Below are 115,485 nucleotides of genomic sequence, written 5' to 3'. Positions count from 1 at the left end.
AAGGACCGAGCAACCTCCACTTTAAATATACCTAATGACTTGGCCTCCATGTAAATTAACAAATAGACACAAGTTGTCAGGTTTCTACCTGATAGGATTTTCTTCTCTTCCTGAGTGAGAATCCCTGAGTATTTTTTTTACAGGAGGAGGAGGAGATTACTTGGCATGCAGGAGAAGCCACAGATCAAGGTTACGAGTTTCCCAGCCAATCAAACTCTACAGCCAAGCCCGCTACATAAATATCACTGTACTGGCTAATAATTAATTGCTAAATGACAGAGGTTTACACTGTTCAAATTCAATTCCATGGGTTAATCATAACTGAAAATTGATAAGTATATTCTCTTCCTGACTGGTTGCTCCCCATCAGACCAGATTAACGATAACAAAATGCCCATAAACCTGATATAGGACCTCACTGTTGAGTGAGCTACCATTTGGGATTAACTCTCTGTTTAGGATTACCTGAGATTTATTTAACAGAAGCATAACTGTAAAGCAGAAGAGGGAGAAATCCAGAATGTTCACAAAGCTGCCAGCTGTTGTATTACTGCTGCTTGGTCACTCGTTCACGGTGAGTTTCTATCAGATTTCGTGAGTAAAATGTATTTTAATTGCCGCACGACTTTTGTTACAGTTCTACACTGGTATTTCCCGCTTTCTAGAGTAAGGGTCAGTTGCTATATAAATGTACCCAAGTGATACTTTGTTGGCACTTGATACCAAAGTGGATCTGTCTGCAGAGGGACTAGTGGGTACTCCAAGGACAGGAAATTGGGTCACTGTCAGGTGAGGGAAGGGGAAAGGGCAGGCAGAGCAGGGTTCCCCTGTGGCCATTCCCCTCAACAACAAGTATACCACATTGGATACTGTTGGGAGGGATGACTTACCTGGGACTAGCTGCAGTAGCCGGATCTCTGGCACTGAGTCTGGCTCTGTAGTGCAGAAGGGAGGGTGGAAAAAGGGGAGAGCGGTAGTGATAGGGGACTCGATAGTTAGAGTTGGAGATAGGAGGTTCTGTGGTCGTGACAGAGAATCCAGGATGGTTTGTTGCCTCCCGGGTGCCAGGGTCAAGGATGTCTCTGATCAATTGCATGACATTCTGAAGTGGGAGGGTGACCAGCCAGATGTCGTGGTGCACATCGGTACCAATGACATAGCAAGGAAGAGTGAGGAGGTCCTGGACAGTGAGTATAGAGAGCTTGGCAGGAAGTTGAAAAGCAGGACCTCGAGGGTGGTAATCTCAGGATTGCTACCTATGCTAGGTGCCAGTGAGGGTAGGAATAGGATGCTCTGGAGGAGGAACAAGTGGCTGAGGAACTGGTGTAGGGGCAGGGATTCAGATTTCAGGATCATTGGGACCTCTTCTGGGGCAGGTAGGAACTGTACAAGAGAGACGGGTTACACTTGAACTACAGGGGGACCAATATCCTTTCAGGGAGGTTTGTTAATGCTATTGAGGAGGCTTTAAACTAGATTTGCAGAGGGATGGGAACCAGAGTGCCGGAGCTGACAGTGTGGCTGGGGTGAAAATAAATGATATTGAAAGTTTAAGCAAATCCGCTGACAGAAAGGTTGTGGGTGGTGGTAAAAATCTTCTGAGGTGTATATATTTCAATGCTAGGAGTATTGCGGGGAAGGCAGATGAGTTAAGGGCGTGGATTGACACATGGAATTATGATGTTGTAGCAATTAGTGAAACTTGGCTACAGGAGGGGCAGGACTGGCAGCTTAATATTCCAGGGTTCCGATGTTTCAGATGTGATCGAGGCAGAGGAATGAAAGGTGGGGGAGTAGCAGTGCTTGTTATGGAAAATATTACAGCAGTGCTCAGGCAGGACAGATTAGAGGGCTTGTCTACTGAGTCCTTATGGGTGGAGCTGAGAAACAGGAAAGGTATGGCCACATTAGTGGGATTGTATTACAGACCACCCAATAGTCAACGAGACTTGGAAGAGCAAATCTGCAGAGAGATAGCAGGCAACTGCAGGAAACATAAAGTTGTGGTGGTAGGGGATTTTAATTTTCCATGCATTGATTGGGACTCCCATACTGTTAGGGGTCTAGATGGTTTAGAGTTTGTAAAATGTGTTCAGGAAAGTTTCCTAAATCAATACATAGAGGGACCAACTAGAGGGGATGCAATATTGGATCTCCTGTTAGGAAACAAGTTAGGACAAGTGACAGAAGTCTGTGTAGGGGAGCACTTTGGTTCCAGTGATCATAACACCATTAGTTTCGATTTGATCATGGACAAGGATAGATCTGGCCCTAGGGTTGAGGTTCTGAACTGGAAGAAGGCCAAATTTGAAGAAATGAGAAAGGATCTAAAAAGCGTGGATTGGGACAGGTTGTTCTCTGGCAAAGATGTGATTGGTAGGTGGGAAGCCTTCAAAGGGGAAATTTTGAGAGCGCAGAGTTTGTATGTTCCTGTCAGGATTAAAGGCAAATTGAATAGGAATAAGGAACCTTGGTTCTCAAGGGATATTGCAACTCTGATAAAGAAGAAGAGGGAGTTGTATGAAATGTCTAGGAAACAGGGAGTAAATCAGGTGCTTGAGGAGTATAAGAAGTGCACAAAAATACTTAAGAAATGAGAAATGAAATACTTAAGACATGAGGTTGCCTTGGCAGTCAAAGTGAAGGATAATCCAAAGGGCTTTTACAGGTATATTAAGAGCAAAAGGATTGTAAGGGATAAAATTGGTCCTCTTGAAGATCAGAGTGGTCGGCTATGTGCGGAACCAAAGGAAATGGGGGAGATCTTAAATAGGTTTTTTGCGTCTGTATTTACTAAGGAAACTGGCATGAAGTCTATGGAATTGAGGGAATCAAGTAGTGAGATCATGGAAACTGTACAGATTGAAAAGGAGGAGGTGCTTGCTGTCTTGAGGAAAATTAAAGTGGATAAATCCCCGGGACCTGACAGAGTGTTCCCTTGGACCTTGAAGGAGACTAGTTTTGAAATTGCGGGGGCCCTGGCAGAAATATTTAAAATGTCGCTGTCTACCGGTGAGGTGCCGGAGGATTGGAAAGTGGCTCATGTTGTTCCGTTGTTTAAAAAAGGATCGAAAAGTAATCCGGGAAATTATAGGCCGGTGAGTTTAACGTCGGTAGTAAGTAAGTTATTGGAGGGAGTACTAAGAGACAGAATCTACAAGCATTTGGATAGACAGGGACTTATTAGGGAGAGTCAACATGGCTTTGTGCGTGGTAGGTCATATTTGACCAATCTGTTGGAGTTTTTCGAGGAGGTTACCAGGAAAGTGGATGAAGGGAAGGCAGTTGATATTGTCTACATGGATTTCAGTAAGGCCCTTGACAAGGTCCCGCATGGGAGGTTTGTTAGGAAAATTCAGTCGCTAGGTATACATGGAGAGGTGGTAAATTGGATTAGGCATTGGCTCAATGGAAGAAGCCAAAGAGTGGTGGTAGAGAATTGCTTCCCTGAGTGGAGGCCTGTGACTAGTGGTGTGCCACAGGGATCAGTTCTGGGTCCATTGTTATTTGTCATCTATATCAATGATCTGGATGATAATGTGGTAAATTGGATCAGCAAATTTGCTGATGATACAAAGATTGGAGGTGTAGTAGACACTGAGGAAGGTTTTCAGAGCCTGCAGAGGGACTTGGACCAGCTGGAAAAATGGGCTGAAAAATAGCAGATGGAATTTAATGCAGACAAGTGTGAGGTATTACACGTTGGAAGGACAAACCAAGGTAGAACATACAGGGTTAATGGTAAGGCACTGAGGAGTGCAGTAGAACAGAGGGATCTGGGAATACAGATACAAAATTCCCTAAAAGTGGTGTCACAAGTAGATAGGGTCGTAAAGAGAGCTTTTGGTACATTGGCCTTTATTAATCAAAGTATTGAGTATAAGAGCTGGAATGTTATGATGAGGTTGTATAAGGCATTGGTGAGGCCGAATCTGGAGTATTGTGTTCAGTTTTGGTCACCAAATTACAGGAAGGATATAAATAAGGTTGAAAGAGTGCAGAGAAGGTTTACAAGGATGTTGCCAGGACTTGAGAAACTCAGTTACAGAGAAAGGTTGAATAGGTTAGGACTTTATTCCCTGGAGCGTAGAAGAATGAGGGGAGATTTGATGGAGGTATATAAAATTATGATGGGTATAGATAGAGTGAATGCAAGCAGGCTTTTTCCACTGAGGCAAGGGGAGAAAAAAACCAGAGGACATGGGTTAAGGGTGAGGGGGGAAAAGTTTAAAGGGAACATTAGTGGGGGCTTCTTCACACAGAGAGTGGTGGGAGTATGGAATGAGCTGCCAGACGAAGTGATAAATGCGAGTTCTTTTTTAACATTTAAGAATAAATTGGACAGATACATGGATGGAGGTATATGGAGGGATATGGTCCGTGTGCAGGTCAGTGGGACTAGGCAGAAAATGGTTCGGCACAGCCAAGAAGGGCCAAAAGGCCTGTTTCTGTGCTGTAGTTTCTATGGTTTCTATGGATGGGGAAGGTGTTGCCTTAATTTAATAATCTTATTAAAGTTATAAGTACGGAAAATGTTACAAAAGTTATACATATGCGAAGGTTGAGCGAGCTGGTGCTTTTCACTTTGGAGTGACGGAGGATGAGCGGAGACTTCATTCAGGTGTACAGGATGATAAGAGGCATAGATTGAGTGGACTGCCAGAGACCTTTTCCTAGGGCGACTTGAGCAGTGTATAAGAGTATAAGGTCCCACAACACCAGGTTCAGGAACAGTTATTACCCTCAGCAATCAGGTCCCACACCACCAGGCTCAGGAACAGTTATTACCCCTCAACCATCAGGTCCCACACCACCAGGTTCAGGAACAGTTATTACCCCTCAACCATCAGGTCCCACACCACCAGGTTCAGGAACAGTTATTACCCCTCAACCATCAGGTCCTACACCACCAGGTTCAGGAACGGTTATTACCCTCAACCATCAGGTCCCACATCACCAGGTTCAGGAACGGTTATTACCCCACAACTATCAGGTCCCACACCACCAGGTTCAGGAACGGTTATTACCCCTCAACCATCAGGTCCCACACCAACAGGTTCAGTAACGGTTATTACCCCTCAACCATCAGGTCCCACACCTCCAGGTTCAGGAACGGTTATTATCCCACAACCATCAGGGCCCACACCACCAGGTTCAGGAACAGTTATTACCCCTCAACCATCAGGTCCCACACCTCCAGGTTCAGGAACAGTTATTACCCCTCAACCATCAGGTCCCACACCACCAGGTTCAGGAACAGTTATTACCCCACAACCATCAGGTTCCACACCACCAGGTTCAGGAACAGTTATTACCCCTCAACCATCAGGTCCCACACCACCAGGTTCAGGAACAGTTATTACCCCTCAACCATCAGACCCCACACCACCAGGTTCAGGAACAGTTATTACCCCTCAACCATCAGGTTCCACACCACCAGGTTCAGGAACAGTTATTACCCCTCAACCATCAGGTCCCACACCACCAGGTTCAGGAACAGTTATTACCCCTCAACCATCAGGTTCCACACCACCAGGTTCAGGAACAGTTATTACCCCTCAACCGTCAGGTCCCACACCACCAGGTTCTGGAACAGTTATTACCCCTCAACCATCAGGTCCCACACCACCAGGATCAGGAACAGTTATTACCCCTCAACCATCAGGTCCCACACCACCAGGTTCAGGAACAGTTATTACCCCTCAACCATCAGATCCCACACCACCAGGTTCAGGAACAGTTATTACCCTACAACCATCAGGTCCCACACCACCAGGTTCAGGAACAGTTATTACCCCTCAACCATCAGGTCCCACACCACCAGGTTCAGGAACAGTTATTACCCCACAACCATCAGGTTCCACACCACCAGGTTCAGGAACAGTTATTACCCCTCAACCATCAGGTCCCACACCACCAGGTTCAGGAACAGTTATTACCCCTCAACCATCAGACCCCACACCACCAGGTTCAGGAACAGTTATTACCCCTCAACCATCAGGTTCCACACCACCAGGTTCAGGAACAGTTATTACCCCTCAACCATCAGGTCCCACACCACCAGGTTCAGGAACAGTTATTACCCCTCAACCATCAGATCCCACACCACCAGGTTCAGGAACAGTTATTACCCTACAACCATCAGGTCCCACACCACCAGGTTCAGGAACAGTTATTACCCCTCAACCATCAGGTCCCACACCACCAGGTTCAGGAACAGTTATTACCCTACAACCATCAGGCTCTTGAACCAAAGGGGATAACTTCACTTGCCCCATCATTGAAATGTTCCCACAACCTATGGACTCATTTTAAAAGATTTTTCATCTCATGTTCTCAATATTTATTGCAATTTTATTTATTATTTTTGTTTCTTCTTTTTGTATTAGCACAGCTTGTTGTCTTTTTCACCCTGGTTGAAGACCCAGTTTGTGTGGTTTTTCATTGATTCTATTGTGGACTTAATAAGTATACCCGCAAAAAAATGAATGTCAGGGTTGTACATGGTGACACATATGTACTTAAGTATATTTACTTTGAACTTTGTCTTTTGCACATTGCTCATTTGTTAGTCTTCACTCATATATAGTTTTTCACAAATTTTATTGTATTTATTTTCCTGTAAATGCCTGTAAAATGATAAATCTCAAGGTAGTGTATGGTGACGTAGACGTACACGTACTTTGATATTAAATTTACTTTGATTTTCACAAGTGATAGGTAGAGAACCTTCTACCCAGGATGGCAAGGTTTAAAAGTGGAGGACATCATTTTAAACTGAATGGTGGATAATTTAGGGGAGATGTCAGAGGTAGTTTTTTTTAACACAGAGAGCGGTGAGCGCCTCGAATAAACTGCCGGGTTGGTGGTAAAGGTTGATGCAATCGGGACATGTGAGAAACTCTTAGGCAAATGAACGAAAGAAAAAGATTGTGTTACGGGTTATATGTGAGGGAAGAGTTAGATTGATTGTGAAGTAGGTTAAAATGTTGGCACAAAGTCATGGGCCAAAGGGCCTGTACTGTGCTGTGATGTTCTGTGTAAATACTATGTTTTTGTTCAATTAAAAAAAGAAGCCCAAAACATATCCATGACAAGGAAATGAGGGGGGTGGGGGGACCCGGGAGATGTATCAGAGGCACAGGTAGAGTTACAGTCCGGGGTAGGAATATACTAGAGGGCATAGCTTTAGGGTGAGAATGGGAAGCTGCTGTCTGCAAGGAGTTTGTACGTTCTCCCAGTGACCATAGAACCATAGAACACTACAGCACAGAAATCAGGCCATTCAGCCCTTCTAGTCTGTGCTGAAACTTTATTCCTCTAGTCCCATTGTCCTGCACCCAGTCTATCACCCTCCAGGCCTCTCCCATCCATGTATCTGTCCAATTTATTCTTAAAATTTAAGAGTGAGCCCGCATTTACCACGTCAGATGGCAGCTTGTTCCACACTCCCACCACTCTCTGAGTGAAGAAGTTCCCCCTAAACCTTTCCCCTTTCACCCTAAAGCCATGTCCTCTCGTATTTATCTCTCCTAATCTAAGTGGAAAGAGCCTATTCATATTTACTCTGTCTACACCCCTCACAAACCACATGGGTTTCCTCCCGGTGCTCTGGTTTCCTCCAAAGATGTATAAGCTGGAGGGTTAAGTGGTCATTTTAAATGCTCCTATGCTCCAGGGAATGAAGTCCTAACCTAATCAAACTTTCCCTGTAACTCGGGTTAACTGGTCATAGAAAATTGTCCCGTAATTAGGCTAGGATTACCCCAGGGGATTGCTGGGTGGCGTGGCTCAAAGGACCAGAAGGGCCAGAAGGCTGCTTCTCAATAAATAAATAAATAGTTTTTGTATTTTTTGCACCAATCTCTAGAGACTGTTGTGCAGGAAAACCCCACGAGATCAGCAGTTTCTGAGGTACTCAAACCACCCCATCTGACACCAACAATCAAAGTCACTTACTGTAAATCACCTTTCTTATCCATTCTGATGTTTGGTCTGAACAACAACTGAACCTCTTGACCATGTCTGCATGCTGGGATGGCAGGTCTTTCATATGAAGAAAGACTGGATGAACTGGGCTTGTACTCGTTGGAATTTAGAAGATTGAGGGGGGATCTGATTGAAACGTATAAGATCCTAAAGGGATTGGACAGGCTAGATGCGGGAAGATTGTTCCCGATGTTGGGGAGGTCCAGAACGAGGGGTCACAGTTTGAGGATAGAGGGGAAGCCTTTTAGGACCGAGATTAGGAAAAACTTCTTCACACAGAGAGTGGTGAATCTGTGGAATTCTCTGCCACAGCAAACTGTTGAGGCCAGTTCATTGGCTATGTTTAAGAGGGAGTTAGATATGGCCCTTGTGGCTACAGGGGTCAGTGGGTATGGAGGGAAGGCTGGGTTCTGAGTTGGATGATCAGCCATGATCATAATAAATGGCGGTGCAGGCTCGAAGGGCCGAATGGCCTACTCCTGCACCTATTTTCTATGTTTCTATGTTTCTATGCTTTTATGGATCGAGTTGCTGCCACACGACTGGCTGATTAGATATTTGCATTAATGAGCAGGTGTACCTAATAAAGTGGCCTCTGAATGCATGTTTACAAGTATTAGGAATTTACTGTAGTGTGTTGGTCAGGACAACAAAATACAACAACGTTCAACAATCATGAAGAATTACAGAAAGAATAAAGCTTGAGGATGAAGTACAGATGCAGGATAAAAATGCATACATACCAACCTATATTTACAATGTAAACAGCATTATAAAAAGTGGTTTAAAGATTTTATAGTGCAGCGCAGTAACAGGGTTAGTAGATGGAGGGGGGCTAACTAGAATGATTGATCAGATTAACTTCCCAGGGGATGAAACGTAAATTGCCCGTCCGTAGTTGCCCTTGGGAAGGTGTTGATGATCTGAGCTACCGCAGTCTTTGAGGTGTGAGTTGCCCCTCAATGTTGTTAGGTCGACACCTCCAGGTGTTTGACCCAGCGATGGTCAGAGAACAATGGCACATCTCCAAGTCAGGATGGTGTGTGGGGCTTGGAGGGCAACTTCCAGGTGGTGATCTCCTTGTCCCTCGAGCTGGTAGAGGTTGTTGGTTTGAAAGGTGCTGTTTAAAGAGTCTTGATGAGTCGGTGCAGTTTCCTCAGGGCTTGGTAAATTATCATCTCTCCGTCCAACTTCCTACTGAGAACCCTCATTAATTCTACGCAGATCCCTAGGGAGGGGAAATGTCTTCCCTTGGAGTGGGTGAATATTTGGAATTCTTTCCCTCAGGGATTCAGTCTCTGTTGCCTATTCAATTGGGTTGTTCATTCCATGATAATATTGGACAGTACATTCAAAGTGGTCGAAGGATACGTCTGGATGGTCTCATCAGATTTTATTTATTTTAGAGATACAGAACAGGCCCTTCTGGTCCACTGAAGAGTATTGTCCAGCAACCCACCGATTAAACTCTAGTCTAATCACAGGACGGTTAACCTACTAACCAGTTCGGACGTCAGAGGAAACCAGAACACCCGGAGGAAACCCACGCACACATGGGAAGAATGTACAAACTCCTTACAGAGGATGTCAGAATTGAACTTTGAACTCTGACGCCCCAGGCGGTAACGGCATCAGGCAAACCGCCACACTACCGTGGTGCCCTTCATGGAAACTGGCATTCACTGGAAGCGCCGTCACAGGCAATGAAATCCAGTAGCCAACGCGGTAGTGTAGTTGTTAGTGTAACGCCATTACAGAGCCAGCTGTAAGATCGGGCTTCACTTCCAATCACTGTCTGTAAGGAGTTTGTACGTTCTCCCCGTGACCACAGGGTTTCCTCCGGGTGCTCCGGTTTCCTCCCACACTCCAAAGACATAAGAGTTAGTGAGCTGTTGGTGCGCTATGTTGCTGCTGGAAGTGTGGTGACGCTTCCCTTAAGCACCAGCCTTGCACGTTTGATTTGGTGTTTACTTATTTATTGTTTTACTCGTTGAGATACGGTGCAGAGGATGCCCTTTCGCCCTTCAAGCTGTGCCGCTCCTGCACCTCCTGAATGAACCCGAGCCTAATCACAGGACAATGTACAATGACCCATTAACCTGCTAACCGGTACACCTTTGGAGGAAACCAGAGAAAACCCACCCATTCCACAGGGAAAACCTCAGAACTGAATTGATGCTCCGAGCCGTACTGGCGTTGCGCTAACTGCTACAGTACGATGGCGCCCAACAATATGTTAAACATAGAACATAGAATAGTACAGCACATTACAGGCCCTTTGGCCCACAATGTTGTACCAACCCTCAAACCCTGCCTCCCATATAAACCCCCACCTTAAATTCCTCCATATACCTGTCTAGTAATCTCTTAAACTTCACTAGTGTATCTGCCTCCACCACTGACTCAGGCAGTCCATTCCACGCACCAACCACTCTCTGAGTAAAAAACCTTCCTCTAATATCCCCCTTGAACTTCCCACCCCTTACCTTAAAACCATGTCCTCTTGTATTGAGCAGTGGTGCCCTGAGGAAGAGGCGCTGGCTATCCACTCTATCTATTCCTCTTATTATCTTGTACACCTCTATCAAGTTTCCTCTCATCCTCCTTCTCTCCAAAGAGTAAAGCCCTAGCTCCCTTAATCTCTGATCATAATGCATACTCTCTAAACCAGGGAGCATCCTGTTAAGTCTCCTCTGTACCCTTTCCAATGCTTCCACATCCTTCCTATAGTGAGGCGACCAGAACTGGACATGGTACTCCAAGTGTGGCCTAACCAGAGTTTTATAGAGCTGCATCATTACATCGCGACTCTTAAACTCTATCCCTCGACTTATGAAACTAACACCCCATAAGCTTTCTTAACTACCCTATCCACCTGTGAGGCAACTTTCAGGGATCTGTGGACATGTACCCCCAGATCCCTCTGCTCCTCCACACTACCAAGTATCCTGCCATTTACTTTGTACTCTGCCTTGGAGTTTGTCCTTCCAAAGTGTACCACCTCACACTTCTCCGGGTTGAACTCCATCTGCCACTTCTCAGCCCACTTCTGCATCCTGTCAATGTCTCTCTGCAATCTTCGACAATCCTCTACACTATCTACAACACCACCAACCTTTGTGTCATCTGCAAACTTGCCAACCCACCCCTCTACCCCCACATCCATGTCTTTAATAAAAATCACGAAAAGTAGAGGTCCCAGAACAGATCCTTGTGGGACACCACTAGTCACAATCCTCCAATCTGAATGTACTCCCTCCACCACGACCCTCTGCCTTCTGCAGGCAAGCCAATTCTGAATCCACCTGACCAAACTTCCCTGGATCCCATGCCTTCTGACTTTCTGAATAAGCCTACCGTGTGGAACCTTGTCAAATGCCTTACTAAAATCCATGTAGATCACATCCACTGCACTACCCTCATCTATATGCCTGGTCACCTCCTCAAAGAACTCTATCAGGCTTGTTAGACACGATCTGCCCTTCACAAAGCCATGCTGACTGTCCCTGATCAGACCATGATTCTCTAAATGCCTATAGATCCTGTCTCTGAGAATCTTTTCCAACAACTTTCCCACCACAGACGTAAGGCTCACTGGTCTATAGTTACCCAGACTATCCCTACTACCTTTTTTGAACAAGGGGACCACATTTGCCTCCCTCTAATCCGCCCGTACCATTCCCGTGGACAATGAGGACATAAAGATCCTAGCCAGAGGCTCAGCAATCTCTTCCCTCGCCTCGTGGAGCAGCCTGGGGAATATTCCGTCAGGCCCTGGGGACTTATCCGTCCTAATGTATTTTAACTTATTTCCAGGCATAATTTTACATATTACTATTTAACTATTTATGATTTTATTACTATTTATTATTTACAGTGCAACCGTAACAAAAACCAATTTCCCCCGGGATCAATAAAGTATGACTATGACTAACAACTCCAACCCTCCTCTCCCTTGATATCAACATGCTCCAGAACATCAACCTCACTCATATTGTCCTCACCATCATCAAGTTCCCTCTCATTGGTGAATACCGAAGAGAAGTATTCATTGAGGACCTCGCTCACTTCCACAGCCTCCAGGCACATCTTCCCATCTTTATCTCTAATCGGTCCTACCTTCACTCCTGTCATCCTTTTTTTCTTCACATAATAGAAGAATGCCTTGGGGTTTTCCTTTACTCTACTCGCCAAGGCCTTCTCATGCTGTGTTTGCTCTTCTCAGCCCCTTCTTAAGCTCCTTTCTTGCTTCCCTATATTCCTCAATAGACCCACTTGATCCGTGCTTCCTAAATCTCATGTATGCTGCCTTCTTCCATCTGACTAGGTTTTCCACCTCACTTGTCACCCATGTACCATTTCCTGTGCTGTACCCTTGTCACACAAAACTCCGAATGTCCACTCCATCTATACCTCTCATAATTCTATAAACTTCTGTCAATTTTCCCTTTGGCCTCTGATAGAATAGGGAAAGCAACTCAAGTTTGTCCTAACTCTTCTTGCAATCTAGGCAGCATCTTGATGAAACCCTTAGGAAACAGAAGACGTGATGGTGACTACAAACGCAATGGAACAGGGCAGTGAGCAAGATCACAACCGCCTCAGGCCAATCAGTTGAGGAACTGCTGTCCCACCAGCAACAGAAGAAGACATTCCCTGTATCAGAAACAGAACCTACTATCATGGAAGCTGCTTATTGAGCTCTCCCCGCCCCCCACCAACATTCCCAAAGCTCCTTTATCTAGCAATCTACATGCCCCAACCTCCCTTCTCTAAGATGCATCTCATAAGAAAGTCTTTGCTGTTCCATCCAGCCGAGGGTCTGGCAGCAAACCCCTGGCTTTACTCCAGCTCCATTGAAATGCTGTGGTGCTCCCATCACCTGCATCTCCTCCAAAGCCTCCACACCCTGTCTGGAGCAGTGCAGCCAATCCTCAGAATCAGAATCAGCTTTATCATCGCTGATGTATGTCATGAAATTAGTTTGTTTGGCAGCAGCAGTACAGAGCGATACACAAAAATATTACTAGAAAGTTACAAGAAATATAATGAATAAATTGTGTAAAATGAGAGCAAAATAGAGTTTCATGGACTGTTCAGAAATCTGACAGCACTAACCAAAGTTTTACATACAGTAGCAGAAACCTGACTTCTTGACCTTTGAACCCAATGTCCTGATCAAGGATGGCGAGATGGCCACATGTCCAGAGCCCTCATTTAGAATCTCTTCAATGTTGTGAGAGTTTGTGCCTCCACCACCTCCTCAGGCAGTGCAGACATGACTCCAACCTTACCCAAACGGAAGAGTTCTTCCTCAAACTCTTCCCTCTAAAACTCTTCTTTCTGGCCCCAAGCTCTAGACTCCTCAGCCACGAGAAAAGGCTCCCTGCATCTACACCATCTATGACTCCCTTAAGTTGTAAACCTGTGTCAGGTCTCCCACCCCATGCCTCCTCCATTCCTGGAAAAATGCCCAGTGTATCCCATCTCTCCTCAAAGTCAAAGTCAAAGTAAATTTATTACCGAACTACATATATGTCGCCATCCTCTACCTTGAGACTTATTTTCTTGCAGGCATTCACAGGAAAATGAAATACAATAGAGTTAAGAACAACTATAAACAACAAAGACTGACAAACAACTCATGTGCGAAAGAAGACATTTGTGCAAATAATAAAGAAGTAAATAAATAATACTGAGAATATGGGTTATAGAGCCCCCTGAAAGTGAGTGTATAGCAGAGGTTTTTAACCTGGAGTCCACGAACCCCTCGGGAGTCCGTGGACAGTTTCCAAGGGGTCTGTGAACTTGGAATGCAGTTTTATTTTCACTAACCTCCAACTCAAATTTAGCGATTCCTTCACATGAATGTAGGCAACAAACCACAGTAGTATTAGCAGTTCCGGTGATTTTGTCACCTGTAGAAATCACAGATCATTTCGTATCACACTACAGTTGTTACAGATATCTCAAGATATCGTGTACAGCACACTCACCACTACTTGTTATTTAATACTTTGGTAAAGGAGCACATACAATGTCACAATTTTTAAAAAAATATTTTGTTAACTGTATTTCAATATAATTGGTTTCTTTAGTAACCCTATGTCCTTTATTTTATATATTTAAACATATGATTCTGAGAAGGGTCTTGGGCTTCACCAATCTTCAAAAGGTCCATGGCACAAAAAAGTTTAAGAACCCATGGTCTGCAGGTTGTGGAGTCAGTCCAGCATTGAGGTCAGTGAAGTTATCCACACTGGTTCATGAACCTGAAGGTTAAAAGGTAATAATTGTTCCTAAACCTGGTGGTGTGGGACCTGATGGTTGTAAGGTAATAACTGTTCCTGAACCTGGTGGTGTGGGACCTGATGGTTGTAGGGTAATAACTGTTCCTGAACCTGGTGGTGTGGGACCTGATGGTTGAGGGTAATAACTGTTCCTGAACCTGGTGTTGTGGGACCTGATGGTTGAGGGGTAATAACTGTTCCTGAACCTGGTGGTGTGGGACCTGATGGCTGAGGGATAATAACTGTTCCTAAACCTGGTGGTGTGGGACCTGATGGTTGTAACGTAATAACTGTTCCTGAACCTGGTGGTGTGGGACCTGATGGTTGTAGAGTAATAACTGTTCCTGAACCTGGTGGTGTGGGACCTGATGGTTGTAGGATAATAACTGTTCCTGAACCTGGTGGTGTGGGACCTGATGGTTGAGGGGTAATAACTGTTCCTGAGCCTGGTGGTGTGGGACCTGATGGTTGAGGGGTAATAATTGTTCCTGAACCTGGTGGTGTGGGACCTGATGGTTGTAGAGTAATAACTGTTCCTGAACCTGGTGGTGTGGGACCTGATGGTTGAGGGGTAATAACTGTTCCTCAACCTGGTAGTGTGGGACCTGATGGTTGAGGGGTAATAACTGTTCCTGAACCTGGTGGTGTGGGACCTGATGGTTGAGGGGTAATAACTGTTCCTGAACCTGGTGGTGTGGGACCTGATGGTTGTAACATAATAACTGTTCCTGAACCTGGTGGTGTGGGACCTGATGGTTGAGGGGTAATAACTGCTCCTGAACCTGGTGGTGTGGGACCTGATGGTTGAGGGGTAATAACTGCTCCTGAACCTGGTGGTGTGGGACCTGATGGTTGTAGGGTAATAGCTTCCTAAACCTGGTAGTGTGGGACCTAAGGCTCCTGTACCTCTTTCCTACTGGCAGCGGTGAGAAAAGGGCATGGCTGTATATGGTAGGAGGTCTTGGTAGAGACATGAACTTGGCAGGGTTGGCCAGTATTTAATTGCCCAATGATGGTGGTCTGCAGACTGGCCAAGGGCCAACTGAATCTCACTTTTGTTTCTTATGCTGGCAAGGGGCAGGTTCCTGGATTCAGATGGTGGTCACCTCGTGGTGAATGGGATAATGTCTCTGGTCAGTGGAGAACCTGTTGTCTAAGGGTCTCGGCAGGCCAGGCAACGTCTATGAAGGGAAGTATTTCCCCCCATAGATGCTGCCTGACCTGCTGAGTTCCTCCAGCATTATGTGTGCTTTGCTGAAGATGTCTGGAATCTCACTTTGTTCCTACCCAGCAGGCGAACTGCACGGCCATCCACCAGGCCGGGTACTGCTCCTTCAGCGAGGACTGCGGCAAGAACCCGGATGTGAGCAACAACCTACTCCCGGCCAGGGTGCCCTGTGTGTATAATGGGCCGGCCCTCAACTTGACTGGGAGTCACCTGTCCCTGCTGAGGAAGGTGTGCCCCATGCTCTACACCGGAAGCTCCAGCACACGGGCATGTTGTGCCACCAAGCAGCTGAAGATGCTGGAGCAGAGTCTGTCCCTCTCCAAGGCGCTGCTGGCCCGCTGCCCCTCCTGCGTGCAGAACTTCATCAACCTCCACTGCCAGAACACGTGCAGCCCCAACCAAAGCCTCCACATCGAGGTCAGCAGGACCTTCATGTCCAACGTGTCGGGGTTGCTGCGCCTGGCGGTGCTCGAGTACCGGTGTTACTACCAGCGTCAGTTTGCCGACGGGGCCTTCGACTCCTGCAAGAACGTGCGGATCCCAGCCACTGGCGGCTACGCCATCTCGCCCATGTGCGGCAAGTACGGCGCGGCGCTGTGTACCACCCAGCGCTGGCTCAACTTCCAGGGGGACTCCAGCAACGGCCTGGCCCCCCTCGACATCGACTTCGTGCTGCTGGCCGCCAACGCGACGAGGCCCGCCGGCGGCTTCGTGCCCTACGGCGGCCACTCCTGGAGGTGCAACGAGTCCACGTCCAGCCACGGCCAGGCTTGTTCCTGCCAGGACTGCACGGCCTCCTGCCCACCCATCCCGGGCCCGCCGCCGCCCCCGGCCCCCTGGAAGATCGGAGGCCTCCCCGGCTCCTTGGTGGTTTGCATCGCCATCTTCTGCTTGCTGACCGCCCTCTTCGCCCTCTACCTGACTCTCCGCTGGGCACTGAGGAGCCGGCTGGCGGGCAAGGCTTCCCCGGCGGCCCCGGCAGAAGGGGACTGTGCCTACAGGGTAAGCCAGGTCACCCAAGGGTGGGTGGCCGACGCCTTCAGGTGCTGGGGGACAGCGGTGGCGCGACACCCGCTGCTGGTCATCGGCACCTCGGTGGTCGCAGTGGCGGTGCTCTCGGCCGGCCTGACCTACATCACGCTGACCACCGATCCGGTGCAGCTGTGGTCGGCGCCCAACAGCCGCGCCCGGCGGGAGAAAGACTTCCACGACGCCAACTTCGGCCCCTTCTTCCGCACCGATCAGATTATTATCACCGTGAGCAACCGGTTGGACTACACCTACGAGTCGGTGCTGTTCGGCAAAAACAAGTTCTCGGGCATCTTCGACAAGGGCATCCTCTTGGAACTGCTGGACTTCCAGACCAGGCTGCAGAACATCGAGGTGTGGTCCGAAAAGGCCCAGAGGAACGTCAGCCTCAAGGACTTCTGCTACGCACCGCTCAACCCTTACGATCCGCGTTCCAACGACTGCGCCGTGAACAGCCTCCTCCAGTACTTCCAGAACAACAGGAGCAGGATCAACGCCGTGGCCCAGCAGATCGTAGCCGGCAGGAAAGGCACCGTGGACTGGCGGGACCATTTCCTCTACTGTGTTAAGTAGGTACCTGGGTCACAGCTTGGGTTCGGGTCACAGGTGGGGAGAGGGTCATGGCTGGAAGGGGTTAAAGCTGGAGGGTGGGTCACAACTGGAGTAGGGCACAGCTGGAGAATGAAACACATCTGGATTGGCGGGCAGCTGGAGCGCAGGGCACAGCAGGGGAAGGGTATTGCAGTGGATGGGATGCCCAGAAAGTGAGAACGGGACACAATTGGCTTGAGGCTGGGGAACATCTGGAGAGCGACATACATCAAAGTTGCTGGTGAACGCAGCGGGCCAGGCAGCATCTCTAGGAAGAGGTACAGTCGACGTTTCAGGCCGAGACCCTTCGTCAGGACTGACTGAAGGCAGAGCTAGTAAGATCTGGAGTAACATCTGGAGAGTCGGCTTTCTGCCCTTACCTTGGTCCCGTCAAATCAGCTGATGAAAGTGCAAAGGTCAGGCACTTTTCCTGTTCCTTCAAGTCTGGCTCTTGGCAGGAGCTATCCAGTAGCCCCCTTCTGTCGACTCGGTATTTACCTGATTCCTGTTTGGACATCCCTACTATCACTCACCCTCAGAGGCTGCAACCTGGACATCATTCCCCCTTCTTCCGGCCAGTAACTGTGAATCTGTTCCCATCAACTGCAGACTCATCTGCTGCACTGCTTTTATTTAGCGGGCCAAGCCCCAGTGCTCTGTTGAAACTTCCCCAGGCCGTTTCTGTTCCAAACACAACCACCCATTCCAGCAGGGACACAGCCTTTCATTGCCTGTCCTGTTCACCGCCCGGACGCGGTACCAGTGCCTGAACTGGTGCTGTGGTAATTGGATTTCTATTCTCACATTTACCAAGGTACAGTGGAGCAACTTTGTTTGTATGTTATCTATAGGCCGACCTTAAACCGTAGGTATGTTGAGGTGCTACAAAGGGGAAAGCCAGAATAAAATGCAGAACATTGTGGAAATACAAGAGATTCTGTAGATGCTGGAAATCTTGATCAACACAGCCAGTGCCCCTAAGACTTCTGCACAGTACCAGAGTAATTTTATGTCTTGCACTGTACTGCTGCAAACAAAAAAACTAATCTCATGACATATGTGAGTGATGATAAACCTGATTCTGATGTGGGTCTCTGTTGTGGACTGAGAGTGGGAAGGGGGCAGGGAGAGGGGAATCATGGTTGGGAAAAGGGGAAGGGAGAGGGGAGGGGGTGGGAAGCACCAGAGAGACATTCTGTAACGATCAATAAACCAATAGTTTGGAACCAAATGACCTTGCCTGGTGACTCACAGCTGGGTGTGTCTGCACCCACGCTAATCCCCACCTCTGGCACTCCTCTGCCACCTGTCCCCCACCCCTCCACCCTTGGTTTCCCCAATATTCTTTGCTCCTGTCAGACTTACAAACCCACTCTCTGCCCCACATTGACAAATACAGTACTGTGTAAAGTCTCAGGCACCCTCCCTATATATACTGTATGTGCCTAAGACTTTTGCACAGAAATGTATTAAATGCTGGAGGAACTCAGCAGGTCAGGCAGCATCCATGGAGAGGAGTAAACAGTCGCATTTTGCGCCAAGACATCCTGTTGAAGGGTCTTGGCCCTGTTCATTTCCCTCCTTAGATGCTGCCTGACCTGCTGAGATCCTCCAGCATGTTGTAGTTGGTCCAGAATATAGTGTTAGATTTGCAGTTCACATCTTGCTCTGCCTTTGATAATAACTTTACTCACCTCAACCCTGAACTGATTCCACAAATTATGGACTCACATTCAGATCAAGTTCTCAATATTATTTATTCATTCATCTATTCAGTCATTATTTATCTATTTTGTATTTGCATATTTGTCTTATTTTGCACTTTGGCTCTCTGTCAGTCATGGATTCTGTTGTATTTCTTTGTTCTACTGTGAATGCCTGCAATAGAATGCATCTCAGGGTAGTATGTGGTGACATATACACAGTATTTTGGTAATAATTTTACTTTGAGCTTTGAAATCTCGGCTTCTTTCTTCACTTCCTATCCCCACCCACCCATAGATGGACTTCCATTCCCCTCCATAGATGCTGCCTGACCTGCTGGGTTCCTTCAGCATTGTGTGTGTGTGTGTTGCTAAAGATTTCCGGCATCTGGACAATCTTTTGTGTCTCTGCAGTCTGTATTCCTTTTTAACTACTTTGACCTGCTTGCATGTGGAGTGATCTGTCAGGGTGGCATGCGAACGAGCTTTTGACTGTACCTCAGTACATGTGACCGCACTAAGAGGTAGCGATTCTGTTGGCTGCAGTGGCTCCCTGCGAGTGAGAATGTCTTTCTTTCTGCAGCTCTCCTCTGTCATTCAAGGACAATACAGAGATGGGGTTGAGCTGCATGGCCGATTACGGTGCGCCCGTCTTTCCATTCTTGGCAGTTGGTGGATACTCAGGTAAGATTTTCAGTGGCCTGTTTTGCCTTGGGCTCAGTCAGCATGAAAAGCAGGCCCTCTGGCCCCTCAAATCCGTGCTGACCATTAAACACCAGTTTCATGGGACGATAAGGCAGGTTACGGGGAGAAGTCAGGAGAATGGGGGAGGAGGGGAGTAATAAATAAACCATGATGGAATGACGGAACAGACTCGATGGGCCAAATGGCCTAATTCTGCTTCTGCTGTCTTACGGCCTTACCATCTAATCTGTCCCTCAGTCTCTGTGCTTCAATTTGTTGATACTTTGCTAAGGGAAATGTCTCAGCCCCACATTACTTTATTCACCCCAGTTAAGACCCCACTAAACTTCCTCCATTCCAAAACTGACATCAAGCCTTCTTTGGAGGTTCTGTGTAAACCTGTGAGCTCTACACGGGGCCGCAGGTATATGGGACCTACCGGCCCTTTGCAGGTCCCGACTGCAGGTAGCCCACAATTCCCACTTGGAAATATACCCCAGTTACTTCAGCCCCGCAGGGTCTGCCCGAGCAGCAGTGTTTCAGCATTTTCATTACAGCGGCTGAACGCGGCCTTCGCAAGAACAGCCCACGCAAGCCTCAGCATGTCGCATTAATGAATTACAAAAAATGATCAGTATGTTCAGGAAACTTGTAGTTCTGTGGGGAAAAAATAGCTGAGGAATGTGGAGAGGAGAGTGGAATAGTTGGAAATGAGAAATGGATGCCCGGGTCTGATGAAACCACAACACGTAGGAGCAGAATTAGGCAATTTGGCGCACTGAGTCGGTCTGTTACGGCTGATTTATTGTTCCCTCAGTCCCATCCTCCTGCCTCCTCTCCATACAGCGCCACGGTGACGTAGCGTAGCAGTTGGCGCGATGCTATTGGGAGCGTGGAGTGTCGGAGTTCAGAGGTCAATGCCTGCGCCGTCCCCTGTGACCGCGTGGGTTTCCTCCGAGCGTTCCGGTTTCCTCCCACAGTCCAAAGACCGGTTAGTGGGTTAATCGGCCATTGTAAATTTCGCTGTGATTAGGCTAGTGGGTTGCTAGGCGTGGCTCGTTGGGCCAGAGGGCCGATTTGGTGCTGTGTCTCTAAATATATGAATAAACAACCTTTGTCACCCTGACTAATCAAGAACCTATCACCCTCTGCTTTAAATATACCCAATGAGCTGGCCATCCCTGTCTGTGAGTAAATTCCACAGATTCACCACCCTCTGGCAAAAGAAATTCCTCCTCAATCTTATTGAAGCTGCTCCCCAGAATAATTGGTTTAATTCCTGGGATCATTCCCACTCAGAAAACCGCCTTTCTGCTGATTTAACAAAGCCTGGAAAATCCCAGGGGATTTTGCTGAGCCTACCTGGCATGTAACTTCCCCTTCAGTTTATCCCCTGGAAATGTTGAGCGTCTGGGATTTGGGACAGCGTTAAGGTCACTCCAGCATTCTACTTTAACCCCTGCTTTGTCGTCTAACAGGTGAAGATTTCTCCCAAGCCCAAGCACTCATCATGACATTCTCTCTAAACAGCTACAGTCGCGACGATCCCAAATTCGAATTTACGTTGCTCTGGGAGAAAGAATACTTAAAAATTCTACAACAGTACAAGCAGAACAAATCCATCAGTTTCAACTTTGTCTACATGTCAGAGGTATGGTATCTCCAAAGTCTCAACCCTGTCAAATTCTTTTAAGTTCAAGTTCAAATTTATTGTCATTTAACCCTACACATGTATACAGCTGAACGAACTAAGTTCCTCAGGACCCAAGGTGTGAAACACTATACGAGCACAACAACTTTACTGTCAACACGGACGAGACTAAAGAGATGATTGTGGACTTTAGGAAAGTACAGGCTGACCACTCCCCTCTGCATATCACCGGCTTCTCCTTAGAAAGAGTCAGGAGCACCACGTTTCTTGGACTGTACATCATAAATGATCTCACCTGGTCCCTCAACACCTCCTCTGTAGTCAGGAGGTACAACATACAGCACATAAAATAGTATTAACACAATACATTAACAGATAAAAAAGTATTCTGCAGATGTTTTCTCTGTAGGACCGGAGACTGAGGGGAGATTTGATAGAGGTTTATAAGATTGTGAGATGAGTGGATAGAGTGGGCAGAGAGTATCTGTTTCCCAGGGTTGAAGTATCTAAAACCTGAGCTTTGAAGGAGAGAGAGAGTAGGTTCAAGGGGGATGTGAGGGGTAAGTTTTTTACTCAGAGAGTGGTGGACGCCTGGAATGTGCTGTCTGGTGTGGTGGTAGAGGCAAATACCTACATTAGAGGCTTTTAAGAGACGTTTGGATAGGCACATGGGTGTGAGGAAGATGGAGGATATGGACATGGTGTAGGTGGGAGGGATTAGTGTTTGGGTGTTTTTGAATTGCTTTTTAGCCAGTCCAGCACAACACTGTGGGCCAAATGTCCTGTTCCTGTGCTGTACTCTTGTATGTTCTCTGTACAATTTGACACAAAGCGTATATACGACATGTAGTTAAACTGAACTGTGGTAGTCAAATCCAGATAAAGTCACTCACAGACCGTATAAGTACAAACTCTTTATTTAAAACACCCGGGGCTTACTCAGATAGTCGCTCAAAACAGGAACAGTCTGTCTGTGACTATTCCTGCCTCATCCACCAACTAACTCACAATTCCCCTTACAGAAGAGATATAGTGTTCAGATACCCGCACACATACCAAGCTGCAGTCAGACCTATCTATTGCTTGACAGTACCGAGAGACAAATTACAGACTAGGTATAATGGACAGAACATACACAGAACAGGCTGGTCTTATCACTGCACATTACTGAACGAAGAAGCAAAGACCTTGAAACACTGTCTAACTCCGAGAAGAAATGTGGCTCAGCATGGCTTAGCACATCTGTTGATCATCAGCAATTTCTTTCAGAAATAACAGGCTGCTATTCTTTAACTAATGTGTTAAGCCTTTTACACGCTTTATCAGAACCTCTTGACCATGTCCCCATGCTTTTATGCATTGAGTTGCTGGCACATGATTGGCTGATTAGATATTTGCATTAACGAGCAGGTGTACAGGTGTACCAGATAATGTGGCCAGTATAATACTCTCTTCACTCAGTCTGCGGACACATTGACCATCCTGAGACGACGCTCCTCTGTGAGACCTGAATAGAAGTGTAGTTTGGCCATTGTGTAGTTTAAGGGCTTGTTTGCTTTAATCCTACAAAAAGTAGTGGATATGGCCCAGTCCATCACGGGTGAAGCCTTCCCACCACTGAGCACATCTGCATGAAATGTTGTTGCAGGAAAGCAGCAACAATCATCAGGGACCCCCACCGCCCAGGACTCAGGGACGGTTATTATCTCTCAGCCATCAGGCCCTTAAACCAAAGGAGATAACTTCACTTGCCCCATCTTTGAAATGTTCCCATAACCTATGGACTCACTTTCAAGGACGCTTCATCTCATGTTCTTGATATTTATTGCTTATTTATTTATTATTATTAATTATTTCTTTTTGTATTTGCACAGTTTGTCTCTAGTACATAGGTTGAACCCCCAGACTTCCACTCATTTCTGTTATGGTTATGATTCTATAGATTCATTGAGTATGCCCACAAGAAACTGAATCTCAGGGTTGTATATGGTGACATATATGTACTTTGATAATAATTTTGAACTTTGAACTTTGTTTCCTCTTGTGTTGTAGCGCTCCCTGGAAGATGAGATCAACAGAACCACGGCACAAGATATTCCAATTTTTGCCATCAGTTACTTGGTTATATTTATTTACATTGCCTTGGCCCTTGGGGAGTATTCCAGCTGGAAGACTATTATGGTATGTAACTTGCTCCTACACATGTTCGATCACATTTTTCACGGAACCTTTTCTGAAAGTTTAGTTTAAGTGGGTGGCTGGGTGGAGATACGTCTCTACCAAAGGGGGTGTAAGGTGCTCCTTCCCTCCACTAGCCTGCAGGTCACCCTCGGGCAAGGTGTAGCACCTGCTTAGCCCCCGATCAGGGTTACATGAACCCATGGGAGCAGGTGGTGGATGGTTGTATGAGCAGCTGGTGTAGATCACAAGTCCTGGTTACGTGACCACTGACGCCAGGCAGACAATCTCTGAAGAGTATTGATAATGGCTGGGGTTACCCGTCTTGTAAAGACACTGACCAGAAGGCGGCAATGGCAAATCACTTCTGTGGAAAAATTGACCAAGACCACAATGGCTCACGTCATACAATATGGCACATGACAAACGGACATCTAGAACATTACATCACCGTACCGGCCCTCGGCCCATGATGTTATGCCAATCTGTAAACCTACTGTAAGCTAAAATCAATCTAGCCCTTCCCTCCTACATAGTCCCCATGTGCCTATCATCCATGTGCTTATCTAAGAGATACGTAAATGCCCGATTATACCTACCTTTACCACCCTCCATTTTTAAGAACATAGAACATAGAATAGTACAGCACCAGAACAGCTAAAAAGCAAATCAGAAGCACCCAAACACTAATCCCTCTTACTTACACAATGTCCATAACCCTCCATCTTCCTCACATCCATGTAGCTATCTAAGACTTTCTTAAATCCCCTATTATAACTACCTCTACCACGCACCCACTACTCTCTGTGCAAAAAACTTATCCTTGACACCCCCCCTTATTGATTGGATCCTGAGTGGTTTTGAGAGGGTGGATGAGGGGTGAATGTTATGAGAGAATCGGGGACTAAAGGCTACTGATTGAAAAGAGATGGCGGACTATTTAACACAAAGAAGGCAGGGAAACATCCATCATCGAGGAACCCCTCCACCCAGATCATGCTCTCTTCTTGCTAGTTCTAGTCCCACCTACCGGTGGAAGCAACTGCGCTCGTTATATCCTCAAAGAACTCCAGTAAATATACCCAGTGATTTGGTCGCCACAGCTGCCTGTGGCAATGAATTTCACAGATTCACCATCCTCTGGCTAAAGAAATCTTTGTTCTAAATGGACATCCCTCTGTTCTGAAGCTGTGCCCTCTGGTCCTAGACTCACCCACTATAGGAAGCATCATCTCCACTCTGTCCAGGCCTTTCAATATTCGATAGGATTCAATGAAATCCCCCTTATTTTTCTAAATGTCGGTGAGTACAGGCCCAGAGCTCCTCCTACATTAACTCTTTCATTCCTGGGATAATTTTCATGAAACTCCTCTGGAACCTCGTTAATGCCAACACATTCTTTCTCAGATAAGGGGCCCAGAACAGCTCAGAACACTCCAAGCGCGCTCTGACCGGTGCCTCAGAAAGCCTCAGCATCACATCCTCGTTTTTATATTCTCGTCCTGCTCCCGGTCAAGACCACAGCAGCTGACTGGAGTTGAGGGGCAGCATCTCTAAAATTGCACCACCCAGTACTCGGAATATATTTACCCATTTTAAAGGCAGACGTGTCTTAATAATCAAAAGGGTGAGAGGTAACCAGGGCTGGAGAGAATGAGATTATTAAAATTAGCTATGGCCTCATTGAAGTTGCCTATAGCCCACTCTACACCTAATTCATATGTTTATATCTTTCTATCTCTTTTTGCACGACATCGTCGTCACTGAGGCCTGACATGGTCGTTCTGTCAGAAACCATGCAGCAGGTGGTCACGGTAGAACTGACAGTGCCTTGGGAATTCCACATTGAAGAGGCGTTTGACTGTAAGAAAGCCAGATAGCAGGAGTTGGTAGAGCCGTGCCAGGGACAGTGGTGGAGGGCACGATGCGAGCCTATAGAGGTGGGGTGTAGAGGCTTTGCTGGCTGCTTGCTCTGCAGAACCTACTCTCTCCTCGGCAATATGGGGGCTGCAAAGAAAAGAGTGTCACAGAGGCTCCAAATGATCAAGAGGTGTGACCCGTGGAGGAGTGGTGCTGGGACACAAGCCAGGGCCTGATCAACCCTGGCTGGGTCACCTTGGCAAGGGTGTCTGATGTTGAAAGAGCAGTAACACTTGACCCCAGATTATATCACTGATGATGTGTCCCAGCGCAGCCTCAGGTGTGTCTCAACATTGTTAATTGTCGAGGCTCAGTGGCTGCTTCATTAGGGGACCTCCTGTACATAATAAAGTGGTTTCTGAGTGTGTTTGTGGTCTTCTGCCACTGTAGCCCATCCACCTCAAGGTGCAACATGTTCTGCGTTCAGATATGCTCTTCTGCACACCACTGTTGTAACATGTGGTTATCTGAGTTACTATCGCCTTCCTGTCAGCTTGAACCTGTCTGGCCATTCTCCTCTGACCCCTCTCATTAACAAGGCATTTTCACCCACAGAGCTGCCACTCACTGGATGTTTTTTGCTTTTCACACAATTTTCCGTAAATTCTAGGAACTGTTGTGCATGAAAATCCCAGGAGATCAGCAGTTTCTGAGATACTCAAACCACCCTGTCTGGCACCAACAAGCATCCCATGGTCAAAGTCACTTAGATCACATTTCTTCCCCATTCTGATGTTTGGTCTGAACAACAACTGAACCTCTTGACCATGTCTGCATGCTTTTATGCATCGAGTTGCTGCAACACAATTGGCTGATTGGATATTTGCATTAAAGAGCAGGTGTACCTAATAAAGTGGCCACGGAGTGTACATTTTTCAGTATCATGTATAGTGATCGTTTTTGTATTGTTCTGTACTGCTGCTACAAAACAACAGATTTCACAACGTGTCAGTGCTAATAAACAATATTCTGATTCTGATTCTGAGTTCTAACACTGGCTTACCACTAAATTACTGACGGCCCAGATTTGGTATGATGTCCAAATACTAGAGAATGTTTAATTTTACTTATTTAAATTTAATGTTTCTACTTATTTAATTCCACTTCCCATTCCCATTCTAACATGTACATCCATGGCCTCCTCTACTGATGTGCTGAGGCCACACTCAGGTTGGAGGAGCAACAGCTTATATTCTGCCTGGGTAGCCTCCAACTTGAACATCGATTTCTTGAACTTCCGGTAATCCCCCCACCCCCCCTTCACTGCTCCCCATCCCCTTTCCCTCTCTCACCTCATCTCCTTACCAGCCCATCACCTCCCTCAGGTGCTCCTCCCCCTTCCCTTTCTTCCACGGTCTTTTGTCCTCTCCTATCAGATTCCCCTTCTCCAACCCTGTATCTCTTTACCAATCAACTTCCCAGTTCTTTACTGCACCCCTCCTGGTTTCACCGATCACCCTGTGTTCCTTCACCCCTCTCCCCACCTTCTAACTCTTGACTCCTTATCTGTTTTTCTCCAGTCCTGATGAAGGGTCTCGGCCCGAAATGTTGACTGTTTACTCTTTTCCATGGATGCTGCCTGGCCTGCTGAGTTCCCCTACCATTTTGTGTGTGCCTCTTGGATTTCCAGCGACTGTAGATTTCTTTCTTGTTAAACTACATGTTGTGTTGGATCAGGCTGTAGAATTGTTTATTTCCTGGTGGTTGCTTGTTAGTATTTTTATATAATCACCTATAGACTGCTTGTTCAGTGAGTTGTCTGGTTATAGTCATAGTCATACTTTATTGATCCCGGAGGAAATTGGTTTTTGTTACAGTTGCACCATAAATAATTAAATAGTAATAAAACCATAAATAGTTAAATAGTAATATGTAAATTATGCCAGGAAATAAGTCCAGGGCTCAGGGTGTCTGACCCTCCAAGGGAGGAGTTGTAAAGTTTGATGGCCACAGGCAGGAATGACTTCCTATGATGCTCTGTGTTGCATCTCGGTGGAATGAGTCTCTGGCTGAATGTACTCCTGTGCCCACCCAGTACATTATATAGTGGATGGGAGACATTGACCAAGATGGCATGCAACTTGGACAGCATCCTCTTTTCAGACACCACCGTGAGAGAGTCCAGTTCCATCCCCACAACATCACTGGCCTTACGAATGAGTTTGCTGATTCTGTTGGTGTCTGCTACCCTCAGTCTGCTGCCCCAGCACACAACAGCAAACATGATAGCACCGGCCACCACAGACTCGTAGAACATCCTCAGCATCGTCCGGCAGATGTTAAAGGACCTCAGTCTCCTCAGGAAATAGAGACGGCTCTGACCCTTCTTGTAGACAGCCTCAGTGTTCTTTGACCAGTCCAGTTTATTGTCAATTCGTATCCCCAGGTATTTGTAATCCTCCACCATGTCCACACTGACCCCCGGATGGAAACAGGGGCCGCCATTGTTACTGTAACTGCTTGGTTTCAGTGGCAGGTATCACAATACTTGAATCTGGCTATCTCATTGGTTAACTGTTATCAATGAAATGTTCTGTTCTCAGTCGTCCGGTTTGGGAAAACCACACCACACTTTAGTCTGATGCTTTTCTCTTTGTTTCTCACCATGTTCTTCTTCTTCTTCGTCTTCTTCTTCTTCTTCTCCCTTGTAGCACTTAATAAAAGAAACAGAAGTAACAGGTTTTGTGCCTTGTCCCTGATCTCTAGAATCAGAGTCAGGTTTAACACTGACATACGTTGTGAATTTTGTTATTTTGCAGTAGCCGTACATTGCAGTAAAAAAATAATATATTGCAATAAGAAATATATATCTAAGAATTAAATTAAATTAATAGTGAAAAAAGAGAACAAAAATTAGTGAGGTAGTGTTCATGGGTTCATTGTCCATTCAGAAATCTGATGGCTGTTGGGAAGAAGCTGTTCCTGAAACGTTGATTGTGTGTCTTCAGGCTTCTGAACCTCCTCCCTGGTGGTAGCAATGAGAACAAGGCATGATCTGGGTGATGGGGGTCCTTAATGATGGACGTCACGTTTTTAAGGCATCGCTCTTTGAAGACGTCCTGGATACTGGGAAGGCTCGTGCCCCTGATGGAGATGACTAAGTCTACAACTTTCTGCAGCTTTTTCCAGTCCTGTGCAACAGCGCCCCAACCCCGTACCAGACGGTGATGCAACCAGTTAGAATAGTCATAGTCATACTTTATTGACTATGCTCTCCACGGTACATCTGTAGGAATTTGTGAGGATCTTTGGTAGCATACCAAATCTCCGCAAACTCCTAATGAAATATAACCACTGTTGTGCCTTCTTTGTAGCTGCATCGAATAGTTGTGCCCAGGTTAGATCCTCAGAGATATAGACACCCAGGAACTTGAAATTGCTCACTCTTTCCACTTCTGATCCCTCGATGAGGACTGGTGTGTTTTGTGAACAGATGTGACAATGTAGTAAGAGAAAGAACAATGGAAGATATGAAAAAGTATTGACTTGATTTTTTTTCCGGACTCTCTTCATCCACAGATTGACTCAAAGATTACGCTTGGGTTAGGCGGGATTCTTGTGGTGCTGGGAGCTGTCTTATCGTCCATGGGCTTTTACGCTTATATTGGAGTTCCTTCCTCCCTCATCGTCCTGGAGGTGGTTCCCTTTCTAGTGCTTGCTGTGGGTGCAGACAATATATTCATCCTCGTTCTCCAGTATCAGGTCAGCCACAGTTTCAGATTCAGATTCGCATGTACAGTGAAATGTGTTAACAACCAGCACGGGTAAGGGTGTGCTGTGGGGCAGCCCGCGAGTGTCGCCACACATTGCATTGGCAGCATAGTGTGCCCACCTTGTTCAGGGGCAATCAGGTTGATTGTTACTGTCCTACACAATGTGAACTTTATTGTCTTGCCGTGGCGGAACAGTGCAAAGACATCAAATCATAATCACGAGAGAAGCTGCAGATGCACACAAAATGCAACGCACACAAAATGCTGGAGGGACTCAGCAGGTCAGGCAGCATCTATGGAGGGGAATAAACTGGCGATGTTTTGGGCTGAGCCCCTTCATCAAGACAGGAAAGGGTATAATGCCAGAATAAAAAGGTGCGGAGAGGGGATGGAGGCTAGCTAGAAGGTAAAGGACTGGGGAGGAAGGAATCTGATAGGAGAGGAGAATGGACCATAGGAGAAAGGAGGGAGGAAGGGACCCAGATAGGCAGGTGAGAAGAGGTAAGGGGAATAGAAGAGGAGGAGAGAAAATGGTTTTACTGGAGGGAGCAATCGATGTTCATAACTTCAGATTGGAGGCGACCCAGACAGTTAGATGTTGCTCCTCCCCCCAGAGGGTGTCCTCATCTTCACACAAGAGGAGGCCACGGACCAACATGTTGGAATGGGAATGGGAATAGGGATTTAAATGTTTGGCCACCGGGAAGTTCTGCTTTTGGCAGATGGAGCGGAGGTGCTCGAGGAAGTCGTCAGGTTGCTGTAAGTGAGGAGAATAAGCAGTGTAAATGGCCGGTGGTGCTCATGGGTTCGTGGGCCTTTGAGAAATCTGATGGGGAAGAAGCTCTTCCTGAATTGTTGAGGGGGGAGCTTCCTGCGTGGGGCCCCTGAACAGTTCAACGAAGACCGACTCGGGCGTCTTGCCGCTGACAGGGTGACCTTCCCTTCACAGAGGGACGAGAGGAAAGCGGGAGAACCTCGGGAGGAACAGATCGGCCGTGTGCTGGGCGAGGTGGCTCCCAGCATGCTTCTCTGCAGCTTCTCCGAGTCCATCTGCTTCTTCCTTGGTAAGAGTTACATTTCGTTTTACTTCTTTGCCGAGCAATGCTCAGACGTGGGGGGATTAGAACTTCCCCCGGGAGATCCTCCCACAGCAATAAAGGCCCCAGCACAGACCAGTGCAAGTTAAAGATTCAAGGTCGTTTATTACCACGTGTGTAACGGACAACAAAATAATTGTACTCTGGATCCCAGTCAGCATCAAGAAACACAAGAAGCATGTGAGGGCCTCCATCAGTCAGGACTGACCATGGATAATGCATCCTAGCTGTCATATACACAAGCCTGGCCAGGCAGTACGATATAGACAGCAAGCTGGTTGCCTATGTCGCAAGCTCTCCCTCTTGACACATCTGATGAACCCAAAGGTACAGCAGAGACTGATACAGTTTGGTACCAGTGGTGTCACGGGAGCTGTCAGGCAACGTTGAACTCAATGTAGGACTGCCTTAGGGATTCCAGCTCCAGATTTTTCCCTCAGGGTTAACTCCCGAAGCCTTCCCCATGAGTGGGTAGAGCCGCAAGGCAGCGGAGGTTTGAGATCAGAGTTTTCCTTCTCCTAGATGAGCTGCCAACCACGGCTGACGAGCTCAATCTGCCCAAAGCGACTGATTTTAAGGCGCCCCTTTGCCCTTTCCCCTGTCAGTAGAAAAAGTTCTGTCGGGCTTAGTAGCTAAGCCATACACAAAGGCCAGGAGCTGGACTTGATTGTCAGAGGCTATTTGACATGTTCGCCATTGGGAGCATTGAATAGGTAGTGGGAGCTTGTCCCCATTACCGCCCCCAGCTGTAACAATATTAAGGAACCATAATAAGCATAAAGAACACAATAAATAACAATCTAAATGCAATCCTATAAACGTAATGAGTGTGGTGATATAAACGTAAGGTTAGCTTATATACATATGTATGTTGTGTGGCCTGGTGAGAATGAAGGGCTTAATATATGAGGAGACTTCATTGTCTCTGGCCTGTACACAATGGAGTTTAGAAGGATGAGGGGAGGATGATATTGAACCCTACCGAATATTGAAAGATCAGGGGTGCCCAACCTTTTTTATACCATGATCTCCTACCATTAACCAAAGGGTCCACGGACCCCAGGGGAACCCTGGCCTAGACCGAGTGGACATGGAGAGGAGGTAATGATATTGGTTTATTATTGTCACGTGTACTGAGATAGATAGTCTTGCGTACTGTTCCTACAGATCAGAACGTTGCATTGAGGTAGAACAATAACAATGCAGAAAACCTCCATAAGCCACCAAAAGAGTGCAGCACAGGTAAACGTTAAAGTGGAAGACCATAACAAGGTAGATTGTGAGGCCAAGAATCCATCTTAACACACAAGAAGTCTGGTGAACAGCAGGGTAGAAGCTCTCCTTCAACCTGGTGGTAACGTGCTTTCAGAATTTTGGATCTGCTGCCTGACGGGAAAGGGTGGAAGAGAAGACGTCCGGGGTAGTTGGGATCTTTGATTCTGCTGGCTGATTTGGGGGCAGCAGCAAGAAGTGTGGAGAGAGTCCATGGAGGGGAGGCTGGTTTCTGCAATGTGATGAGCTGCATCCACAGCTCTCTGCAGTTTCTTACGGTCACGGGCAGAGCCAGGTGCCGTTCCGAGCCCAGATAAGATGCCTGAGGAGTGGGATCTGGAAGGGAACCACAGTAACGGGGAGAACGTGAATACTCCGCACAGAAAGCACCAGAGGTCAGGATCGAACCTTTGCCATCTACATAATATGACTTGACTTGACCCCCCGCCGAAGCCCTCACCCACCGCTGTAATACCGCCTCGTTTGGTGATACCAGCAACTCTTTTGGTTGACCCCATTCATTTCATATCGGAAAATCTTCTGTCCGTGTGTTCAAAGTTCAAAGTAAGGAGTGTGTTGTGTCTTACTCAGCCACCACCACCACAGCATCCTGCTTAAGTGAAGCCCGAAGTTTCAGATTATTCTCCAGCTTTTTAAATCCCTCAGCGGTTTTGCCCCTCCCTGTCTCTGTAACCTCCTCCTGCTCCATTGCCTCCAAAATACCGAAACTTCCAATTCTGGTCAGCTGACCCCCTCCACCCCACCCAAGTTTAAATGTTCTACTCAAATGTTAGCTTTCCAAGAGCTCTAATCTTTCGAAATCCATCCCTAAACATCTCTGCCTCTACATCTCTGTCACTTAAAGTGTTCCTTAAAGCTTTCGAGTCAGGCTTTGCATCAGACCCAATTCCTCTTCTCTAACGCGAAACCTCCTTCAGTTTGATTCTGATCGGAGCCAGGTTTGTTAGCACCGAGATACGTTGTGAAATTTGACATTTTGTGGCAGCAGTACACTGCAATACATTTTTAAAAAATGACCACAATATACAACAAGGAATATAAAAAAAATAAAAGTAGTGCAAGAAAGAGCAAATAGTGAAGTAGTGTTCACGGGCTCAGAAATCTGGCGGCAGAGCAGGAGAAGCTGTTCCCGAATCACTGAGTGCGTGTATCGAGCCCCTTCCACACTTCACACATCAGAATCAGGTTTACTGTCACCGGCGTACGCCGTGAAGTTTGTTGTTAACTTTGCCGCAGCAGTACAATGCAATACATGATAAAAGAGAGAAAAAATGCGAATTATAGTTAGTGTGCATATATAAAACAGTTAAGTAATAGTGCAAAAAATAAGAAATGAAGAATAGTAGTGGGGTAGGGTTCATGGGTTCAATGCCCATTCTGAAATCGGACAGCAGAGGGGAAGAAGCTGTTCCTGAACCACTGAGTGTGTTTTTTTCAGGCTCCTGTACCTCCTTCCTGATGGTAGCAATGAGAAGAGGGCATGTCCTGGGTGGTGGGGGTCCTTAATGATGGACACCACCTTTTCTGAGGGTGTCATGGATACTACGGAGGCTAGTGCCCATGATGGAGCTGATGAAGTTTACAACTCTTTGCGGCTTACTTCGATACTGTGCAGTAGCCTCCCCCCGCCCCCAATACCAGACGTTGGTGCAGCCAGTTAGAATAGTTTCCACAGCACATCTGTAGAAATTTGCAAGAGTTTTTGGTAAAATGGAAGAGTTCTGTGAGTGGTAATCTTGAACACCGGGTTAGCTCGAAGGACAGAATGTGGTAGGTAGCAATGACACTGTCCGACCGCTCCTGTGACCCCTGTCAATCCTGAGCCTACATTTACGCACACTTTCCTTGTGACTCTGTGTGTTCCCCCCGGCGCTCCTCATTGCAAAGGGTTGTGAGGCTCCTGGCACCTGTACGTTGCCCCCAGTGTGGGTGCAAGTTAGAATATGGCAGTTACAGCCAGAGACTCATTCCACCGAGATGCAGCACAGAGCATCATAGGAAGTCATTCCTGCCTGTGGCCACCAAACTTTACAACTCCTCCCTTGGAGGGTCAGACACCCTGAGCAAATAGGCTGGTCCTGGACTTATTTCCTGGCATAATTTTCATATTACTATTTAATTATCTATGGTTTTATCACTATTTAATTATTTATGGTGCAACTGTAACGAAAACCAATTTCCCCCGGGATCAATAAAGTATGATTATAACTATGACTATGAGTACAGGAAGAGCGTATAAACTTAATGTCAGTGGCGGGAATCAAACCCAGATCACTGACACTGCAATAGTGTTAAAATAACCACTACACTACCATGCTGTTGCATACAAACGTGGAGCTGGGTGGTTTAACCTTGACATCTCAGAGCAGCTAGCTGGAGGATTTAAACCGATTACCCGTTATTGTTGGTGGGGATGGTAATGGCTGTTTCACTGGTTTGAGCAACTGCCTGGCTTAAAAGGAGAAATGTCGCTGCAGGTGCCCTCACCAAGATGCCAGCGGTGCGCACGTTCGCGCTGTACGCGGCACTGGCTGTACTCCTCGACTTCCTGCTCCAGATGTCGGCCTTCGTAGCCCTGTTGTCCCTGGACGCTCGGAGAGAGGAGGTACTGTGAACTCGCCCTGGCTTGATTCTGCCTCTCGATCGAAGCATTTACACAGTCAGATAGCATAGATCACTGGTGCGATCACTCATGGGGAGATCGATTACAAACATTTCCAACCCACATCTACAACCCTCCATCAAATAACCTCACAACAGATAATATGTAGCACTTTAATACACAAATAATATGGCCACAAAGAACTTGCCACTTCGATTGATCCATTTCTGTGATTAATAAACACAAGAGGTTCTGCAGATGCTGGAAATCCAGAGCAACACACACACAAAACGCTGGAGGAGCTCAGCAGGTCGGGCAGCATCTATGGAAGGGAATGAACAGTCAACGTTTCGGGCCGATGCCCTGCATCAGGACTGGAAAGCAAGGGGGAAAACACAAGATTCTGCAGATGCTGCAAATCCCGAGGAACACAAAATACTAGAGGAAGTCAGCGAGTGAGGCAACATCTGTCAAGGGGAATAAATCTTTGATGAAGGATCTCAGCCTTCATTGATCAAGATTTCCAGCAGCTCTTGTGTCTCTTAATACAAAGCAAGATACGTTCCTCTCCTAAATGTCAGCTAGCAGTCACCTCCAAGCAGAGAGTGTCTAACAAACATTTGAAACAAACATTTTTCAGTACAAATAAGGCAACATATCAAATCTACAGTCCTCAACATGAGATTCTGCAGATGCTGGAAATCCAAAGCAGCAGACACAATGTTGGAGGAACTGAGCAGGTCAGGCAGCATCTGTAGAGGGGAATAAACAGCTGATGTTTCAGGCCGAGACCCTTTCTCAGGACTACTCAGAGTCCTTCAGGTCAAGACCCTTCAAGTTCCTGATGAGGGGTCTCAGTCTGAAACATCGACTGTTCCTTCCTCTGTTGCTGCCTGACCTGCTGAGTTCCTCTAGTACTTTGTGTGCGTTACCTACAATCCTTGATCAAATAATCTGAGGCAGACGTAAAGAACACACAAATAATATGGCCACAAAGAATTTGCCTCTTTGATTAATCCAATTCTGTGATTAGCGCATGTAAAACACATTGCTTTACATCAAATCTGAAGCATGCCACAATTCTTGCACTCTCTCCTGTAGGCAGCCAGGTTTGACATATGTTGCTGCGTACAGTCAAAACATAGGAAGAAGAAGAAGAAGAGAGACGGTGTCTTGCTGACCTTAATGAGAGAGTATTATGCCCCTTTCCTACTGCACTCTGTTACAAGGATTATTGTGGTAAGAGAATTGAAATTGGTTTATTATTGTCACAGGTACTTTCTCCCATCAGGCAGGAAGCTCCGAAGCATAAAGACAAGAACGGTCAGGATGGGAAACAATTTCTTCCCCCCAGGCCATTAGGCTTCTGAACTCCCTGCCACGTTGCATTTGACGAGCCACTGGATCATTTGTACTGCACCCGACAATATTTAATTTGTGTACTTTACTTTGTTTATCTATGCCTAATTAATTTGTAGATTTAATTCTTACTTTCCTAAATTACTGTGTGTTATATGTACTACTGTGTTGGCGCGTGGCCAAGTGGTTAAGGCGTTCGTCTAGTGATCTGAAGGTCGCTAGTTCGAGCCTTGGCTGAGGCAGTGTGTGTGTGTCCTTGAGCAAGGCACTTAACCACACATTGCTCTGCGACGACACCGGTGCCAAGCTGTATGGGTTCTAATGCCCTTCCCTTAGACAACATCGGTGGCGTGGAGAGGGGAGACTTGCAGCGTGGGCAGCTGCCGGTCTTCCATACAACCTTGCCCAGGCCTGCGCCCTGGAAACCTTCCAAGGTGCAATTCCATGGTCTCATGAGACTAACAGATGCCTATTAGATTATTAGATATGTACTACTGTGCTTTACACCCTGATCCAGAGAAACGTTGTCTTTGTTTGACAATATACATGTATATAGTTAGATAACAATAGCTTGACTTGACTTGATATACTGATCATGTACTGATGTACCAATGCTTAGGGAGAGTTAGCACCTCTGGTGAAGGGGCTTGTCGAGTCCATTCTGGGGCAGCTCGCTCACCTTTGGTCCCCACCAGACACTCAGCTCTCACCTGTGGCTCCAAGTAGCTGTTTGCATGCTTTGACATCCGGATTAAACCAGGTGAGGGTAGCTGTCGCCCTCACAGCCCAGTGCGATAGGGACATGCCTGTCCTAGCCTGCAAAGTCAGCTCCTGCAGACTGGGCGGATGAGATCTACAGGGAGATCTGACGGCCAGGAAGACGGTACTGCAGCGCTCCGTGGAGACCAAAGGGCTTGACCAGGCACAGGAGGAGTCAGAGTGGAGGAACAGAGGGATCTTGGGGTCCTTGTACATAGATACCTCCAAGTTGTAGTGCAAGTTGATAGGGAGGTTAGAAAGCATAGAGTGTGTTGCCCTTCATTAGCCTGGGCATTGAGTTCAAGAGCCATGAGGTAATGTTGTGGCTCTATAAAACACTGGTTAGACCACACTTGGTGTATTGTGTTCAGTTCCGGTCACCTCCTAACAGGAAGGATGTGGTGGATGTGTGAACGTTGGGGGCATTTAAGGGACTCTTAGATAGGCACATGGATAGTAGAAAAATGAAGGGCTACGTGGGAGGGAAGGGTTAGATTGATCACAGATGAGGTAGGTTAAAAGGTCAGCACAACGTTGTGGGCCGAAGAGCCTGTGTTCTAAAAGAGAGAATGTTTGGGGTGGGTGGGGGTCTTTGATTGCTCTGGCTGTTTTACTGAGGCTGTGGGAATACAATACACACCCACACCCACCCATGGTCCGTCTGGTCTCACTTGTCCATTGTAGGTCTCCCTGTGTCAAACTTCACTGACAATTCTTTCTTTATTTCTAGATGATTACGTTCCTCTTCATGCTGTGCGCTGCTATATTTTTGATGTTACATGTCCGCGTGGGCCTCGACCAGGAGCTGGCTTTGCCAACGGTTAGTGTTCAACCATCTCACTCCCTCTGCCTGGACCGTTCCCCCAGCTGGCTGGCTGTTTCCTGGTCTCCTTACTCCTACCCTCACTACCCAGAGTGCGGATGAACAGAGGGTCCTGGCAGAACTTGTCTGTAAATCCCCGAAAGTGTATGGACAGATATAGTGGTGGAAAAGGCCGAAGGGCCCCGGCCTACATCCATCTTGGCACAAGCAGAAGATCTGAGACACCATGTTGCAACCTTGTGAAATGTTGGTCAGGCCCCACCTGGAGCGCCGTGTGCAGTTCTGGGCACCACACTGCAGGAGGGTGCAGAGGAGATTCAACAGGTTGTTGACTTGATTGGAGCATTTGAGGCACGAGGAGACACCAGATAGGGTTGGAGTGCTTTCCCCTGGAGTGGAGGAGGCTGTGGGTTGACTTGATAGGGATGTTTATAATTAGGAGGCATTACTAGGGTAGATAGACAGGAACATAATTTGGCCCATCAAGTCTGCTCTACCCTTCCATCACGTGGAATTTATTATTCCACTGAAAACTATTCTCCTGCCTTCTCCCTGTAACCTTTGATGCCCTGACTAATCAAGAACCTATCAACCTGTTTTAAATACACTGTCACTTAACCTCCACCATATTGCAATATTCCCCTTTTCTCTCTCTTCTCCTTTGCCTTAAGACATGCTGATACGGTAAGACCAGAAGACATAGGTGCAGAATTAGGCCATTCAGCCCATCTAGTCTGCTCCACCATTCCATCGTAGCTTATTTAATTTCCCTCTCAACACCATTCTCCTGCCTTCCCCCTGTAACCTTTGACACCCTGACTAATCAAGAACTTATCATCTTCTGCTTTAAATATATCCAGTGACTTGGCCTTCTGAGCCATCTGTGGCAAAGAATTCCACAGATTCACCGCCCTCCGGTTAAAGAAATTCCGCCTCATCTCTGTTCTACAGGGACGTCCTTCTATTCTGTGGCCGTGCCCTCTGGTCTGAGACTCCCTCACTATTGGAAACATCTTCTGCACGTCCACTCAGAAATAGTTCAGTTCAATTCAAGTTTAATTGTCATTTAACCATACATGAATACTCATGAATACGACCAAACGAGACGGTGTTGCTGTGGGGACAAGGTGGAAAGACACACACAGTAAGCACACACAAGATCACAAGCAGGTAATAAGAGTCCCGAGATCCACCTCCTCGCTCCCTGCGACATCGCGGCTTGATGTGTACAAGTCAACAAACCCACCCACAGAATATGAGTAAAAACATGAAGACACAGAAAATGCGTATGTAGAGTCCAGACCCTCCCAGCCCACTGATATCATCTGTCAACTGGCCCCAATAGGTGGTACCATGGCTTTCAGGCCTAGTCCTTGTCCTGAAGCCTGACTACCTCTAGGCAAATCTGTGGCTTTGAGGCCCAGTCCTTGCCCTGAAGCCCGACTCCCTGTAGGCAACACCATGGCTCTAGGGCCCAGCCCTTGGCCCGACGCCTGATTCCCTCTAGGCGAATCAGTGGCTTTGAGGCCTAGTCCTTGTTCTGAAGCCCAACTCCCTTTAGGCGAATCCGTAGCTTCGAGGCCCAGTTCCCACCCTGACGCCCAGCTCTCTCTAGGTGACACCATGGCTTTGAGGCCCGGTCCTTGGCTCGACACCTGACTCCCGTTAGGTGAATCAGTGGCTTTGAGGTCCAGTCCGCACCCTGAAGCCTGACTCCCTCTAGGCGAATCCGTGACTTTGAGGCCTTGTTCTCACCCTGACTCCCAACCCCCTCCAGGTGACACCATGGCTTTGAGGCCCGGTCCTTGGCCCGATACCTGACTCCCGCTAGGCAACACTGTTGCTTTAAGGCCCAGTCCTTGGTCCGAAGCCCGACTCCCTCTAGGCGAATTGGTGGTGTTGAGGCCCAGTCCTCGCATGTACTCTATCCTACTGCCTGTTCCACCGCTGGTGTTTAGGGCAGCAATGAAGGTTCTCCATCTCTGGTGGTGTTCAGGACTTCCTACGTTGTGTCAGCAGCTCGGTTTTCACTGCTGTCAGTGATACAAGTCCCGGGTGGAGACTCGGGATTACCATTACACTCAGATGTAGAAGGATTCTTCATTGCTGTTTCCGTACAATTTGGTTTTACCAGTCAGCGTTGTTAGCCCTGGGCTGAACCCTAAATGTGGAGGACAGGTGGACCACTCTTAGACTGGTCTCTACCCTTTGACCTGTTTAGCATGGGTGACCCTACCAAGAGCCACAACTTAAAGCCCTGACTCCAGCCAGCATTGCTCTCCGGGTCACTGAGGCACGCAAGCCTCCAAACCCAACGACAAGGTTGTGGTCCTCTTGGAGATCTGAGGTAGTAAGAAAGTTTATTTTCCCTGTGTGAGGGTATTTAAAACAAGAATATAAGGAGGCTTAGAGGGGATCTGAGAGGGATGATTTTTACACCCAGAGGATGGTTCAAAGGTTCTTCGCACACATCCACGAAAACAGAGCAGTGGCCCAAAGAATGAATGACAGTTAAACATAAGAACCCCAAAGAACCCCCAACTCCCCTCCCTGCTGTTGAAATCTGGATCACACTGAAGGGGGTGGGAGATGGGAGGCAGAGGCGAATGACATTTAGGAAGCATTTGGATAAGCACCTGAATCATCAAGGCTTTGCTGCTTGCTGGGCTCTGTGTTGTTACTGCCGAGCGTTGTGGGCATCCTACATTGGCATCAGGATGTGTAGCCATACTTGTGGGCTGCCCCCAGCACCTCTTTGGGTTGCGTTGGTTGTTATCGATGAGTTGATGCGAGTCCGAATGTGAAGGTTGTGGACCAGTGAGGGTCCGCGGGACTCGAACAGACACAGAGATGGTCATCGTAGTCAGGCTGGAAGCGTGGCCTGCTCCTTGCGGAACAGCACCATGGGGAAGAGGGGAGTACAAAAGGAGGCCATTGGGCCCATCGAGCCCAATTTGGCCTGCGATCAAAAGTTGAAATTAACTTTATTATCAAAGTACGTATTTGTCATCTGATCATGATGTGCCATGTAATATAACATAAACGATCATGGTCTTTCCGCAGCTTGGCAAATTTTTCTACAGAAGCGGTTTGCCATTGCCTTGTTCTGGGCAGTGTCTTTACAAGACGAGTGACCCCAGCCATTATCAATACCCTTCAGAGATTGTCTGCCTGGCGTCAGTGGTCACATAACCAGGACTTGTGATCTGCACCGGCTGCTCGTACAACCATCCACCACCTGCTCTCATGGCTTCACGTGACCCTGTTCGGGGGCTAAACAGGTGCTACACCTTGCCCGAGGGTGACTTGCAGGCTAGTGGAGGGAAGGAGCACCTCACACCTCCTTTGGTAGAAATGTATCCCCACCCCACCACCCAAACATACATGTCACCATATACAATGTTGAGATTCATTTTCTTGTAGGCATTCACAGTAAATACAAAGAAACAAAATATACACAAACAATAATGATAAACATGAGATGAAAAGTCCTTGAAAGTGAGTCCACAGGTTGCCAGAGGTATTAGTGGTGACGTCCCCGGGGCGAATGAGGGATGGATGGGCGAGATACCAGGAGGCTGGTTCTTCATGCAGCAGATCTAGAACCCAGGAGCCTGTCTGTGTAATGACTGGAATGGCTTTGACTGAGAGGTTCTCTCTTCCCAGGGCTGTCTCTGTTTGGACTGATAGATTTGGGAACTTTCAGGGAATCGGTTGATTTGGGAAGGGAGTGGTGAATCAAACTGGTCTCACTGAATGGAGGGGCAGAGCTCGGTGCCCACAGGGCGTACTCGTCATCATCAACGTTATGTGGCATGTCGCGTGAAGCGGGTGATCATGGCCTTCCATCTGTCCTGAATGTGAGAAGCTCACAAGGTGTACTGGTGTTCTGAGCCAGGGGTGGTGGTAGAGGTGGATACGTTAGGGACATCTAGATGGCATGTGGAGGATAAAAAAATGGAGGATTATGTAGCAGGAAAGAGTGAGAATAGGTTGAAAGGTCAGCACAACATTGTGGGCCGAAAGGCCTGGACTGTATTACGTTCTATGTGCTATCATCGTGCCTGACCTACAATCTAAACTTTTCTTCTCTCAGGACTCATACATGTTGGATTACTTTGCTGCCCTCAACAAATATTTTGAAGTGGGTGTCCCTGTGTACTTCGTCACAACTGCCGGTTACAACTTCTCCACCAGAGCTGGGATGAACGGAGTCTGTGCCAGCGTGGGATGTGACAACAACTCCCTGGCGCAGAAGATCCAGTACGCCACGGAGTTCCCCAAAGAGTGAGTGTCATTGAAATAACGTAGACAGGTCACTCACACAGACACAGACACACAGACACACACACACACATACACATACACACACACACAGACACAGACACAGACACATACACATACATATATACACACACACACACACACACACACACACACACACACAGAGACACATACACATACATATATATACACACACACACACAGACACACACAGAGACACATACACATACATATATATACACACACACACACACAGACACACACACACACATACACATACACATACACACACACACAGACACAGACACATACACATACATATATATATACACACACACACACACACAGATACACACACACACACAGACACACACAAACACACACACACTCACACACACACATACATGCAGACACACACAGACACACACACATACACACAGACAGACAGACAGACACACACACACACACACACACACACACACACACACACACACACACACATGCACAGACACACACACACACAGACACACACACACACAAAACCATGCAACCATGTTGCAGTTGTACAAGACGTTGGTGAGGCCAAATTTGGAGTATTGTGTGCAGTTCTGATTGCCTACCTACAGAAAAGGTATCGATAAGCTTGAAAGAGTGTAGAAAAAATGATTTTATTTATTTATTTGGTTTATGATACAGCACGGAATAGGCTCTTCCAGCCCTTCAAGCTGCACCACCCAGCAACCCCTGATTTAACCCTAGTATGACCACGGGACAACTTACAATGACCAATTAACCTACTAACCGGGTACATTTGGACTCTGGGAGGAAACTGGAGGAAATGAAGAAAAATCCACAGAAAAGTCCTCAGAATTGAACTCCAAACTCCGGTGCCCCGAGCTGTAATAGTGTCATGGTTTCGTGGCCCCCAACGAGATGTACGAGGATGTTGCCAGGACGCAAGGACCCGAGTTAGAGGGAAAGGTTGAATAGGTTGGGACTTTATTCCGTGGAGCGCTACAGAGTGAGAATCTGAATCTGATGGGAGGTCTTACAGGGGTTTGCAAGGTTATGAGGGTACATAAGGGTGAATGCATGCAGGCCTTTTCTCCTCAGGGACATTACAATCAGACGTGATAGGTTTCGGGTGAAAGGTGCAATGTTTAAGGGGAATCCGAGGGGAGCTTTTTCACTCGGAATGGTGTGAGTGTGGGATGAGCTGCCAGTGGGACTGGTGGGTGTGGGTTCAGTTGTAACATTGAAGAGAAATTCGGACCGCTACATGGATGGGAGGGGTACGGAGAGCTATGGTCCGGGCGCAGGTCGATGGGACTAGGCAGAAGTTCAGGTTGGCATGAACTAGATGGGCCAAAGGGCCTGTTTCTGTGCTGTAGTGCTCTGTGACTCTGACAGTCACACATGTGTGTGTGTGTGTGTCCAGTGTAAAGTCCACCACATTAAAAAAAATACTTCCATTGATAGTGGAATTGGTAATTCACCATCCAACTCTTAGGGAATCCTAATGCATCGCCGATGATTCCTGCAGCCTCTCCTACCCACCGGGGCTCGGTTTCCCTCAAAGCACACCTCAGCCATCACTAGTACCTGCACCCCCTCTAAATTCACCTGGTACTGTTCTCCAGCGTGGCAGGGTGGAGCTATGCTTCCACCAAAGGAGGTGTAAGACCATGATCGCCCACGTCGTACAACACGGTGGGTAATGGACAAACTGTTTTCTGCCCATCTTGAAACTTACCAGGACTTTTCTGGCCACACTCCCTATAAAATTCACCAGATTCAATGGAAAAAATATTATTTTTACAGTGTACGACAGTTGAATTGACGGAGTATCATTTGAATAACATCTGTCGGTCAAGATTTTCCCTGCACCTTGGTACTTGAGACAATGATAAACCAATACAATACAAATAGGTCAGCACCATGTAAGTCTCTCACCTGCTCCCCCTCTTAGAAAGTAACACGGATGAAAGAATTCCTTGGATTTAAGAATTGGAGAGGCTCCAGAGGAGATTCACAACAATCATCCTAGAAACGAAAGGGTTAAAATATGAGGAGTATTTGATGGTTCTGGGCCTGTACTCACTGGAGTTCAGATGAATGAAGGGTGATCTCATTGAAACCTATCAAATATTGAAAGGCCTAAGTAGAATGGATGTGGAGAGGATGTTTCCTGGTGGGGGGGGGGGCGGTGTCTAGGATCAGGGGGCACAGCCTTAGAATAGAGCATCTCCGTCCCTTTAGAACAGAGATGAGGAGGAAGTTCTTCAACAAGAGGGTGGTGAATTGGTGGAACCCATTGCCAGAGATGGCTGTGGAGGGCAAGTCATTGGCGGAGATTGATAGGTTCTTGATTGGTAAGGGTGTTAGAGGTTACAGGGAGAAGCAGGAGACTGGGGTTGAGAGGGATAATAAATCAGCCTTGATGGAATGACATAGCTGACTCAGTTGGCTAATTCTGCACCCCTGCCTCATGGTCTTATGGTCTAATAAAAATAGAGGGTTATGTGAGAGGGAAGAGTTTGACCTTGGAGTGGGTTAAAGGGTCAGCTCAACATTGTGGGCTGAAAGGCCTGTATTGTGCTGTACTGGTCTATGTTCTGTGGTTGCGCAGAGACTTTGGACTGAGCAGCTCTGTGTTGCTGTGACTATCTGCCAAGATACTGAGCCTCTCTGGAGTTGACCAAATTGAACAACTTGGTTCTTGGCCCAAAATATTACTGGTTATTCCTGTCCATAGAGGCTGCCTGACCCGCTGAATTTCTCCAGACTTTGTTTGTGTGTTGCTGTGGATATCCGTCATCTGCAGACTCTCTTGTGTCCGAACAGTTTGTGTTGTTTTTCTCACCCTAGCCCTCTCTCTCCCCTCAGGTCCTATATGGCCATCCCTGCTTCCTCGTGGGTGGATGATTTTATTGACTGGCTAAACCCCATGTCACGTTGCTGTAGAACCTTCATCTTTGGACCCAATGCTGGCCAGTTCTGCCCAGCTACCAATGGTATGCACTCTTTCCCACCCGTGTGGGGTCTCTTTGCTCAATGGCCGTGGCGTCGGATCCGGTGATTTGGGTTCTTCAGAAGTAAAGAACGAGGCGTGAAACGTGTTGCTTTCTGCCGTTTATTGAGTGTTACAAGAGCAAAGGACGAACAAAGAAAATGACAGAACAAAGGCATTGCGGTCGCTCTGTATAAAAACTAGCTCAGACTCAAAAGATTACAAAGCATTGCATGAAAACGTAAACCCAAGAGATTCTACAGATGCTGGAGGAACTCGGCAGGTCAGGGGGCATCTATGAAGCCCCCCCTCACCCCTGCTGAGGCATAGGCCGCCAACAGTATCTCACCAGAGTCTTCTGCCTTGGACCAGTCTTTCCCGTTGTCCCTGGGGTAGTCCATCTTCCTGCTGGATCCTTCCTCTCCCAGGGCTGAGATCTTTGGAGCTCCTTCTCTGTAACACTGGGTTTTTACAGGATGGGGTTGCCCAACCCCCACCTCCTTTCACAGGTGGGCTAGGGACCGTCCAAGGCAACTTCTACAGAGCCGAATATACAGTTGGAAGTTTCAGGCCGAGTCCTGATGAATGGTCTCGGCCCGAACGTTGACTGTTTACTCCTCTCCTCTCCATAGATGCTGTCTGGCCTGCAGAGTTCCTCCAGCATTTTGTATATTTTACGATAACAAATAGACTATGAAATAGCCAGGTTCAAAAGACATGACACCTGCTGCAGGAAAACAAAGAAGCTTACAGAAGCAGCTATGTTACAATTACTGGAAAATTCACTTCACAGTTATACATAAATACTGGCAATTAGATCAACACTCTTACAGGTCAGGGGTCAGGGTTCAGGGTTCAATTCCAGTGCAGTCGATATGGAGTTGGTACATTCCTTCCTGCGACTATGTGGTTTTTGTAGAAAACATAGAAAACCTACTGCACAATACAGGCCTTTCGGCCCATGATGTTGTGCCGAACATGTACGTACTTTAGAAATGGGTTACCTATAGCCTCCACCAACGTCACCGTCGCCGGCAGCCCATTTCCACGCACTCACCACTCTCTGCTTAAAAAAACTGACCCTGACATCTTCTCTTTACCTACTTCATCTGGGTGGTGGTTTTCCGTGACAGACTGATCTGTATCCAGAGCTGTCTGCCTTGAGGGCAGAGCAGTTGCCGTGCCCAGCTGCGATGCTTTGAGATAGGATGCTGTCAGTAGTGCATCTGTAAATGTTGGTGAGGGTCAACGGAAAGGTACTGAATTTCCTTAGCCTTCTGAGGGAGTAGAGGTGCTCGGCGTGCTCTCTTGGCTGTAGCATCTCCTCTGAGGCTGGAGTGTGGGAGTGTGAGGGAGTCATTTTAATTTGCCACCTGAAGAATGAATAGCATTGTAATCACAGAAGTGAGAAGCTAGTTACACGGGAACCCACCACGTTAAAAGCCACACAGCTGGAAGTGCCGCTACCTCAGCCTGCCAGAGACCCAGGTTCGAGCCTGACCCCTAATACTGCCCGTGTGGAGTTTGCACGTTCTCCCTGTGGCCGTGTGAGTTTCATACGTGGAGCAATCCATGTTCCAGGCCTGTTTCCGTTCTGTACGTGGAAATACATACAAAACCATGTCAGACATCCCACCCTGCAAAAACTCATTTCAGGGAGGTAGCACCATCAATTTGCAGGAGACTTCTGGGAGGGGTGGGATATCTGCAATAGAGTAGCTCCTGAGCAGCTAGCCAGCTAGTTTAAATAACGTTAGCTATGCTAATGAATGAATGACACCTGTTAAACTCACCTCAGCATGTCTTTTACAGTCTTAACCCACCATGGGCAATAGAAAAGTCACTGTTGCAAACAGTACAGCGAGCAACACTGTCGTTATTTTGACCCCTATTAGGCAGGGGTACACTTTAGTGTAGTCTGGGGAGACGTACGTTTTATATTTTCTTTTTTTTGGAACACTGCCATGGCGCACTCTCACGCTCTCTCTCTCTCTCGCTCGCTCTCAAAAAAATTGATTTCCATGATATTGTATATAATTTGCGGGCATCAGGGAGCCACTATTAATATGTGGGAGACTCCCGGAACTTCCAGGAGAGGTGGGATCTCTGCCATGTACAGCTTTCCCCTGTGACGTGGGGCTGCCAAGTGACTCTTGCTTCTGCTTTCTGGTCTTCAGATAAACTGTCATGTGTGAAGAAATGCCTCCCGCCGAACCTCAGTGGCATTGTCAGACCAACCACTGGGAAGTTTAACAAGTTCCTACCCTACTTTCTGAATGATACCCCCACGCTGGAGTGCTCCAAGGGGTAAGTAGCCCTCAGCGGCGAGGACACCACCGAACATGGGCTGGGCTGTGCCTGCAGCCTCGTGAACAATCAACACAGGACAGTATAGCACTGGCACAGGCCCTTCGGCCCGCAAAGTCTCTGCTAACCGTGATGCTACTGGTCTGCACACAGCTCAGAGCATTATGGGATTCAGCCTCCTTTCCATTAACTCTGCCCACGTTTTCAAGGCAGTCAGCACAATCACGTGAGGAACATTAGATTAAAAATTAATTCTGTGTTTTTCCCTGACTCAGCCAAGGGTATCTGCATATGTATTCAGAAAAAAGGGAGACACTGCACCCGGGGTAAAACACACGAACACCTCTTTGTTGGAGTTATAGAAGCAGAAATGGCGGTTAATGAAATAGCAGTACAGAAAACAAACTAATATTTATCCTCAACATGAGCAAATCTGCAGATGCTGGAAATCCAAGCAATTTATACAAAATGCTGGAACTCTGCAGGCCAGGCTGCAGCAATGGAAAAGAGTAGACAGCTGACGTTTCGGGGTGAGACCCTTCCCGCACTGAACGGGCTGATCTGCAGAATGCCAGAGGGAACCACAAATCCAAAACCTTCCCTGCAGCCTTCTCTCTCTCTTTCTCTCACCCTCTCGACACTCTCACTTTCTCGACATACCTTTTTTTAGATTAGATTAGATTATGAGGACACGCAGTCCTCTTTTATTGTCATTTAGTAATGCATGCGTTAAGAAATGATACAATATTCCTCCGGTGTGATATCACAAAATACAGGACAGACCAAGACTGAAAAAACTGACAAAACCACATAATTATAACATATAATTACAACAGTGCAACAATACCATAACTTGATGAAGAACAGTCCATGGCACAGTAAAAAGTTCAAAGTATCTCGAAAGTCCCACATCTCACACAGACGGGAGAAGGAAGAAAACTCTCCCTGCCATGCCCGACCACAGTCCGACTCTGAGTCATCCGAAAACTTCGAGCCTCCGATCAGCCCTCCGACACCGAGTACCGAGCACCATCGCTATCCAAACGATTCGACCTCAATCTCGGTCGCCAGCAGCAGGCAAAGCCGGGGATTTTGGGGCCTACCCTCCGGAAGATTCTCGATCGCCCAGTAACAGTGGCAGTGAACCGGCGTTTCAGAAATTTCTCCAGATGTTCCTCTGCTCTCACGTCTGTCTCCATCAAATCAGAATTGTCCACGGCCCCTATTTAACGGATACGATATCATTTTCACCGGACAACTGTCCCTATCTTCTCCAACTCTTAGCACAGGTACTGGCCGTGACCAAGCCTAAGGGAAAATCTCTCCCCTTGCACAAAAAAAGTGCTCCTTTTTCTACCCTTGAAGACCCATCCCCTCAAGACTCAAAGATAACTTTTACCCCAGGATTTTCCCGTAATAAGATGCCATTCGGTACCTATATCTACATAATGACTTCACCTTCCCTCGACTTACGTGCGCTAAGTCCTGAAGAAGGAATTCAGTTCGAAACATCGACTGTTTATTAATTTCCATAGATGCTGCCTGACCTGCTGAGTTCCTCCAGCATTTTGTGTGTGTTATTCTGGATTTCCAGCACACGGACAGGTACATGACTGGTAGGGGCTACAGTCCTAGAGCAGGTCGATGGGAGTAGGTAGCTTAAATGGTTTGGCACGGACTAGATGGGCCAAAGGACCTATTTCTGTGCTGTACTTTTCTATGACTTTATGATCTGAGTGAACAGTGGGCAAGGCAAGTTTTTCACTTGTCGTGCACACTGTCACAGTATCGATCGCTGGGGCTAAGAATTTCACGAGTCAGTATACTAAAGTGCCTATTTAAACACTCTTAAATGTTGCGATTTTACTCAGTGGCCTCTTTATTAGGTACACCTGTACACCTGCTCGTTAATGCAAATATCTAATCAGCCAATCACATGGCAGCAACTCAATGCATAAAAGCATGCGGACATGGTCAAGAGGTTCAGTTGCTGTTCAGACCAAACATCAGAATGGGACAGAAATGTGATCTAAGTGACTTTGACTATGGAATGATTGTTGGTGCCAGATGGGGTGGTTTGAGTATCTCAGAAACTGCTGAGCTCCTGGGATTTTCATCCACAACAGTGCCTAGATTTTACAGAGAGTGGTGCAAAAAGACAAAAAAAAAATCCAGTGAGAGCGATGTCGGAGGAGAATGGCCAGACTGGTTCATGTTGACAGATGTGCTGGAGGCAGCCCAAAGGTGTTGCCATAAGACTGCAAGAGTTAGGAACAGAATTAGGCCATTTGGCCTATCAAATATGCTGCACCATTAAACCATCGTGTTCCCTTTCAACCCCATTCTCCTGCCCTGTTCCTGTAACCTTTGACACCCTGACTAATCAAGAACCTATCGAACTCCACTTTAAATATACCCAATGACTTGGCCTCCACCGCTGTCCGTGGCAATAACTTCCACAGATTCACCACCCTCTGGCTAAAGAAATTCCTCCTTATCTCTGTTCTAAAGGGACGTCCTTGTGTCCTCTGTTCCTAGACTCCTCCCCCACCATAGGAATCATTCTCTCTACAACCTCTAGTCAGGCCTTTCAATATTCAATAGGTTTCATTCTTCTAAACTGCAGTGAGTACAGGCCCAGAACCTTATTTCTGATGTCAACATAGCACGCCCACAACATTCTAATCATTACTAACCCGTATGATTTGGAACATGGGGGGAAACTGTAGCACCCAGAGGAAACCCCCGCAGTCACAGGGAGAACGTACAAACTCCAGCATCGGGAATTGAACCTGGGAATTGAATATGACAGGGACTTTTGTTAAAGTGTTGACAGTTATGAAACCAAAGACCATAAGATATTGGAGCATAATTTATATGTACTTTGATAATAAAAATACTTTGAACTTTGAACTTTTGTGTAGGCAGCAGAGATTAATTGACCATCTAATTACTAATTTATTTGGGAGCAGCACAACACTGTGGGCTGAAGGGCCTGTTCCTGTGCTGTACAGATCTCAGTTCTGTCTTCTATTTGTTACGTTTTATTTTTCAGAGGTTTGGGAGCCTATGGGAACGCTGTGAGGAGAGGCGAAGGAGGGGAAATTTTGGGTAAGTGTGGAGTGTAGTCTCATGGGGGAATGCTTTTGTGTCCTTGCGGTAAATCACACACACAGAGTGCAGTAGATAATAATCATAAGAGATTCTGCAGATGTTAGAAATGCAGAGAAACACAGACACACACACACACACCCCACACACAGACACACATACCACACACACACACACACACACACACACACACCACCACAGACACCCCCCCACACACACACACCACACACACACACACACAGACACACCACACACCACACACACACACACACAGACACACCACACACACAGACACACACACACACACACACACACACACACACCCCACACACAGACACACACACCGACACACACACCACACACACACACACAGACACACATACCACACACACACACACACACACACACACACCACACACACACACAGACACACAATGGTGGAGGAAATGTGCGTGCCACAGTTACTCAGCAGTTAGCACGATGCCAGCAAAGCTCCCAGCGTTGGACGTCGGAATTCAGTTCCCGCATCCTCTGTCAGCAAGTTTGCATCTTCCTTCCCGTGTGTGCTCGGGTTTTACCCCGGCTGCTCCGGTTTCATCGTACAGACCAAAGACGTACCGGAAAACTACCGATTGGTAGTTTAATCCTAGTCAACCCCATGATTAGGCTAGGATTAAAGGGGGGATTGCTGGGTGTTGTGACTCAAAGGGCCAGAAGGACCAGTTCCATGCTGAATCTCTAAATAATAAATAAATAGGAACACATAATTCAGCAGGTGAAGTAGCATCTACAGAGAAGAATAAACAGTCCACGTTTTGGGCCTTCATCAGGAGTCATTTTGAATACAGCAGATACCTCAGCCCTAGAAAGAATGCGTATCATCACACCCATTCAGACTGAACAGTGTCAACCCACCACCACAATGAGATCAGACCCACACACTCAGATCAGACACACACACTCAGATCAGACACACACACACAGATCAGACACGCACACTCAGATCAGACACACACAATCAGATCAGACACACACTCACAGATCAGACACACACACTCAGATCAGACACACACACACAGATCAGACACACACACTCAGATCAGACACACACACACAGATCAGACACACACACTCAGATCAGACACACACAATCAGATCAGACACACACTCACAGATCAGACCCACACACTCAGATCAGACACACACAATCAGATCAGACACACACTCACAGATCAGACCCACACACTCAGATCAGACACACACAATCAGATCAGACACACACAATCAGATCAGACACACACGCTCAGATCAGACACACACAATCGGATCAGACACACTCAGATCAGACACACACAATCAGATCAGACCCACACACAATCAGATCAGACCCACACACTCAGATCAGACACACACACTCAGATCAGACACACACACACTCACAGATCAGACCCACACACTCAGATCAGACACACACAATCAGATCAGACCCACACAATCGGATCAGACACACTCAGATCAGACACACAGAATCAGATCAGACACGATCTTAGATTTCAAGAAACTTCAGCTGTTCTGTTCAACATAAGGGATGCCTCAGGGATATTGTAACTCTTAAATGTATAGATAGATTATTTCAGTGGCGACTGCCTGTGCTCGACGCTGTTCAACGTGGGGTGGCTGATTTGTGGGCAACAGCTACACCGTCCTTGACAGATCAGGGTCAGGGTTTAGTGACGTGGAGTACAAGACGACCGGGGACCCTTCACTCCTGTCGCCTTCCTCCGTCTTCACCGCCACTGAGATGTGTCATCACCTTCCACCAGCTCCAGCATTGTAGTCTTGTTTGGATCGCTCTTTGCCTGGATCCTCTCCCTTGACCTTACTGCCACGGGTGATCCCAGCAGGAGCTAAACACCAGGCAGAATCGCTCTTCGCCAGGATTCTTCTGATCTCAAGAACTCAGAAGCCTCTTCACTGTGACAAGGTGACAAGCTTCATGGAAGAACTCTTAGATACAAGCATGAGAGGCACAAGGTTTCTCATGTGGATAAGAAGAAAACCAAAATCCCATCTCACTCGATGTTCCCGTTCCAGCTCGTAATCCTGTGATTGCTAAGTATCCGAACATCAACCCAGCTCCTGTTGAATGGGGCAGACCGTGTTAAATATTCATAGTTTCACACTGTTACGGTGCAGGCAAACACCCACCCTGAGAGAGTGCGTCTCCCACCGGAGCAGTCGTTCTCCCAGATTCCACCCTGGCGGGGTCACCTAAGCGTGGCGTGGTAACGTAACGTTATTACGACACCAGTAATTGTGATCTGGGTTCAATTCCCGCTGCTGCCTGTAGGGAGTTTGTACGTTCTCTCCGTGACCGCGCGGATTTCCTCTGGGTGCTCTGGTTTCCTCCCACATTCCAAGGAGTACGGGTCGGTAAGTTGTGGGCGTGCTACGTTGGCGCCAGAAGCATGGCGGTACTTGCGGGCTGCCCCCAGCGCATCCTCGCACTGTGTTGGTTGTTGACGCAAATGCCGTCTCTTGTGTCTCCGTTCCACCGCCCCACTGCAAAGTCTTTTTGTGGGACTCCGACTTGGAAGCAGTTTTCCTCGCTTTTCCCCCAGTGGTTCTGTGTGACCCTCTCTCTGTGCCCCTCTATTCGTCTCGGGCTCTTACACAGGGTCCCCAGGCAATTCCTTTCCTCCAGAGTTCCACTAACATTGTTTGTTGTTCACCAGGGCTTCATTAGACTTGCCTCTATTCTTCTAAATTCCTATATGGACCGAAGCTCCAACTCTTTATTCCTTTCCATAGATGCTGCCTGACCTGCTGAGTTCCTCCAGTGTTGTTTATTATTTGTTATTTATTGAGATACAGCATGGAATAGGGCCTTCTGGCCCTTCGAGCCGTGCTGCCCAGCAGTCCCCCGATTTAACCCTATTCTAATCACGGGACAATTTACAATGACCGATGGGTATGTCTTTGGACTGTGGGTGGAAACCGGAGCATCCGGAGGAAACCCACGCGGTCACGGAGAGACGGAGAGACAGCGGCCGGAACTGAACCCGGGTCACTGGCGCTGTAAAGTGTACGCCACTGTGCCATAGTGTTGCTCTGGATTTCCAGCATCTGCAGAATCTCTTGTTGCTTATCCAGTTCAATCAAGATACAAGTTTATTTGTTGTGAAATGCATCGTTTGCATTAACAACCAACGCAATCTAAGGATGTGCTGGGGGCTGCCCGCAAGTGGCGTCCCCCGCCCTTTCGAGCGCCCACATTACATGCCCGCTACGACAATCCCCTCCTCCCTTTACAGTCTGCTCACTCCAGGCTCTGTCTTGGCCACCTTAACTATCTACCCCAGCTGCCTGCTCTCTACACGGTCAGTCCCGACGCAGGCTCTGGACCTGAAACATCGACAGTTTGGCCTACCACCACCACAGATGTTCGTTGGCCTGCAGGTTCCCCGTTGCTCCAGATTCCCTCATCTGCAATACCTCCTATCTCCTCTTTTTCGCCACCTACAGTTCTCCGATCTCCTTCCCTTAACACTCCCTCATGGTAAACCAGAGTCCCTTTGGCCTTGTTAATTGCTCCTCGGCGTGCTAATCTCACTCTTGTGTTGTTAACCAGCCTCCAGATTCATGGCGTATCACACACCTTTGAAAAACTCCCTGGAATACACCGCGGCGCTGAAGGCAGCTCGAGTGATCGCCGACAGTATCACAGAAACCATGAGAAAGGTTCCGGGGACAGACCCAAGCTTCGAAGTCTTCCCCTACTCGTACGTTTATGTATACTTTTGAAGATGACAGCTGATTAATCAATTGGGTATTTGGTCTCTTTTTAACAACTTGCATTCCTTAATTCCACACTCAGCCCAGGGCTGGGGGATGGGGGCCGTTCTACCTTCATGTATGTGAAGAACAGGGTACCTGGAGGGAGGGTAGGTAGGATCAATCAGGGTTAAAGGAGGAAACATGCCTGGAGTCAGAGGAGGTAGGGGAAGTCCTTAATGAATACTTTGCTTCCGTCTTCACCAATGAGAGGGATCTTGGCAAATGTGAGGACAGCATTCTTGAGAGCAAATGAGGATGAGATTATTGTCAGAATTTCGATAGCAGGTTACACTCTTAGATATATTAAACCCAGATTCTATGAATCAAAATCAGGTTTATTATCACTGACATATGTCATGAAATTTGTTATTTTATGTGGCAGTACAGTTATTGTAATGTGCCCTGTCGAATGACATCATCATTATGTGCCCTGTCATATGAAATCATCATTATGTGCCATGTGGTATGATTGGCCGATCCTGGTCCTCGCTCCATGACCATGATTGCTCTTGACAAATTTTCCTAAGGAAGCGGTTTGCCATTGCCTTCTTCTGGGCAGTGTCTTTACAAGATGAGAGACCCCAGCCATTATCAATACTCTTCACAGATTGTCTGCCTGGCATCAGTGGTCACATAACCAGGACTTGTGATCTGCACTGGCTGCTCATACGACCATCCACCACCTGCACACCTCTATCAATTCCCATACCAAACCATGATGAAACCAGTCAGGATACTGGTTGGGTTGAGCTGCTCCCTGATCTTGGAAATCTACTTGCAAACGTCCATCACCATGTGAGGAGACATTGTCAGTGATCAAACGCATAGACCTATTTCCTATTTATGAGCCGATGTGGGCGGAGTTCCAGACCACAAAGCACAAAGTTCACCACAATCAGCGACAAGACTTCCTCCCTACATCACGATCGAGTTTCTGAAATGAGGTCCAGTCAGCTGATTGAAAAGCATATGGAGGACACACCACAATCAACAGCGCACTGACGATGACTTCCCGCATGGTGATGAAAACTGCGAAGTTCAGAGAACAACTCAACCCAACCATCAACCGCCAGTGATACACATCTTCCAAAGTATTTCCGGTCAGGATACGTTCAAAAGTGGATATTTCTCAGAGTGTTGAGTAACATGCAAGAATGATTTCTCCTCGGAGGGTCACAATTTTTTGGGACTTTCTTCCTGATTAGGCAGCGGGAGTAGACACTTTGAATATTTTTAAGGTGGGCAGATGCGAGGGGCTGAGAGTTACTGAGGGTAAACACCAAGGTGGAGCTGAAGTTACCTCAGATCAGGCATGACTTTATCACATGGGTGACCAGGATTGGATGGGGGTAGGTGTCAGGAGCCAAACCCTCCTCATTAATTTGCTTTTGTGCTAGAGAGAAGCAGTGAATCAAGTTAAGTCAAGTTGAGCTTATTATAGAACATAGCACATTACAGGCCCTGCGGCACATGATGTTGTGCTGACCCTCAAACCCTGCCTCCCATATAACCCCCCACCTTAAATTCCTCCATATACCTGTCTAGTAGTCTCTTAAACTTCACTAGTGTATCTGCCTCCACCACTGACTCAGGCAGTGCATACCACGCACCAACCACTCTCTGAGTAAAAAACCTTCCTCTAATATCCCCCTTGAACTTCCCACCCCTTACCTTAAAGCCATGTCCTCTTGTATTGAGCAGTGGTGCCCTGGGGAAGAGGCGCTGGCTATCCACTCTATCTATTCCTCTTATTATCTTGTACACCTCTATCATGTCTCCTCTCATCCTCCTTCTCTCCAAAGAGTAAAGCCCTAGCTCCCTTAATCTCTGATCATAATCCATACTCTCTAAACCAGGCAGCATCCTGGTAAATCTCCTCTGTACCCTTTCCAATGCTTCCACATCCTTCCTATAGTGAGGCGACCAGAACTGGACACAGTACTCCAATTGTGGCCTAACCAGAGTTTTATAGAGCTGCATCATTACATCGCTACTCTTAAACTCTGTCCCTTGACTTATGAAAGCTAACACCCCATAAGCTTTCTTAACTACCCTATCTACCTGTGAGGCAACTTTCAGGGATCTGTGGACATGTACCCCCAGATCCCTCTGCTCCTCCACACTACCAAGTATCCTGCCATTTACTTTGTACTCTGCCTTGGAGTTTGTTCTTCCAAAGTGTACCACCTCACACTTCTCCGGGTTGAACTCCATCTGCCACTTCTCAGCCCACTTCTGCATCCTATCAATGTCTCTCTGCAATCTTTGACAATCCTCTACACGATCTACAACACCACCAACCTTTGTGTCGTCTGCAAACTTGCCAACCCACCCTTCTACCCCCACATCCAGGTCGTTAATAAAAATCATGAAGAGTAGAGGTCCCAGAACAGATCCTTGTGGGACACCACACCCTCCAATCTGATTGTACTCCCTCCACCACCACCCTCTGCTTTCTGCAGGCAAGCCAATTCTAAATCCATCTGGCCAAACTTCCCTGGATCCCATGCCTTCTGACTTTCTGAATAAGCCTACCGTGTGGAACCTTGTCAAATGCCTTACTAAAATCCATGTAGTTCATGTGCACGAGGTAGGGACATAAAGAAAACCCCGTTTGCAGCAGCATCCCGCACCTGGAGAGAGTGGACGTGGAGAGGAAGTTTCCAGTAGTGGGGGAGTCTAGGATCAGAAGGCACAGCCTCAGAGTACGAGGACATCCCCTCAGAACAGAGATCCATCACCCTCTGACTCATTTCTTTAGTGTGGGAGTGATGAATCTCTGGACTTCATTGCTACAGATGGCCAAGTCACCAGAGAGCACAGCCTCTGACGTGAAGAACGTCCCTTTAGAACAGAGATGAGAAGGAATTTCTTTAGCCAGAGGGTGGTGAATCTGTGGAATTCATCGCTACTGACAGCTGTGGAGGCCAAGTCATTGGGTATATTTGGTGGAGGTTGATGTGTTCTTGATTAGTCAGGGAGTCAAAAGTTACGGGGAGAAGGCAGGACAATAGGAGTGGGAGGAATAATAAATCAGCCATGTTGGAACAGCAGAGTAGAGTCAATGGGCTGAATGGCCTAATTCTGCTCCTATGTCTTGTGGTCATTAAACAGTATTTAACATGGAAGGCAAAGGTTACAGGGTAAAGACATGAGATGGAGTTGAGAGGGATAATTTTACTCGTGTCTTATGGTTTTATGATATAGACGCAGAGAACACTTTGGAGCGAAGGAGGATAGGAGGCAACTTGATAGAGATGTGCAAAGTGAGAAGAAGCTTAGATTGAGTGGATACCCATTCTCCCAGGTGGAAATGACTAATACTAAGGGGAACAATTTTAAGGTGATTGGAGGAAACTATAGGGGGGATATCAGAGATAATACTTTTACACAGAGTGTGGGTGTGTGGAACGGGCTGCCGGGGATGGTGGTAGTCGCAGATACCATAGGGCAAATGGATGCTAGAAAAACGGAGGGCTATGTGAGAGGGAAGAGTTAGATTGATCTTAGAGGAGGTTAAAAGGTCGTTACAACAAGGTGGGCTGAAGGGCCTGTACTGTGCTGTAACGTTCTGTGTTCTAACATAAGTTATACAAGACAGTGAAGAAAATGATGTTGCAAATCAAGATATCAGTCCCAGTAAGCCACAGAGACAAGTCTCCAGTGGTGCAAGAGGTGGTCTGTAGTGTTCTGTTGCTGAGGGACAGATAATCTGGGGGTAGATGAGGAGAGAGTGCGTGTGCTGGTACCTAGAACAATATGGTCTCTACTAAGCTTGTTGGATCTGGATCATCTCAGTATAAGGGATCTCCCATAACCAGGAGGAGGTGAAGATGAAGTTCTTCTTTGATCAGTCTGTGGAAGTCTCTGCTTGACTATAGAAGAACATAGTACAGCACAGTACAGGCCCTTCGGCCCACAATGTTGTGCCGACCCTTAAACCCTGCCTCCCATAATAGAACATAGAATGGTACTATCAGTCTTATTTTGCCCCCATTTGCACAAGACGTACAAGTGGAGAAAGCCCTCGCTGTTCTCAGCCTGGCCCCCAGAAGACAGGCTGGTTAATTCAGCTGAACCAGAGCCCAGTCCCATGATTTAACAGGGAAGGTCTATAACCAGAGTTGGCATCCGTTTGGGGGAGGGGGGGGCGGTTAGAGGTGCTGGTGCGTACTGCGAAAGGGGGTGGGGAACAAGCTATGGGAATGTACGGATTGTGGAATTACAAACTGCATGGAAAGGGCACTGCAGAAAAATCCAAAATTCAGCCAGGCTGTTAGTGGAAGTTTATGTCTGTAAGGTGTGTGCATGCTTGTGTGACTGTGTGTCTGGAAGAGAGAGACTGAGCGTGTGGTTAGGGTTGTATGTATTACTGTGCATGGGTGGGATTGTACGTGAGGGTGGGACTGAGCACAGGTGGGTGGGATTGTGTGCGAGTGCGTTTGTATGGGTCGGTGGGGATTGTGCCGTTCGGTGGGATCGTGCGGAGTGGGTTTGTGTACGGGTGGGATTGTGTGCAGGTGGGTTTGTGTGGGTCGGTGGAGATTGTGCATGGGTGGGTTTGTGCAGTTCAGTGGGATTGTGCAGCTGGGTGGGATTGTGTGTGGGTAGGTTTGTGCGGCTGGGTGGGATTGCGCAGAGTGGGTTTGTGTATGGGTGGGATTGCGCAGAGTGGGTTTGTGTATGGGTGGGATTGTGCGTGGGTGGGTTTGTGTGGGTCGGTGGGGATTGTGCGCGAGTGGGTTTGTGTGGGTCAGTGGGGATTGTGCGCGGGTGGGTTTGTGTGGGTCAGTGGGGATTGTGCGCAGGTGGGTTTGTGTGGGTCGGTGGGGATTGTGCGCGAGTGGGTTTGTGTGGGTCGGTGGGGATTGTGCGCGAGTGGGTTTGTGTGGGTCGGTGGGGATTGTGCGCGAGTGGGTTTGTGTGGGTCGGTGGGGATTGTGCGCGGGTGGGTTTGTGTGGGTCGGTGGGGATTGTGCGCGGGTGGGTTTGTGTGGGTCGGTGGGGATTGTGCGCGGGTGGGTTTGTGTGGGTCGGTGGGGATTGTGCGCGAGTGGGTTTGTGTGGGTCGGTGGGGATTGTGCGCGGGTGGGTTTGTGTGGGTCGGTGGGGATTGTGCGCGGGTGGGTTTGTGTGGGTCGGTGGGGATTGTGCGCGGGTGGGTTTGTGTGGGTCGGTGGGGATTGTGCGTGGGTGGGTTTGTGTGGGTCGGTGGGGATTGTGCGTGGGTGGGTTTGTGTGGGTCGGTGGGGATTGTGCGTGGGTGGGTTTGTGAGCATGGGTGTGTCCACGTGCTTGCCTGAGTTCACTGGGCCCATTTACTGAGTTTCCTCATTCTCCCGGGATCACAGAATTACCTACGTGTACTACGAACAGTATCTGACCGTAGTCAGTGAAGGGGTTTTCAATGTCGGTATCTGCCTGATCCCGACGTTCGTGGTGTGCTGCATTCTGTTGGGAATGGACATCCGGTCGGGCTTCCTGAACCTCATCACTATAGTCATGATCATCGTGGACACGGTTGGAGCGATGACCCTGTGGAATATCGACTTCAATGCCGTCTCTCTCATCAACTTGGTTACGGTAAGCATTGACGTTCTTTCAGAAGATCAACTCGTGGGCAGGACTCTGCACTGAATGACAGAGAGTAGCTGAGCAGTGAACTTCCTCCGTTGGAGTGTGACAGGATGAGAGGTGATCATACAGAGATGGCCACCTTATTAGATACAGAACTCCCTGTGCACCTGAAACCCCCTTTTACTGGGAGTCTCTGTAAACGTGGCTGTTTCGCCCCTCACTAACAGCCACTGGATTCCGCGGCGAGAACCCACCTTCCTCCAGCTTCCTACGTCTAGGGAGTACAGTATATGACTCCAGTCCCGTCAAATCGGTGAGGTTGGAATCTCTCATCCACCCAGACCCTGGATTGTGTGAATGCTGTATGATTTACTGCCCCTGCAATAGCCCATTAGCATGAAAAATAGATTGCATGCTGCAGACAATTATAAATAAGTATATTTATGAACGTTATCTTAACCAAAGAGTGAGTAAAGAAAGGAAAGAAAAAAGCAAGAAGGGTCCATTATAATTAAACAGTCAAATGTGCACAGGCTAGAGCTCAAATCTTCTAAAAGCCATATTCACCGATCCTTGGCGTCTCCGCGCCTTGGTACCATCGATTCGCGTTTCCCACTGGATCAAATTCTATGACCGGTTCCCTCCAGCGTCTTCTCTCTTCACCTCCCGCCGTACAAAGAGCAAGACTAACCTTAGTGTCCCTGACAAAACCTCTCTGCCTTAACGTTCTCTAGAACCTTCTCCCAGTTCCACAATCCTTATTGGATGACACACGTTCCTCAGCATCCCCCTTATCTTCAGTGATCACCCGGACGGGCTGAAAGCAGAACAGACTGCTCTGACAGAACTGCTGAAATGCAATACCCACAGCACAGCAGTGAAAATGTGAACATGTGGAAATCCCAGGAGAACAGCAGTCTCTGAGATGCTCAAACCGCCCCTGTCTGGCACCAACAACACTGGACAACAAATCTCTTCGGAAGTGTTGCTTCCTCAGGAACACACAAAGTTCTGGAGGAACTCAGCAGGCCAGGCAGCATCTATGGAAAAGAGTAAACAGTCGATGTTTCGGGCCGAGACCCTTCACCAGGACTGGGAAAAAAAGATGAGAAGTTAGGGCAAGAAGGTGGGGGTTGGAGGAAGGAAGACAAGGTGGCAGGTGATAGGAGGGCTGGAGAAGGGGGAATCTGATAGGAGAGGGTAGATGACCATGAAATATTATGTCTTGTTTTTGCTTCCTCAGAAGTTTGCTTTCTTTATGATAGACCGCTTGAAGCTGAACATGAATATAGTTTCAGACTACTTGAAGCATGTAGGAATTTGGAGAAACAGAAAGTAACTTTTATTGAAAATAATGCGTTTAATTGCATGACGGTGCTGATGCTTTGCGATAGTTCAACTAAGCTAAAGATGTTTTGCTGATGATTTTCATTTGTACTCAGTGTCTGAGGCTTCTTGCTTAAGTGCCCAACAGTAATCAGCCGGCATTGATGGATTCCAGTTGCCCTGATACCATTTCTCCATGACTGCGATGTCCTGGTGAAACCCTTCACCATGCTCATTGCTGACGTGCCAGGATTTGCAGGGAAGAAGTCTAAATGGGAATGCAGAAAATAACTCTGGTTTTGGATGCTTGAAGCATGTTGTCAACCAGCTGCACACAGTTTGATGCTCTGTAGTTGCAAAGAAAATTTTAAACAACATCCTTGAATACCTTCCATGTGCTTTTCTCTGGTCCCACCAGACGTTCTTCAAAATTCCTGTCATTGGTGACCTGTTTGATTTGCCGACCTTCTTGGCATCAGTTCTTCTGACTTGAATTATTGAATTGAAATAACAAATATAGGCAATTTCCAAAAAATGGTGCATGATAGAGAAATTTCATGGTGACTTTCATGATCAGCAGCCCAAAATCCATAAAGATACATCCAAAAGTATGCAGGAAGCAAAATCTTAGTTGTCCAACGTAATCATTTCATGGTCAACGTCACTTAGATCGGAGTTCTTCCCCATTCTGAACAACAACTGAACCTCTTGACCATGTCTGCGTGCTTTTACGCATTGAGTTGCTGCCACATGATTGGCTGATTAGCTTTTTGCATTAGCGTACAGGTATAACTAATAAAGTGGCCAGAGTGTATATCAGTCACTTGACGAGGGGACCAAAGTTCAAAGAAAATACATCAATGTATGTATGGTACACGTCACCAAACATTACCTTGAGATATGAAATGTTGCTTCTCCTGAATTTTGTGTTATTTATTGCATGAAATTACAAAGGTATCTTGAACTTCTTCCATTCCCCATTCTGGCTCCCCTCTGACCCCTTCTCTTCTCCTCACCTGCTCATCGTCTTCCTCTGGTTCCCCTCTGCCTTCCCTTTCTCCCATGGTCCACTGTCCTCTCCTATCAGATTCCTTATTCTTCATACCTTTACCTTTTTCACCTATCCTCCCCCCCCCCACCCGCCCACCTTCTCCCTCACGTGGCCTCGCATCACTGCCAGTTTGTACTACTTCCCCTCACCCCCCCCACCTTCTTCCTCCTTCCTTCCCAGTCCCGATGAAGGGTCTCAGCCTGAAAAATCGACTCTTTGTTCCCCTTCATAGATGCTCCTGATCTGCTGAGATCCTCCAGCATTTTGTGTGTGTTGCTGTGGGAACACAGTGTGTGTTGCGATGTGTGTGAGAATGGAGGAATATGGATATTGTGTGGACAGAAAGGATTGGTTCAACACAGCTTCGTGGGCCAAAGGGCCTGTTGCTGTGTTGTTCTATAATATGGGTTGAAAGTCCTCCCCGTTTCCTCCCAGGCCCGACACTTAACTTCTCTTCTTTGTCCGTCAGGCCGTGGGCATGTCTGTGGAGTTTGTCTCTCACCTCACGCGCACGTTTGCTGTCAGCACCAAGGAGAGTAAAGTGGAACGAGCGAAGGAAGCGACCGCAAACATGGGCAGTGCGGTATGTCGTGGGATGGAGTGGTTGGGGCTGGCCTGGGAGGCGGTGGGGGCGTATAGAATATCATGGGCAGTGCGGTACGTCAAGTGGGATGGAGTGGTTGGGGCTGGCCTGGGAGGCGGTGGGGGGGTGGGGGCGTATGGAGTATCGTGAACAGTTTTGGGCCCCATATCTTAGAAAGGATGCGCTGAAACTGGAGAGGGTTCAAAGAGGTTCACAAAAATGATTGCAGGATTGAATGGCTTGCAGAGTGTTTGATGGCTCTGGGCCTGTATTCACTAGAATTCTGAAGATTGAGGGGGGAAACCCGATTGAAGCCTATCGAACGGAATGGTGAAAAGCCACAATAGAGTGGATGTGGAGAGGATGTTTCCGATGTTAGGAGAGTCTAAGACCAGAGGACGCAGCCTCAGAAGAGAGGGATGTCCTGATGGAATGGAGATGAGGAGGAATTTCTTTAGCCAGAGAGTGGTGAATCTGTGGAATTCATTGCCACAGGCAGCTGTGGAAGCCAAGTCTTTACGTATATTTAAGGCAGAGATTGATAGATTCTTGACAGATCAAAGTATGAAGGGATACTGGGAGAAGGCAGGAGAGCGGGGCTGATAGGAAAACCAGATCAGTCTTGATGAAATGGAGAAATCCTGATGGGCCAGATGGCCTAATTCTGCTCCTATATCTTATGGTCTTATGGTATGTGACAAGGAGGCCTCAGATTGGCTCTGCTCACTGTGTTTGTATATAAGGTACGACTAACACAGATTGAGTCCGTAAAAGGCCCTTTGGCCCAGCAAGTCCACGCCAACTGTAAACCATCCAATTAGACCGACTGCACCGTACTGTTCTCCCCACATATCCCATCAACCTTACCACTCCCCCGCACACTGGGAGCAATTAACGGTGCCCAATTATGCTGCCAATTTGCACATCATTAAAGATAAACATTTTAAGATTAATTTATTTGTCACATGTACATTGAAACATTGAAGAACAGTTGTAGGGTGGTGGTGGGGGCCATGTTTCTGGCACCAATATGGCACACACACACAACTTACCAAGGCATTAGTCTTTGGGGTGGGGGAGGCAGCTGGAGCACCCTGAGGAAACCCACACGGTCACAGGGACAACTCCTTACAGACAAGAGGCGGGAATCGAACTCCAATCAGCGATCGCTGGTACGGTATAGCGATTGTACTATCTGCTGCGCGACAGCGCCGCCTTTCTTTGGGATGTGGGAGGTAACGGGAGCACCCAGGGGAAGCCCACACGGTCGCGGGGAGAACGTGACACCCCACAAACTGAGTCCCTGACTCGCGGGAACTCCCAGCCACCTCTTCTGTACACTTCAATCATAACGTGCAGCGTTGTATAACGTAGACAATCACAGTCTCATGAGCGTGATTGTCCTTGGCAAATTTTTCTACAGAACTGGTTTGCCATTGCCTTCTTCTGGGCGGTGACTTTACAAGACGGGTGATCCCAGCCATTATCAATACTCTTCAGAGATTGTCTGCCTGGTGTCAGTGGTCACATAACCAGGACTTGTGATCTGCACCGGCTGCTCGTACGACCATCCACCACCTGCTCCCATGGCTTCACATGACCCTGATCGGGGGGCTAAGCAGGTGCTACACCTTGCCCGAGGGTGACCTGCAGGCCAGCGGAGGGAAGGAGCACCTCACACCTCATTTGGTGGAGGCGTCTCTGCCCCGTCACCCTACCTCTGTACACTAAAGAGGGGCACGTCCCACGGTAGAACATCATTTACCTGTTGCCTGGTCTCCTGTTACAATGAGATGGACGCTTGACCTCACAATCTCAGATTCAGATTCATTTATTTATCACACGCACATTGAAACGTACAGTGAAATGCGTTAACAACTAACACAACCAAGGGATGTGCTGGGGGCAGCCCGCAAGTGTCCCCACACCTTCCGGCACCCACATAGCGTGCTCACCAGGTTCAGCAGGACAACACGGGCAACCATAGCAACGAAATAAAATCACAGCAAAACAAGACGGGTTGGTGGCACGGTAGTGTAGTGGTCAGCGCAACGCTTTACAGCGCCAGCGACCCCGGTTCGATTCCCGCCAGTGCCTGCAAGGAGTCTGCACGTTCTCCCCGTGACCGTGTGGGTTTCCTCCGGGTGCTCTGGTTTCCTCCCACAGTCCAAAGACGTACTGGTGGGTTAGGTTAATTGGTCGTTGTAAATTGTCCCGTGATTGCTGGGCGGTGCGACTCGAAGGGCCAGAAGAGCCTACTCTCTGCTGTATCTCAATAAATGAATAAAACCCCTTTTCTCCCTCCCACTCACTCACACACACACACAGACAGTGCTCCATAAATAAAACCCCTTCTCTCCCTCCCACCCACTCACACACGGACGGTGCTCTTTCTCGAGACTGGCCACATCCAGCCCTCAATGGACTCACAGACATCAGGCCTGTGATTCTCCAGTAGACTCAAGCACTTACAGACACAGGGCCTAGGCTACTGGGCCCCAACTTCCCACCTACGTCGTCGTGGCCCTTGAAGCTAATTGTAGGCCTACAGTGCATTTTCCTGGTAACTTTAACACCCGTCTGTATTCTGCTGTTGTTTTACCTCAGTGTGCTGATGCAATGAAACGATTTGCATGGGTAGCACGCAGAACAAAATCTCTCCTGCGCATCTCGGTACTTGTGACAACACACACACGAAAGTGCTGGTGGAACTCAGCAGGTCAGGCAGCATCTAGGGAGAGGAATGAACAGTCGATGTTTCAGGCTGAGACCCTTCATCAGAACGAGAAAGGAAGGGGGAAGAGTCAGAAGGCGGGAGGAGGGGAAGGAGGAAAGCGAGAAGGCGACAGGTGAGACCAGGTGAGGGGGAAAGTGGATGGCTTGGGGGGGGGGGGCGGTGGGAGGATGATGTAAGAAGCAGAAAGGTGATTGGTGGAAGGAGGAGGATTCTGATTGGAGAGGACAGTGGACCATAGGGGGAGGGGAACCGGAGGGATGAGATAGGCAGGTGAGAAGAGAGGGGGTAAGAGGGGAGCCAGAATGGGGAAATGGAAGAAGAGAGACCAGGAACTGCAAGAAATTACTGGAAGTTAGAGAAATCGATGTTCATGCAATGTTAGAGGCTACCCAGATGGAATATGAGGCGTTGCTCCTCCAACCTGTCTTTTTCCCCCTTCCTTTCTAGTCCTGATGAAAGGTCTCGGGCCGAAACATTAACTGTGTATTCCCCTCTATAGACGCTGCCCGACCTGCCGAGCTCCTCCAGCGTTTTGTGTGTGTTGCTCTGGATTGCCAGCGTCTGCAGAATCTCTTGTGTTTATCAGCCTATTCACCGGCGTACTTGCCTGTTTTCTGGTCTTTGCCCAGGTGTTTGCTGGCGTTGCCATGACCAACCTTCCCGGCATCATCGTGCTGTACTTTGCAAAGGCGCAGCTCATCCAGATCTTCTTCTTCCGTCTGAACCTTGTGATTACGCTGCTGGGTATGGCTCACGGCCTCATCTTCCTCCCCGTTCTCCTCAGCTACTTCGGTAAGTCCAAAGGCTTCGGACAGGGCCTTCGGTGAACTCGCATTGTTATCCTAAATGTGCCGCCAATGTCTCCGGTCGTAGACGTGGCGGCACGGCAGCGTAGCGGTTAATGCGACCCTGTTTCAATTCACGCTGCTGTAAGGAGCCCGTGACTGCGTATGTTTCCTCCCACATTCCGAAGACGTACGGGTTAGAGTTAGGGCTAGAAGTTGTGAGCATGCTCTGTTGGCCCTGGAAGCATGGTGACCCTTGTGGGCTGCCCCCAGCACATCCTTGGACCGTGCTGGTCATTGACCACACATTTCACTATATGCTTCGATGTCTCAATGTACATCTCACAGATCAAGTTAATCTGAGTCATTCGCCCTAGAACAACAGATCCAAAGTTTTCACCATTTCGTACCTTTCCCCCTCACTATTTCTAACCCCTGTGCACTGTGTACACAGTACATAGAATCAGGTAAGGCTTTTGCCTTGTGGAGTTTATTGTCATCTGACTGTACACATATACAACCAAACGAAACAACGTTCCTCCAGACCACGGTGCCCCCACAAAACATTTACCACACATAGTACATAAAACAAAATACTATCACAAATAAGTTAATAAAATATCATTCGAAGTGCATGTAGTATGCACCTCAGGTGGACAGTAAACAGCTCACTGTCCTGGTGACGAGACCTCTCTGGTGGCAGGGTTTTCATTAGTCTCACAGCCTGAGGGAAGAAGCTGGTACCCAGTCTGGCAGTCCTAGTCCTGATGCTCCTGTACCTCTTTCCTGACAATAGTGGGTCAAAGAGATTGTAGGATGGGTAGCGATCCTTGACAATGTGTCCGGCCCTGCGTACTGTGCAAAAATCTTATGCTCATATATATATATGTGGCTGGGGAGCCTAAAACTTTTGCACAGTACTGTAGTAATTTTATGTCGTGCATTGTACTGCTGCAAAAAAAAACAAATTTCATGACATGGAAACCATAGAAACTACAGCACAGAAACAGGCCCTTCGGCCCTTCTTGGCTGTGCCGAACCATTTTCTGTCTAGTCCCACTGACCTGCACACGGACCATATCCCTCCATACCCCTCCCATCCATGTATCTGTCCAATTTATTCTTAAATGTTAAAAAAGAACCCACATTTACCACCTCATCTGGCAGCTCATTCCATACTCCCACCACTCTCTGTGTGAAGAAGCCCCCACTAATGTTCCCTTTAAACTTTCCTCCCCTCACCCTTAACCCATGTCCTCTGGTTTTTTTCTCCCCTTGCCTCAGTGGAAAAAGCCTGCTTGCATTCACTCTGTCTATACCCATCATAATTTTATATACCTCTATCAAATCTCCCCTCATTCTTCTATGCTCCAGGGAACAAAGTCCTAACCTATTCAACCTTTCTCTGTAACTGAGTTTCTCAAGTCCCGGCAACATCCTTGTAAAACTTCTCTGCACTCTTTCAACCTAATTAATATCCTTCCTGTAATTTGGTGACCAAAACTGAACACAATACTCCAGATTCGGCCTCACCAATGCCTTATACAACCTCATCATAACATTCCAGCTCTTATACTCAATACTTTGATTAATAAAGGCCAATGTACCAAAAGCTCTCTTTACAACCCTATCTACCTGTGACACCACTTTTAGGAAATTTTGTATCTGTATTCCCAGATCCCTCTGTTCTATTGTACTCCTCAGTGCCTTACCATTAATCCTGTATGTTCTACCTTGGTTTGTCCTTCCAACGTGCAATACCTCACACTTGTCTGTATTAAACTCCATTTTGCCATTACGCTACATATGTGAGTGATGATAAACCTGATTCTGATATGGGTCTCTATTCTGGACTGAGAGTGGGAACAGGGCAGGGAGAGGGGAATCATGGTTGGGAAAAGAGGAAGGAGTGGGAAGCACCAGAGAGAGAGATTCTGTAACGATCGATAAACCAATTGTTTGGAATCAAATGAACATTCCTGGTGGCTCAGGGCTGGGTGTGTCTGCACCTCCGCCACCTCCTGTGCTGTTGGTACTCCTTCTCTGCCACCTGCCTTGTAAAGCCATTATCAATACTCTTCAGAGATCGTCTGCCTGGTGTCAGTAGTCACATAACCAGGACTTGTGATCTGCACCGGCTGCTCGTACGACCATCCACCACCTGCTCCCATGGATTCACATCACCCTGATCGGGGGCTGAGCAAGTGTTACACCTTGCCCGAGGGTGACCTGTAGGCTAGCGGAGGGAAGGAGTGTCTTACACCTTCTTTGGTAGAGACATATCTCCGCCCTCTACCCCTGAACAAATTTCTGTTGAATGTTGAAATCAAACCCTCATCCACCACTCCCTCTGGCGGCTCATTCCACACTCTCACCACTCTCTGAGTGAAGGCATTCTCCTCATGTTCCCTTACGTATTTCACGCATGATCTCTGGTTCCAGTCCCATCCAGCCTCAGCAGAAAAGCCTGCTTATGTTTACCCTATCTATACCCCTCACAGTCTAGTATACCTCTATCAAATCTCCTCTCACTTCAGGGAACAAAGTCGTAAACTATTCAACCTTTCCCTGTGATTCAGGTCCTCAAGTCGGGGCAGCATGCTTGTAAATTTTCTCTGCGCTCTTTCAATCTTGTTCCATGCCCAAGAGACGTTGGAGATGGAGAAGGGCAGGGTAAGGGATGTGATTATTACTGGGACCCAGTGACCAAAAGTTGACGCTGGTAGTGACCACCGACTTGCCATGGTTTGAGGTCGCAGTGAATGAGGAACCATTATAATCTACCCCATGGTGGTGGAAAGTGCTGGCCTATTCAGTCTTCAGTTATTTATTTAGCGAAGCACAGCGGAGTCGCCGTCTCGGCCCCTTCGAGCCAATCTGTTCCAGCAACCCCCCCCCCCCGCCCACCGACAACCCCAATTAACTCCAACCTAATCACAGGGCAATTTACCATGACCAATTAACCTTCCTGGTACCTCTTTGGACTGCGGGAGAAAACCCACACGTTCCACAGGGGAGGACATACGGGGGCCCCTTACTGAATGGCGACAGAATTGAACTTTGTGGAAGTGTTGTACTAACCGCTACACTCCTCCAAGAGAATCACAACCTTGTGGTAGGGTTTGGAGGCTTGCGTGGCTCAATAACCAGAGAGTTACGCGGGCTGGAGTCAGGGCTTCATGCTTTGGCTCTTGGTAGGGTCACCCATGCCAAACAGGTCAAAGGGTAGAGGCCAGACCAAGAGTGGTCCACTGGTCCTCCAGGTTTGGGGGTTCAGCTCAGGGCTAATAATACTGATTGATCCAAAAAAAACTTTGGAAATAGCAATGAAGAATCCTTCTACATCTGAGTGGCCCAGGACAGCCAGAGATTATGGACCTTCATTGCTGCCCTAAAAGCCAGCAAAGTAACAGCTACACTGCCAGGGTTCTCTAAAGGTCGTGTTGTAAATAAATCTGAATGAATGAAATCTGATCTTACAGGATGAAGGGCTGGTATCTGTACCCCATTGCTGTGAGTCTATTAGCCAGTTCATTAACAACTGTCATCCAAATACAGGCCCAAGTATCAACACTGCAGCGCTCCAGCAAGGACGAGCAGACAGTGAGACTCCGGCCCAGAACATAAACTGCATAGTCTTCGGGAACAACAGTCTCGTCGGGGATTGGAAACCCCCACCCACTGCGCAGTGCAATGGAACAGCTGAGCAGGAAGAACTCTCAACTCCAGGACACACAACCTCTCCTGAGGAAGATTGCACCCAGTCCAAAACGCAGACGAACTGTACAGGCCCCTTGGGCACTCCCTTGTGAAACCTCCTCGTGTCCTACCTCTCACACTGAGGAGCTGGGGATATGGTAACAGCTGGTCAGCCAACTCTGAAATTCATTGGGGTGAATTCTCCCATTGGGATCACATGGTTTACTGTTTAACCCCTCGGGAGATGCAGTGCCCACCCCTACTATAACCTGCTGGACTGAATCAATTGTGTATTCTGCTGCTCGGTTCCCAGTGACCTGCTTATGTTTCCAGTGTCTGCAGAATCCCTTGAGTTCCTGGAACACATTCACTCAACAGCAATTACCACACCTTTCCCCGTGGGACACTGTGAACTTTCCAACCCATCCCTCTGCAACGCGTGGAAGACCAGGGAGCAGAATTAAGCCATTTGGCCCATCATGTCTGCTCTACCGTTCCTGATGGCTGATTTATTAATCCTTCTCAACCCCATTCCCCTGTTGTTTCCCCGTAACCTTTGACACCCTGACTAATCAGATTCATTCGTTTATCACATGAAACAGAGAAATGTGTCATTTGTGTTAACGACAAATCTCAGGGTTGTATACTGTGTACATACTTTGATAATAAATGTACTTTGCATCTTTGAACCAACTGAACGATGTGCTGGGCACAGCCCGCAAGCGTCACCACACATTCCAGCACCCACAGTGTTCAGTAGGACAACGCAAGCCCCTTCCCTCCCACCCATTTACACACACGCGCGCGCGTACAAACCTATTAACCTCTGCTTTCAGTACACCCAATGACTTGGCCTCCAAAGTCCTCTGTGGCAATGAATTCCACAGATTCACCACCCTCTGCCTCTGTCTGTCTCTGTTCTAAAGTGACGTCCTTTTATTCTGAGGCTGTGTCCTCTAACCCTCAGCTCCCCCACTATAGGAGCTCTCCTCTCCACATCCATTCTATCTAAGCTTTCCAATATTCGATAGGTTTCGGTGAGAACCCCCCCCCACCCCCACCAGTCATGCAGATTTTTTAAAAAATCTAGGCCGCAAGTTGAGGGAAGCCCTCTGTTGGTCAGGGTCGATCATGGTGCTATGTCCTAATTGTCTATGGGATACGCAGGCCAGGGCAGTACAATATGGAGAGTGAGCTGTTGCCCATGTTGCAAGCTGATGAATCCAAAGGAACTGCAGAGACCAATACAGTTTGGGTACCTGCGGCGTTGCCAGTCAGCATTGAACTGAACGTAGGACTGCCTTAGGGACTCCAGCTCCAGATATCTCCTCTGGGTTAACTCCCAAAGGCTTCCCCATGAGTGGGTTTAGCAGCAAGGCAGCGGAGGTTTGAGATCAGAGTTTTCCTTCTCCGAGATGAGCTGCCAACCACGGCTGACGAGCCTCATCTGCCCGAAGCAACTGGTTTTAAGGCACCAGTAGCCTGCTTTTGCCCCTTGTTCTGCCCGTAGGAACAGTTCCACCGGGTTTAGTAGCTAAGCCACACGTGAAGGCCAGGAGCTGGACTTGGTTGTCAGAGGCTATTTGAGGCGCACGCCACTGGAATATTTAATAGGTACTGGGAGCTTATCCCCATTACCAGCCCCGGCTATAACACCTTAAGAACAAAACTGAGTTTGCTTTGTGCAGGGAACATAACAATCGATTTTTGCACAGCCCAGTCCCACATGGCAGTTAATGCCTAGTTCATATGTTTATTGGTGCGGGTTAAGTAATTAACTATCATGTCAGGGAGATCTCCACATTTATGTCAGTGCCTCCTATTGTTATTTATGCTCTCAGCTCGGTCTTTTGGTTTTAATTGTGCCTTGAGGTGCAGTGCTCCCTCCTTACTGTAGAGGGAGCTCCAGTTTGTGTTTTCTCCTTGGATACATGAGAGATGATGGAAACTGAAGCAACAACCAAAGTGCTGGAGAAACCCAGAGGGTCAGACAGCATCTGTGGAAGGAAATGGGTAGTCATTGTTTTGGGCTGACACCCTTTCCATGTCCAAATGAAGCATCGCCACCAGAAATACTGAATCCATTTCTCCCCTCAGAGCTGCTGAACTCCTGCAGCCAATTATAAACACAAGATTCTGCCCATATTGTAGCAGGCGACACTTGTGGGCTGCCCCCAGCATATTTCGGACCGTGTTGGCCGTTGTTGCAAACGACGCATTTCACCAGACATTTCGATGTACATGTGACAAATCAAGCTCGGCTTAAAAAATGCTAGAAACACCCAGCAGGTGGTGCACCACCCATGGAGAGGGAAGCAGTGAAAACGTTTCAGAATCAGGTTTAATATCACTGGCATATGTTGTGAAATTTGTTGTTTCACAGCATATTTCAGCTGGATGATCTTCTCGCATATGTCACCTGACCTGCCAAGTTTTTCCAGCACTTGCTGATTTTATTTCAGGTTTCCAGCATCTGCAGGTCTCTGAGATGTCCTCACTGCTCCTGGGGCTTTCCCCCCACTAATGAAACACTGCAGCAGTGTAATAAAGTGGCAATATTTTGTAACATAATGAAACACCAAAAAACGTTTTTTGTATTTATATATGCTAATATTTTCTCCACAGAGATAAATATCTACATAAATGCCCTATTGCACATCAGAATTCTAACATAAATAAAGTCCAGGGATTTAAAGTTTTTCTTGGTCCGTATTCAGAAGCGGAGTAGGTATAGGGATAGCTCCCCTGAACTTTCCTGATCATCCTCGGCATCTTAATTCCACCGACATCTCATTTTATCAATGTTTGACTCTTCCCCCCAGCCATTCAATTTAAGCCGCAACTGCTTGAAACAACTTTATTACTAGCCTTAATCCCAAAATTCACCCCCTCTCCATCCTGAGATTCCCTCAATAAAAGGAACTTCATCAACACTTCATTGGCGGGGGGGGGCGGGGGGTTTACCAGGATGCTGCCTGGATTAGAGGGAATGTGCTATAACGAGAGGCTGGACAAACTTGGGTTGTTTTCTCTGGAGCGCCAGAGGCTGAGGGGAGATCTGATAGAGGTTTATAAGATTATGAGAGGCATAGATAGATGACAATATCCTTTTCCAAGAGTTGAAATGTCTTAATATCAGAGAGCATGCATTTAAGGTGAGAGGAATTAATTACAGAGGAGATGTGAGAGAATTTTTTTTATATATACACAAAGTGGTGGGTGCCTGGGGTGGTGGTAAAGGCAAAAACATTAGAGACTTTTAAGAGACTCTTAGACTCACGTGATGGTGAGGGAAATAGAAGGATATGGACATTAACTAATGTCCTTGGATATTTCTGATCGTGTCCAAGATATCCTGAAGTGGGAGGGTGAAGAGCCAGAGGTCCTGGTACATATAGGTACCAATGACATAGGTAGGAAAAGGGATGAGGTCCTGAAAGAAGAATATAGGGAGCTAGGAAGGGAGTTGAGAAAAAGGACCGCAAAGGTAGTAATCTCGGGATTACTGCCTGTGCCACGCGACAGTGAGAGTAGGAATGCGATGAGGTGGAGGATAAATGCGTGGCTGAGGGATTGGAGCAGGGGGCAGGGATTCAAGTTTTTGGATCATTGGGACCTCTTTTGGCGCAGGTGTGACCTGTACAAAAAGGACGGGTTACACTTAAATCCTCGGGGGACCAATATCCTGGCAGGGAGATTAGCGGGGGCTACTGAGGTGACTTTAAACTAGAATGGTTGGGGGGGGGGAATCAAATTAAAGCGGCTAGGTGTGAGGAGGTTAGTTCACAACAGAGGGATGGGAACCAGTGCAGAGAGACAGAGGGGTGTAAAGTGAGCGTAGAAGCAAAAAGTACAAAGGGGAAAAGTAAAAGTGGCAGGCCGACAAATCCAGGGCAAGCATTAAAAAGGGCTAAGAGAGTTGTAAAAGAGTGCCTGAAGGCTTTATGTGTCAATGCAAGGAGCATTCGTAATAAGGTGGATGAATTGAAAGTGCAGATTGTTATTAATGATTATGATATAGTTGGGATCACAGAGACATGGCTCCAGGGTGACCAGGGATGGGAGCTCAACGTTCAGGGATATTCAATATTCAGGAGGGATAGACACGAAGGAAGGGGAGGTGGGGTGGCGTTGCTGGTTAAAAAAGAGATTAACGCAATAGAAAGGAAGGACATAAGCCGGGAAGATGTGGAATCGATATGGGTAGAGCTGCGTAACACTAAGGGGCAGAAGACGCTGGTGGGAGTTGTGTACAGGCCACCTAACAGTAGTAGTGAGGTCGGAGATGGTATTAAACAGGAAATTAGAAATGTGTGCAATAAAGGAACAGCAGTTATAATGGGTGACTTCAATCTACATGTAGACTGGGTGAACCAAATTGGTAAAGGTGCTGAGGAAGAGGATTTCTTGGAATGTATGCGGGATGGTTTTTTGAACCAACATGTCGAGGAACCGACTAGAGAGCAGGCTATTCTGGACTGGGTTTTGAGCAATGAGGAAGGGTTAATTAGCGATCTTGTCGTGAGAGGCCCCTTGGGTAAGAGTGACCATAATATGGTGGAATTCTTCATTAACATGGAGAGTGACGTAGTTAATTCAGAAACAAAGGTTCTGAACTTAAAGAGGGGTAACTTTGAAGGTATGAGACATGAATTAGCTAAGATAGACTGGCAAATGACACTTCAAGGATTGACGGTGGATATGCAATGGCAGGCATTTAAAGGTTGCATGGATGAACTACAACAATTGTTCATCCCAGTTTGGCAAAAGAATAAATCAAGGAAGGTAGTGCACCCGTGGCTGACAAGAGAAATTAGGGATAGTATCAATTCCAAAGAAGTAGCATACAAATTAGCCAGAGAAAGTGGCTCACCTGAGGACTGGGAGAAATTCAGAGTTCAGCAGAGGAGGACAAAGGGCTTAATTAGGAAGGGGAAAAAAGATTATGAGAGAAAACTGGCAGAGAACATAAAAACGGACTGTAAAAGCTTTTATAGATATGTAAAAAGGAAAAGACTGATAAAGACAAATGTAGGTCCCCTGCAAACAGAAACAGGTGAATTGATTATGGGGAGCAAGGACATGGCAGACCAATTGAATAATTACTTTGGTTCTGTCTTCACTAAGGAGGACATAAATAATCTTCCAGAAATAGTAAGGGACAGAGGGTCCAGTGAGATGGAGGAACTGAGCGAAATACATGTTAGTAGGGAAGTGGTGTTAGGTAAATTGAAGGGATTGAAGGCAGATAAATCCCCAGGGCCAGATGGTCTGCATCCCAGAGTGCTTAAGGAAGTGGCCCAAGAAATAGTGGATGCATTAGTGATAATTTTTCAAAACTCGTTAGATTCTGGACTAGTTCCTGAGGATTGGAGGGTGGCTAATGTAACCCCACTTTTTAAAAAAGGAGGGAGAGAGAAACCGGGGAATTATAGGCCGGTTAGCCTAACGTCGGTGGTGGGGAAACTGCTGGAGTCAGTTATCAAGGATGTGATAACAGCACATTTGGAAAGCGGTGAAATGATCGGACAAAGTCAGCATGGATTTGTGAAAGGAAAATCATGTCTGACGAATCTCATAGAATTTTTTGAGGATGTAACTAGTAGAGTGGATAGGGGAGAACCAGTGGATGTGGTATATTTGGATTTTCAAAAGGCTTTTGACAAGGTCCCACATAGGAGATTAGTGTGCAAACTTAAAGCACACGGTATTGGGGGTAAGGTATTGGTGTGGGTGGAGAATTGGTTAGCAGACAGGAAGCAAAGAGTGGGAATAAACGGGACCTTTTCAGAATGGCAGGCGGTGACTAGTGGGGTACCGCAAGGCTCAGTGCTGGGACCCCAGTTGTTTACAATATATATTAATGACTTGGATGAGGGAATTAAATGCAGCATCTCCAAGTTTGCGGATGACACGAAGCTGGGTGGCAGTGTTAGCAGTGAGGAGGATGCTAAGAGGATGCAGGGTGACTTGGATAGGTTGGGTGAGTGGGCAAACTCATGGCAGATGCAATTTAATGTGGATAAATGTGAAGTTATCCACTTTGGTGGCAAAAATAGGAAAACAGATTATTATCTGAATGGTGGCCGATTAGGAAAAGGGGAGGTGCAACGAGACCTGGGTGTCATTATACACCAGTCATTGAAAGTGGGCATGCAGGTACAGCAGGCGGTGAAAAAGGCGAACGGTATGCTGGCATTTATAGCGAGAGGATTCGAGTACAGGAGCAGGGAGGTACTACTGCAGTTGTACAAGGCCTTGGTGAGACCACACCTGGAGTATTGTGTGCAGTTTTGGTCCCCTAATCTGAGGAAAGACATCTTTGCCATAGAGGGAGTACAAAGAAGGTTCACCAGATTGATTCCTGGGATGGCAGGTCTTTCATATGAAGAAAGACTGGATGAACTGGGCTTGTACTCGTTGGAATTTAGAAGATTGAGGGGGGATCTGATTGAAACGTATAAGATCCTAAAGGGATTGGACAGGCTAGATGCAGGAAGATTGTTCCCGATGTTGGGGAGGTCTAGAACGAGGGGTCACAGTTTGAGGATAGAGGGGAAGCCTTTTAGGACCGAGGTTAGGAAAAACTTCTTCACACAGAGAGTGGTGAATCTGTGGAATTCTCTGCCACAGCAAACTGTTGAGGCCAGTTCATTAGCTATGTTTAAAAGGAAGTTAGATATGGCCCTTGTGGCTACAGGGGTCAGGGGGTATGGAGGGAAGGCTGGGTTCTGAGTTGGATGATCAGCCATGATCATAATAAATGGCAGTGCAGGCTCGAAGGGCCGAATGGCCTACTCCTGCACCTATTTTCTATGTTTCTATGTCTAATCATTTTCATTACTTATTTAATTGGTTTGGCACCAACATTGTGAGCCGAAGGGCCTGTTCCTTGGTGTACTGTCCTACCAAACCTTTCACTACCCACACCACAGATTCCAAGAGTCAAAGGACATAAGCCAGGCTCAACAGCAAACATCCCCCTAACCCCATTCCTGTGAAAACCATGTTGGAATCTTTCATGGACAGCATTATCTTCCCAATGAAAGCCTCATTTCCGTTAAGGAATATCATGCTGCCCCACTCCAGCTCCTTCATAAAGTCTTTGACATCATTTCTCTACTTGGGGAGGCACAATATGATTAGGAATAGTCAGCATGGCTTTGTCAAATGCAGGTCGTGCCTTACGAGCCCGATTGAATTTTTTGAGGATGTGACTAAACACATTGATCAAGGTAGAGCTGTAGATGTAGTGTATATGGATTTCAGCAAGGAATTTGATAAGGTAGCCCATGCAAGGCTTATTGAGAAAGTAAGGAGGCATGGGATCCAAGGGGACATTGCTTTGTGGATCCAGAACTGGCTTGCCCACAGGAGGCAAAGAGTGGTTGTAGACGGGTCATATTCGGTGACCAGTGGTGTGCCTCAGGGATCTGTTCTGGGGCCCCTACTCTTCACGATTTTTATAAATGACATGGATGAGGAAGTGGAGGAATGGGTTAGTAAGTTTGCTGATGACACAAAGGTTGGGGTGTTGTGGATAGTGTGGAGGGCCGTCAAAGTTACAGTGGGACATTGATAGGATGCAAAACTGGGCTGAGAAGTGGCAGATGGAGTTCAACCCAGATAAGTTTGAGGTGGTTCATTTTGCTTGGTCAAATATGATGGCAGAATATAGCATTAATGGTAAGACTGTTGGCAGTGTGGAGGATCAGAGGGATCTTGGGGTCCGTGTCCATGGGACACTCAAAGTTGCTATGCAGGTTGACTCTGTGGTTAAGAAGGCGTACGTGCATTGTCCTTCATCAATCGTGGAATTGAATTTAGGAGCCGAGAGGTAATGTTGCAGCTATATAGGACCCTCGTCAGACCCCACTTGCAGGCATGCCTTATGAGAACAGGTTAAGTGAACTCGGCCTTTTCTCCTTGGAGTGACAGAAGATGAGAAGTGACCTGATAAAGGTGTACAAGATAATGAGAGGCATTGATTGTGTGGATAGTCAGGGGCTTTTTCCCAGGGCTGAAATGGCTAGCACGAGAGGGAAGTAGGTACAGAGGAGACGTCAGGGGTAAGTTTTTTTTACGCATAGAGTCGTGAGTGAATGGAATGGGCTGCTGGTGGCAGTGGTGGAGGCGGAAACGACAGGGTCTTTTAAGAGACTCCTGGATAGGTACATGGAGCTTAGAAAAATAGAGGGCTATGGGTAAGCCTAGGTAGTTCTAGGGTAAGGACATGTTCGGCACAGCTTTGTGGGCCGAAGGGCCTGTATTGTGCTGTAGGTTTTCTATGTTTCTACTTGTTGACTTGCTCCAGAGGTGGACACCAAAACATTCCAGATCACTGCAGCTCCTGGTTCCTCGTCTTCCAGGGTGACAAGGTCCGAGAGTTACTATTCAACACTTACCCCCGGCTGGGAGCCAACGACCCACTGGATCTTACCTGTTCTCAGTAATGGGTCAGCTACGATCAATTGAAGGAGGAGAATGAGAGGAGATGACAGAGGTGTAAAAGATGATGAGGCATAGAGAGAGTGGGTTGCCAGAGACTTTTTCGCAATGCAGAAATGGCCAATATCAGGGAACATAATTACAAGGCAAATGGAGGAACATATAGGGAGGGTGTCAGGAGTAAATTGTTTTTTGTTAACACAGAGTGGTGGGTGCTTGGAATGCGCTGCCAGGGGTGGTGGGACAGGCGATATACTTGGAACATCTAACAAGCTCTTAGATTGACACAAGGAAGAAAGAAAAGTGGAGGGAAGGGTTTGATTGATCTTAGGGTAGTTGAAAAGGTCAGCACAATATTGTGGGCCGAAGGGCCTGTACTGCGCTGTAATGTTTTAATCGGACTGAATCGTTGGGAATGAGGATGCTTCCCCATCGGGAGGAGGTAATTCCAGCCCATGCTGGCATGCGGAGCCATTCCATCCCCTTTCGGCAGCGGCTCCTCACGGAGGTCACCGGTTGGCTGTTCCACACTCGGCAGGCCACCTGCTTCGGTTGATGGTTCTTTCCAGACGTGGACGACCGTCCGCTCGTACGCCCTCACCCAGGAGCTCCTGGATTACGGTTTGTTCGGAAGGCGCGAGCGAACAAGCCGCAGTTGTGTACCCATGGAGCGCCCCTGAAGAGGACTCTCACTGAGATAGGGAGAAGGGCCAGCCGTTATTTCCCCTTCCACTTGGGGAATACAATGAACAGTTCTTCCATAACACAAGGCTTCCAGGCGCCGGGGATAAACATCACAATGTCAGCGTGCCGAACTGGGACCTGATTTAAAGGCGAATCCCAGGCAAGGGTTACCAAACACCTTGCAGTTAGCAGCCAGCTTTAACCCTTACAGTAACCAGCTGATTTTAATATTTCTGCTTAATACTACAGAGAGTTGGGTTAGAGGCAATTTAAGTTGCTTGCTGTCCAGTCAACCCAGTTACAGGGTCCCATTTATATTCAGATAGGAAGGGTCGCCCACATCACTCGGCTCGCGTCGCGGAAAGGTGGAACAGCGGCAGGACTCAATCCAGTCTCCGCAGGCTGGAGGCCTTGGATGCAGATGCAGTGCCCGCACTGACATTTACACCCCCCCCACCCCGCCGCGACTGTCGCACAGGCTCCATTCACAACGGCTCAGCGGTGGGCCAGTCAGCCGCTCACACGGAAGGTCTGTCAGATCTACGGGGCCCACGCAGCAGCTGGCGGAAGGCGTCAAACCCGGTGTCAGCAGGAGACGTGCGCAGCTCTCAGCTTCGACCGCCCGCTCCCTCGGTGCCTGTGGATGAAATCACAGACAGTTAAAACCAGGCAAACGGGGAGCGGGACTCAGTCCTGAGGCCTTCTCTGCCCTTCAGTAAGATCATAACCGTAAACTCATGACTGACAGAGAAATGGAGGGCTAGGTAGGAGGGAAGGGTTAGTTTGATCTTGGCGTAGGTTAAAAAGCTGGCACAACATCGTGGGCCGAAGGGCCTGTACTGTGCTGAAACATTCAATGTTCGACAGTCTTAGTACTCCATGACCTTTCAACTCTCGCTTATCAAGTATCTACTGTATTGACATCTACCTAAAATTATTAGATGACAACTGTACTACCATTTTTGGAGGAGGAGAAGTTCAAAAGACTCATGACCCTCTTGCCCCCTCTGGTGTTTGTTTTATGTGGGTGACTGCCTCCTTTTAAACCGTGACTTCCAGTTCTAGATTCAGCCACGTGAGGAATCGCCCTCTCCACATCTGCACCCTGTCCAAACCGCTCAGGACCTTGTACGTTCCTGCGTGGTTTCCCCGTCCCTCACTCTGCCAAACTCCAGCGAACACAGAGCACTGCTTTGTTGAACACCTTCACTCTGTCCGCCGCAGAAGACAGGAGCTACCGGTGGCCACCCAGTTTCAATTTCCCCATTCAGACACGTCAGTCCACGGCCTCCTCTGCTGCCAAAATGAAGCCTCGCTCAGGCTGGAGAAGCAACACCTCATATTCCATCTGGGTAGCTAGCCTCCAACGTGATGGTGTGAACATTGATTTCTCCAACTTCCGATAATTTCTCCCCATTCCTCTTCACTTTTTCCATTCCCCATTCTGGCTCCCCTCTCACCCCTTCTCTTCTCCTCACCTGCCCATCATCTCCCTCTGGTTCCCCTCCTCCTTCCCCTTCTCCCATGGTCCATTGTCCTCTCCTTCTTCTTCAGTCCTATCACCTGCCAGCATCTTCCTTCATCTCCCCTCCACCACCCACCCACCTTCCCTTCACTGGTCTCACCTACCACCTGTCGACTTGACACACACACACAAACTGCTGGAGGTTAGGCAGCATCTATGGCGAGCAATAAAGAGGTCATGTTTCTAGCTGAGATCCTCGATCACAACGGGAAAGAAAGGGAGAAGCCAGAGTAAGAGGGTTGGGGGGAGGTGGTGGTGAGGGGAAGGAGCACAAGCTGGCGGGTGATAACTGTTGAGGGGGAAGTTGGTGGGGGAGGGGGATGAAGTAAGAAGCTGGGGAGGGGGGGAAGGTGGAAGAGGTAAATGGGCTGAAGAAGGGATCTGACAGGAGAGCAGTGTGGACCATGGGAGAATGTCAAGGAGGATGTGAAAGGCAGGTGAGGTGAAGCAAAGAGTTAAGAGAGCAGCAAAGAGGTTAGGGTTAGGTTGAGATTATGCGTGCAGTGGGAAAATCATCTCTCGTCACTCGAGATTCAGTGTCACGCAACTTTGATCTGGCCCGCGCCTTCATTAACCATATCCAACACTGAATGAGGAATGAAAAACAGGGGAGGGGGAGTGGGAGAAATTGATGTTTATGCTGTCAGATTGGAGGCTACCTAGATGTATATTACTCCTCCAACCTGAGAGTGACCTCGTTGTGGCAGTAGAGGAGGGCATGGACCGACATGAGAGTGGGATTGGAATTAAGGTGGTTGGCCACTGGAAAATTCTGCCTTTTGCCAACAGGGCCAAGGTGCTTGACTAAAGGCTGATTTATACTTGTGCGTCAAATCGACGCCGTAACCTGCGCAAGTGGCCTACGCGCGTTGTGATCATTTATACTCGTGCGTTGGTGTGTCTGCATCGCTCTGCATCTCGCGCACGTCACTCATGCACGCACACCTGCCTGTGTAAGGCTTCATGGTCTTGGCAGTCTTTCTCGGGGTAAACAAGTTTAAAGCGAGCGTCTTTTTTCGTGAAAGCGAAATGTGTCCTCCATAATTTCGGAGGTTTGTAAAGTTTTATGGAAAGCATTGCAGCCAGAGTTCCTTCCCTGCCCTTCAGTCGGCCAATGGGAAGCTATTGCAGCGTAGGAGGAAATGCGATGCTACCAAGCGGACCAATCACAGTTGTTGCGGTCTGTGTTGCCGCGACGCGTAGTTACATTTTGGGAGAGGTGCGCGTCAGGCTACAGCATAGGGATCCACGTAGTCTCTGCATAGGGTTCGCAGCTACAGCGTCGATTTGACGCAGAAGCATAAATAAGCAGTCCGCCGATCTACGTCTATCTCACCGATGTAGAGGAGGCCTTGCGTTCCTTCCCCTCCCCCCATCTTATCCTGGCTTCAGTGCCCCTCCTTTCCAGGGCTGATGTATTTCCCGGTCCCTTTGTTTTTATGGCAAATTGTGTTGTGGCTCCACTACATGATAATAACTGAGGTGCAACCTGGAGAGGACTGAAAATGCTTCATTCTTCGGTCTGAAAGTCTGCTGTAACTGAACAGAGATTGGCGACTGCCATGCGAATCCATGGCGATTCCTACCTCTTAGTCTGGAAGCTCATGCATTTCCACAGAATCGTGTACAATCCCAGCAGGAAGACAATGAAGATCGCGGCTGCCGTCATTCCTGCAAAGAAGTTTGCATAAATTTGTTTGGAATGTCAGTTAAAGTAACACACAGTGCATTCTTACTTTACAAGCTGTATGCCAACTCGTTTGCATTTAGGCCTGGAAATGGAGATTATTGTACACTCACGGTCACAGTTTGTACCTCAAAATTCAAAGTATATTTATTGTTAAAGTGAGAGTGACATAGTTAATTCAGAAACAAAGGTTCTGAACTTAAAGAGGGGTAACTTTGAAGGTATCAGATGTGAATTAGCTAAGATAGACTGGCAAATGACACTTAAAGGATTGACGGTGGATATGCAATGGCAAGCATTTAAAGGTTGCATGGATGAACTACAACAATTGTTCATCCCAGTTTGGCAAAAGAATAAATCAAGGAAGGTAGTGCACCCGTGGCTGACAAGAGAAATTAGGGATAGTATCAATTCCAAAGTAGCATACAAATTAGCCAGAGAAAGTGGCTCACCTGAGGACTGGGAGAAATTCAGAGTTCAGCAGAGGAGGACAAAGGACTTAATTAGGAAGGGGAAAAAAGATTATGAGAGAAAACTGGCAGAGAACATAAAAACGGACTGTAAAAGCTTTCATAGATATGTAAAAAGGAAAAGACTGGTAAAGACAAATGTAGGTCCCCTGCAGACAGAAACAGGTGAATTGATTATGGGGAGCAAGGACATGGCAGACCAATTGAATAATTACTTTGGTTCTGTCTTCACTAAGGAGGACATAAATAATCTTCCAGAAATAGTAAGGGACAGAGGGTCCAGTGAGATGGAGGAACTGAGTGAAATACATGTTAGTAGGGAAGTGGTGTTAGGTAAATTGAAGGGATTGAAGGCAGATAAATCCCCAGGGCCAGATGGTCTGCATCCCAGAGTGCTTAAGGAAGTAGCCCAAGTAATAGTGGATGCATTAGTGATAATTTTTCAAAACTCGTTAGATTCTGGACTAGTTCCTGAGGATTGGAGGGTGGCTAATGTAACCCCACTTTTTAAAAAAGGAGGGAGAGAGAAACCGGGGAATTATAGACCGGTTAGCCTAACGTCGGTGGTGGGGAAACTGCTGGAGTCAGTTATCAAGGATGTGATAACAGCACATTTGGAAAGCGGTGAAATGATCGGACAAAGTCAGCATGGATTTGTGAAAGGAAAATCATTTCTGGCGAATCTCATAGAATTTTTGGAGGATGTAACTAGTAGAGTGGATAGGGGAGAACCAGTGGATGTGGTATATTTGGATTTTCAAAAGGCTTTTGACAAGGTCCCACACAGGAGATTAGTGTGCAAACTTAAAGCACACGGTATTGGGGGTAAGGTATTGGTGTGGGTGGAGAATTGGTTAGCAGACAGGAAGCAAAGAGTGGGAATAAACGGGTCCTTTTCAGAATGGCAGGCGGTGACTAGTGGGGTACCGCAAGGCTCAGTGCTGGGACCCCAGTTGTTTACAATATATATTAATGACTTGGATGAGGGAATTAAATGCAGCATCTCCAAGTTTGCGGATGACACGAAGCTGGGTGGCAGTGTTAGCAGTGAGGAGGATGCAGGGTGACTTGGATAGGTTGGGTGAGTGGGCAAACTCATGGCAGATGCAATTTAATGTGGATAAATGTGAAGTTATCCACTTTGGTGGCAAAAATAGGAAAACAGATTATTATCTGAATGGTGGCCGATTAGGAAAAGGGGAGGTGCAACGAGACCTGGGTGTCATTTTCACCAGTCATTGAAAGTGGGCATGCAGGTACAGCAGGCGGTGAAAAAGGCGAATGGTATGCTGGCATTTATAGCGAGAGGATTTGAGTACAGGAGCAGGGAGGTACTACTGCAGCTGTACAAGGCCTTGGTGAGACCACACCTGGAGTATTGTGTGCAGTTTTGGTCCCCTAATCTGAGGAAAGACATCTTTGCCATAGAGGGAGTACAAAGAAGGTTCACCAGATTGCTTCCTGGGATGGCAGGACTTTCATATGAAGAAAGACTGGATGAACTGGGCTTGTACTCGTTGGAATTTAGAAGATTTGAGGGGGGATCTGATTGAAACGTATAAGATCCTAAAGGGATTGGACAGGCTAGATGCAGGAAGATTGCTCCCGATGTTGGGGAAGTCCAGAACGAGGGGTCACAGTTTGAGGATAGAGGGGAAGCCTTTTAGGACTGAGATTAGGAAAAACTTCTTCACACAGAGAGTGGTGAACCTGTGGAATTCTCTGCCACGGGAAACAGTTGAGGCCAGTTCATTGGCTATGTTTAAGAGGGAGTTAGATATGGCCCTTGTGGCTACGGGGGTCAGGGGGTATGGAGGGAAGACTGGGGCGGGGTTCTGAGTTGGATGATCAGCTATGATCATAATAAATGGCGGTGCAGGCTCGAAGGGCCGAATGGCCTACTCCTGCACCTATTTTCTATGTTTCTATGTATACTATACTCAGCCTTGAGATTCATTTCCTTACAAGTAGCTACAAAAGCAAAGAAACCCAACTGAACCCAACTAAAACAAAGACGACCTTCAAACACCCAACGTGCAGGGAAAAAAACATGGTGCAAACAAAAGCAAACAATCAGTTGAAGTTCACGGAAGTGAGTCCACAGCCGATTCAGGAGCCTGTTAGTTGCAGGGCCACAGCCTCGGGCTCGGTGCAGAGACGAGTGGACCTCGCGGAGCAGTGAGCTGAGCTGTCCTACCCCTCACCTCCATCCCCAACACCCTGAACCTTTCAATCTGGCCTGGCGCTTAAATTATCCAAACTTTGGGCTGTTCCTCACTCACGGATCCGGGCCGTTACTTCGATACGCTCTCGGGCCTGGGCCCCACCGCCTCACAGCCTCAATAGACAATAGGTGCAGGAGTAGGCCATTCAGCCCTTCGAGCCAGCAGTGCCATTCATTGTGATCATGGCTGATCATCCACAATCAGTATCCAGTTCCTGCCTTATCCCCATAACCTTTGATTCCACTATCTTTAAGAGCTCTATCCATCTCTTTCTTGAAAGCATCTAGAGACTTGGCCTCCACAGCCTTCTGGGGCAGAGCATTCCATATATTCACCACTCTCTGGGTGAAAAAGTTTTTCCTCAACTCCATTCTAAATGGCCTACCCCTTATTCTTAAACTGTGGCCTCTGGTTCTGGACTCACCCATCAGTAGGAACATGCTTCCTGCCTCCAGCATGTCCAATCCCTTAATAATCTTATATGTTTCAATCAGATCCCCTCTCAGCCCTCTAAATTCCAGAGTATACAAGCCCAGTCACTCCAATCTTCTGACATATGACAGTCCCGCCATCCCGCCTCGTGTTAGTTGTGAACGGATTGTGAATTCCTTCACGAGGAGCCATCCAAGTGAAAGCTCTGATAATCCACTATCCAGTTCTTTGCAGATAGATCTTTGTCGATCTAGTCGAAGGACCACACGCCAGTCCTCATCGAAGGATCAGCAGGTAGTTTCAAGTTCCTGGGTGTCAATGTCTCTGACGATCTATCCTGGGCCCAACATAGAGATGCAAGTACAAAGCAGGCACAACAGCACTGATATTTCTTTCAGAGCTTGAGATTTACTGTCACCAAAACCTCTACAGCTGTACCGTGGAGAGCATTCTGACTGATTGCATTACAGTCTGGTACGGGACCGCCAATGCACGGGCTCGGAAAAAGCTGCAGAAGGTTGGAAACTCAGTCACCACCACCACAGCGGGAGGTGCTGATCAGCCTGCCGGAATGCAGGAAGTAACAATTTTTGAGTCTGGTGGTCCTGAAGTGGATACTGATGGGACTGACAAACAGCGCACGAGCAGAGTGGTGGGATCCTTCGTGATATTGCTGGCCTTTTCCCAGCAACTTCTCTGTGTGTACAGTAGTAGGTAAGCTGTTACCAGTGACATGTTGGGCAGTTTTAACTACCTGTATTAGGGCCACAACGTGGCCGGATGGAGATGCGTCTCTACCAAAGGAGATGTAACATGCTCCTTCCCTCCGCTACCCTGCGGGTCACCCTTGGGCAAGGTGTAGCACCTGCTCGGCCCCCCGATCAGGGTCATGTGAACCCAGGGGAGCAGGTAGTGGATGGTCGTATAAGCACCCGGTGCTGGATATGTGACCACTGACACCAGGCAGACAATCTCTGAAGGGTATTGATAATGGCCGGGGTCACCCATCTTGTAAAGACCCTGCCCAAGAAGAAGGCAATGGCAAACTGCTTCTTTCGAAAAATTTGCCAAGAACAATCATGGTCATGGAAAAACCACGATCGTTCACGTCACACGACATGGCACATTACGAATGAATGAGTAGAATCCTCACGCCTGTAGAGGTGCAGTTTCCATACCATCCAGTGATGCAGTGTGTTAGGATGCTCTCAACGGTGCATCTGAAGGATACTAGGTAAATAAAAACTCTAAACCCTAATCCAACACCATGCAAGTCCTTGCCTCTCAATTCAAGCCCAATGAGTAGCTCTCACCTGGAATTAATCCACTCGCTGGTGATGGACCATCGGAATGATTGGGAACAGAATGGAACTTCTGGACTTGTGTCACGTCTTATGGGGAGAGATGAGGAGCAGGTTACATTTGATTCGCCCAGGCAGACCATTAATAAAGTCAGAATTAGTTAGCCCTGAACACAAGAGGTTCTGCCAGTGCTGGAAATCCAAAGCAACGCACAGACAAAATGCTGGAAGAACTCAAGTGTGAGGACCTGACAATGGGCCTTGGCCTGAAATGTTGATCGTTCATTCATTTCCATAGATGCAGCCTGACCAGCAGAGTTTTGTGAGAATAATTAACCCAATAGTTATCATTGCTCAAAGAAACAATGGCCATTAAGTTCTCCATTGTCCACTTTCCTCTCCTATCAGATTCTTTCTCATTCAGCCCTTCACCTGGAGGGGGGCGGGAAATAGACCATCACTGTCTTGGACTGTTCCCTCTCTGTCCCTTTTCCCTGACCTCCCGATCTACAGCTCCAGGTAACTGCACAACCATCATCCAGACCATGCTCCCTTCCTTCTGCTCCCATCGGGCAGGAGGAACAGGAGCCTTAGGTCCCACACCACCAGGTTCAGGAATAGTTATTACCCCTCAACCATCAGGTCCCACACCACCAGGTTCAGGAATAGTTATTACCCCTCAACCATCAGGTCCCACACCACCAGGTTCAGGAACAGTTATTACCCCTCAACCATCAGGTTCCACACCACCAGGTTCAGAAACAGTTATTACCCCTCAACTATCAGGTCCCACACCACCAGGTTCAGGAACAGTTATTACCCCTCAACCATCAGGTCCCACACCACCAGGTTCAGGAACAGTTATTACCCCTCAACCATCAGGTCCCACACCACCAGGTTCAGGAACAGTTATTACCCCACAACCATCAGGTCCCACACCACCAGGTTCAGGAACAGTTATTACCCCTTAACCATCAGGTCCCACACCACCAGGTTCAGGAACAGTTATTACCCCTTAACCATCAGGTCCCACACCACCAGGTTCATGAACAGTTATTACCCCTCAACCATCAGGCTCCTAAATCTTCATGGATAACTTCACTCACCTCAGTGCTGAATTGATTCTACTACCTACAGACTCACACTCAACTCATGTTCTCAGTATTTTTGTTTAATCTGCACATTGGCTGTTTGTCAGTCTTTATTTATTTTTCATAAATTCTATAGTATTCATCTATTTTCTTGTAAATGCTTGCAAGAGAACGAATCTTAAGATAGTATATGGTAACATATACGTACTTTGATAATAAATTTTACTTTGGACTTTTGATAGTTCTTCCCCAATTCCATCATCCCATAACTTTGCCCCATCATCTGCACATTCCTCCCAGATTTCCCTTCCCCCTGTGCTCCCACCTGCTCTCCCCACCTCCCTTATTTGGTTCTGTGCTCCACCTTCCTCTCCAATCAGATGCTACCATCTGCATCTGTCACCTCCCAGTCTCTGTCCCTATTCCCACTCTCTCCTCCTCTGTCCGTTTACCGCTCCTCCTCACCAGGATCCACCTATCACCTCCCAGTCTCTGTCCCTATTCCCACTCTCTCCTCCTCTATCCGTTTACTGCACCTCCTCACACCAGGATCCACCCATTACCTGCCAGCTCTTGCTCCACCCCTTCCCCTCACCTCTTTCCACCGGGTATCTCCCTTCAATCTCCCAGTGCAGATGAAGGGTCTCAAACGCCTGAGCCGCTGAGCTGCTCCAGCATCTTGTCGCATGTATCCAGGGTCAAGTTTGGAACTCTGAATTGAGCAACAACACCCAAAGCTATTTTGCACGGAGAATGTTGTAAAGAATACTTACTATCCATACACCTGCCCAAGGTACAGGGTTGTGGGAGACTTGTGGTGTTCTAAGACAAGAAAGAGAGAAGGGAACAGTTTCACATTGTACTCAGAGCGGGAAAAATGACCAACTGCCCCTTTCTGCAAATTCGCTCAATGGCCACTTCATTAGATACACCTGCTCATTAATGCAAATATCTAAACAGCCAATCATGTGACAGCAACTCCATACAGAAAAACCGACTGGCATAGTCAAGAGGTTCAGTTGTTGTTCAGATGAAACATCAGAATGGGGAGGAAATTTGATCCAAGTGACTTTGATTGTGGAATGATTGTTGGTGCCAGACAGGGTGGATTGAGTATTTCAGAAACCACTGATCTCCTGGGTTCTGCACACCCAAAAATCTCTAAAGTTTACACAGAATAGTCTGAAAACACAAAAACATCCAGCGAGTGGCAGCTCTATGGGCAAAAATGCCTCATTCATGAGAGGAGGTCAGAGGGGAATGCCCAGACTGGTTCAAGGTGACAGGAACTCAAATAACCACACATTGCAATAGTGGTGTGCAGAAGAGTATCTCTGAATGCACATGTCAATCCTTGAAGTGGACGGGCTACAGCAGCAGAAGACCACAAACTTACAGTCAGTGGCCATTTCATATGGTTCTGGAGGTACCTAATAAAGAGGCCACTGACCCTAATGCAACAGGTTATTGAATAGACTCTGAAACTTCATGAGCAGACTTCCCACATTTCGGGAGTGAGGTTGCTGCTGACTGCACTAAGCACGGACACTAGCTGTAAAGAGGACTTTCTCAGTCTGAATATCCACCCTTGGCCTCATTGACCTCTGAGCACATCATCGGGTCCTCATGGATTTTGAACATTGTTGTATAGTGTTTCCATCAAGAACCGGTTAACACTTTCCTGGAGTTTGCAGAAATGTGTTTCTGCCTTGTTCACATCAGTCAGCTCAAACACCAGCCGCCTAGTGACATACACGTGTGTGTGTGTGTGTGTGTGTGTGTGTGTGTGTGTGTAAAAATGTAAGTGAAGCCATGTCTCCATTGTGTGCCTGCTTATTAGGCAATCAGAGATGGAGAGGGTCAGTAGCTATAAATCCCTTGGCATCATTGTAACAGAGGATCTGTCCTAGGGCCAGTGTGCAAGTGTCATCACGTCGACACCTCCACTTTCTCAGACATTTGTGTGGATTCAGTATGTCAACTAAAATTTTAATAAACCTCTATGGGTGCACAATGGAGATAATTCAAGCTGGTTGCATCACAGCCTGGTACGGAAACACCAATGCCCAGGAATGGAAAAGTCTACAGAAGGTGGTGGATACAGCCTAGTCCATCACAGGCAAAGCCCTCCCCACCATTGAGCACATTTACAAGCAGCGCTGTCACAAGAAAGTAGCATCCATCATCAAGGACCCCCAACATCCAGGTCATGCTCTCTTCTCACTATTACCATCAGACAGGAGGTACCAGAGCCTTAGATCCCACACCACCAGGTTCAGGAACAGTTATTACCCCTCAACCATCAGGTCCCACACCACCAGGTTCAGGAACAGTTATTACCCTACAACCATCAGGTCCCACACCACCAGGTTCAGGAACATTTATTACCCTACAACCATCAGGTCCCACACCATCAGGTTCAGGAACAGTTATTACCCTACAACCATCAGGTTCCACACCACCAGGTTCAGGAACAGTTATTATCCCTCAACCATCAGGTCCCATACCACCAGGTTCAGGAACAGTTATTACCCCTCAACCATCAGGTCCCACACCACCAGGTTCAGGAACAGTTATTACCCTACAACCATTAGGTCCCACACTACCAGGTTCAGGAACAGTTATTACCCCTCAACCATCAGGTCCCACACCACCAGGTTCAGGGACAGTTATTACCCTACAACCATCAGGTCCCACACCACCAGGTTCAGGAACAGTTATTACCCCTCAACCATCAGGTCCTGGAGAAAACCCACGTATTCCACGGGGAGGACATACGGATACTCTTTATAGAACAGCACTGGAATTGAACTCCAAACTCCGGAACGCCCTCAACTGCAATAGCTACGCTACCGTGGCACCTAAATTGTGCAAATAAATATTGCTGAGATCTGAGAGACAGGAGAACAGTCTTCATGTATAGTTTTTCATAAATTCTCTGTATTTTTTATTTTCATGTAAATGCACGCAAGGAAATGAATCTCAGGGTAGTATATGGTAACTTGTACATACTTTGGATAATGAATTAACTTTGAACTCTGTCTCTGTTACCCCTGCTTTCTCTCTGAGCATGCACAATGGAAGTTACAATGACTACAAGTCACTGAAATATTTTATAAACAGTGTATCTGGGTGACTTGCTTCGTGGAGCTTTTATCAAAGAAGATTTGCACTTCAGTCTGTTAAGTGGTTGGAAGGCACTTGTTCAGAGTCCAGGACATTAAGCCAGCAAAATCCAAAGTAAATTCATTATCAAAGTCGCTGTATACTACCGTAAGATTTATTTTAGACTAGATTAGGTTCAACTTTATTCTCATTGTGCCGAGTACAGATACAAAGCCAATGAAATGCAATTTGCATCTGATCAGAAGTGCAAAAGAATAGTGTTATTTACAAAATAACTGCGAATAAAAAGTAAATGCTACAGCACACGAATATAAAAGTACTGAGACAGTACAATACAGATGCAATACTGCTTAGCGCTGTGATGTGAGGTTCAGCAGGGTCACAGCCTCAGGGAAGAAGCTCTTCCTGTGCCTGCTGGTGCGGGAGCGGAGGCTCCTGTAGTGCCTACCAGATGGGAGGAGAGTAAAAAGTCTGGTTAGGGTGAGATGCATCCCTGATAATGCTTTTCGCTCTGCCCAGGCAGCGTTTATGGTAGATGTTCTCAATGATGGGCAATTGGGTGTTGATAATCCGCTGGGCAGTTTTCACCACACGCTGGAGTGCTTTGCGGTCCGATACGGGACAATTGCCAAACCACACTGAGATGCAGTTGGTGAATATGTTCTCAATGGTACAGTAGTAAAAGTCCGTCGGTATCCTGGGACAGAGGTGAGCTTTCTTGATGTTTCGCAGGAAATAAAGGCACTGTTGCGCCTTTTTGATCAGGATGGAGGAGTTCAGGGACCAGGTGAGATCATCAGAAATGTGGACATCAAGGAATTTGAAGCTTGATACACGCTCCACTACAGCTCCGTTGATGTAGATGGGGACATGAGTGTGGCTCCTAGCATTTTCGTGCAGGCATTCACAGGAAAATGAAAAATACAATAGAATTTACGGAAAGCTATACGTAAATAAAGGCTGACAACTGGCCAATGTGCAAAAGAAGACAAAATGGACAAATAAGAAATTAAACGTTACTGAAAACAAGAGTTGTAGAGTCCTGAAAGTGTGTTTATACATTGTGGTATCAGTTCAGAGTTGTGGTGAGGTGAAGTTGACCACACCCGTTTAAGAGTCTGATGGTTGTTGGGTAGTAACTGTTCCTGAACCTGGTGGTGTGGGATCTGATGGTTGTGGGGTAATAACTGTTCCTGAACCTGGTGGTGTGGGACCTGATGGTTGCAGAGTAATAACTGTTCCTGAACCTGGTGGTGTGGGACCTGATGGTTGAGGGTTAATAACTGTTCCTGAATCTGGTGGTGTGGGACCTGATGGTTGTAGGGTAATAACTGTTCCTGAACCTGGTGATGTGGGACCTGATGGTTGAGGGGTAATATCTGTTCCTGAACCTGGTGGTGTGGGACCTGATGGTTGTAGGGTAATAACTGTTCCTGAACCTGGTGGTGTGGGACCTGGTGGTTGTAGAGTAATAACTGTTCCTGAACCTGGTGGTGTGGTACCTGATAGTTGAGGGGTAATAACTGTTCCTGAACCTGGTTGTGTGGGACCTGATGGTTGAGGGGTAATAACTGTTCCTGAACCTGGTGGTATGGGACCTGAAGGTTGAGGGGTAATAACTGTTCCTGAACATGGTGGTGTGGGACCTGATGGTTGAGGGATAATAACTGTTCCTGAACCTGGTGGTGTGGGACCTGATGGTTGTAGGGTAATAACTGTTCCTGAACCTGGTGATGTGGGACCTGATGGTTGAGGGGTAATATCTGTTCCTGAACCTGGTGGTGTGGGACCTGATGGTTGTAGGGTAATAACTGTTCCTGAACCTGGTGGTGTGGGACCTGGTGGTTGTAGAGTAATAACTGTTCCTGAACCTGGTGGTGTGGTACCTGATAGTTGAGGGGTAATAACTGTTCCTGAACCTGGTTGTGTGGGACCTGATGGTTGAGGGGTAATAACTGTTCCTGAACCTGGTGGTATGGGACCTGAAGGTTGAGGGGTAATAACTGTTCCTGAACATGGTGGTGTGGGACCTGATGGTTGAGGGATAATAACTGTTCCTGAACCTGGTGGTGTGGGACCTGATGGTTGAGGGGTAATAACCGTTCCTGAACCTGGTGGTGTGGGACCTGATGGTTGAGGGGTAATAACCGTTCCTGAACCTGGTGGTGTGGGACCTGATGGTTGAGGGGTAATAACTGTTCCTGAACCTGGTGGTGTGGGACCTGAAGGTTGAGGGGTAATAACTGTTCCTGACCCTGGTGGTGTGGGATCTGTGGATTACTTACCTTCTGCCCGGCAGCAGTAGTGAGAAGAGATCATGGTCTCACCAGGGGATCAGGAGGTGGAGAGTGTCGGCAACACACTCCTCTGTGTTACTGTTCCTGATTATCTGACCTGGGCCCACAACGCAAGTGCAATTGTGAAGAAAGCAGAGCAGTGCCTCTACTTCCTTAGGAGTTTGCAAAGATTCGGTACGTCATCTACAACGCTGACAAACTGCTACAGATGTGTGGTGGAGTTTACTGACTGGTTGTAGCACGGCCTGGTACGGAAACACCAACGCGGTTGAACAGAAAATCCTGCAAAAAGTGGTGGGTTCAGGCTAGTCCGTCACAGGTAGAGCCCCTCCCATCACTGAACACATCTAATCAGAGGACATTCGCAGAAAAGCAGCATCTATCATGAAGGACCCCCACCACCCAGGCCACGCTCTCTTCTCACTGCTACTATCAGGAAGAAGGTACAGAAGCTTCAGAACTCCCACCACCAGGTTTAGGAACAGTTATTAACCTTCACTCATCAGGCTCTTGAACCAGTGTGGACAACTTCACCCCATTACTGAAATGTTCCTACAACCTAGGACTTTCTACCTCATGTTCTTTATATTTATTGCTCATTTATTTAGTATTATTATTATTTCTCTTTTTCTTTCATATTTGCACAGTTTGTCGTCTTTTCCACATTGGTTGTCTGTTCTGTTGGCTGCCTTCTGTCATTGATTCTGTTACGTTTCAGGGATTTACTGAGTATGCCTGCAAGAAGATGGATCTCACCCACCTACCCCCTTCACCTGGTCCCACCGATCACCTGCCAGCTTGTACTCTTCCCCTCTCCCCAGCTTCTGCCCCCTTCACCTCCAGCCCTGATGAAGGGTCTCAGCTGAAAGCATCAACTCACAGACAAGAGAAAATCTGCAGGTGCTGGAAATCCAGAGCAACGCATACAAAATGCTGGAGGAACTCGGCAGGTCAGGCAGAGTACAGTCAACATTTCGGGCTGAAACCGTTCCGCAGGACTATTGAAACATCGGCCGTCTACTCATTTCCATAGCTACTGCCCAACCTGCTGAATTCCTCCAGTACTTTGTGCATGTTGCTCTGGATTTCCAGCATCTGCAGAACCTCCTGAGTTTATGACCTCCTTTCTTTGTGTTGGGGAAGTTAAAGATGTAAGTAGTGGTTGTGAGATGTCCCAGTCAGGAATGCATTACAGTTCCCCTCCCCAGTGCCTAGAGCAATGTAATCACAGTTCTGATCTGATCTGCGCTGATCGACCGACTCACATTTACACAGCCCTGACTCTTGTAAACCAGGACATTTTAGTTGCTATGGAGATAGTTGTACATCCTCATCCCAACGCCTGGACCCTGGAATCCAGTCATCCGCTTTACACTCAACCCCGCTGGTTGGAGGATCTCTTTCCAGTCCTGATGAAGGGTCTCAACCTGAAACGTCAACTGTTTATTCCCCTTCAGAGATAAACATGAGGAATTCTACAGATGCTGGAAATCTAAAGTAACACACACACAATGCTGGAAGTACTCAGCAGGTCAGGCAGCATCTATGGAGAAGAATGAACAGTCAACATTTTGGGACAAGACTCTTCATCAGGACTGGAAAGGAAGGGGAAGACACCAGGATAAAGAAGTGGGAGGAGAGGGGAAGGAGGATTCCAGGAGGATGAACGGTGATGCCAGGTGGGTATGAAAGGTAAAGGGGAGAGGAAGGAATCCAATAGGGGAGGAGAGTGGAAGGAGAAAGGGAAGGAGAAAGGGAAGGAAGATGGACACCAGGGAGAGGTGAGAAGAGACGAGGCCAGAATGAGGATTAGATGTTGCCTGATCTGTTCAGTTTTTCCAGCACTTTCAGTATGTTGCTCTGAATTTTCAGCGTCTGCAGAAACTGTTGTGTCCAAAATTTTGGTGGCTCTCTCATCCCTTTACCTCCCCTTGTGACCTGCCCATCACCTCCCTCTGGTTCTCCTCCTTCTCCCTCTCCCCCATGGTCCAATGCCCTCTATCAGATTCCTTCTTCAGCCCTTTACCTCTTCCACCTCTCAACTCATCACCTCCCTGCCTCTCACTTCGTCCCCCTACCCCACCCACCTTCCCCGATGAAGGGTCTCGGCTCGCACTGTCAACTGTTCATTCCTCTCTGTAGAAGCTGCCCGACCTGAGTTCCTCCAGCATTTTGTGTCACCTTCTCCCTCACCTGACTTCACCTATCACCTTCTAGCTTGTCCTCCATTTCCTTGCCCCACCTTTTATCCCCATTCCTTTCCAGTCCCAAGGACACTGATCAACAGAAAAAGACTCTTTCGTGTCAAAGTGGAAACAAATCTCTACCAAGATGGGGCCACCCTCAGGGTGGAGGAGCAATACCTTATATTCCATCTGGGTAGCCTCCAACCTGATGGCACGAATATCGATTTCTCCTTCCTGTAAAAAAAATTCCCTCCCTCTCTCCTCTTCTTCTATTCTCCACTCTGGCCTATCACCTCCTCCTGGGTCCCCTCTTCCTTCCCTTTCTCCACGGTCCACTCTCCTCTCATTAGATTCCTCCCCCTCCAGCCCTATACCCACCCACCCTCCTCAATCCAGCTATCCACAGTGCCTAGAAAAAGTATTCACACCCCCCCCCCCATCCACCCCTGGAAGTTTTCATGTTTTATTGTTTTACAACATTAAATCCACCGTGATTCAATTTGGCTTTTTTGACACTGATCAACAGAAAGAAAAAACTTACATGTCAAAGTGAAAACAGATCTCTACAAAGTAAACTAAATTGATTATAAATATAAAACACAAAATAATTGATTGCATAAGTACTTACCCCCTTTAATGACACACCAAGTAATCACTGGTGCAGCCAATTGGTTTTTAAAGTCACAGAATTAGTTAAATGGAGATCACCTGTGTGCAGTCAAGGTGTTTCAATTCATTGTATTAAAAATACACCTGTATCTGGAAGGTCCAACTGCTGATGAGTCAGTATCCTGGCAAAAACTACACTATGAAGACAAAAGAACACTCCAAGTAACTCTGCGAAAAGGTTATTGTAAAGCACAAGTCAGGAGGTGGATACAAGAACATTTTCAAGTCACTGAATATCCCTTGGAGTACAATTCAATCATCAAGAAATGGAAAGAATATGACACAGCTGTAAATCTGCCTGGAGCAGACCATCCTCACAAACTGAGTGACCGTGCAAGAAGGGGACTGGTGAGGGAGGCCACTAAGAGACCTATGACAACTCTGGAGGAGTTACAAGCTTCAGTGGCTGAGATGGGAGAGACGGTGCATACAACAACTGTTGCCCAGGGGCTTCACCAGTCACAGCTTTATGGGAGAGTGGCAAAGAGAAAGCCACTGATGAAAATAACTCACGTGAAATCTTGGCTAGAGTATGCCAGAAGGCATGTGGGAGACTTTGAAGTCAGCTAGAAGGTTCTCTGGTATGATGAAACCAAAATTGAGCTTCTTGGCCATCAGACTCAATGCTATGTTTGGCGTAAGTCAACACCACACATCAAAAATGCACTGTCCCTACTGTGAAACATGGTGGTGGCTACATCGTGCTGTGGGGATGCTTCACTACAGCAGGCCCTGGAAGGCTTGTGAAGGTAGAGGGTAAAATGAATGCAGCAAAATACAGGGAAATCCTGGAGGAAAACCTGATGCAGTCTGCAAGAGAGCTGTAGCTTGGGAGATCTGTTCTCCAGCAAGACAATGACTCCAAGCATAAAGCCAAAGCTACACAGGAATGGCTTAAAAACAACAAAGTTAATGTCCTGGAGTGGCCAAGTCAGAGTCCAGACCTCAATTCAATTGAGAATTTGTGGCTGGGCTTGAAAAGGGCTGTTCACTCATGATCCCCATGCAATCTGACAGAGCTTGAGCAGTTTTGTAGAGAAGAATGAGGAAAAATTGCAGTGTCCAGGTGTGCAAAATTGATAAGAGCGTGTCTAGACACACTCAGACTGTAATTGCTGCCAAAGCTGCATCTACTAAATACTGACTTGAAGAGGGTGAATACTTATGTAATCAATTATTTTGTGTTTTATGTTTGTAGAGATCTGTTTTCACTTTAACACGAAAGAGCCTTTTTCTGTTGACCGGTGTCAAAAAAGCCAAATTAAATCCACTGTGATTCAATGCTGTAAAACAATAAAACACAAAAATTTCCAAGGGTGTGAATCCATTTGATGGGCACTCTATCTATCTAGATTGAATACAGAGTAGGCCCTTCCAACCCTTCAAGCCACTTTACCCAGCAATGCTCCAATGTAACCCGAGCCTAATCACGGGACAATTTACAATGACCAATTAACCTACCAACTGGTACGTCTTTGGACTGTGGGAGGAAACTGGAGCACCCAGAGAGAACCCACACAGTCACAGGGAGAATGTACAAACCCCTTACAGGCAGTGGTGGGAATTGAACCCAGATAAAGCATTGTGCTAACCACTAAGCTGCTGTGATGTCTCTTATGGTCCACTTTCCCCTTGTATCAGATTCCTTTCTCTCCACTCCTTGACCATTCCCACCCACCTGGCTTCACCTGTCACCTTCTAGCTAATCTCTCTCCCTCGCCCTTACCTTTTTATTCTGGTGTCCTCCCCGTTCAGTCCTGAGGAAGTTGATGCTGCCTGACCTGCTGAGTTCCTCCAGCATTTTGTGTGTTGCTCTGGATTACCACCATCTGGAGAATCTCGTGTTTATAGGGTGAAGACATTCTCCTCCCTCCATAGATGCTGCCTGGCCTGAGCGCCTCCAGCATTCAGTGTATGTGGTTCTGGATTTCCAGCACCTGCAGAATCTCCAGTGTTTGGTGACCGGAGTCCGAACTTGGCCTCGTGTGGTCAAACACAAACAGTGGAACTGCACAAGATGATCTTTTAAAACCACCGCCCGGGTATGTCTGAACATGCTACCCAAATGAAAATGATGCAAATGTTATTATTACACGTTTACCTTTCAGAACTAGACCTCTAAACTTGTATGCAAATGGTAGCAGTAACAAACTTAACACAAAGGAAGAAGGGTTTAATTTTTTGGAGGGTGGGGAGTGTGGTCAGGGGCCCTTCATCCTCACAGACTACTGAAGATTCCGATCTCTTCAGCAGACTGAAAACACTACTTATTGAATTTTTAATACAGTACACATTTCTCATTGGCTCCTTAAGGTTGTTACAGCCGATAGTGGTCATGAGCTCCCACTGCCTATTAAATGCTCCCAATGGTGTGCATCTCAAACAGCCTCTGACAGCCAAGTCCGGCTCCTGGCCTTCACATGTGACTTAGCTACTAGGCCTGATGGAACCGTTTTTACTGACAGGAGAAGGGGCAATGTTGGATTACTGGTGCCTTAAAACTGGTCGCTTCGGGCAGATGGGGGCTCTTCTGCTGTGGTCGGCAGCTCATCCAGGAGAAGGAAAACTCTGATCTTAAGCCTCTGCTGCATTGTGGCCCTACCCACTGATGGGGAAGACTTCAGGAATAAAACCTGAGGGAAAGATCCGGAGCTGGAGTCCCTCAGGCAATCCTATGTTGAGTTCAACACCGACTAGCAGCACCTGTGACGTCGTAGGTACCAAACTGTATCGGCGTCTGCTGTTCCTTTGGGCTCATCAGGTGCATGGAGGGGGCATGGCAACAGCTTGCTCTCCATATCGTACTGCCCACGCTTGGCATATCTAGACAGCTAGGACACAACATTCATGGTCAATCCTGACTAACGGAGACTTCATTCACTCACTTCTCATTGTAATTTATAGTATACTTTAAGTATCCCAATGAACCTGATACAGATTATCATGAGTCTAACTCAGCCTTAAAGATATTCAAAGACTCTGTTTCCAACCTTCCAAAAAGATTTTTTTTAATGACCCCTTATTCTTAAATAAAATTAAATTCTGAAAATAAAAGGATTGTCAGATTTCTCTTTAACAGCACTGGATTGTGCAGCCCACTGATTGTTAGAAGAGGAGAGGGAGTTACATATTCCATAATAATGCAGCCATTCAGCCCATCAAATAGATGCCAGCTCTCACAGCAGTCCTGTCAAACCCATTTCCCCATAACTTCCTCCTCTTTCCTCTCACTGTATACTTCGTTGTACCTATGACAAATAAAGCTAATCTTTACCTTCCTCCTTCTGCCCTGTCCCCGTCACTTCTGACACCCTTACTAATAAAGAAGCTATCAGCCTCTGCTTTAGTCTATCAAGCTCCATTACCCATGGTGGAATTAGCTGGGATAATCTTGGTCAGCATGGACCAGATGGGCCAAAGGGCCTTCTTCTGTACTGTAATACAATGTAGATGGAAACTGGGAGAACAGAAACCCTGTTGGAAGCAGCCGATCAGCTGGAATCCCATAAAATGCAGCGGAGATTACGGTGGATAATCCGTGAGTGTGTGGTGGCCAAGGAGGAAGGGGAAAATTGAGGGGAGCCTTCTCCTCATTCCAGTACGGAGGCACGGGGAGGTCAAGGTCACGAGCAGGCAAGTAGGAAACAGAGGAGATGTGGCTAAGAACACATTCCAGGGAACAACGCAGTTTAAGTGAAAAGGAAGACAGTTTACAGGAGCTGGTTTGGGAAATCTAATCTTTAAGGTGGGGGAGGGAAGAAGAACTGAGGGGCAAATTCTTCCACCCACAGTGATCTGTAACTAGAAATGAGCCACCGAGGGAAGAGCTTGAGGAAGCACAATAACAGTATGAAGGAAAGGGCTTTTCTCTTTGGAGTGGAGGAGGATGAGAGGTGACTTGATAGAAGTGTACAAGATGATAAGAGGCACAAATTGAATGGACAGCCTGAGACTCTCTCCCCATTTGGTAATGGCCAACATCAGAGGACATCTTTTCAGGGTGAGTGGAGGAAAGTTAAGTGACATGTATAAAAACAGAGTGTGGCACGTGATCTGATGAAGAATTATGGCCTGAAAGTCAACTGTTTATTCATTTCCATAGATCCTGCCTGACCTGCTGAGTTCCTCCAGCATTGTGTGTGTGTTGCTCTGGATTTCCAGCACCTGCAGAATCTCATGTTCCTGAGTCCAAAGCAAGGTACATTCCCACCATAAACATCCGTTGGTGACCATCTCCAAGCCCTTTACCCTTTCCACCTATCACCTCCCAGATTCTCACCTCAACCCTGCTACCCACCCACCCTCTCCCTCATCTGGTCTCACCTGTCAGCTGCCAGCTTGTACACTTCCCCCTCCCCCACCTTCTCCCTTCCCCCCTCCCCCGCTTCTTCCCCCTCCCCCACCTTCTCCCTTCCCCCCTCCCCCACTTCTTCCCCCTCCCCCCACGACTAATCCCTTCCTTTCCAGTCTGAAATGTCAGCTGTTTATTCCCCTCTACAGATGCAGCCTGACCTACAGAGTTTCTCCAGCATTTTGTGAGTGTTACCGTGGATTTCCGGCATCTCCGTAATCTCGTGTTTGTTTATTGAGATACAGCACTGAATAGGCCCTTTCTGGCCCTTCGAGCTGCACCGGCCAGCAATCAATGCCCGATTCAATCCTAGCCTAACCACAGGACAAGTTATAGTGACAAAGTAACCTACCTACTGGTACATCCTTGGACTGCGGGAGGAAACCGGAGCACCCGGAAGATACCTACGCGGTCACGGGGAGAACATACAAACTCCTCACAGGCAGTGGTGGGAATTGAACCAGGGTCACTGGTACTGTAGGGTGTTGTACTAACCACTATGCTACCGTGCAGCCACAACTTGCTCTAATGTGTACGGCCTCCGCCTGCTGAAAGGAACAAGTGGTTTCAGTTACAGAAACAGTAAATCTTCTGCGGCTCAATAAACAGTCACTGACGAACCCGGAAACTGCTGAATAAGCAGCTTTGCAGTTACATGGTACAATTCTTATCTTGCTGCACAAATACAAACTCCGGTCAAATGCCCCAGGCTCATTTTTCCTGTTGTTGGCAGAGACACTCTGCAATTTGCTGAATTGCTCAACTCCCTGCCAATCATACCAAGGGTGTTAACATGAAAAACAAAATGTAAGAACAGCGAATAAAACAAAGGTGATCGAATACTAAAGGCCCTTATCATTTCCCACCCATCCATCCAGCATCCTCTTTGACTTTCAACCATCAGGCAGGAGACTCCAATGTATAAAAACAAGAATAGTCAGGGTGGGAAACAGTTTCTTCCCTCAGACCATTAGGCTTCTGAACTCCCTGCCGCATCACATACAAAGTAAACGCAAAATAATCTGTTCCGCCTCCTTGCACTACCCATTGTGTTTTCCCCTATTCTTTCTTCACCTTTCCTGCCTGTCCTCTCCCCCACCCCTTTATCTTTCCCCTTACTGCTTTTTCACCTGGAACCTACCAGCCTTCTTCCCACCCTCCCCCACCTTCTTTATAGGGCCGCTGCTCCTTCCTTCTTCAGTCCTGATGAAGGGTTCCGGCCCGAAACGTTGACTGATCGTTTCCACGGATGCTGCCCGACCTGCTGAGTTCCTCCAGCGTGTCGTGAGTGTCACATTCAAAGTGTCACTGGTTAATCTGTTCCGTACCTTACAATAATTTATGTGCTTTAGTTTGTTTATGCATAATTCATCAGTAGATTTTATCCTTTTTAAAATAAGTTATCGTGTGTTATGTGTATTACTGTGCTTTACACCCTGGTTCAGAGAAACATCTCATTTGATGGCATGCATGTATAGAGTTAAATGACAATAAACTTGACTTGACTCGGTTCATACACCCATAGGGTCACGTGAAGATGTTCAACATATGTTCAAAAGTGTAAAGTAAATTTATTATCAAATACGTGTATGTCACCATATGTTACTCTGAGATTCATTTTCTCGCCCAGGCACTTACAAACTTTTGACAAACTTCTATAGATGTGTAGTGGAGCCAGGCTGTATCACGGCTTGGTATAAAAACGTGGAATCAGCCCACAAATCGCAGGTAACCATTGAACACATCAACGTGAAACTCTGCCATAGGAAACCAGCATCAGAGATCACCACCATCCAGGGCATGCTCCTTACTCACAGCTGCCATCAGGAAGAAGGTACAAGAGCCTCAGGACTCACACCACCAGGTTCAGGAACAGTTATTACCCCTCAACCGTCAGGTCCCCTACCACCAGGTTCAGGAACAGTTATTACCCCTCAACCATCAGGTCCCACACCACCAGGTTCAGGAACAGTTATTACCCCTCAACCATCAGGTCCCACACCACCAGGTTCAGGAACAGTTATTACCCCTCAACCATCAGGTCCCACACCACCAGGTTCAGGAACAGTTATTACCCCTCAACCATCAGGTCCCACACCACCAGGTTCAGGAACAGTTATTACCCCTCAACCATCAGGTCCCACACCACCAGGTTCAGGAACAGTTATTACCCCTCAACCATCAGGCTCTTGAACAAAAGGGGATAACTACACTCATTTGCCCATCCATTGAGATGTTTCCCATAACCAATGATCTCACTTCAAAGACTCTTTATCTCATTATCTCATGTTCTTGTTATTTATTGCTCTTTGTTTATATTCCATTTGGACAGTTTGTTGTCTTCTGCACTCCGGTTGATCTTTCATTGATCCTGTTATAGTTACAATTCTATAGATTTGCTGAGTATGCCTGCAAGAAAATGAATCTCAGGGTTGTATATGGTGACAAATATGTACTTTGATAGTACTTTGATTATAAAATTTACTTTAAATTTTGATTCTATTGTACTTCTTCTACAAAAGTACAATGAAAAGCTCCGCACAAATAAAGACTGACAAATAACCAATGTGCAAAAGAACAACTGTGCACATACAAAAAAAATTAACTAAGGTAATAGATAACAGACAATACTGAGAGCACGAGTTGTAGAGTCTTTGAAAGTGAGCCCGAAAGTACCCAACTTCTGGTCCGAGGGCCAAAGCTGCCAATTGAGACATGTCCGTCTATAAAGCTCAGATTAAAAAGATCTGCTTTACTTGACACACGGACATCAAAACATCCGGGTGGTGGGGTGGAGATACGGCTTTACCAAAGGAGTTACAAGGTGTTCCTTCACTCTGCTAGCCCGCAGGCTGCAGGTCACCCTCGGGCAAAGTGTAGCACCTGCTTAGCCCCCGACCAGGGTCACCTGAAGCCATGGGAGCAGGTGGTGGATGGTCATATGAGCAGCTGGTGCAAATCACAAGTCCTGGTTATGCGACCACTGACACCAGGCAGACAATCACTGTAGAGTATTGATAATGGCTGGGGTCACCCGTCTTGTAAAGACACTGCCCAGAAGGCAGCAACAGCAAATGATTTCTGCAGAAAATATTGCCAAAGAACATTCACGGTCGTGGAAAGACCATGATCGCCACGTCGTACACTATGGCAGATAATGATAATGACAATGACATCAAACATACAGTGAAATGCATGGTTTGACAATTCTTTGGGAAGTCGAGCCATTTTTATGATGCAGTGAGCAAATATTGAACAAGTTAAAAGATCAAGTTAACATATTAACAAGTTAACATACAAGATTATTAAGGGATTGGACACGCTAGAGGCAGGAAACATGTTCCCGATGTTGGGGGAGTCCAAAACCAGAGGCCACAGTTTAAGAATAAGGGGAAGACAATTTAGAACGGAGTTGAGGAAAAACTTTTTCACACAGAGAGTTGTGTATCTGTGGAATGCTCTGCCTCAGAGGGCAGTGGAGGCCAATTCTCTGGATTCTTTCAAGAAAGAGTTAGATAGAGCTCTTAAAGATAGCAGAGTGAAGGGACATGGGGAGAAGGCAGGAACGGGGTACTGATTGTGGATGATCAGCCATGATCACAGTGAATGGTGGTGCTGACTCGAAGGGCTGAATGGCCTACCCCTGCACCTATTGTCTATCTGCAAGTTTTGTTGCTTAAGAGACAAGTGTTTTCCTGGCTATCCGGAGAACGGGAGACCTCCCATGTTCTTCAAGGAATTGCATAGGCATCATTCACTTCCACTCAAGACACCAAGATTACTATAGGTTACGAATATAAATGACTCTGATTTTGTTCAGTGCAGGCATCGCAAGTCGAAGGGCTGCCTCTTTGCTGCACTCTTCCACAGACTGTGTTCTGCACATTAGACTATTTGGCCACTCACGTTGTTCCGTGCTGCTCGCTGGGATCTGTCTGACAGGTGAAGATGCTATTCTGCCTTCTGATTGGCAAGAATCCACACTGTGATTCTGAGAGGATCTCATTGGTCATTGGAATTTAATGCTTTACTCCCACATAGGTTTTTAATTTTTTCATTCATCCTTTATAAACCTACTCTCGGATCAATTTAACTCTTCCGTGCTACGCAGCCCATAACCCTCCATTTTGCATTAATCCATCCATGTACCTATCTAGGAATCTCCTAATTCTCCCTAATGTACCTGCCCCTACCACCACCCCTGCTAGGGTGTTCCACACACTTACTACTGTGTAAAAAAGGCCTACCTCTGACAACTTCCCCATACTTTCCTCCAATCACCTCAAAATTATATCCTCTGGTTATACTATTACCACCCTGTGAAAAAGGTCCTGGCTATCCACTCGTCCTATGCCTCTAATCATCTTGTATGTGTGGGCACGTGGCCAAGTGGTTAAGGCATTCAGCTAGCGATCTGAAGGTCGTGAGTTCGAGCCCCAGCTGAGGCAGCGTGTTGTGTCCTCGAGCAAGGCACTTAACCACACATTGCTCTGCGACGACACTGGTGCCAAGCTGTATGGGTCCTAATGCCCCTCCCTTGGACAACATTGGTGTCGTGGAGAGGGGAGACTTGCAGCATGGGCAACTGCCGGTCTTCCATACAACCTTGCCCAGGCCTGCGCCCTGGAGAGTGAAGACTTTCCAGGCGCAGATCCATGGTCTTGCAAGACTAACGGATGCCTTTACTAATCATCTTGTACATCTGTCAAGTCATCTCCTGTCCTCCTTCTCCCCAAAGAGAAAAGTCCAGGCTCGCCACTGTTAGTTGAAGATGACAACTGGTTCCTTGGACTTCAGGAGATGGGATGTTCAAGGACTCACACCTGGCACTATCAGTGAAAGTGACACCACCTGTTCTTTAGCACAATGCTATTGCAGCTCAGGGTATCAGAGTTCAATTCTGACATCATCTGTAAGTCTGTCCTCCCTAAGGAACGTGTGGGTTTGCTCTGGGTCCTCCAATTTCTTCCCACAGACCAAAGGTGTACTGCTTCGTAGGCTAACTGGTCGTTGTAAACTGTCCGGTGATTAGGCTAGGGTTAAATCGGGGGTCAGCGAGTTTGGAGGTCTAAGCCCTGGGTCTGCCAGTCTGAAAGTCCACTGGGTAAGTTGGAGGCCCAATGCCCACGAGTCCACAGGAGGCCTATCCTGGGTAGGGGAATTACCTGAGTGAGAGAGTGGATGGGTGGATCTTGTTTTGTTGCTGTAGCTGCCCATGTTGTTCTGCCGAACATGGTGGGCATGCTATGTTGGTGCCAATATATGCGTGGCAACACCTGCGGCTTGCCCCCAGCACATCCCCGGGTGTGTTAATTGTTAATGCAAACAATGCATTTCATTGCATGCTTCAATGTACCTGTGATAAATAAATGAACCTGACTGGCCACTATAAATTACACCTTCGGGGCAAAGGAACCAATAGGGAGTTGAGGGGCATGTGAGGGAAAATAAATCGCAGGAATTCAGGGAAACAAGGAGACCTGGAATGGGGTTGGTTGATGGGATGAAAACCAAGGTAGTATACGGTGATACACACTTACTTTGAACGATTAAGAGCACTATTGGGAGCTGGCATAGACCGGGAGATATAAATATCATCAGTTGGTCCTGGATCAGCCACATCAAGAATGCTACAGGCAAGAAAGCTCGTCAATGCCCATACTTCATCAGAAGGCCAAGGAAATCCGCAGCTTCCTGTTGATCCTCACCAATTTTTACAAGTGCACCACAGAAAGTAACTGCTCTGGCCAAGACCACAGGAGTTGTGGGCACAGCTCATCACAGAAACCAGTTTCCCCTCTATGGACTCTGTCTACACTTTTTACTGCCCCACTAAAGAACATAACACCCCACCCACCCCAGATACTTACTCTTCCCCTGTCAGGCACAAGACATCAAATCTCGAGATCACGTACCACCAGGGTCAAGGTAAGCTTCTATCCCACTGTTATCAGACTTTAAAAATGAGACTCCTGTGATCAAGATGAACTCTTGATATCTGAATCCATCCCCATTGTACCCTTGTACTTTATTTGCTCACTACGCTTTCTCTGTAACTGCAACATTATCGTCTGCATTTTAAAAAAACCTCGATGTACCCATGTATGGACTGATCTGCATGAAAACCATACAAACCTGTGTTGCATACAGTTCTCATTCCCCCACTATAGGAAGGATGTCAAGGCATCAGAGAGGGCACAGTAGAGGTTTACCAGGACGCTGCCTGGGTTAGAGGGCATGTGCTATAACCAGAAGCTGGATAAACTTGGGTTGTTTTCTCTGTAGCGGCAGAGACTGGGGGGAGATCCGATAGAGGTCTATAAGAGTATGAGAGGCATTGATAGAGTGGACAGGGACTATCTTTGTCCTAGGGCTGAAATGTCTCATACCAGAAGACACGCATTGAAGATGAGAGGGGGGTAGGTTCAAAGGGGATGTGAGGGGTAAGTTTTTCACTCAGAGAGGTGGATGCCTGGTCTGGTGGTGGAGGCAAATACATTGGAGGCTTTTAAGAGACGTTTGGATAGGCACATGGATGTGAGGAAGATGGAGGATATGGACATTGTGTAGGTTGGAGAGATGAGTGTTCGTTTTTTTAAAATTTACTTTTAGCTGGTTCGATACAACATTGTGGGCCTAGGACCCTGTTGCTGTGCTGTAATAAAGAGATTTTCTTTGCATTTTAGTACGTGACATTAATAATCCAGTACCAATGAAGACACTCAGGAAAAGACTGCGCCGAGTCAAAGCAGGAGTTCTAAAGGGGGTAGGGGTCAGCATTCTAATCCAGCCCCATCTACCCTCCTGTATCAAAATCTGTGGGTCTCATGGGGGCTTTACCAGTCACCAGAGTCCATGGAATCCACAACCTCAGGGGTAGGAGAGGAGGGTGGGGCTACTTCAGATAGAGAGGCTGAGGGGAGAGGGTAGAGTTTACAGAGGAGATTTACCAGGATGCTGCCTGGTTTAGAGTATGCATTATGATCAGAGATTAAGGGAGATAGGGCTTTACTCTTTGGAGAGGAGGAGGATGAGAGGAGACATGATAGAGGTGTACAAGATAATAAGAGGAATAGATAGAGTGGATAGCCAGCACCTCTTCCCCAGGGCACCACTGCTCAATACAAGAGGACATGGCTTTAAGGTAAGGGGTGGGAAGTTCAAGGGGGATATTAGAGAAAGGTTTTTTACTCAGAGTGGTTGGTGCGTGGAATGCACTGCCAGAGTCAGTGGTGGAGGCAGATACACTAGTGAGGTTTAAGAGATGGAGAAATTTAAGGTGGAGGCTTATATGGGAGGTAGGGTTTGAGGGTCGGCACAACATTGTGGGCCGAAGGGCCTGTACTGTGCTGTACTATTCTATGTTACCTCTAATTCTTTGTTTTAACAACAGCTGCGCAGACCAAATGTTGCTCTGAACAGGAAATTTTTTTTACACGGCCTGGAAAATGCATGGCACTCGATATGTTTTTTTTTGGAATATGTATACTATGAATATTCAGAATGAAAACTGGAAAATCACTTACTTTTTGAGTTTATTTTTCAATTGAAGGGTATAATGAAATACAACAAATCTTTCATGTTTCGTAAACTTTTTCTAGTTGTGTCCAATTCCAGCTGCGACGCCACAGAGGCTACGTGCGCAGGAGCATTGCAGTTATTGCGTGGCCGTACACTCACTGAGCTCAGAGGGAACAGTGGAGCTGATGGAGGTTATGAGAGGCATAGATAGAGCAGACAGGGTGCATTTTTTTTTATCCCAGAGTTTAAATATCTAATACCATAAGACATAGCAGAATTAGGCCATTAGGCCCATTGAATCTGTTCTGCTGTTCCATTACGGATGATTTGTTATTCCCAGAGGGCAAACATTTAAAAAGGGAAGGGCTCAGTGAAAACTACACGCATAAATCAAGAGTTTTTTTTTAAAAACACACAGTGATGGACGCCTGGAACCAGCTGCAAACTTGCACTCCTTCCCCTCCCTCCTACCTTCTTACTCTGGCTTCTGATGAAGGGTCTCAGCCAGCAACATTGACGGTTCATTCCCCCACCCCCTCAGATGCTCCCTGGCCCGCTGAGTTCCTCCAGCATTTTGTGTGTGCGCCTCTGGATTTCCAGCATCTGCAGAAGCTCTTAAGTTTCTTATTCAGGCTTCTGTCCCCTTTCCTTTCCAGCCCTGATGACGCATCCCGGCCCGGAACGTTGACTGTTTTTTCCTGTCCACAGACGCTGCCTGACCTGCTGAGTTCCTCCAGCATTTTGTGTTTGGAGCCCGGAACGGCCTCCCAGGGACGGTGGAAGAGGCACCGGAGTTCAAGGAGCTCAATACACATGCAGGAAATGGTGTAGGCAGAAGTGATTCGTTTAGTCGGGTATTTAATTACTAATGTAATCAGTGCGGCACAGAATTTGTGGGCTTGCGCTGTATTCTGTTTCGGGAACGTCCGTGGGCTCATAACGATGATATCCCTGTCAGCGCTAAGCCAGGCTGCTAACCGAGCCGCAACCAAACATTAGCAACCTTTAGCAAGGGCTTGTGTTCTTCAGATCAGTACTGGGACGCCCAGACTGTTGTGATAGAATGTGAAAGCGGAGGCAAATGCAAACGTGAACATTTAAAGCAGACAGGACCCTGCCTTAATACAACACACGTCGCTTTTGGAACACACGTAAAGAACATACAGGGAGAAATGCTGCCTAAAAATCCGTGGAAATTTAAACTGTTCGCAGAGACAGAAAGTCAGCATTCACACGGTTCCAGATTAAACTCGGCGGGGATTCACCCATAGCTCTCTCTTACCTGTTCGCCGCTGTTGGAAGTCATGCTCAGCCTGAACCGGGTGGCGTCCCCTGCGGGCTGCCGCCGGGTCCGAACCCACCCGACCCGCCATCTCACCGCCCCGCTCTCCTCCACCTGCAGACAACTAGTCCCCCGCTTCTGGCAGGGGCGGCGTGTCGCGGAGGAATACAGGCAGGAGAGCCACCGCTCCTCCCTCACTCGCAAAGTTTTGGTCGTCGATCACAATCAAATCATTCAATGTGATTGATAAAGAATGCCCTACAATGCAAAGTGTAGAAATATTGTAGAATGCACGATGGAAGTAGATAAACACAAGAGATTCTGGAAATCTTGAGTAACACACACAGACAAAGTGCTGGAGGAACTCCGCGGGTCAGGCAGCATCTATGGAGAGGAATAAACAGCCGGCGTATCGGGCCGAGATCCTTCATTAGGATTGGATCGGACGGGGGAAGAAAAATGGGTTTATCGTCACGTCTACAGTGTACTCTCTGACTCTCTCACGGTGGTGTCTGAAAAGAGGATGCTGTCTAAGTTGCATCCGTCTTGGACAATGTCTCCCATCCACTACATAATGTACTGGGTGGGCACAGGAGTACATTCAGCCAGAGACTCATTCCACCGAGATGCAACACAGAGCGTCATAGGAAGTCATTCCTGCCTGTGGCCATCAAACTTTACAACTCCTCCCTTGGAGGGTCAGACACCCTGAGCCAATAGGCTGGTCCTGGACTTATTTCCTGGCATAATTTACATATTACTATTTAACTATTTATGGTTCTATTACTATTTATTATTTATGGTGTAACTGTAACAAAAACCAATTTCCCCTGGGATCAATAAAGTATGACTATGACTAAAAACTTGACTTGCATACCATTCAGACAGACCATTTTACCGGTACAATCCCCGGAATGCAGAACAGGAAAGGGGCAGGAACACCAGAGAGAGGTGATGCACAGGGAAGGAGATAGGTTCTCCATTCCCATTTCCCTCTCCCTTCTTACCTGCTCATCACCTCCCTCTAGTGCTCCTCTCCCTTCCCTTTCTTCCATGCCTTCTGTCCTCTCCTATCAGATTCCCCCTTCTCCAGCCCTTTATCTCTTTCACCAATCAACTTCCCAGCTCTTTACTTCACCCCCTCCCCCTCCCAGTTTCACCTTTCACCTGCCACCTTGAACCTCTTCCTCCTCTCCCCCCACCCTCTTACTCTGACTTCCCTTTCTTTCCAGTCCTGGTGAAGGGTCTCGGCCTGAAAAGTCAACTATTTATACTTTTCCATAGATGCTGTCCGACCAGCTGAGTTCCTCCAGCATTTTGTGTATGTGTGTTGCTTTGGATTTCCAGCATCTGCAGATTTCCTTGTGTTTGCAACACACACACAAAATGCTGGAGGAACTCAGCAGGTCAGGCAGCATCTATGGAGGGGAATAAACAGTCGATGTTTTGGGCCATTTTTGACTGGCATCAAAAATCTCCTATAAGAGGACGCCTCATGCGGCCACAACTGAGGAGTGGATAGTCTGGGGGTTGATACCAAAGATCGGAGCCTGAAGGTGAACCAGAAACCCAATGGCCAAAGCCTGGAGGTCTGGACACCTGTCCTGGATTTGGAAGTCTATCTGCGTGGGTGTTAGGGAGGAAGTTTCGCTGCTGTTGTTTTGTTGCTTGTTGTGTTCTGTGTTGTTCTTTTCAACATTGTGGGTATGATATGTTGGCACTGGAATGTTTGGCAACACTTGTGGGCTGCCCCCAGCACATTCTTGTGTGTGTTGGTTGTTAATGCAAGCAATGTGCATTTTGCACCATGTTTCAATGTAAGACATGTTATATAAATCTGAATCTGACACTTCGATGTCTAAATCATTTGTAAATGTACACCATAAGAGCAGGAGACAAAGGAGCGGAACTGGGCCATCCAGCTCTTCAAGTCTGTTCTGCCATTCCATCATGGCTGATTTATTATCTCCCTCAATCCCATCCTCCTGCCTCCTCCCTGAATGAGGAGTTAGTTTCACACCCTGACTACTAAAGAACCTATCAACCTCGGCTTTAAATATACCTGATGACTTGGTCTCTACAGCTGACTGGCGAAGAATTCCACACATTCACCACCCTCTGGCTAAAGAAATTCCTCCTCATCTCTGTTCTAAAGGGACGCCCCTCTATTTATTTATTGAGATACAGCCCTTCGAGCCATGTTGTCCAGCAAGCCTCTGATTTAACCCTAGCCTAATCACAGGACAATTCACAATGACAAATTATCCTCCCAACAGGTATGTCTTTGGAATGTGGGAGGAAACCAGAGCACGCGGAGGAAACTCGCGCAGTCACGGGGAGGATGTACAAACTCCTTACAGACAGTGGTGGGAATTGAACACAGGTCACCTGTACTGCACAGTGCTGTGCTAACCACTACACTGCTGTGTTGCTCCTAGCCTTAGACTGTGCCCTCTGGTCCTAGACTCCCACACTATTGGAAACATTCTCTCCATGTCTACTCATCTGCTCAGGGAGTATTCAGTACCTAAAGCTATAAACTGCCCCACCCCGTAAGAATTAGCTTACAATAACATTTTTGACATGTAAGTGTTGAAGTCATGCAACAGCCTGGCTTGTCATTAATATACTGGCTGTTTAAATTCAAACTAAAGGAGTCTGCATAACTTCAAAAAGATCTGACAAAATTCCTCAGTTTAGAGTTTATAACAAGGCACCAGTTTATAGGAAGTTGTCTAGAATGTCTGTGATATAGATAGATCACATATGTGGGGATCATTGCAGGAGCATTTACTGATGTATCTTCTTATTTTCTCTGAAACATAAAACAGTACAGCTCAGAAACAGACTCCACAGTGCATGATGATGCGCTGAACTAATTAACTCAATTCTGAATTGATTCCATGACCTACAGACTAACTTGCAAGGACTCCACTGGGATGGAGATACAGTACATCTGTACCAAGGGAGGTGTAACGTGTCCTTCCCTCCGCTAGCCTGCAGGTCACTCTTGGGCGAGGTGTAGCACCTGCTTAGCCCCTGATCAGGGTCATGTGAAGCCATGAGAGCTGGTGGTGGATGGTCGTATGAGCAGCTGGTGCATATCACAAGTCCTGGTTATGTGACCACTGACGTCAGGCAGACAATCTCTGAAGAGTATTGGTAATGGCTGGGCTCACCCGTCAGAAGGCAATGCAAACCACTTTTGTAGAAAAGTTTGCCAAGAACAATCATGGTCATGGGGTAATGATGACCCACGTCATACAACACGGCACATAATGATGGTGGTGACTTTGATAAAATAACTTTAACTAAACTAAGCACCCTCCTTCTGTTTACACAATGCCCATATTCCTCCATCTCTGCATATTCATGTGCCTAGGAGTCTTTTTATCACTTCTAACGTATCTGCCTCCATCTCCACCCCATTCCAAGCACCCACCACTCTGTGTAAAAGCTTGCCCTGCACATCTCCATTGAACTTACCCCCTCATTCTAAATTCATGCCCTCCGGTATTAGACATTGTGACCCTGGTAAAAGGACACTGGCTGTCTTTTCTGTATAGCCACCTCCTAACTTTAGAAACTTCTGTCAGGTTTCCCATCAGCCTCCACTGCTCACCAGAATCAGGCTCCTTCACCCGATCATGTCTGAGGCCAGACTCCCACTCTCTACTGGCTCTTCTACAGCGACAGGGCACGACGACTGGGACAGAGGAGACAGGAGGGGGGAAGAGGGAGAAGGAGAGGGGGGTAAGAGGAAAAGTGAGAGAAAGCAGAGGGTCAGAGAGAGAGAGTGGGGAGGGTGGAAGAGAAAGGATGAGAGAGTGTCTGTGTGTATTTGTGTGATGAGTGTAATGGTTTAGGCATATTGTCAGGGTGTTGTATGTACAGTTGGACAATGCACACAACAGGATTAAGGGAGAGGACATTCAATTAAAGACACTGTCAATTTCCACTCTGAGGTGATAATGCTGTATCTTCAGTATCAACAAACTTAGAAAGTTCTGTCCATTTCCCTCCATAGATGTTGCCCAATCTGTTGAGTTCCTCCACCTCCTGCAGGTACTACCTACATCAGGGGTTCCCAACCTGGGATCCACGGACACCTTGGTTACTGGTAACGCTCCATGGAATAAAACCGTGTGGGAACCCCTGACCTTCATGGAACATGGAGACATCACATGAGGAAAATCACCATGGAAACCTATCAACAAGAATAAATAATCCAACAAGGAATTAAATCTTCCTGCATCCATCCCCCTCATTCCCCTTGCCTTTCTCTCTGCATTTAGAAACTGCTATCCCGCAAACAGTTTTCATTTCTGACAGTCACGAACTGAGCTGCAGATTACTCATTTTATTTCAGTACTTTGCCCATCTTACTTTTCTTAGCCACACGCGTCAGGAGACAGCCGCAATGACTCACAATCGCAGGTTACTTCATGATCAACTCCTGATCCTCATCTACAGAATTCCCCCAAGCAAAATACTTGGGCATTTCCTTGTGCATAGTGACGACACCTGACCAAAGTTGTAAATCTGTCTCTAGTTTTTCGATGCATCCTTTAAAAACTCTGATAACTGTTGAATCAACTGCCCATCATGAAAGCAACACTCACAACACGCTGGAGGAACTCAGCAAGTCGGGCAGCATCCGTGGAAAAGATCGGTCAACGTTTCGGGCCGGAACCCTTCGTCAGGACTGAAAGGGGAAGGGGCAGAGGCCCTATAAAGAAGGTGGGGGGAGGGTGGGAAGGAGAAGACTGGTAGGTTCCAGGTGAAAAACCAGTAAGGGGAAAGATAAAGGGGTGGGGGAGGGGATAGGCAGGAAAGGTGAAGAAGGAATAGGGGAAAACACAATGGGTAGTAGGAGGAGGACGAACCATGAGGGAGGTGATAGGCAGCTGAGGGAGGGGGCAGAGTGACATAGGGATAGGGGAAGGGAGGGAGAAGGAATTACCAGAAGTTGGAGAATTCTATGTTCATACCAAGGGGCTGGAGACTACCTAAAGCACAGAAATAGGCCCTTTGGCAAATTTCTTCCATGCCATTACAGTACAGTAATATAGCAGTTAATGTATCACTTTACAGTGCTAAAACCAGAGTTCAATTCTGCCACTCCTACATTCCAAAGATGTACAGGTTAGTTGGTTAATTGGTCACATGGGTGTAACTGGGCTGTATTGGGCTCACTGGGCCAGAAGGGCCTGTTACTGTACTCTAAATAAACAAACAAATCCCAGTCCTATCTAACTGCACCTTGACTACATCCCTCCAAACCTCTCACATCCATGTAGCTATCCAGCTTGTCTGATATGTTACAATTGAACCCACATGCTCCATTTCCACTGACTGCTCGTTCCACACTTGCACCACTCCCAGAGTCAGGAAATTTCCTTTTAAAATTATTTGCCTTTCTCCCTCACCCAACCCAAGTGGAAAATGCCTGTTTTGGCTATGGCTGCATTGAAATCTTGTCGTAGGGTTTTTAGGCTTGTGTGTCTCAATGACCCGGTGAGCGATGTTCACTGGAGTCAGGGATTTATGCTTTGGCTCTTGCCAAAAGGCCAGACTAAGAGTGAGCCACCACTCCTCCAGGTTCAGGGCAAACAACCCCGACTGAGTCCTTAGTCTCCATCTGAGCTTGTGTGCCTGACAGCAGCGAAAACTGAGAGGAAGCTACTGACATGAACAGTGCCAGAGATGGAGGACCTTCATTGCTACCCTAAACACCAACACATAGCAGGCAGTAACCACTGTGAGGAGATCCTGGGGTACTCCTATTAACTGATTGAAAAGAGAGAGAGACTAAGATTAACGGTTGGACTGTCACTTCAAAGCATTGGAAGTAACTTTGGATTTTTACTGAGTTTGGAGTTAGAGACAGCACCAAGCAGCTCGTAAGTTGCTATGGTGACCAAAGGCAGATTGTTGATGTTACTTCCAAGGAATTGTTGCCTGCTTGTGCATTTCTTCACAAAGGTGGAGGGACTCTTTGAATGACGGGTGATGCTTAGCACAGAGAAATAAATGGGAGGTCAGATGATACAGACCTCAGACACATGATCTGGACACTAAATGAGCATTGTTGTGCCCGCAGGAGAAAGTGGGTTTTGGAGGATCGATCCAAATTGCTATTCCAACGTAGTAGAAGGGGTTGACTGGTGGGGGAGTTGTCCATGTGTCCACCCTTGCTGGGGTGATAGCTCCACCACAGGAAAACCGGTCCCCCTGGTTAAAGTCACAGTTGGTGACTTGTGAAGGATTTCGGAGGATGATGAGATCGATGGCAACAGCTCACCTGAAGACTCAACTCTCTCTCTCTCTCTCTCTCTCTCCATCACTACTCAACTCAATACCACGAACTGAACTGAACTTTACTCAACATCGTAAGACTGTATCTTTTTACCCCTAGACTTAAAAAAGCTTGGTTTTTCATACATATATTTCCACACTTACTGATTTACTTACTTTTATATATAATCATTGCTAACCTGTTTGATGTATTTACATTGATATCACTGTATTGCGTAGTTACTAATAAATATTATTAGTTTATAGCAATATTGGACTCCAAAGTGTTTTCCATCTCTGCTGGTACTTTATTCCCGTGACGGGGTACGTGACACCACCAAACCCCTAGTTTCTCATGGTGGGGGATGTCTAGGACAAAAGGGCACAGCCTCAGGATATAATATTAAACGGATAACAAAACCATTGATTTCTTCAAAATCCAGTAATTTCTCCCTCCTCTTTTCCCATTGCTTCTCCTCACCTCCCTACTGCCCCACCTCCTTCCCATTCTTCCATGGCCCACTGTCCTTCAGATATTTTTCTTCTTCAGCCCTTTTACTTCTTCCATCAATCACCTCCCAGGTTCTTTCTTAATTTCCCCTCCTCTACCAACCAGCAACCCTCTTGGTCTCACCCATCTCCTGCTGGCTTGTACTCTTCCCCCACCCCTCCCCTTC

General features: G+C 47.2%; 2 protein-coding genes across 6 annotated transcripts; one reads left to right on the top strand and one right to left on the bottom strand.

The window, feature by feature from the left end:
- Window positions 1-378: 378 nt before the first annotated feature.
- On the top strand, window positions 379-73,114 carry npc1l1 (NPC1-like 1). Of its 2 annotated transcripts, none has more exons than XM_063057177.1 (19): window positions 379-574; window positions 15,574-17,105; window positions 19,414-19,514; window positions 20,993-21,165; window positions 23,218-23,346; window positions 28,783-28,965; window positions 29,926-30,040; window positions 33,844-33,971; window positions 35,070-35,207; window positions 36,817-36,906; window positions 41,006-41,196; window positions 44,080-44,207; window positions 46,381-46,510; window positions 49,566-49,621; window positions 53,253-53,403; window positions 58,810-59,041; window positions 61,882-61,995; window positions 65,362-65,524; window positions 69,076-73,114. In XM_063057177.1, exons 1-19 carry the CDS (start codon window positions 521-523, stop codon window positions 69,327-69,329), a joined length of 4,062 nt encoding a protein of 1,353 aa, XP_062913247.1. In that variant the 5' UTR covers window positions 379-520; the 3' UTR covers window positions 69,330-73,114. The 2 variants fall into 2 exon arrangements, with proteins under 2 accessions (XP_062913247.1, XP_062913246.1); XM_063057176.1 differs by having other exon boundaries at window positions 15,571-17,105.
- A 2,601-nt stretch (window positions 73,115-75,715) lies between these two features.
- On the bottom strand, window positions 75,716-109,085 carry sb:cb288 (uncharacterized). Of its 4 annotated transcripts, none has more exons than XM_063057173.1 (5): window positions 108,512-109,069; window positions 87,853-87,901; window positions 86,001-86,078; window positions 81,460-81,544; window positions 75,716-78,985 (listed from the first exon to the last, which is right to left on the bottom strand). In XM_063057173.1, exons 1-5 carry the CDS (start codon window positions 108,533-108,535, stop codon window positions 78,934-78,936), a joined length of 288 nt encoding a protein of 95 aa, XP_062913243.1. In that variant the 5' UTR covers window positions 108,536-109,069; the 3' UTR covers window positions 75,716-78,933. The 4 variants fall into 4 exon arrangements, with proteins under 4 accessions (XP_062913243.1, XP_062913241.1, XP_062913242.1 ...); XM_063057171.1 differs by lacking the exon at window positions 108,512-109,069 and adding an exon at window positions 107,701-108,471; XM_063057172.1 differs by lacking the exon at window positions 87,853-87,901 and having other exon boundaries at window positions 108,512-109,085.
- Between the last annotated feature and the right edge of the window lie 6,400 nt (window positions 109,086-115,485).

The sequence above is a fragment of the Mobula hypostoma genome, chromosome 8 (assembly GCF_963921235.1).
Source record: "Mobula hypostoma chromosome 8, sMobHyp1.1, whole genome shotgun sequence".
Classification (NCBI taxonomy): Eukaryota; Metazoa; Chordata; class Chondrichthyes; order Myliobatiformes; family Myliobatidae; genus Mobula; species Mobula hypostoma.
The sequence above is the reverse complement of the archived record's forward strand: the minus strand, read 5'-3'. Positions and strand labels throughout refer to the sequence as shown.

Excerpts from the sequence above, each read along its gene's own strand:
- sb:cb288 (XM_063057171.1), bottom strand. The coding sequence starts at position 107,754 with ATGAACCGTCAATGTTGCTGGCTGAGACCCTTCATCAGAAGCCAGAGT. Across the intron at positions 86,079-87,852 it reads CTTGGGCAGGTGTATGGATA|ACGTGACACAAGTCCAGAAG; the intron begins GTAAGTATTCTT and ends TCTCCCCATAAG. Across the intron at positions 78,986-81,459 it reads ATGAGCTTCCAGACTAAGAG|GCACCGAGGGAGCGGGCGGT; the intron begins GTAGGAATCGCC and ends TTTCATCCACAG.
- npc1l1 (XM_063057176.1), top strand. The coding sequence starts at position 521 with ATGTTCACAAAGCTGCCAGCTGTTGTATTACTGCTGCTTGGTCACTCG. Across the intron at positions 17,106-19,413 it reads CATTTCCTCTACTGTGTTAA|CTCTCCTCTGTCATTCAAGG; the intron begins GTAGGTACCTGG and ends TTCTTTCTGCAG. Across the intron at positions 41,197-44,079 it reads GCCACGGAGTTCCCCAAAGA|GTCCTATATGGCCATCCCTG; the intron begins GTGAGTGTCATT and ends CTCTCCCCTCAG.